Here is a 144,179-nt window from a genome sequence, read left to right on the forward strand (position 1 = left end):
TAGCATGGATGATTTGAACTGGTATTACAATGACAAATAACTTTGTCCTTCATCATAGTCTCAACCCTTATAACCACTATGTATCACAACATTCCTTTATTTGTATCCAGGTGAAATTGCCTTACATGGTGTCTGCCTCTTGTGTTTGGATTTGGTGTCTCTGCTGAGTATTATCTAGGCAATTCCATGAAATCAGTGCCCTTTGCTTCGCATAAACTACCTGCCAATATTAGAGGCAAAATTGACAACGATAAAAAATCCTACTCAAAAGGCTTTAAAAACACAAACTTAAGTGTCTTCTCTAAACAAGCGTTCAAAAAATGAAATTACTTTGAATTTTAAAATGACAAAATATATTGCATATCAATGGACTGCAATTACATGTTCCAATGTATGGCCTTGGATGAATTTCAGCTCGGATAACTTTTATAATCTGTTACTGAACCCCACATGTTCACGAGATTGTAACCATCTCCATGCTTCTAATGTCTGCTTTTTCATTCATAGTCATATTCTTCGATCAATGTATTCTTTCCACGTTAAACAGGTAGAATTCTGTATATCACATATCAGGTGGGAGTGACACAGGTTAGGTCCTATGATGAGATACACAAGATACACTGTTTCCATCCACATTTTATGTTTTTGCATTAGGAAAAATGTTGTCAGGCTTATCATTTCAATCCTATTAAAATCGTAACAAGAAAAACATTTAATTCAGTTTGAATTCAATTCCTGATCAATATGTCTTGTATATTTGTATGTGTTGATCTTATGAAAAGGTCAGTGTATGCCAACCATTTCAACATCCTCAACCCTGTTATGTTAAATTTCTATGGAGATTTCAAAACACAATTTTAAGACTTGTGCATGAACTTGACAAATATGATTTCTTCTGTTGGTCAGAAATGTCCCTCCTAGCGCACTAGAGCACCAAAAAGACCGGACCATTTATGTTTCATTTTTCAACATTTGAAGGTCTAAAGGGCACTCACGTCATACAACCGCTCATGAAGCATCATGTAAGTGTCTGTCTCATAGTTTCATTTTTTCATGCAATATTTTTTGTTGTTTTCTGCATTAAGGTAGTCAGGGACCATTTTTCACAGAAATATGTCCAAATAATGATGACAATCAATATTTCATGAATAGGCAGCAAGCACTATTGTAGAGAACTGAAATTAAGTATGGACAGATTATATTACACAAATGTGCACACACACACACACACACACACACACACAAAGTATTGAAATCCTGACACTAGTGTTGATACTCGTAAGCTTTTAGTAAAGGTAGCGTAAAGGAATATCAACAATGATGTTCTGAACTGATATCTAGACTGTGATACTGTGACATGATATCACCATGATACAAAAAATACTGATTTATTTTTACAAGTCATCCTTGTTTCCATTTTATTTGGGCACTTTACAAACCAGCCTCCTCCATTTCTGAATGAGCCATCTAAAATCCAGAAGTCTAGTAGTATAAAAGAGCTTTAACGTTTACTGCAGTCCTGAGATGGAGAAATCCACATTGAAATTTAAGGATTATAACTATTATGTTTTATGATGAAAACACAATCAAGTGACTTGTTTTATTTCTCATTTATTGATTAAAAAAAATGAATAAAATCCAATGTAGAGCACAGGTTCTCAGACATTTCCATGCCGAGCACTCCCAAATATAAAGGCATTTGAGTGAACGTTCTCAAATACAGAGGAACTCAAAACAGAATCTGGTTGTTGTGCTAACTGCTAAATTAAAGTGTAAAAAGGTTCAACTTTTCTTAATTTTTATTAGAACCCCATGGGACCCTTTCAAGGGCACATGGTAGTTTCCATACCCCACTTTTAGAACCACTGATTTAGCAAGTAGCCCACTTCCAAATACTCTGAATCTAACACTGTATTACAGGGTTGGGGTCGATTCAGAATGTCTTGATGGAGTAAATTAGATTTTACAGATGATAGTAAAAGGAGGCAAGAACAGTATTAGAGCATGAGACAAATTACAACCTAGTACAAATAAAACACTATAAACTATATTTTTTCTACATGTTTGAAAACTCTCAGTGGAATTGACCCCAACCTTGCCTAAGCCATCAGTCTTTGTAAAGTACATCGTTTCCAGGGAATTGAAAAAAAGATATTTGACCTTCCCCAGCTCTTATACAATGTTGTTTGTAGGTCCTGAGGCTGTCTGTTTTGTAAAAAGAAATTTTTACCTGTTGACTTTCTATGCTGTTGTTTCTGTATAAATGTTATGTTGTTCAATGCATGTTGTAACTTTGGAGTTGTGACTGGTTGTGACTCACACAAAGCCAGTACTTGTCATGTAAAAAAAAAAATGTCTCAATGTCCCAAGATATTTCTATTTCTTTTAGAAAGGCAACATTTCCCTTGGATGACTCGAAAATGAAATAAATCAAATAACTTTACATTTTGATTATTGATTGCTGTCTTTCATTTAAGTATTAATTCAAGGCTTTTTATGTAAACCCAAAATGTGTTGAGGCACAAATATATAGTATTAAAGACAGATTTATTACATTCTGAGTAAGAAATCAGATATTTTCTAGCAGCTATCACAAAATTACAAAACAGAGCCATTACAGAATTATGTTGGTAAATATGACTGGAGGCATACAGCTATATTCATCAAGACTTAACAAGAAACCGCATTGATCTGGAGTCACAGATCAGGCGCCTTTGACCGTATTCATTATGATCAAAAAGATGATGATTGATCGGCGCTCTCTACCATGAGAGGCTTTGTGACCACAGACCAGTATTTGTAGATATACTAGTAGATATTTCTTCATACATGAGTCTGTGTGGATATGTACAGGAGGCTGGCTAAGGGAAGAAAGCAACAGGTCAGATGAAGAGGAAGCTGTGGGCAGTAGGGCAGGAGCAGGCCTCCAGTCTCCCCACTCGTCTCCACACCCCCCTGCATCGAGGGTTCCCCACCGCCTGCCACTGGAGAGACTGTCTCCTAGGGGAACGAGGGAAGAAAGAGTTAGGGACACAATTCAATGAAATGTTTCTTCATATCCAACTGACGTTGTACAATGTTGCCATCTAGTGGTAGCCCTCACTATTACCAGTCAGATCCAAAAGGGATGCACTGTAGATGTATTTTGGGTATAATTTTCACTCTGCAGGGCTCCTGGTTGTTAATAATACCCCAGAATTAAGTAATAGTCCCTTCCTATTACGGCCCAGTTTCCATTTACTTATAAATTGGAACAAGTTGTAGTGTTTTACTCTCTAACACTTATGAAAATAAAGTTTATCCTTACTGCATGGAAAAGCCAGAGGGTAAGAACACAGTAATACCATAGGATTACATTTACAGTCCAGTCTCCAGATGTGTACACTGAAATGTTGATTGAAAAACATGTATCGTACATTTGTCATTATCGCATTGAGAGGATGTGTTGAGAACCTGGTCAGACCATAGAATTAGGCATTGCTTCCTTTTACAGTCCAGTTTCAGCTCTCTTGCTGAGATTACTGGAAGGTTTTCCTTGGATCAAAGTAATGTGGACATCACCCTTTTTCACTGGTGCTGGACAAGGATTAAACTGCTAAATTGAAAGAAGGTCTGCACAACATTTTTGCTCCAACAGTTTTTTGTTGTGGCAAACAACGTTTCCACCGAGTTGGTCTTTGTCAGGTGTGTTTAAGACAGCATCCATAATCCCTTTAATAGCTTGTGAGGACATCACATGATTTGATACTGAAAAAACATGTACAGGTTCAGCATGATTTAATACACGTTTCTGCATCAGCATTCAAATGCTAAATTACTGACTCAAGGACAATAGTGACCAAATACAAAGAACATACAAAATGCATCATAGACACTATTACAACATCTAGAAATGTACATTATTCAGTTTTTGGGGGAGAAATCAACAGTACCTATTTTCAAATAGGGTGGACCCACAAAAACAGGCCAGGGGGCAACCCAGTCCAGTCCAGTCAAGGAAAGCTCTAATGTCATAGTCTTCTTTAAAGGAATAGTCCACCATGTTTTGGGGAGATTGGCCTGTTAGTCAACCTACCCATGACACGAAAATCATCCATGTGTCCCCGGTAGATCATTCGCTCCGGTGCTCCATGATAACACCTATTAGTTAGTTCACGCTTTGTGGGCCTGAGTGACCGTGTGCATAGAGTCCACATAGGGTCTGAGCACAGAGTCATGCACCTCCAAAATTCTGTAACAACATGGATGGTTTTGCAGAGACGGTGGTGTGATAATTGGCAGGCTAGCACTATCCATGGTGGCATGGTGGCAGAACACACACTCAACTGCAAGAACCATGAATTGCCTGACGTTTGTGGAGACCATGCACGCTGTCCGTTCTGTGGACACCACAAAACGCCAAAATAAAGTATGAATCAGCTATTAAAGTGCTTTCAAACAAAGCAGAATATTCACTAGTTGCCATTCACTTTCAACAAGACAGAGACAGACATTTGTTGGCCAAATCCGCCAGACTAGGTGGCACAGCCAGTGAAGCTCACACACAAGAAATCCACTCAGCTGTGGTGGGGTGAGCGACAAAGTTGAAATTGACTGTGGAAAGGACTGAACACTGGACCCTATTTGAAAATTGGCAGCTGTGATTTTTCTCCTAAAATTGAATGTAAATATTAATATTTGTCTCTAAATGTTGTAATTGTGTCTGTTTATGGTGCATTTTGAATGTTTGTATTTTCATAGTGTTTATGGTAAGCTTAACAAACCTAATTTATAATTAAGTATTGCCTTAATTCTTAGACAGTGCACAATTACACATGGGGTATTGCTAATATAAAGCTTCAGTACCTAAGATTGTTCCTTGATGTTGTGACTTACGGTGAAATGGAAGGATTACCTTCATTTCATTAGACTCTAGTGAAGTTAATGTAATATTATTGTTCAACATTGATTTTCTCTATATTTGAGCAAAACAAACTCCAAGCTTATTTCATGGCTGAGAACCACTGGTAAAGGCTTTGAAGAGAACTGTTTGATCTGGGTTTTTTTCATTTATTAACATTTCCTTCACAACACAAGCACATACTCATCTTTACTATTTACTATATGGAAAATCTTAACAAACACTTTAAAGCCTCAAGATGCATGTGAAGCTGATGTTTAGCTGTCAAATGTCATTGCTTGTATCAAAGCATGTACTTTTTTACCATGGTGAAAAAAACATACTTCTTCAACCCCATTGAACACTATGTAAAGAAAGTGAACAGTGATGAGACAGTGTTTCAGTAAGTGGTGCCCTGTTTTAACACAGTTTTGTCTCTCATCCTCTCACATCCTCTTACGATGCCCACTTCAAGAAGGTTATAAGGTGTGAAAAACAGTATGAGCTAAATATTGATCATGTGTCCAACCTAGCGTGTCTTTTCTCTTCTCTTCTCCTGCCTCCATTCCTACCTGTCCTCCTCATCCTCCTCTCCGTCTCCAGCACAGTGTTTCTGCCCGACGGCGAGAGCAGGGGGCTGACACTCCACACACACATGGTGTCCCTCCCTCAGATACTGCATCCACTGGGTGTGCGGGCCCACACTCCGCTGGCAGCCTTTAGTCAGAGAGGTCAACTGGAACTGGACACAGTACCTATTACACACACACTGGGGTTAGGGTCAATTCATGAATTAACTCATTTTTGAAATCTGAAAGAAAAAAAAAAAAAATTCATGAAATTCTGTGAAATTCCATGTTTTTTTTGTTTTTTCTTACCACATATCTGAGATTAAATGTAGTGTTATACAGTATATTATTAATACTCAATATCATAAAATGTTTAAGGTACCTTTCAGGTGGTATTTGATGCATAACATGTAATTGTAATACATACATTATGATTTACTGTATTTGATTTATTTAACTGTCTTTTATTTGATTTATAATGTTTGGTTTATAATGTTTAGCAAGTCAAGACAACCTCTCTTAGAGGTGGAATCTCATGGAATGTACTGGAATTCATTTCTGTTTCCTGTCATTCCAATTCAATTCCAATTCTGTTTCCTTAGAGCTGGGTGACATTCCAATTCCAATTCTAGCTTGAGGAATTGAATTGGAATTTACCATGCATACTCAACTCAATATATGAAAGACAAAAGGAATGTAAGTAGGCTATAGATTTCTGTGGACTGTCTGGATGTATTACCCTATAATGTCACCGCTGTCAGGGATGTCTCTCTTCTTCCTGGCGTTGCCATAGCCACCCGTGGTAATGAGAGCTGGGACTGCAGAGGGAGCATCCATGATAACAACAGATTATGTGACCATGGTCTGTACATTGTGCCACACAGGGCCTCATAAATTTGAATTTGAATTTCTAAGGAATATCAGAGAATGATGGGCATGAGGCAGATTTTTCTCACCAAGTGATTTGCGGCAGTGCCGCTGCTGAGAGCGGTACTCTGCACAGCCAGCATGCTCCTCCAGATGGGGACAGGGTTTGCCTCCGTTGAGCGGCTCCTGAAGGATGGTCCTGCTCCGCCTGCGTACTGTGGCCCTGCACGGTTCAGCACAGCCCGACCACTGTGTCCACTCACTCACCACACATGACACCGCTATGGAGAGAGCAGATACAAAGACAACAGCTGAGGCAGAATCAAAAACAGCATCATATAATTCCCTTAATAGTTGCTCTTTGCCTACAGAATTACTTGCCATATAGGAATTTTAAGAATGCAGAACATCAGAACATAAAAGCCATATTAGGCAGACCATTTAGAAATCTGGCTGTTTGGATATTTCCCATGTATAGCCCCACTGCATTTCATGTGAGGGGTCAGAGCTCTGGCAGGTTTTCACTGGATCAGGTAGGATAGGATTTAATTTCAGGCCACTGAGGTAGATAGACTACAGCTATCACCAGAGATTGAACCTGTCACCTTCTGCACAGGCTCACTATGGGCCTATGCCATTTAGTGCAGACTTTTTAAGCCATCCTGCCTCCCATGGCATCTCAAAATGACTCTTAATATTTATTTATTTTTAAGGATATTTTCTGGTCTCCTCTGTTGTGTCTTGTTGTCTGTGAATTCTTATTTTATTTAATACAAATTGGGGAAAATTACTGTTAAATTGGCATGCCAACCTCAAAGTAGGCTATTTCGTTGAATTGTTGAAATGATAAACAAATTCTATTAGTTGAAAACTACGTGAAACCTACCTGGGCAGGCTATCTCATAATCATGACAGCAGTCCAGAGTGGAGACACAAGCCTGGTCGCAGTAGCAGGTGCCGTAGGATCGGTCAGATCTCCATCCTTCACTGATGCATGACGGGTCGCGGCCGGTGCAGCACAGACCCACTTCCCGACACCCTGACTCGCATGGACCGGCGAGGAACAGTGACAAGCCGACACAGAGACAAACCAAAGTGGCAGGACTGTGCCTCCAAGTTGGCATCACGATGGCCCGCGTAACTTCTGCCTCTTGGCAATGCCGCGCCACAATGTATGGCGCACTCTGAACAATTTAGCTGTAACCCCTGTGCCGGCCCTGAGCAGAGGCAATTACTCAGTGAAAGAGTAAATTAGAAATCTCTCAAATTTCTCCATTAGCTCCTATCATTTGTGCTCAGTTAGGTCAGTCACTGTGTGTTATGTGCTATACTGCTGCCTGCGACCCACTCAGGTCGAAGGGCCGCGAGTTATTCATGTGTCAACGCTGTATCTCTTAAAGGGACAGTTGCATTGGACCCTTACCTAGATGAAGGACACTTTTAGATTTTACCAAGAAGCAGCAGTCCTACCGTCAGTCAAAATTGAATGTGACAATGTAAGATCACCCATTAAGCAAGTACCAGACCAGATTAATATTGCCTACATAAAGTCATTATTGACTTCAAGGATTTATTTTATACATTTATCACCCTCCCCCTATTCATTAAGAAACCTTGCTAATCCTGTCCAAAACACCTTGCTCAAAGAAAAGCCTCTGTTCCCACAGTCTCTTAATGTTCCATGTTTAGTGTTGTCTCGTCTGTCTCTTCCACATTACACAAGAAGTCAGCCGCCTGGGCAACAGCATTACCCTCATGGTAGTTTAGCGTCTTTCTGCAATGTATTGATAAATATGGCTCTATGCAATGTAAATATTTACCTGCTCATTGAAATTAAGTTCACAATTGAATTGATGCTTATATGGGCCCACAGTCTGAACTTAAGCTCTGACACTAAAACTAAACTGTTTAGCCATTGACTAATTTTGCATTGTGTTTCAGGATGCCTCCGTGTTCGCTATTTATGTCAGTAATATAGCCACATTAGACAGTACGTGTGATGAGTCCACAGGCCCACCAAAATTAATAGGTAGAATGAATAGCCTGTTTGCTTTACACTGCCCTTCCTCTCCAGCTCTGTTAGTGGAAGCAGCCAGCTTCCCTGGCCATGTGTGCCTGAACATGTGAAAAGAGTGGATTAATGCAACTCGTAGGGCTGGGGTTATTCATGCAGAAAAAACAACAATGTGGACAGTGCAGCGGTACACCGGCCTGCACTCAAACTCAGATTCCCAGTACTAACGTGTGTGTGTTTGTGTGTGTGTGTGTGTGTGTGTGTGAGAGAGAGAGAGAGAGAGAGAGAGAGAGAGAGAGAGAGAGGAGAAATTGTGGGTGGAGAATGAAAGACCCATTGTACCGATACACATAAACTAACTAGCACACATCAAATAATTGTACTAACATGCTTTACTTATGTGAGAGGGGGAAAAGATGGGGGGGGGAGAGCGAGAGAGAGAGAGAGAGAGAGAGGGGGAGAGAGACAGAAGACAGGAAAGCATTGACATGCCTGCAGTGGCTCCTTCTCCTTATGCGTGGCCCTGTATTGTGGCCCCCATGTATACTCTGGGAGTTGTATAGCTTGTAGAGATGGGACCCCCTCCATTTACTGCTCCAGTAAACAGCCAGTCAGCCCTAAATGCATACAGCCACAGCCCATACAGATGAACATGTCAACTCAAGGTTCAGCTATGACAGTTCCAGACAGTCAACAATTAATTGTTCAACTTAACTGGAAAACAAATACATGGAGAATGTGGCACATTTCCCATCCTACTAAGTCTATTTATGAGGGAAACCTGCTGAAGTTGTCAAAATCATCATGTACAAAAACAACATCTATTCCCATAGTATTGTAAAGCTCCATCTTTAGTGTTGTCTAGTCCAGTGGTTCCCAATAATGTGTGCCATCATGAATCAAGGGTATACAGGTTTTCACTCCAACCAGCACTACACTAGCTTATAAAACGAAACGCAAAAAGTCAACAGTTTATCCAACAGCAATAATCTCCTGGTAGTTTAGTGTCATTCTGTAGCAGTAAATATGGTTCTGTATGTAATGGATGGATACAACAGACATGTTGACTTGAAGACGAGAACTGCCCAGGGTTGAATTGCTTCCCACCACTAGTAAACAACATAGTAATCAGAAATGTATAATTTTTAGGGCATATCTGGCTGTGTAGCCGGCTGGCGCCCAATCAATCATAACGGTGCCAAGCCTGCCTTAGATCCACATCTCCTGATCTGCATGCCAATATTTAGGTATTACCACTAGACTTAAGGCACTGACTCTGATGTGCTTTTGCTTCTGTTTCCAAGTGTTGCTCAACTGATCTAAGGCAAAATTCTTTGCAGTATTAAACCTGGCCTCCCTCTACAGCCTTGACCCATTTCTACAGTAAAGATATGCTGTACTTTGAAGAATCTTAGTATAGTATAAAATTGCCATGGGATATGGCACCCCAACAGGTTAAAAAAATATATTTTCAGTATAATAAAAATGACAACATTGACAACATTTGTGTCTTAGATGTCCCTTGCTTAATTAATTACCTGTTAATGTGCCTAAATTTAAGAGAAATCATTATGAAGTTGTGAGTAAACAAGTGTTCACATATGAAATGAAGGACGTGATACACATAGCCTTCTTGGGACGTAAGAAACTATGCAGAGATTTACCATTAACATATAGATAATCTTCTTATGGTCTCATTTAATATGGTACTCAGTGCTCCAGGGGTACAACTGGGACAAAATCAACAATGGAAAAACAGAGAGGTGTGCTGAACAAATATTCAAATGCACTCTGTTGCTTCCTTATCCTTGCATCATGGCCTTAGCTGAACACTAAACCAAATACAAATTTAGCTCACTTTAAACACAAACTATAACTACTTACTGACCAATATACGGTACAACTATAACCTCCCTTCCACGCATGCCTCTATGGCATGATTACAGAAGAGAAGTGAACTATTATGGAGACTTTTACATATGTACAGCCGAGGACAAGAGGCTTTGTATCCTAATTTGTTCCCCTGCAATAACCAATTACAAATATATATGTGCATGTGTTTCATATATTTATGTGTGAGAATAGTATACATGTATATGAGTATTACATTTTATTAGTATGCATGTACACGAGCAGCAAAGTTTGAATTATGTCCTACAAGGCCTTCACATACCACAAGAATCTTTATTCTCATACTCAATGTAATGCTGTTTAGCTGGCACATGTGAATTTCCAAAGTAATGATGAAAATGCATACATTCACAGCTCACAACAAAAGTGGTCTTATTGAGAGCTCAAGGTATTTCCTCTAATCTGGGAGGCTAGTGTTTAAATAGACCAAGGATGGAGGCTGGGATCACAGAAGGAGGGAAACACCAGCTTGGCTGTCTGCACCCTTTGCACTCACACAGTCCACAGGGCAGCAGGTGTGAATCCACAGTAGTAGTAGGCCATTCAGACATTTGTTTCTTGCAATCAGGACCATCACCAGAATATTAGGGCAAAATGATTTTTCTAATGGACCTCCAGATGATGCTGCTGGACGTGATTTACTTCATCCTGCGCAACTCTGTACGAATCGTCCTCCGTCCGCGCACGAAGCCCATAGACGGTGAGCTGGTGCTGATCACCGGAGCAGGGGGAGGCCTAGGTCGTCTCTTTGCTCAGGAATTCACCAAGCACGGGGCGGAGGTGGTGCTATGGGACGTCAACAGCAGTGCCAACGAGCAGACAGCCAAGCTGGTGCGTGAGATGGGGGGTAAGGCACACACCTACACGGTGGATGTGACCAACCGGGAAGATGTGTACCGCAACGCAGACCTGGTGCGAAAGGACCTGGGCCGGGATGTTACGATGCTGGTGAACAATGCAGGCGTGGTGGCTGGGCAGCGCATGTTAGACTGCCCGGATGAACTGATGGAGAGGACCATGAAGGTCAACTGCCATGCACTCTTCTGGGTGAGAACTCTGTGGTCAATATGGGGCAGGCTTATGGATGGAGGGGTGGCAATGGGCTTAGAGGGTTTGGAAATTGATATCAATGTTGGATGTTTATACATGCAATCTTACTTAGACACCTCTTTGAAAAACAACTTGTTGATAACTATCTTGTGGATCTGGATGCTGATCTACAATCAGTTTTGCATTTCTGATCATCATAAAGGGAGATGGTCAAATACATCTTGTCTATGTTCCCAGATCAGCACTCCTATTCAGAGTGACTGCCAAATATGGGTTATAACCAGTACACTATATGGTATGATTTTTTTTTAATTATAAGAGAATAGAAGTATTTGATCCTGTGTGCAATTACTAGTCATTTTTTTTTAAGTTTTCATCAAGTTCGCCCGAGTTTGTAGGTGTCAGATTGTTAAAGCACAACACAATGTGGCATTGACTGAAACTTGGCATGTTGAAATTAAGCCTTTGCATTGCAAAACGTTTGAGAACCATCATGCCTTTCTGCATCAGCCGTTATACAGAGCAGGTTATTGTGCATAGTGTGACGCATGACACGTGTAAAATGTATAGCTGTATTTAATAGCTTTATCCCCTTAACAGAGCAGCCCCCCCCCCCCCCCCCCCGAGCTCACTGAAGGACTATGGGATTCCCACACCAATCCTCTTAATTGGAAACTGCCCGTGCAACATAAGCTTCCTTCACATTGAGCAACATTTAAGAGGCACGAGTCATGTGATCACTATCCAATTTGCTGCCTCATAAGTTATTGTAATATCATGTGTGTCTGTGTGTGTCAGACGGTGAAGGCCTTCCTCCCTCAGATGAAGGCCCAGAATCATGGACACATAGTGACCATCGCCAGCGTCCTTGGTCTCTTCAGCACAGCTTGTGTGGAGGTGAACCAGGGAGGGAGACACCAGGGAGCCCACACTAATATAAACATCACTGGAACATTAAGATATGCAGCTTTATTATTATTATGGTCTTCCATACACTACTCTGCTAAAATTCTGTAAATGATTAAATTATTACAAATAGTGTGAATAGTCCTTGTGATCACATCTGATGTTTTATAAATATCTGCTACTTGTAAAGATATGGTAAACATGCTCTGATGTGTGGTTTTTATCTGAGACAGGATTACTGTGCCAGTAAGTTTGCAGCAGTGGGCTTCCACGAGTCTATGGCCCATGAGCTGCTAGCTGAGGAGATTGATGGAGTCAAGACAACTCTAGTGTGTCCCTACATTGTGGACACAGGCATGTTTCAAGGCTGCAAGATTCGGTAAGTCAACAAAATTCCCATGGGAGTAAGTAATCTCTATCTTTCAGAAGACGAAGACACAAAGAAAAAGTGGACTGATTTAGAGCCAATCATGGATTTATTAAGAAATCTGAATAAAGTATGGCAAAATGTCTGCTTATTCATTTCAAGCCAAAAAGCTCACCCAACGCATACACCTAAGGCCTTTCTCAATATGCATTCTTGTGTCCTCCATGATAGTTTGATGCCATATCTAATGGCTGAAGTACAATTCAAAATGCATTCTTGTGTTCTCCATGATAGTTTGATGCCATATCTAATGGCTGAAGTACGATTCAAAATGCATTCTTGTGTCCTCCATGATAGTTTGATGCAATATCTAATGGCTGAAGTACGATTCAAAAACAAAAGAATGCAGCGGACAGATAAAGATCCCAGAAGTGTACTTGCCAACCACAAAATATGGCTGGTGATTTGGCTGATGAGAACAAATGAGAAGCCCAGAGACACATTGCGAGAACAATGCATCACAACTAGCTAGCATAAACAAACAGCAATAGTAAAGAGTAGTCCTGTCCTGAGTGGCTGGACCCAACAGATAAAAGAAGTCTGCAAATGACAGCCTCTTTGTCCTTTGGTGCCACTGATAGGGAGGAGGTGGAACTGCTCCTTCCACCACTGGAGCCCCAGTACTGTGTAGAGCAGGCCATGAATGCCATCCTGATAGACCAACCATTAGTGTGCATCCCACGGCTCACCTACCTGCCTTTCCTAACCAGAGCGTGAGTACCAAGAGACACCTTCACGTTATCCACAAACCTTTATATTCTTAAGCCTGTGTGTCAAGACCAAATGTTCTCTTTTTAGTTAACAGTTACTCAATGAGTTGACATTCCATTGTACCTGTTCTCTTCCTGCAGATTGTTGCCATGGGAATCCAATGTGGTTACTTATCGTTTCATGGGATCCGATAAGTGCATGTACCCCTTCATTGATACCATGAAGAAAAGAGTTTCTAACTGCCCCTTAACGGTTGCATAGCCATAACTGCAGTTAACTCAACCTGTCAACCCACTTGGGAGTCAAAACCTTCAAACTAAAATTGGATGTCATTCAAAAAGCATGTCTGTTATATCAGATAATGGGAAAAGACTACAGTGACCAGAGATGGCCCTGGACTGCCAAGCTACAGCCAGGATTCAGTCAAGTGAGGAAGGTCAGAACTGAAAGAAACAGAGGTCAGAGGGAAGGGACTTAACATTTGGAGATTGACAATTCAGTAGTGTGTGCTGGATGACTGCTCAGCCAAGTAGTCATCAGCACTCAAAAATATTTCAATAGGCCTACTGGACAGGCAATGTCGATATTCAAGTCCCTTCAAACTGTACACACCTTAAGAAAATAGGGCACACCTGTGCAGTTACTAAATCCTCAACAGTGACTGAATCCTGGCCAAATGGGCTTTAACATCTATATCTAGTTTAAGTGCCAGAATCTGTTTGTTACATCAAGATGCTGTATTATATTTACATAAAATAAAATATGAGATGTTGTCAAAGTGCATTTCTGTCATTTGTGTCCAAGACAAGCCATGGACGGATGAGAATCTGCAGGTTTTCATTCCAACCAAACACTACACCAGCTGATTTCACTGATCAACACACCTTAAACCAGAGGGGGAACCGGTTCAGTGAAATCAACTGGTGTAGTCTTTGGTTGGAATGAAAATCTTCAGACTGTCGGCCATTTATGTTACATGGTTGCCCCTGATGTGCGCAGTTTTTTTTGTTTTTTTTTATTAATATGGCTGCTAAATCACTGGCAATCATTGCTTGATCTGTGCTCTCCACTACACTAAAAACCACAAGATCTCATTTGGACTCACATAGGCTAAACATACCTGTCTAACTAGAGCAAGTGGTATTTTTTTGTGCGTCAGTGTGCTGTTGCAAATTGTTTCAAGAGATGCAAATGAGCAAAAGGGAGTGCTGGTGCCACAATAATGACAAAAAAACTGATCCGGTAATTCAAGTTCGTGCATGAGAAAACACTCTACCATGAGTTTCATCATGCCAACCTTACTGCCGGGTTTTATGAATAACACCCATTACTTTTTCAGTTACAAATTTAAGTAAACAGATAAAGAAAAAGACAAGATAACAGATGTCTTTATGTGTTGTTTTACTTACATTCCATGGGGAGCAGAGAGAGTGGTGGGGGTTGACATTAGGGAGGGGAAGGGGGCATCAGAGAAACCGATGCAACAGGGGAACAGGGGTAAGGGGGAACATCGTGCTTAGACCGTACGCAACAATAGACTCCCCGCCACACATAGTGGGGACAACATCACATTACACACACACGCTACATTTAGTCACAAAACCTTCCCAGCCCTACATGGTAATGTAGATAAACACTTCACTTGTGGTTGTTGATATAAAGCACTCTAGGAAAATCAACAGTGGTTCGCAAGCTGCACCCTAGACTTTGATGGGGTCCACAAGATCGCTTCACAAGATCTACTTTAATGGCCCACCTCAGCGGGGGTTAAAACATAAAACACTTAAAAACAAGAAAAAGTAAGTCTCACGGAGAGGAGTACAAGTTCTAGGCAAAACAAAACTTATTTTCACAGTTCATCGTTTTCATTCTATTTCAGTAAAGCAAACCCCCGTTTCATTGACTAGGATGCAGCTACTTTTTCTACAAAGCAACAAAAGAATAAATAATGTGTACAATTAAACAACATCAAGGAGAAGAAACCGTTCTTTCTATCAATCTTGTTTAACTGTGAACATTTTGGAACAATGAATATGAAGTGATGGTTTAGAGCCTACAGTGCCCCTGGCTTCCTGTAGCCTTCTAAAACAGCCTAAGAACACAGTGTCTTGAGTTTTCTCTAGTGCTTTTTCAGACAACCAAACCTGTGCGTCTAAACAGTGCCATCCAGAGTCTGTGCCAAGGTGCTTGAGTTAGTCTGTTTGAGGAGCGAGTCGCCTTCCATATCCTGCTTGCCACACCTACGGAAAATGAGTCCCATTTAGTGTCACTGTCTGCAATTAATCAGCCTTTCAACGTTCCTGTCATAAGTAGGTAGCGAGAAAGGACGTGTCACAGCTTACCCAGAGATTGGTCCATTTCCTGTCCTTTCATTGGGCTGCTGGTCCAACTCTGAGAGTAACTTCAGTATATTCAGCGCAGCCTATGGGGGTGAAGAAAAGGATAGGTTACAGCAGTGATCTTCAGAAAGCCATCTCATGAGCCATTTGCCACTCACTATAGATTCCTGAGTAGCACTTGGAAATATGAGGCACAATTTCAGCATCTACATCTTCTATATCAAAAAGTGCAGGTGGGAGGGGGTACTCCAGGAAAGAAGGTTTTCATATTCTCACCCACCATTTTGAGCATTGAAAACAAACTACTTCAACAGGGCTTCTAGAAAGTAAAAGGTACAGTCAACTCCAGAATTATTGGCACTCTGTGAAAATGAGCAAAAATTTTATTTCATTCAAAGTTACTGGCACCTCCCCTGGAGAGGATAACAACACCACTGAGCCTCGGCCTGTAAAGGTTGGAGAACGCTATTGGACGGATCTTGGATCACCCCTCCATGCAGAAAATACTTGATATCCTTGACAGGTTTTCAATAGGGTTCAAGTCCGGAGACTGAGATGGCCATTGCAAAACATTTATTTTGTGTTCCCACAACCATTTCTGTGTTGATTTTGACGTATGTTTGGGGTCCTTGTCTTGTTGAAAGGTCCATCTATGGCCAAGTCTCAACCTCCTAAAATATCCTGGTACTTCGTGGAATTTATTATACCACTAAACTGTGCAGTTCTGAAACTGTGACCCTTGGGCTCTTTGCTTTCCTCACTATCTTCCTCACTATGCTGGGGGAAATATGCACATGTCCTCTTCCTGACAAATTTGCAACTGACTTCTGAAACGTTTTGATTATTGCCCTGACGGTGCTTATGTATTTTTTTATATCCATTACCATATTTATGTAGGTCAACAAACATCTGTCTCTTGAAAGAGTTGACAGCTCTTTGGTTTTCCTCATGGTGATGAATGACAAAGGGATTTTACATGTGTGCAACCTCATATTTATACCCCAGTGAAACAAGAAATGGTGAAAGGCAGCAATACAGCTTCTGGAGACTGAGATCAATTCAAAAGAAAAAAAAATAGAATTTCATCACAGACACCACTTTGTTTGGTTTTATTTAAATATTCTTTAGGGGTGCCAATAATTTGACCCCTATGTTTTTTATAAGAATTATTTTTATTAAGTAAAAGAAAGTAAGTAGTTTCCCCAAATGTTTGAGCAGAAAATTTGAATCATTACGTGTATTGATTATTGTATCATTTTTGCTCATTTTCATAAAGTAGAGGAGTTGACTGTAAATCAAGTTGATTAACCCAAAAAGCTTCATAGATTTTAAAGCAAATTGGTTTCCTTTCAACAAGCTGGAAGCAAAGCATGATAGTGTGCAGATTTTTCACTCACTGACTGGTGCAGCGATAGTGCAGTGATGATTCAATGATCATATGATAGTTTAGCTCTTCCTCACCATTATGCCTCTAGCTAAAATAACACTCTTTTACCATTTTGCCAGCCAGTGATGGGGAAAACAGAATATTTTCTCATCCAGCCTGTGTCATTTTCTTCAAAGGTAGTTCCCTTACATTGCTTTCTTGCGCATGGCTCTAGTGACAGGATTAATGTGACAGAGGCACATAGTATCTTAACAATCATACAGAGGACTGATGATAACACAGTTGATGTTGACCAATCATCCAGTTGTATTATGTCTTGAGTTGAGACTCACCATATCATGACAGGACTCTACATCCTTCCCGATCCCATGACTGATGAGGGGTGGCTGGGAGGAGCAGTTAATCAGTGACACAAACTCGTTCTTATTGTTTTTGGGAAAATCTTTGTATTCCACCTGCAAGCAAATACCACACTCCAATGAATTTTCATTAACTATACTTCAATCTAAATAAAATGCATATGCACCAGTGGACTCCTTGAGTTTAGATGATGCAATTAGTTACCTGTAGGCCCTGCACGGAGGCCAGATAGCTGAGCTGTTCAGAAGGCCTGGTAAGGGGTCCGTGGGGTAGTTGGCTCAGGCTGTTTTTGTTTTTTAGGATGGTCTCAGCAGTCAGGGAGGTCCCTGCATAAAGCAGCTCATTGGCAATCATGGCAGTGATTGTGGCCTTGGCTGGGTTGGGCATAGCCCGACTGTAGTCCTTGGCCTGGGGTCCCTGGCAGACCCCAACTGCTTGGGCCACCTCAGGCACCATGGGCAGGATACCTGCAGGCAGCTGCTGGTGGCTGAGGTAAGGCAGACGGAAGTCCTCCTCCTTGGAACCTGCCAAAGACAAGCACACACATTTGGGATGAGTGCATTACTTTGCTACTACTTCACCATTATAAATAAATAGTAAATTAGTAAATTAGTTGGCTCTAAAATATTTACGAGTCTAGTAGAGGACAACTCCTTTGGCACTCACCCAATGCCACCTCCTCTACAGAGCCAGGTTCAAAGAAGGTCACTTTGCGCCCATCTCCAGGTTTTTTCACTGGGGCCTAAATATTACAAAAACAATATTCACACTTGTGAAGATTCAAATAGCGACATCCAGCACTAACTTGTCTGCCATGTACAAGACTCCAGAGGTCCAACAATACCTTCTCATCAGTTTTGAGTGCCGGTTTGGGGGGCTGAGGCTGAGGCACTTTATATCCCAAGAGCTCCAGCATTTTCTCTGCTGCATTCCTCTTGGCCACCTTCTTACTAGGTCCCATGCCCTCTGCACACTGGCCACACACCGTCACCTGTCCCGGTCAACACACAGCATACACAGGTCAAAGAGCTGAGAGCGGGTAAGGTATTAAGGAGCAAAGATAGAGGAAAAGAGGGCCAGATGTTGCTAGAAGCAAAGCTACTGGCATGCATAAGCTGCTGCTGTTGACTCACCTGCATGACAAACTCCCTGCGGCGCGGTAGACCCCTCTCTGTCACCATGCTGTACTCTGGCTCCTTCTCCTTCTTGGCCTGCTGGATCTGAGCCAGGCGGCTGATGGGGTTCATACCTTGACCGTATTCTGGGCTGGTCTGCAGCTGGTGGGGTGGAAGGTTAACCATTACACAGAGCAGAATCTTCAGCTATCATAAAACCTGTATTTTCATATCCTTGTATTCAAGCCAGGTGGTTCCATTACCTTGATGATGGATTTGGTTTTCTTTTTGATGCGCGGCAGCATCTTTTCCACAGTGGGTATGTGGGGTAGCCTCTTCAACTCCTCCAGCACCGCTGCTGCTGCCAGCTTCTTGGCAATCTTTTTACTCTTTCCCTCACCCTCTCCAGTGAACTCCCCTACAGTCACCCGCACTACAAAACTCTTCATGTGGGGGGGACCTGCCTCTTTCAAAACCTGGAAGACACCGGGGGAAAATAATGACAAATCATGCTGTAGAGAAGTATTCAGGTTCCAGAACCACATTGGATAGGGAACTGGTATAATACACATATCTCTTCCACATATTATTGAAATGAAGCGTGCCTATAAATATTTTTAAAAAGAAATGTATGGATCCCTTCAAACCTCAAAGTTGACAGGTAGGTTCCGTTTAAGTGCAATTTCAAACACTTGACTGATTTCTGATTTGTTGAGGTTCTCCTCCTCGGGTTCTCCATTCATCTGTCAAGAGCGGAGAGAACATCACAGAAAAACAATTGGTTCGTATGAGATTGTTCCAACAGTTTTATTTCCACAGCAGCAGAAATATGGTTGTTTGCAATGTAAAATAAATCAATAGCTCTATTCCATCCTGAGTGTGCACTTCTCTTCTCACCACTGGCAGCTGTTGCAATATTGGCTCCTTCTGCAGCACTTTTAGGGCCTTGGCAGCAGCGTCATGTTTGGCTAACTGCCGTGTGCGTCCCTTCCCATGGAACTGCTGGCCTCCGATGGACAGCTCCATGTGATACAACATTGGTCCCACTGGAGGAAATGGGTAGTAATACCTGGACACAGAGCGGACAACGATGTCAAATGCAATCATTTTTCCATCTCAGAAGTAGACATCATCATCAAATTATTCAAAATAAAGAACCTGATACCAACAAAAAGCTTTGTCATCACATATTCAAGTAAAGAAAACTCACTGTTGCATAGAGCGTTGGTAAGGCCCAGGACCTCGGATGTTGTAGTTGAAGTTTGGTGGTCTCATCCCCGGGTATGGGTCGATGGGCTTATACATGGGCTTCTTACCAAGCTTCATACATAGTGCATTCAGCTCCATGGTGTGTGTCATGCAATCTGCTATGAGGTCCACACAAAGAAAACCCAAGATAAAAACGCATACAAGCAAACCCGCTTTTTTGCCAAGTATTGACAACAAGCATACGAAACAAGAGGCTGAGACGGGGCCAGTTGGAACAGCCCACCTGGGTTCTTGCCTGTGTTGCGGGGCGTCCTCACGGTGGGCTTGGGCAGCGTAGTCTCGGCAAGGGCGGATGCAGCAGCAGAATGCTGGGCTTTCTTGATGCTGGTCCCCTCCGCCTCCCAATGTTGATCTCCCAGTGTGAGTCTCACTGAGAAAATCTGACAGAGGCAGAAGACACAAGGAAAACAGTGGATACTCTGAACTCAAGAGAGGGAGAACAATAGCAGCGGTGAGATCACATTGTAGGTTTGCTTGTGAGAGACAGTCTAGAGGTACCTTGGAGTGAGCTGGTCCTTGCTCACAAAGCAGCTTATACTCAGGTTGGATCTTGTTGAAACGGGCTAACTCATTCACCAAACACATGGGTGTCTTCTCTTTAGGGTTTGCCATGTTAGATACTATAAAAAAGCAAACGAAATAGATCTCATACCCATAATTAAACAAATGAGCATGTTCATGAACACAAATATAGCAGGTTGCACTCAGCCCCAACGTCTGATGGCAAACGAACATAGTCTGAGGGCAAATTACTTGGTAAACCTTTAAAAAAGGGACGCATAAAATCCTAGACATTTCAAAAATAAGACCTATAATGATGTATGCTTCCTCTAGCAAGCACACAAAAAAGATCCAGAGGTTGTGTTGAAAGCAGTCCCTAGTCAGTACCACATTAAGTAACACGTAGGACGGGTTTGAAATACAGACAGAAGGTGTAAAGGTGTAATGCAAATACAAACTGTATGTTTTTAGATGAAAAAAGCAAGTGTATATGCTAGCTGTTAAAAGGTAGTCAAACAGTACATCCTTTACTAAATTCTGAAAGCCAATAAGGGAAAACAAGCTCCTAAAACAAACAAACAAAGCAAACCTGTGGTGGGACTGAAGGGAGTGGCTGAGCCCGCAGGGAGTGAGGAGCTCCTGAGGGGCTGGCTGGCGCTCTCAGAGGGTAGGGTCCCCGAGGCGCAGGGGATGCTGTAGCCAGGCTGTGGCTGCCCCAGCTGCAGTGGGGCGGTAGCGGCGGGCATGGGGTTACCCGGACACTGAAACTGGAGCTGGGACATCCTCGCTGGTTTGGCTTAGTCAATAGTAGGCTGAGGTCAAGGTCAGAACTTTGCAGCGCCGTGATGGTGAACGCCAAAGGTAGAGGAACTGTTAATTGAGGAGCTCTGACTGTAAAGCTCTGCCTAGAAAGTGTGGATACAGATGAGAGAGAAACTGAGATGTGTCCATTCCGACAAGAGGGAATCTCTCAATTTTAACTTGCACCCCCTCAGTTATGCTTCCCTTGAATTACAATGGTTGAAATTTGCACATTTAAAAGCATTCTGATTGTTAAATTGAAAAATAAAAACATTCAAATAGCATGTTTGCGGTCAGAAAAGTGATCCGAATATGACATAGGTTTTGGCCTAGGCTAATATTTGATCTATATTAATGAAAAAACATAATTATCTGATGAAGATAGGTTTAAGTTATATTGTTTTCTACTTAAACACACACTGAACACTGGTGAGAACACAAACAAAAAAGTAGAACTACTGTTAACAGTGAAAACCAGTGTGGTACCCTTGTGTGGCCCTCCTTTCTCTGCAAATCCTGTTCCAGCACTGTAGTCACTGGTCACAACGACAGTATCTTCCAACCCTGACCCTTTGTGCAAAACTGCACATGACATGATGACAGTGTCTTACAATTCAGGCAACATTCACTCTAGGTTAGCTTTTGAAATAGGACCCACTGCAATGGGGGACCAAGTAAGGTTTAGGTGAGGTGACTTCAGGTAATTCTATTCCTTGAAAAAACAAATGTCAGATAGGCCCGCTGTATTTTTCAGTATTAATGGTCAGTATTATTATTAAAGACTCTAATTTTCCCTTCAGTAATATTACAGATGTAACCTCACAATGAATTGGATGTACATTCACTCAAGTAAAATATTTCATTTCTAGCAATAATATAAAAATTGGTTATTAGGTAATTAGTTTCATTGTAACGTCAGTACATTTTGATGATTTTAACTACAACGAATCCAATTCATTTGATAACACTTTCAGAGTGAACTATGTTAAGTTAATTTGGGAGGTATGCCATTAAACTAAACCACAATACTCAAACTAAGGTTGGCCTAAAAAAAAAATGGCAAGAAGCTCATCATAGGCAGATAGCGGTAGCTTCCAGATCAGATCACCCAACATGTCAACCTTAACTTGCGACACTAACACAAACAACTACAACAAAGACAACCCGTTTCGATGTAACCAGATGGTGAGCATGACTTATATTGTATGTTTGGTATTAGTTATATAAATTTAGCGTGAAAATTAGCCGGTAACACCAACCCGACCACTGTTAGCTTGTGCTAACATGTTAGCTGATGATGTGTTAATTCTTCACCAAGAACATCAGCTCTGACGCGAGTCATTTTGACATCAACAGTATTAATGTCATGAACTTTAACGTAGTTGGCAAAGGGTGTTCCTGATTCAAAAGCTTTAACATCCATGGTTTTCGTGGAGTTTTTCTCATTGAGGATCTTAGGTGTCGTTGTCATTTGTTTGATAATGTGGGCGCTGTGAAGCCCTTTGAGGCTGTAACTGTGATTTGATTAAGGGCTTTACAAATAAAGTTGACTTGACCCTAACAGCTATCTAATGCTATTTAACGTCACCAGCCAGGGTAAATTAGCAATGCCAATTGACATGAATCTTAGCTAGATCGAGCTAATCTCGCAAACCAGCATAAACACAAGGCGTCAATTGACTGGAGATGTTGATACCGGCATATGCAAATATCTCTCATATCACTGCTTGTGTTCCTTAATGATCTCATCATCCGTGTTAACTGCTTCACTGTTGATGTGGCTAGTATGTTGCCGATAAAGCATTGGTTTTGTAAATCAGGCCGGTGGGTGGCTAAACAAGCTGTCCTGCAGCCAAGCTACTTACTACGTTAGCTAGCTTACTAGCTATACTGGTAGGAATGGACTCTATAGGACATTTTCGGCAAATGGGGATCTTATTCTTCTACTGCAATAATGGTGACCCCCGAACCAGGTAATACATAACATATAAACTGCACCACCTCACGTTACAATACATGCTGAAATCTCATTATTAACACGAAATGTCTCATCCCTTACTTCAGTTAATTGAGAGCAGCCCAATAGCCTGCTAGCTAATCCCGAGCATCGACAAGCGTCTACACAAAACAAATCTCACCTTGTTATTCCTTTAGTTCAATTCTTAGTTACTCCATAGGATACGTTGCTGAAGTATCGTTTGCTTTTGTTATTGCCCAGTTTCAAGGGAGAGTCTATGTGATTTTTATATCAAAATGCTGGCGGTGAGGAGGTGGACAGTAGGTAGACAGGGCAAACACTAAAGAGAATGGCCCAATCTGGATTCTCTCTTCAGGAAGTGACGTCGGACAAAGAGGAAGTACATCCAAAATCATGCATTTAGTAAAACCCCATATACTGTAACCTCGATTTAGTACTCTAACCTATGAGTTGAATTTAACTAGCAAGCTTTTCACAAGCACATTTACAAAGAGTTTGCGGGTATAATAAAAACGAATAATATATAACAATATGTTGTTCAGAAAATTTATTTTGGCAGTATCCATAGGCCCAAAAACCTGATTTTTGTAGCGAAATTAATCCTCATGTTTTTTCTTTAAAAATGAAAAAAGCACACACAAGAAACTACATCAAGCTTATTATGCTAATAAATATAAAATCGATCATTGATTCACTATAAAATATTGCTTCTATGGCCTATTATCCTTCCTAAAGTCAATTTCATGATAAGAACAGTGAGGTGGTTTGCGTGTTTTCTACAGGTTGTATGTCTGACGGATGTTCAGAGAGTCTCGCAGCATCAAGTCGCGCAGGCGCCACAGTGCGTCTGCCATGGTTGTGTGGGCTCCTTTGCTCTTCAGCCAGTGAGCTGGCAGCCGGCTCTCCTGTTCTTTGGTCAAGTAGGCATCTCGTCTTTGCGCTGTTGTGTAGACACAAGGTTGAAAATTAAATTCTTGCATAACAGCCAAATAAGCTTTTACATTTATGAGCAAAAAGACACACACAAAAACTGAAGACTCCAAATTGCCCATAGACGTGAGTGTGTTTGGGTGTAGTATGGTATATGATGTACATGATCTAGTACATGAAGCATACATATGACATCGTTTTTGTATGCATGTATATATGATGTTGTAAATTATGTAGTAAATTATATATATGAAGTATCTGACTTAGTATAGGATGTCTGTCTATATGTATATTTAGGATGTATGCGTATGATGTAGTATGGTATATGACATGTAAAGCCCTTTGAGACTTGACTGTGATAAAGGGCTATGTAAACAAAACAAGACTAGAAGCATAATCACCATGAAACATAACCAATTATGCAAATGAGGTCATTCATTAGGGTAATTGGTGCATTAATTAGCAAACATTTCTGTCAAAAACCATTAAGGAAATATGGTAGTTTAAAGAAAATCATTTTTTCCTCATTAATATGCAAATTTACGTAATGAGGCACTCCAAAATCTAATCAGATCATTTACTCTTTAGTGAGTACCTGTGGTGTAAGTATAACATTTCTATGATGTATTGTTCTTGAGTTCACAAGAATGTGTCTCCACACAGACAGACAGACAGATAGACGTTACTATGACAATGTAATGTCCCGCATACAGTGTACCATGCTGGCAGGACACAAAAAAAAAAAATGAACACACAAGACACACCACCTTTGAGTGTTTGGTCCCACTTGCTGACAGTGCCAGACTCTGAATTCAGGCCCTCAATATACTTCAGGTAGGCTTCTGAGTGGAGCACCCTCTGGGTCTTGGGTGGTGGAGCCACAAACATGGGAGTGGTGGGCTGCAGGTGTGAGGGCTGGCCCTGTCCTGGGTATGGTGGAGGGGCGTGCTGCCCTTGAATGAACATTCCAGGCTAAAATACAAGAAAACAATGACAGTCTTTTTTTTAGCATCTAGACAATCTGTGGAATATTATATTACATTGTGAAATGACAAAGAAAAAATCCTTTTGTTTCTACTTTGTGTAAGATTTAAAGCCCCAAGCCGTAATTGCAATATGGTTCACCCTGTGCAAACACTGTTGACGCATTATTTACATATGTATTTATTTACATTTTTCCCCATTCTCAAACTGAGTGTTGATGATAAAAGGACTGACAGTATGCAAAAGCTAAACATGATTTTTACATGTAGTTGGAGGCAATAAAATGTCCATTTACCATGGTAATATTTGTAAAAACTGAAGTATAACAGGCCAGAATGTTAGTGATGATGGGTAATATAAGATGAAAAATTCCTGTTTTCCATATTCATATCCAACGTTTCATATGCAGTGTTTTCAGGAATCTGTGTGAATATATCTAAAAACCCATATAGCCAAGTATTTTCTGGATTGGGGCTTACCTGTTGCATGTAGTGGTTTCCAGGTGCAGGACTTCCTGCCATGCCATTCATACCAGAGGCCATACCTGTTAAATTATAATAATTAATTTCTGTCTGTTTAGGAATTGTGGTCAACCTGCATTGGTTTGCTTTATTTTGAGAACTAACACTATAACAAATATTAAGTGTGGGCTTTACAGAAATTTATGGTTATGGTTAGTATCAATATTTTCACACGCATTACATGTTTGACTGCGAATTAGATATCAGATGTATTTTTTAGGTGTAAGATATTTAAGATGTGAGACTTTGGTGGCAGGCAGAGCACTTTGACTGCTTGGTGAGTAGATCAGGCTTTTCAGCCCGAGTAGACTGGAGCGCCACAGCCTGTGGACCAGGTAAACCCCTCCAGCAGGAGAGACACGACTGGATGTAACTGAGCAGGTATGGCTAGGACAGAGGCCCTTACCCTGATGAGGCATGCCAGGGTACCCAGGCATACCTTGCTGGAGATGGAGAGGAGGCAGCTGGGACCCCCCTATGGCATGAGGTGGCATTGGGGCCACACTCAACAAGCCCTCATGGGGGCCCTGCAAGGGCATGTAAGGTGGGCCGTAAGCTCCCATCATGCCTTGGGGAAGAAGGTGAGGAGAGGACAACAACAAACCATGCATAAGTGACATGCAACTGACTAAAAGAATACATGCACTACTACTGCACACAATGATACAAATGTGGCTCAGAACGTTAGTAGACAAAACAAGCATGAAAGTTAAATGAAACAAAAAGAAACAAGGTTGAACAACCATGGTTAAAAATCAGTCATGCAGTTGATGTCATGCAATTTCAGATATGAAACAAGTGATGCTCAAAAATATGAATGTAAAATAATATGAAATAGCAGCAAAAGATTGCTGTAAGAATGTACTGAGGTACTGAAGTTTTGAATGGTCAGAAAATTGAAGGATTACGCTTTTTTTTAACAGTCCAGCCTCATTTCCCCGCTACAATGTGTCAAACACTCGTGCTGTCTCTGAGAGGGGTTACCTGACACAGGCGTCATGGTCTGGTTTATCATTCCCATAGTGCTAGGCGAAGGCACCACCCCCATCAGTGCCCCTACTGGGGTACCTGCTCTAGGGGAAGCCTGTTGCTGGACTGCCCTCTCACGCTCCTGCTGCTCCACTATTTTGGCTGCCCGTTCTGCAACACACACAGGAATTCTGTCTTGACTTCAGTTCACATCAAAGCACTTTCACACCTCACAGTAAGTTTCTTCCTCTCACCTTCATACTCTGCTTTCTTGGGAGCCTCCAGGTTCCTCCACTCTGTGCCCACCAGTCGACTCAGCTCCCCAAAGGAGAAGTCTGGGTGTCGAGCCTTGATGACTGCTCGCATTTCACTGCTGAACAGGATATAGCCGCTCATGTTGATCTTCCTCTTGGCCCCTTCCTTCTTGGATAAGCCCTTCATCTTAGGAGTGGACTACACAAAAAAATAGCCAATCATCATCAATTTTCTGGACTTTATGATTGCTATTTAAGCAAATTCTTTAGGCGATGTATCTAGCAGGTGTGCATGTGTGAAAAATGTTAACATGAGAAGATCAGGACCAGGGTTTGAAGCCTTTGATGGATACAAGGTTTTGGGGCAGACTACAGTGGGTTAAGGTATTTTATGGTGTGTGGGTACATAGGTAAGTATAAGACCTGGGAAGGGGTGTATGGCATGACGTCCAAATCGCTTCCCATAGGGGTTTGCATCTGAGGCATTGAGGGGGTCTCTGGAGCCTCATCATCCTCCTCCAAGTCTTCCATATCCTCATCACCATCCTCCATATCTGCCAATTTAACCTCCAGCTCCTCTATCTTCTTATTGAGCAAGGGGGATGCTTCCTTCTGTGGCACTATCAACTTCCTAAATAAGTACCAATAAGAGAAAAAATAGATGCTAACTTGTCTAGAAATTCAGACTAGGCAAGCATTTGTTCAAGTTTGTAGAAGAATAGGCGGTCTGCATAAGCGTGACTAACCTGAAGTAGAAAATTTCATCCTCCACCACTTTGGAAGCAAGTGAGAAACGTTTCAGGCCTTTGAACTTCTTCATCTGCTTCTCACTCTCAATGTAGCGGCTCTCACACAGCAGGACATCCTCCTCTGGCACCTCAGTAGGTCTGCAGGACAGGTAGTCCTTAAAGGAGGACACCATACATTTGCCTGGAGAGCAGAGAGGAAGGACAAAAGTTGTTTATACATAAGCTGGCTAATGAATACCCTTGTCAGAATTTCTTCCTGTCAGAGTGTGGCTGGACATTTACATAGGCTCACTGTGATGTGGGAACACAAGAGCGTGTTGTAGAAGTATGAATGCAGTACCTATGACACAGGTCATGGGCAAGGTCTCTTCCAGATTGCTCAGGAACACCTCTCTCTTGTAGAACATTTTTGTGGGCTCATGTTCCGTTTCCTCTGGATGGATGAAGATGGGTCCAAAGAAGAAAGTTGCTCTATCCTGCACCCACAGCTTCTCTATCCTACGACCCAGCCAAGGGAGCCATATTAATGACAGTAATAATTCCAACAGCTACATCAGACCAATACCACATCATAACCCATTTAAAATAACAGGTCCTCTCAACTGACACCTTTCGAAACATGAAAAGATATTCACCCACCTGGCAACCCGAGGTTTTGACAGACCATGTGACTGGATGTAAACACAGTCTCCCACCTTCAGCCACATGTTGTTGTAGCGTAATTGGTCATAGTAGTGACACCCGGGCTCAGCTCCACTCATCTCAACAGGGACATCCTCTTTCTCCTAAATGCATGCACACACACAAACACAAATAACTGGGTTGTTTGTTTAGTTTGACAAACTACTTTATTTTATTTCATCTACTTCCACCTGAGTCAGACATTCTTGACAGGCTACCGGTCTCCTGTTTAATTAATGCCCTGCAGTCTAGGCCTACTGACAGTGTCCTCGCTTGGAGACAAAACACTCTGGATCCTGCCTTGCATTTTCTCTTCCATTTCTACCTAGACTCCAGCCTCATTCTTTCCACTGAACTTGCAGGCTAGTATCCTGATTCACCAGCCCTAGTGGAATTAAGTAAAGTATTCAGCTAAAGTAGCTGAAGTTTGATACCACCCCATTGGCTCTACCCATACTTACTGTTTTTTCTTTGTTGTGTTCTATTATTATCTGCTACAATGACCCAGTTTCCTTAAAGGGAAATTTAACAGGCTCAGAGGATCATAAGAAGATCAGAGAAACCAAAAGGCCAAATCAGGAACAGATACAGCAAATTAATCTAAGCATGGAGCCTTAGCCACAGCATAAATTATATATTAAATCTTCTATTATTGTCTGTCATGTTGTCTATTTAACTCACAAAAAATCTGCAAATATTCAAAACAGGTGATTTCAAACTAAACAGCCAATCACTGCCCAGTATCTTCACCAATGAATGTGTGTGGCCATGTTCATTACAAGTTAATCCCTAAAAATACAATGTTGCCTCACCTTGTCCACAAAACTGTTACTGTCTGTATCCGACACTGTCACTTGTTTTTCCTGGTCAGGCTTGGCGAACATGGAAGCAACACGGACAACAGGCAATGGCACTTCCCGAGGGACAAATCTCACAGAGCTCACAGGCATGGCCCATATCTTGATCTTTTTGAAGGACTTGTTCCTGGCAGCATAGCGAGATTCACAGATGTAAACATCCTCTGCTCTGTAGCCCTCAGGCTGAAGTTTGAAATAATCCTATAGGAAACAGAATAAAGTCATGATTAGGTGAACAGATCCATGTGTTAACAAATTGTTGATTATACTTTATGTGGTTCTATTTCCATGGAGGGTCTTACCTTCACAAACATGACCATGCATTTGCCCAGGACTTTACTGATGGGCACTTTGTTATTGTAGTCACTCTTGAAGACTTCTTTTTCCAGGAACTTGCGTGTGGCCAAGTGGAAGGTTTCACTGGGCCTGTAGAACCAGCAGCCATAGAGCCACTTCTCACCTTCGCACACATAGGACAAGACACAAGGCAAGGCCATATTTTAAGTAGGGTATGAGGGATGAGCATCAGCAGCCAAATACTCAATTGCCCTAAAAGGAGTTGAAATTGACATCTGACATTGGGATTTTTTAAAGAATGGATAATGCACAATAATTACAAAAATATGGATTGACTTTAGTTTTAAAAAGCTAAGTTCTGTCTAACAGTCCCTTTCTTAAAGTAAATATGGCTAATGATTTTTATCAGTGATGTGGGTGGTGCAGTGAAACTGATTTACACGTCAGGGTCAGTGAACCCGAGCGGTGGCTGATGAAACCCTGCAAGCTGATGGATGGCCCCAGCTCGAAAGTGCTGCAGAACAAAATGAGCTATAATTTTAATTAAACGAACCATGTATCCCACTCTATCAAAATCACCTCAACTGTTGCAGAGGAACAAAAACAGTTTAGTAATGAGAACAGAAGTGTGAAATTCAACATGCAAGGTCTCAGGTGTTTAGCTACAATAATAGCTTATATCTCACTCATGGTATGTAATGTACCTGTAGCCAATCAGTGCCATCTGCAGGGCCATCTGCAGAGCCATCATTTGATGCTTATGAACATAGTCAATTCAGATATACGCAGTTCAAGATTGATTTCAACAAAATTATTGTCATTTACTATTTGATTATTTGATTTGACTCTAAAATGCATGCCACTATTAGATTAGCGAAATAAATTTGAAAATGCCCATCCCTAGTATGATCAGTAGGAGTATTGGTGGATTTGGATGAGTTGGTTACCTGCTTCATCCTCCCACAGACGTTCAATGCAGACAATGTGCGGCTTTAGGTTTGGCTCCGCTGGCTGCACATAGACACAGTCGCCCACGTGGTAGGTGCTGTTTTCAAAGCTGCAGTCCTGACTGTACATGCGCTCCGGCCCCGACTGCCATGCCTCTCCTGGCAGGTACTCCGCTTTCTCGCCTTCTTTGGGTGAGAAATACATTGATTTCACATTAATCTGACATCAACATTTTAACATACCTTCAATGTGTATTATGCAAACAACGCTCACAGACACACCTTTGTTCTCCTCCTCCCGCTTTTGCTTGTCCTCCTCAATCTCTCTGGGAAGTTTCTCCCTCTTTTCCTGCTCCACGTCGCTGTGCAGGTGTTTTGAAGTGTAGTTGAGTGCAGAAGACAACAGAATCTCTCCATTCTTGCATAGCTCATCTCTGATCTTAATGAAAAACTGCTGAAGTTCCACTGCATCCTCAAAGATCTCAGAGTCAGTCCTGCAGATGTATAGAAAACATTATTTAAAACAGCCCTACACAGTTTGGTGTATTGTAAAACAAGCCTAGATTCAGGAGGTATTACACACTAATATTATTTATATTTTTTTCAGCTGTAAAACCAGTGTGTTGCTGTGCAGGAGTAAAGTTCTGGTCAAATCCCCAACCATTAAGTGCACATTGATGAATGTGTAAGTTTTATACTAAACGTTTGCCCTAGCTGTTCAAATCGTCCCCTTTGTATTTGGACATCAGCCTACATTTGGATATTGTAGACAAAAATGATATAAGCCATCGTAGCTCTGGACAGCTTGTGACTAGAATAACATTTTAAAAAGGATAACAGGACAAACTAGGTAGGTTAGTCAACCAGTATTCCCTCCAACTGTACATTATGGGTATGTTACTGATGAGCTTGCGATTGTTTCTATTCATCTCAGGGTCATGTCATTTATCAGTCATGTGGTGACATGGAGTCTTATTTACATTACTGGACACTATATAGATCACAGGGCTGCGAGAGTGCAGAGAGAGACTGACTTTGTCCATGTTGCTCCTCTCCAATGATGCATCATTAAACTTCTATCCACCAATTGATCAGATCAACTTCTGTCTGTTCCTGTGCTCCGGTATCAATATCACATACAACGCTTGCAGGTCTTTAGGTGAAATAAATTGCATGGAAATAAAAATGGGCCAATCTTCAAACATACGGGCAGGGTTCCCAGACAATGGTCAAACATGTCAAAAACCCAAAACAAGTAACTTTGCTATTTCTATGAACAATAAAACACGCAACTCCTCTTTTTAATGTTTCTTTTTGTCCAAAGACTGGACAAAAGACAACTATTTTACATAGACACTTTACTTATGTAGGATAACCTGTGACTGACAATACTGTAAAAACTATAGACACTGAGCAGATGGCTTTTTCAAAATAAGTTTGTATACCTGTGCAGCCTCCTTGCCTTCTCCAGTACTTCAAACATGTGCTCCTGGAAGACGTCCAATCTCCTGTAGCGGCCACGGTCCACGTTCACCCTAATGATGTCAAAGTTGAGTGGGGGCTTCTCAGGGCAGGCTGGGTCCACCGCGGGAATCTCAGCCAGCGAGTCACTGTAGCAGCGCCCCTCCTCATCCTGGTGGCCCAGCACAGACACAAACAGGTTCCTGATCAGCTCTCGGACCAGCGGGCCCACAGCAGGAGCCCCGGAGTCCTCGCCTCCCTCCTGCTGCTTGCGGGTCTCCAGCAGCACCCGGTGCAACACCAGAGCGTCCCGATAGATCAGAGACTCGGGCTCATTGTAGGTGCAAGCATTGTTGAACATGAGGGCAAAGTCCTCCACCAGGGCTTCCACATCCTGGTAACGGCCAGCCGCCATGTGGCTTCGCAGGCGCTCCATATCAATGGGCCGCTTGATGGTGGCATAGTAGTCAGGCAACTCGGCACGAGATGGCAGACGGAGGAAGATTGTGCTAAGACGTCGGCCTCGACGGTCAGTGAAGTTCCTCACAGCATCATAGAGCTCGTTTAACCGCTGCTGGAGGGGGGTGACGTATTTGGACTTCTTTGGAGAGACGCCACTCTTTCCTAAATTAAAAAAAAACAAAAAAAAAAACAGGAATAAACACAGGTATTCAACAAAATGAAAGCCAACAAATAGTGGAACCAGACATGGACATTTTATGTTGTTTTTAAATGTTTAATAAGGAAAACCTACTTAGTTTCAGTTTGGGAGATCCCACGTCCTCCTCTTCAGGAGTAGGTCCTAACTCCTTGCGCTTGTCTTTCACTATCTTTTCCAGAACATCAGCATCATTATACACCTATGTCGAATGGCGGGGGGGGCAACAAAATCAGAAAAAATATAACTCATACAATGACTTTTGAGTATCTAATGAATGCAAAAGTGAAGATTTTATGTTTTATCCATTGTGAATTTGCACTGCCTACCTGAGAACCCTCCTCATTGTAATGCCGGGCGTTACGGAACATCAGCTTCATGTCATCCATCAGAGCTTCCTCCGTGGTGTAGCGCTCAGAGCGGATGTTGTGCTCGATGGTCTTCAGGTCCATTGGCTCGAGGATGACGTTATAGTAGTCAGGGTAGTCCTTCTTGGAGGGCTTGACCATGAACAGGTCACAGAGACGTCGGCTGGTGCCTGCCTCCCTGGCCTCTGTCACGGCAGCGTACAGGACTTTCATCCGGTTCTTTTTGACGTTCTTCTTGTGGCTGTAAGAGAATCAAAGTAGAATATGAATAGGGTTTGGTAGCAATACCAGGAGACTGAACACAAGATGCCATATAAAACACACAGGTTCATGAGTGATGTGTGTCTATTTTGATAAATTGTTGACAGGTGAACTACAGACCCTGCATGCTCATGGGAATTAGCAACGGATAAAGATAGAGAGGAATCTGACAGAGAAAGACACATTCTCACCTTTTCTTCTTGGTGCTCCCTGCATCAGACGACAGAATGCTGTCTCCATCCTCATCATCTCTCCTAAGAAGGTCCCTCTTTTTCAACTGGAACAAAAAAAACGTATATCTCAGCCAACAATTACACCCACTTATAAATCTATCTATTTCTGCAACATTTCCCACCACTCTGTTTCAAATTAGGTTTTTTTTATAAAGCAGTAATTCTAGGCCCATAAACTGTGGAGTGAAAGCATCTCCCAGCATATCTTGACACAACATGATGCAGAAGTCATTACCTGTAGGATTTGCTGAAGCCTGACCGCCCGTTTGTAAATACCCGAGTTGGGCATATTGTAGCGCTTTGCGTTCTCAAACATCAGAGTGAGATCAGCATCCATCTGTTCCACAGTCTCATACTCGCCATTCTTCATCTTCTCCCTAGAGAGAAACAAAAGGTCATTAATCCACCGACATCATGTCTGTATTGGCTGTATCCGTTGAATGATTGCTCCTTGCCTGATCTGTTGCAGAGCGACGGGCTGTTTGATTTGCTGATAGTAGTCGGGATATTCTCTGCGAGAGGGCAGCTGCAGGAAAGGTTCAGAGAGGAGCTGGCCCTGGTTGTTCCTGCCTCCCCTCACGGCTTCATACAGCTGGAAGACAGGGTTGCTCATGTCCATACTAGAGCTCAAGCACTCGGCCTCTGACTCCCCTTCATCATAGCGCACAGAGCCTGCAAACATTCACAAGGAAGACATTAGTATTTCCTGCTATCATCTATTCTACGCACACAAGAGACAGTTTTGTGCTGCCTACAGTGCTTTTACTTACCAGACAGCACGGGATCGTCTTCGCTCTCTGAGCCATACTGAAGTGATAGGGTGATGGCTGAGAGACGGTCCCCCTGGACAGATCTGCGATTTCTTAATAGTAACAGTGCAGAGGCAGGACACACAGCATATAAGAAACAATCTTGTCAGGATCTCTTCTCAATCACGGGATCATTTGTTGACTTGTATTTGAGACGCATGAAAATATATGATAAAAACTCTTTAATGGTGTTTAAATACCTGATGCGAAGACTAGATTTCGTGGGCTCTGCATGTTCCAGTTCAGTCTTCCGCTGGATGAAGACTTTCTTGATGGTGTTAGCATCCTATACAGCAAGAGAACATTTGTTAATGTTTGCGATATAACGCACACTATAAAAAGAACTATAAGAATGAAAGAGTATACCTTAAAAACCTGAGATCCTGGTTCGTTGTAAGTTTTGGCATTTTTGGCTAGTAGGTCAATGTCCTTGGCCATAGTACTGATACTTTTATAGTATCCAATCTACAAAAGTAAAATAAATTGGCATTGGTTAGAAAAAACATAAATCAAGCTCAGATACAGTGATATATTAATAGGAAATATGCACAAAAAAGCAATTAAGTCAGCGAATGAATTGAATACCTGTATTCTTTGAGCGATAGCTCTCAGATCAATCGGCTCCTTTATAATGGCATAGTAGTCTGGGTAATGCTAGGAAAGGACAGACAAATTCAGAGTGATAAGAAATTGAATAGTGACTGACTAAATTAAATTGTGAATGTAAGCTGATAAATAGACTTTACCCTAATCAACTTTCTTAGATTAGAACCAAAATTAGGACCCCATGGTTGTCTTTAGTTTAGTGGAATCCTGGACAGGCACAAAGTAGACTTCACCTCCTTGGTCTGACATGCTGCATTTTCTGGCGTTGGTGGTATGCAAGTCTCAAGAATGTGTATTGGGCTCTATTACAATTACACTTTTTCAAAGCACTTAACCCTCTACTGTTCCAGTAGAAGTGCTCAGAGGCTAACAGTAGGATTAAGATATTTGCATCAAAGTTATGATTTCGAAAAAGAAAAAAATCCTTTAAATCTTACAATCACCATTTGAAACTTAGTACCTGTACAGGACTCCACTAACACCTATAGCTAGCTGAATCCCAATTTCAGGAGTCTCAATGGAGGTCAACAGACTTTTGAAGGACTTACCACTTTGGAAGGCAGTTTCTGAAAAAGTTCGCTGACCAGACGTCCTGACTGACCAGACGTCCTGAGGGGTCAGTATGGGACACTACAGCTTCCAAGAGCTGCTCCAAAATCTCTTTCAAACAGCCAGTTGGCGTCTACAAGTCAAATATGCAGGGATTAGTTCTCTGCCACGACACGTTGGGCCTCAATTTGTCATAACAAACACACATTTTCATGGAAAGCATTTTAATGAACACAAAACACTTTAAATGCAAGAAATGACCTAACATTTAAAAACATTCAAAATTATTTTTCATTCATTAGATGGGTTTTGTCCTAGCATTTTAACATCTTTTAACATGTTACACATATGGAAATTGATATATTAGGCTCATGCATGATGGTGATAGAGGCAAGGTGATTCAAAAATAAATTTAGCAACTAAAAATACTTACCTCATCTTCAGTTGACATTCCTGGGTTATCCAGCATATCATCACCATCGTCATCATCGTCATCTCCATCTCCAGGTTGCACAAACTCATTCCTTGTTTGCAAATATATCTCCCACAACTTGCATGCAGCCTGATACTCTTCACTTTCACCCTGAATTGTTGAAAACCAAATATAGAAAGAATTAGTTTTGTCAGTGGATGTGTGCCACACATGGGCTAAGTAAGAATGCAGCTTATCCAGCAGCAGAGCTCATAATTATTCCCCACCTTGTAGTATGATTTGGCATTATTGAACATGAGATGGAAATCTGCAGTAAGCTGTTCCACATCATGGTAATCCTCTGACTTGAGCTTCTGTTGAATCTTTGTCATATCAATAGGCTGGGACACCACCTCATAATAATCAGGCTGATTCCTGAAGAGAGAACAGACATCACAGCAATTGTCAAAATTACTCAGAAAATTCCTGCTGGTAGATCAACTGTCAAATCTCTACACAATGCATATTTATGATTGTTATCCACTTAACTAAAATGATTTACTTGGGCAAATCAACTTTCTTAAAAATAAATTTTCCAGTATCACAGATTCTTGACTCAGGCCTATAGGTTACATTACCTTCTCTTTGGTACCCTTAGGAAAAATTCACAAAGTTGCCTCCCTTGATCATCCTTGTGGTCCCTGACAGTGTTATAGAGCTCATGGCATACAGCAATCTGGAGGGGAGAAAACATTACAGTCACTAACACTTAGAGATGCCAAGTCCATTCATTGCAAGGAATACAGCTAAAACTGGATAAAAACCAAATAAAAAATGCATTTACCGGGTCTACCCCAGGAACATTGGAGGTCCTTCTTCTTTTTCTCCCACTTCCAGGAGTAGAGGAGGAGGCATCGTCAAAGTCTCCTCCACCACTCACACTGCTGGAGGGGGAAGTGGCTCTTCTCCTCTTGGAGCTCATTGACATAGCTGGCTGGTTTGATAACAAGCTAGCCTGCTAGCTACAAAACACACAAGTATCAAACTGGTAATTAAAGTTGATTCGATTAATATTCGTTTAGCAGAAGTTAACAAAACTAACACACTTGCACGTATGCAGTTATAAAAACGCCAAAACGGTAACAGTAAACTTAAATTGGTTAACGTAGCGTAACGGTAGCGCCGCTTGGATGGATGAAACAAAGCAGGACGAGCGCCGACAGTTAGCATATTATCCTAGCTGGCTTTTCGCTTTCCTATTAACATGGCGAAGCTACAAAAACTAGCAAAAATATACGCGCGGAGGTAAATAAACGAAGGAAATTGCATTCAAAAACCGAACTTACCTGCTTTTTAGCAAAGTTTGCCGTAGTTCCCTGAGCAAAATAGCTAGTCTTATTTGAAAACTCCTGCCCGGAAGTTGTGGTTGTATTTTCTTTGTGAGTGGTGAAGGGAAGCAACAGCTCGAGACATCACTGCCCCCTTCAGTTTAGGGGTGGTACTTCACTCAATAGTATGTACTGTAGTGCTGAAATACAGTATTTGTGCAATAGAGCTCCTGTATCATCCATAGACTGTAAAAAAAAAAAAAAAAAAAAAAAATGTCATCACTGGGTAATTTGTAAACAGTAGTGTAGGTTTGTGGGGAGACAGTGAAGACAGATTTGGGAAGTAGTTAAATTGTACCCTATATATATATATATATATATATAGAGAGAGAGCATGATGATGGAGCATCTTTGTGCAGTAGGTTGGTATCCTTTAACCTATTCCATTGCTTATGCCTATAAACAAGGAAATGTTGGTCTTGATCCACGGGGTATTTGGCCTTTTGTGTCTCCATAAACCTCTCAGTGGCCTTGGGGAGAGGCAGTAGCCAAACACTCAGCGAGTCACTGGAGTGAATCTGGACAGGCCGTGTAAATCTTTACAGCTGGTGGGGAAGAGATCAAGAAATGCTCTGTCCTCCTGTCACCTTCGAAGTGTCCATAAGCAAGGCAGCCTTTTTCATATCAAGGATCTCTAAATATAGCATCTGCATTAGTTAGACCAAGGATCCCCATTTGTTAAGACTTTGTCCAAGGGACTGTTGAGGAAATCAGGACTCAGGTTAGGAGTGTCCAATAGTATAGCTTCTTTATTGCATAGAGGTACAGATACAGGTACAGTTTCAGAGCTTGTCTAACAAAGTAGGCTGCACACCCTCATGGAGAAGTGCAGCTGGATTTATACGCTGAAAGGGCCTAGCTACTTGGCCTTGAAACAGAGATAACTTGTCTTGTAGCAGTAAAATGGTCAGTACAAGCTGGAACAAAGAAGGAATGTGAGGTACAAAGCATGATGTGTGACCCTAACCAATTAACAGAAGACTTAAGGATAAGTGATTGGGTCTTAAAATATTTAAAGCATGACTATGATTCTAAAGGTAAAAGGTAAATGTTACTCTTCCATAGGGGTTTGTGTTACATACCTGGCTGCAATGTAGGTGGAGAGGTAACAGCGGGGAACTATATATGAAGAAAATAGCAATCCTTATACAATATCAATACACTAATTTAAGAGAGTGGAATTTTAGTGAAATTACACCCATTTAGCTGGGGACCCTGGAACCCCTCAGGGACCCCTGGTGGACCCTGGCCTCACTTTGAGAACCACTGTCCGAGAAGACTGTGGCTGAGCAAGATCCCGTGAGTGAGTGAGTATGTGCTGCTGAGAGTGAAGCAGGGCGTTGCCTAAGAGCACTGGACCACAGCCCGTGCTTTGCAAATATTCCCTACAAAATACACGTTACGTCTATAGGTTAGAAACCAGGCATTTATCCTCCCACCAACATTCAGTGGTTTACATATTAGATCCTTAATTGCTGCACATTTAGAGACTTGTAATGTGCACACTGCCCGTGGACTATCAGCGTTGCATGCTAAATTATTCACCATGACATGTTCTGCCTGTTTTGAATAAGCCTAAATAAGGTTAGTCTGCACGACCCACCTCGTCATGCACTGCCAAGGCAAGAGCTTTATTGGCTTTCCATGGCAGGCACCTAGCTCTTTCACAAAATAACAAGCAGATGTGCAAAAGGCTGTCCTCATAACAGGCTGTCTCCTGGCTATCGTGAACCGCAGATCATGTTGTTGAGAGAACAGTGATTTTATGCTGCACTACGTTCATAGACGTCTGGTTTTCTTGACGTCAAAAGAAGTCTGAACGGACCCAGCGCTGCGCACAAGCAGAGCAACCAAATCGCTCCCAGAGGGAAGGAGAACAGATCATACACATCGCCATTTAGGTATGTTTTTCAATTATTGGATATGTTTGCCGAAATGTACAATGAGTAGTTTAGTTTTATTTCGGAAAAGCCTATTGTGCATTTGACGCGCTTCCATGTCGCATGTCTGCAGGCTCCTAATTTAACCTAAAGATGCTGTATTTGACTGTCATACCCTTGAACGCTGCAGTACGTTTCGCACACCCACACCGTCTTCTCAATCCGAGGATCTGCTTGCATGAGCACCACCGCGAAAAACGGAGTTATTCAATATTTCAGACATAACATCGGTCATACGTTTGTATTTCCATTCACCCTTCTGCTTGTCATTCACGCCCAATAGCCCAATTCACAGGGTGTCTGGTTAGCGGGTTTTCCCCTTAACAAATGTTTCAATTAAGCTTCTATTATTGGAATGCAATTGTCATGTTAGTGTTGATCAGAGCTCGTGTGTTTTTTTTTCGGTTTTATCCTCTGCAGAAAGCTAATGAAATGTTCTAAGCATAGGGACAAGGGCTTCAGATTTTGTGTGCACATATATAGGCTATGTCCCCCAGCTGTCATCTGCCTCTTTTACTGGCCATGCATTTGTTTTTGCGACGTGTATTTCCCTTTGAATCTGTCACTGCTGCACTTTACTTTCTAGCTGGTATTTGTTGCACGGTTGTAAACTAGGAAATCTGTATCTTGCTGTGCTTTGTTTGTGCAGTGGCCATGTCTTCTTAATATGTGTGTTTAGTGTTCTTTTAATTTGTTTCTTTTTATTCTTATTTATAGTCTTTTGCTATGCCTCAATAACTGCACGGTTTTGACTGCATCTACAGATTTTCTTTTCTTTTACTTTGACCAGTTTCAAGCTGTTACTGGAGGGAAATAATCAGATCCCATGCTTTAAAGCAGAAAAAACTACCATTCTAAGTTGTGGTGTAGGTATGTCTTTTTGGTAATTTAATCCCATCAAAACTAGAGGTCTATAAATGCAACCAAGCCACAATAACCAGGACACTTAATTAGGGAAATCAATGGTTTAATGGCTGAAGGTTTTATGTAACAATCTCATCAGTCAGCCAAACCCTAATGGATCTATTAAAATGATGCAGATGCCCAATATCTTTTGCAGTCTAAATACTCGTAATTACATTAAATATCTACTGCAGGAGTGGGTTGAAGCATGTCACATCAAGTAGCCTATCTCTCAGTCTTTCGACCCTATATTTTACTCCTGTGAGTTTGAATGATGTATGTAGGCTACCATTTAGAGACAGCATCAGAAAGTGGTAGAAGACACAGTATAACATGATACATAACCTTGTTGCCTTTGAGGGAATTTTACGTTTTTAATTCATCGAAAATCATTGGTCCAATCATTATTTTCATTGTTGGTTCAGTTTACCATGGCCTTCTTGATCTTGAAATTGTATCTATCTGATTACTCATGCATAAGGTAAAAAATGTATTGTATGTACTCTGAATATATTCACTGTTTTTTATTCTGCTCTTTTTTCCCCCTTATAGTTCTGGTGTGGCGAATCCGATCAGCATTGTAGGATGCCTCTTGGAGAGGATGGAAATGGATGGAAAAAGAAGACATCAGACATCAAAGAACATTATGACTTCAAAGAAGTGCTGGGAACGTAAGTTGCAGTGAGAGTTTAGTCTGTTGTCAGGGCTGTAGTACTTGAGTCTGGTCTCAAGAACACTTTACTGATGTTTTGGACTTCTCTGGGTCTCCTGCCTATTTTGACTCGGACTTGTCTTGGTCTCTGCCATTATTGGATGTTGACTCAACTTTTTTCCCACCTAAAATTTTCAAAGATACATTTTCATCCACCTTGTCCACCTTGTTTATTTTCTCCCCAGTGCCACAAACAATTTAAGCGATTATAACTGTGTATAGTATGTGTTGGTCCTCTTCTATACATTGATTAGTCAAAATCCTACACATTGATTAGTTGGATGTTGAAGGGTACAGAGCTCCTGCAGATCAATCTACTTCTGATCCTTAAGAAACTCCTTAACATTTGCAAAGACATGTACACTGTTTATTGCTTATTTGGTCTTGGTCTTGACTCAAACTCGACTGTACCTGGTCTTGAAATTGACTTGGAATCAACTAAAGTGGTCTTGACTACAGCCTTGACTGTTGTTGACCATAAACTTAAAATTAAAGTGTGTGTCTGCCTATGCATGCATGTGCATGTGTTTGTTACAGAACAATATCGAATGGTGCTGCATTGGTCAGTTATAGCTATTCCTCTTGCCTGGGAAATTCCATCAATATTTGTGAACATGAACAACTCCCTTTCAAAATTAGGACTGTAATTTATACAAATGAACAAATGGGAGACCAACATTGTGGACTTCTAGTATATTTATTTTTGCCTTTATACCCGAATGATCTTTATTTTATGACAGTGAGAACCGATCTACACCAGTCTCAACTTTATAGATAGATAATAGATAATACCCATGCTTGCAGTGCATGAGGCTGGTATCACAGAGACGACAGTATTTAGGCAGTATGGCCTCCTTGGGAGCTCTGACTGGGTTATCCTATCATGGGGAGACAGTTAATCAGTGAAGATAACTAAACAGATGCACAGTTCTTGTCAATGAACAAACACTTCCCCTCCTTTTTCTTTCATTGCATCCAGGTTAAGAGTTTGTGTGAAAGCACATGTTTTATGCTGCCTCGTTCCCTGGAACAGTGTTGACTAAATAAACAGTGCAGGATTACAGTATGAAACCTGATCGTTAAGATCGCTGTTTGAAGGTATTTTTGAGTATATATGAGTATATAGTGTCTCTGTCTTTACCCTCTCCAAATGTGTGTGTGTGAATCAGCTACACCTTCATCCCATCATGCGATGATGGATTGGTGTGGAGAGATCGGTGTGAGCGCAAAGCAGTATAAGTTATTTATTTCTCTTACTTTCTTAAGTAATCAAGAGATAACTTTGGCACTAGGCAAAAGGAAAGAGCTGATAAACCTGTTATCATAGCTGTGCCAGTAATTTTACTGGCAAACTTGACCTGTTAGATTATTGATCCTCAAGTTCAACTCATCCACATGAAATCTGCTTGCTGGTGGCAACTTACATTTCCATCCCTGGTTGTTATATTCCTGTTTATGAGAAATAGTCAGGAATTCAAATTAGATTACAAATTAATAGACCTTCATTTTGAATTGATTGCAGTACCAGAAAACTAAATTTTCAAGCAGAGGGATAATGATGGTGAGGGCCGGACTCACACAGGGCCTGTGTGACTGCACTCTCCAGGGGAACAGCATTCAGCCCAGATGGTCAGGGGACACCTCTCCACCCCCCAAAACTAAGCACAAGTGACCTAGCACACGTCCACCTGTGATGACATGAATGTGCCATATGGAGCGTGGTTGTCCTCTTTCTTCTTGGAATCACGCCTTCTTCCCAGGAGAGGCTGTACAGAGTCAGATATTAATGACTGCACAACTCTGGTTCACATCCAAGAAAGTGAAGCAGCATTGGGCGGATGATGAGGCAGTCTGGTTGTAAATGTGAAGTATTGCAGGAGGACGCTGTTATAAACTTCAAACAAGACTTTATCTCATCACGCTGCAGCTCAGCATTGTGTATGCTGCATGCCATACATATTACATCAAATAAAATGAACTAAAATGTATATTGTTGGAGAATTCATAAATGCTGCTAACCATTGATAACTGCTGTTATAGTTCACTAACACTTCACAGGGACTTAAAAACAGTGATTGTAAATTTGAGCTATGATGATATTAAAAAGAGTTATATAATAAGGATTTAAAGAGTGAATTGCCAGGATAGTATGTTCCCATATTTCAAGAAAAAAAACCCTGTAGTAATATTCTTTCCCTCCTGTCACTGTGAGTAGCTGGACCTGGCAGAGGGCAGAATTAATGTGTTGACGGAAAGCTCCTTATGCTTGGAGAGAAGATTACAGAACAGCTTTATCCAGGAATTCAGTGTGTGGAGTTAATTGATTTATGTTGAAATATTATATTCAGATCCAGTTAATCCTTGCAATTCTACCTCTGTTTGGAGAGCTGCTTTAGGACAAGCTGTCCTTAAGGCAGGGTTAGCAGATGAAAAAATCTCCCACTGTTCAGTTATCAAGTCTGTCACTTTTTGTCCACATACCTTTAGATTTTTATTTGTTATTCTGATCATCACTCCTGTTTAAACAGTGTCATTTTTCTCAAGTCGGCTGAAAGTAGAAACGTAGGTAAACTTCTTTTATACACTTCTGGTACTTCTTGGCCTTTTTTAGAGTTGTGTTGGTAATTATCTTCTCTGTACATTGTGTGTTACAGACAGTAATATTTCAGTGGACTCTGGGAAGATGAAAGAGATGATAGATGATGAGAGAGATGGTTTATAGCCATGGCTGAGCATTAGCGATGGCGTTTGTAAGCATTAGCGGGAGACTAGAGTTTTTAATGCGTGAAATTAATAAAAAAAAAAAAAAAAAAGTTATGTTTCTTTTCAAACTGAATGAATAGCATGGAATGAAAGTGTTACAGAGCACTCTGGGGAGCTCGTTTTCCCAGGTTGGTCCCTTGTTTTCACCTTCTGCTACTGTCAGCTTCAGAAAACATTTACAAGTCAAAATGCCTGTACGTACTTACTCTTTAAGAGTGTTACAGCACTTAATTATACTGTTAGCCCAGAAAGAATGGGAGCCAATGTTTACCAGAGACTGTTGAGCGACATGCTTTTAACTTATTATGAGTTCTAGTCGTCGTGCCCTCAGTCAAAAGCCTAATGGAAAGATCTCTGCGGAACTATATTGTGAGATCATAGCTATCTGGTTGCCTGGACAACAAGTGAACAGTTTCCATATGGATACTTCACAGTTACTATGGAGACACAGTTTGTTTTTTTGACTGATGAATGTGTAACACACACACAGTGAGATCCTGACTTACTCAGATTGTCTTAACTGTGATCTGGAGGCCTAAGCCAGCCAGAGTTTCTGTTGCTCTTAACGACTGTAATGTTAGATGGGAGAAGAGGGTGGAGCGGGTTGGACTCGGTCTGACACTCATCGCAGTTGTTATGGTTTATTGTTATAATCATTATCATTACTGGAAAAAGTTAGCCTCTGTAGCAACGCTGTATTTCATAGATATTGACATCAATCCACGCTGACATATTTTATCTTCCACAATTACATTTAAAGCTGAGGAAACAAAGAAATAACACGTGGTCGGTTTTGAGAACCACTTGTACAGCCCAGAGGGACAGTGTTTAGTAGCATAAACATTGTGATTATACAGAACCAAACCTGTTGGAAAGCACTTGTGGTGATGGTGGCGGTTGGTATGTTTATGTGTTAAAGAGGTAGTGACTTGCACATGACCTTGGTACAGTAGATGGAGGAAATACATTTGCACCATTCGACAGCGGCCCAGTCCAAAGCTTGGTTTAGATTAATGCCAAATGTTATTATAATGACATTCTGGGATGTAAAAATGGATATGAAGATGGGTTTTATCTCTACACACATATACACTCTCCCTCTCTGTGTCTCTCTGTCTCTCTCTCTCTGTCTCTCAAACACACACACAAATGGATTAGGCTATAAAGAGAAAGCTTTTGTGGGGCTTGGAAGCATGTTGGGCTGGACAGGAGCACCTGCACCAAGTGAAATCGATAGACTGATGGATGCCTGTAGCTGTCTGCAACAGGTCCAAGGGGCCTCCTCCTCCTGATGGATAGCGCAGCCTCCAAAGCCAAAAAAGCACATTATTAATAATATTTGCCATCTCAGCAAACATCCATCAGTGTGAGGGAGATAGATTAGACCGCTTGCTTTAATTACATCACTCTCTGGACCTTCTAGTGAGGTAATGTCTGAAGTTTTACACACACAGAAAGAGAAAGTTCAACCTGGCCTGGACCTGTCTGTCTCTGTATCTACCAGAGGGAATGTATCGCCATTTATTACAACCCGTTCTGTAAAACTGATAATGATAATAATAAGCCATTATCAAGCGAAGCCATGGTACCTAGTTTTGCAGGTGTACAGGTGCAGATGGAGGTTTTAGTAAACACTGATACAAAAGAAGCCACTGGGAATGTGTTGCTCTAGCTGCTCAAAGATTTGAATTTGGTTTTCTAGGCCTCTGTGCTCCGCCCTGAGTATAACTGTATTATTCTCTCTCTCTCTCTCTCTCTCTCTCTCTCTCTCTCTCTCTCTCTCTCTCTCTCTCTCTCTCTCTCTCTCTCACTCTCTCTCTCTCTCGCTCTCTCTCTCTCTCACACACACACACACACACTTACTCCACCCCACCTCCATATCTAAGTGTTCGGGTGTCATGTAATTTTCATATAGAAGCCTTGAAGAAATGAAAGACTGCTATAAGAGCACAGTCTGCAAACCAGAATACGCATTTGATTACATGTAGAGCACTGAGAAACGCTGATAGCAGTATGAGAATGTGTGAAACAATGTTTGCCCATATGGACAGCTGGGATTATGGTGTCTTCAACTACTTGCGTGTGTGTGTGTGAGAGAGAGAGAGAGGGAGAGAGAGCGAGAGATCCATCCATCCATGCTGCGGTGTTCATGTGGTGCTGATGGCTTTGGGGCAGACCATCGCTCCACTGAAGATGCATGGGATTCCCAGAGATTGGGCTTTTCTGAGTGTTATGTTCACTGCGTAATGTATAATATTTTTCAATCCACTACGGATCGTCGCCTAAACCTAAAAGAATGATTTCTACTTTCGCTTTCTTATCTATGTCACCCCATCCACCCACACATGTATGTATGTATGTTTCTTTTCTCTCTCTCTCTCTCTCTCTCTCTCTCTCTCTCTCTCTCTCTCTCTCTCTCTATCTATCTATCTATCTATCTATCTATCTATCTATCTATCTTTTTCTATCTACCTATCTATCTATATACTGTTCTCATGTACACACATTTGCTATGGAGGAAAAAGGTCTCAAAATATGCAGAACTATGACAGTCTCGTACGCATGACACAACTGCATGTATGTGTACACACACACACACACACACACACACACACACCTCACACAAACAGCAGAGCTCTGATAGATGCGTCAGCTTATGAGTCTTATGAGACTTAATGAGTCATGTGATACTTTTTTAGTAGAATTTGTAAATTGCAAGAGTTTATGTTTGTTCCAGGATTATTTATTGGCACAGAATATATACGTGTGCATGCTCTCTCACAACTTCAGTGGTGCAAAGCTAATTGCTGGTAGAATAAAGAAAGAACTGTGTCTTTTAATCTGTTCAAGAACTGAGCTAGTCAGGGAATAGTTTAAAATCAACTTCTGTGAGGAAACTCTGCTGCTTGGTGACATAACTGCAAAAAAAAAAAAGTCCATAGAGCTTTACATGAATACAAACCTTCCTTCTCTCCCTTTTCGTTTATGTCTAGTGTAAAGACCTGCACATGCTCACTCTTGAGTAAAGCTCATCAGTCCAGCACAGCTAGTTCCCCGTCTTCCTCCATCTACCGTAGCCTCTCCCAAACCCACAGAGAGCCCACCCCCACTCTGATGTTCTGTCTCCAAGGAGAAATGAGCAACTGGATGGTTAATTACAATGTGTCTCACGGCAACAGTAGAGAACTGTGTGTGTATCTGTGTGTGTACATGCATGCACATCCTCCTCCAGCTCTCTCGTTCACTCTCAGTCATTCTGTCACTCTCACAAATATTGAGTGAAATGATGAGGACGTAATAGTTCTAAGTGCCTTTTTAACCATCGATCCAGCTCACATGCAAAGACACGATCACTACTTAAGTTTAAAATCTTTAAAATTTAAAATTTAAAATTTAAAATCTTGTCATAATTTTTCAGGGCTTGTGTAAATAAAGCTTCTAACAATTGGTGCATACAGACCATAAACTCTGCTCTAACTGACCTCTCTCAGTATAAGAATCTGATGGTTTTGCTGTGCACACTCTCTTAGGGTCCTACCTGCCTATCTCACTATATTGGCCCTCCTATTCTAAATGGGCAAAAGGACTAAATGGATTTTTACTGACAGATAATAGAGGTTTAGTGCTCTTGAGCCTCTGCTGAAACTCTGACTGTAAATGCTGCAGACTTAAAACCATTAAAAAAATCCAGGCTTGGGGTGCCCCGGTGGCTCACCGAGTAGAGCGCGTACCATAAGGCTCAGTCCTTCCCGCAGCGACCCGGATTTGAATCGACCCGGATTCGAATCCGGCCCGCGGTCATTTGCTGCATGTCCTCCCCTCTCTCTCTCCCATACCTTCCTGTCTCTCTCTAACACTGTCTCTATCAATAAAGCATAAAATGCCTCAAAAAAAATCCAGGCTTTTTATGGATCGAGAAGTTGAGCTTTATGTGATTTTGTTTTGAGATTATTTTAAAGACTTTTCAAATGAAACTGGAAATGGTGTGAGATTTGGTTCTTTTCTTCTGGATCAGCTTTACTGCAACATTTCTGCAACACTGGTTCATTGAGCAGAGCACAAGACAGCCGCAGTTCAAAGCCAGCCTCATGGATTATCACAGATTCACACAACAAGTCTAGCAAATTCCACATTGAGAGGAACTGTACTAAAAGATGGTCAGAGGTTGCACAATAACTCGCTAGGTCTCTCTCTCTCTCTCTCTCTCTCTCTCACTTTCTCTCTCTCTCTCTCTCTCTCACACTCTCTCTCTCTCTCTCTCTCTCTGTCTGTCTGTCACTCCTCTCACTTTCTGGTAGGAGATTCATAATGAACTGTTAATAACCATTAAAAGCAGAATAAACATTAAGAGTTGTTTGCCTCCTCATCACATGGTTGCTGTTGGCAACAGAGCTGTGAAGTCTGCATCCTTTTATTTAAGAGCTGTAGGCCAAGTGAAGTTATCCACCATTAAGACTGAGAACTACGCACATGCTCTGCAATGTGACAGATGGAAAAGATTCAGATTTTACATAAGAGACAGTTGGTAGACATTGAACATTCATTGTGTATTGCATGCCAGAGCTACAGACATGCGACCCATCCCCATGGTTGCTAACAGTGTAGTTTGTGTCCAGGCCTCCTCCTCGGCCCCCTCCCATGCTCCTGTGGGGCGAGTCTGTGTAAACACACACTGTTCTCTCTCTCATCATCACTAGACCATAATCCATAATGCAGCCCAGTCTCCCTCAAAAACAGCCACACTACATTTACTGTATCCATTATTGAATGGATTAAAAATAGTGTTTTTTTGTTAGCCACTGCTATTTCTGTAAATGTCTGTACGTGACTTTTGGTTCACTTCCCAAGCCTTTTTCAGCCCCAAAAACTCTTGGCGGCACTATGGTAATGTTGCCATTTTGAATTATTCATCTGAACACCACTCTCTCACACACACATACACACACAGATGCATGGATGTATAGTATTAATAGTTATTTTTTTGTTTTTTTCATAATGGAAAAACCGTAACAACAAAAAACAGAGAGTGGGTGGAAAGGAGGGAGAATCTGTGGTATTGTAGTTACTACAGTGACTTTAGACCCAGCTTCATAATGCCACAAAAAATGTTGGCTATGCTGGCTATATTAGTGCAGAAATCAACCAAAAACGTATTTGCAAAGGATAGATATCAAGGAAGATTAAAAAGTTATTAGCATTACAGGCTCTGGAATAGAGTGACTAGTGTTATGTTCACTGTGTATTGTATAATACTTTTCAATCCACTACTGCTCGTCGCCTAAGCCTAAAAAGAATGATTTGTACATTTGCTTTCTGATCCTGTCCATTTCACCCCACCCACTCACATGTATGTATGTTTCATTCTCTCCCTCTCCCTCTCCCTCTCCCTCTCCCTCTCCCTCTCCCTCCCTCTCCCTCTCCCTCTCCCTCTCCCTCTCCCTCTCCCTCCTCTCTATCTCTCTCTCTCTCTCTCTCTGATGCGTGCATATGTGTGTGCGTCCACTGCCTGTGTTTTAGGGGGGCTTTCTCTGAGGTGGTTCTAGCAGAGGAGAAGAGGACCCAGAGGCTGGTGGCTATCAAGTGCATCCCCAAGAAAGCACTGGAGGGCAAAGAGAACAACATTGAAAATGAGATTGCGGTACTACACAGGTGAGGGATTAGTCAGTGCAGCGTGTGCGACTCTTCCAAGAATGTATGTACAGATATGTACAGGGGTCAATGGAAAGGTTGACTAAATGCATGGTGTCAGTAGAAACAGTAGGATTGTGCACCGGAAATGTCAGGAGTAAAGAAGATAGACCTATTTTTAGTGTCCCTGTTGCCAGGGCAACAGCACACAGAGGCGGAGATGGTGTGGAGTTCCCTGCAGCAGTGTATTGAAGAAAGAGAAAGAGACATACAGGGTGGGGGGCGGGGTGGGGTGTGTGTGTGTGGGGGGGGTGGGGGGGGGGAGAAAGAGAGAAGATGGGGGGTGAGAAAATGAGAACGATATGTAAGGATGGGATGAGTGGAGCCATGAGCAGATGAGTGACACTGAAAAGGACCGTTAAATACATAAGGGAGTAATGAAGAGAGAATAAAAAATAAAAATAAGAAACAGAGGGTGAGACACAGTCATACTCTTAAAAGCCATATTAGACCCAGAATTTGAGAGACACTCCATGTTGCCATTGGGTGTCGATATACTCTCAAGAGCCAAGAGGGAACCCTGGTTGTCTGTCGGCTGGATCACAACAATAAACAATCCGAATCTTGTTTTGTGTGTGAGAATGCCTTTTTTTTTGCATTTATTGCAGTCATTCTGTCAAGCCCTCCCTCTAATCTGCAAAGCTCTCCTTTGTTAACGGTTCTTGATCCAGACATTGGCCTCTATATAGCCAGTCATTGCCATTCTCCGCAAAGGTAGTTATCCATCTAAAGCTTTGCCGTGTTTGATCTGAGAGGCTTTGTTATTTTGGATTTTAGAAGAATAGGGCAAACTTTTGAGTATCAGATCATGTTGGTTTGATCCCAGTGTACTGTGGGGATTTCCACAAAGAAAGAACAGACCACTCCAAATCTGAACTGTGCAGCAAGAATGCCATCTGGTGACCAAATGACAGTATTAAACATTAGACAAATGTGGCACATGTACCAGTGCTATACAATATTCCAATGTTTTATGTCGATTCATCTTCTTCAGAATCAAGCACACCAACATTGTCTCGCTGGAAGACATCTTTGAGAGTACATCCCACTTATATCTTGTCATGCAGCTGTGAGTTCGCTTTATTCTCATACTGGTTGTTCATATAATAAGGCATGTGTTTAAAAAATATTCAAATACTGAAGTTACAGTGCCATAGTAACTGTCTTGATTTGTGACTGGCAGGGTATCTGGAGGCGAACTGTTTGACAGGATTGTAGAGAAAGGCTTCTACACAGAGCGAGATGCTAGCCAGCTCATCCACCAGATCTTGGATGCAGTCAAATACCTCCATGATATGGGAATCGTCCACAGAGACTTGAAGGTATAGTGGCTCAGGGAAGGCAGAAACACACCAGCTTAATCTGGCTTCCACAATTAACACTGGAGAAATTGTCCTCTTTTACTTATCCACAAACATCTTTTTTTACCCAATCACCCTTTCATTTGCAAACCCTCCTCTTTCACCATCCTTCTTGTCCTTGTAGCCAGAGAACTTGCTGTATTACAGCATGGACGAAGACTCCAAAATCATGATCAGTGACTTTGGCTTGTCGAAGATTGAGGGAACAGGTAGTGTGATGTCGACAGCCTGCGGTACTCCTGGATATGTGGGTGAGGCATTTCCCTGGTCAGCCTAACTCTCTTCACCTCCTCTCTCATGCGCACTCTGTCATTTAAGCTCAGTACTTCCAGTTTCAGCTAATACCCCTCTATTTTCATTGTGTTGTGAGAGGCTCTCTCATCCACTGTTGAGTCAACTGCTAGTGCTTCAGAAGTACTCTCTACTTGTGTTTAATGTAACCTAGCTGAGCACATGGTATTACTGAAAGGTCAAGATTACTTGAATACGCCATCACTGCTACTCTGTCTCTTACACTTTCCTCTCTTTGTGAATGTGTGCTGTGTGTGTTTTGCAGCCCCTGAGGTTCTGGCTCAGAAGCCGTACAGCAAAGCAGTGGATTGCTGGTCCATAGGAGTAATTTCTTATATTCTGTAAGTCTGAGTTTATTCATCCCAGAGAAGTATGTGAAGTGATGGTTTCGTATTTTTCAATGTGTTCCAATATCACTCCTTCAGGTTATGTGGATATCCTCCATTTTATGATGAAAATGATGCCAAGTTATTTGAGCAGATTCTGAAAGCAGAGTATGAATTTGACTCTCCATATTGGGACGACATCTCAGATTCAGGTATGACCGATTCCTAAAATATCTACAGCAGATCTAAGCTTTGATGCACAAACCTAGCTCCGTGTGTTTGATTAAAGAGGAAATGTGATAAATAATCAGTGAGTTGCTTAATATAAAGTGAACCTAATTTGTTTGTAGCCAAAGACTTTATCTGTCACCTGATGGAGAAAGACCCTTTGAAGAGATACACGTGTGAGCAGGCCCTCCAGCACCCATGGTAGTTAAATCAGATTCCATGTCCTCTTCTTAACATTAACTCATTACGTTCCAAAATTCACTCAAACATTCACAACTTGTCCCTTTTAATGTGCTCTGGTGCATGCAGCTGCCTCTAAATTCTCTGATTCTCTGGGGCTTGCAGGATCTGTGGAGACACGGCTCTGGATAAGAATATCCATGAATCTGTCAGTGCTCAAATCAAGAAGAACTTCGCAAAAAGTAAATGGAAGGTCAGTGCCTCGACTGAATCATAGAGCAATCTGCTGTAAGAGCAGTATTAAGATTGGCAAGAGTTACAGGGAATTTAGTACGCCTTCACTGTTTTTCTCTCCCAGAAACTCACAAACTCAATGTTCTTGATCCTGTCGTCCCTTCCCCTCTCTTTCTGTCCCTCCACACAGCAAGCGTTTAATGCCACAGCAGTGGTGCGCCACATGCGGAGGTTGCAACTGGGCACCAGTCTCGAGGGCCCCAGCCAAATTACTCCCACCAGTCCCTGCCATGGACACCTGCTCCCGGAGGAAGAGGAAGAGGAGGAGGAGGATGACGTGGGGAATGGGGAGGAGGAGAGTTGTAAGTTAGCAGCACACAGTGAATGAAAAACAAAACACTCTCTTCTCCCTCTTCCTCTTTGAGTCTATGTTGAACCTATGGCTATCATGCTCCCTGGTCTGCTCTCCTCTCCAGTGTCCCACTATGAGGACGGCCGTCGCGGAAGCACCGAGGGAAGCACGGATCGGGACAGTCTGAGAAGCTGCACCTATTGCTGCAGGCCAGCCAGCCGCGTCTGAGCACAACCTCCCGTTGCCACGGTGACATGTATCCCTGGAGCGTCCAGAGCCCGCCCGCCCAGTCTGGCCAGGAATGCAGAGTAGTATTAGGCAGTGTCCACCAGAGAACGCTCACAGCAAGCAGGTCACTGTTACAGTGTAGAGAAACATACTGTAAGTCTTGTCCAAAACCACCTCCTGACTGAAGATATACACACACACATTTTAGCTTTGTTGCAGAACAATATCAAGGGTTGCTCCGAGTGGACAGAGTGTTCATGACAGAGTGAAAAAAGAGGCCAGTCAATATGGTTATCTTGAATTCAACCCCCTAAGCTCCCTAACTAGTTGTTTTCTTTAATGCAGCTATGGCAGACTGTCAGGCTTTGCAAAGAATTACTGGTCACAGGATAGTGTGTACGTGACAAGAAGTGGTTCTGGATACAGCCTCAGGAAGGAACTAGGCCCATCTGTATCAAGGATGAGGCAGTGGCCTACAGACAGTGTTCTCCATTATTTCTGTTCTCACCTATATGTCACATCTACCTCTAAATCATTGTGTTACTGTGTATCCATATCCATCTGACCCACATACTCTACATTACTGGCAGCTTTCTTCAAAATCTGGCCAGACAGGGCAGAAAGAGAGGTGAACATATTTTAGAGAGGAGATGATGCCATCTAACAGGCAGAAAGCTACTCCTGCATGTCTTTATACACTTTGCCCATCCATCTGACTCAGTCTTCCTATATAGGAGAACCCGTCACTGACTAGTAGATGTTTAGTTGAGTAGACTTAGTCCTAAACTGTGTCTTCTTCACTACCACTGCCACATGCCCTTGTATTCTGTTTGATCATTGTTGTTTTTGTTCTTTTGTTGTCATTATTAAGTGTTTCTGTCATTTATAAGTTTTTACTCCTTTTGTTTAAACCCTATTGGAAAGGGGATGCTTGAGAGTTGGAAATAATTATGGGGATTATGGACTCTACTGTATATTCTGGCTCAGACTGGGTTTGTGAAGAGCGGTTCTGACCTGAAGTGTCTGCATGCTTCTGTTGGGGAAAACAGTGAAATGTATGAATATCAAAAGGAGACCTTTTTTTTTCTTATGGCTGTTCTGTTATCAGAGGCTCAAACTGAGATCCCCATGGGTCCATTAGATCAGAGGAATCTGACGCTCCTCCCTGGGCTCTCATGACGATGGCACATTTAGACGGTGCGATTATGTTGAGCATCTATTACGCGTGGCGGGGAGACCTGCACATAACATTCATGTCACGCTCATCCTCCCTGCTCTGTTTTCCTGACAACCCTCTAAATATACCCTGCTGTCAGTCACACAGTCTGGCCCAGGCCGTCTCATGCAGAGTAGGAGGGATCTCAGTCTGGGTGCTCCGCCTGCTCTGTGCTGTGCACCTCTAGTGGAAGAAGTTTTGGTCTACTGTTTGCATGACCTGGTTAAATATGTTTACATGAATGATGATCAATTAGTATAAACACACATGATTATTATTACTCTGTTGTATTGAAAATGATGTAATACTGTAATTTTGAGCTATATAATGTGAAGTGAGTAACACCAGAAGTAATGTTGTTGACGAAGTACAACACAGCACAGTCTGGACTGTACCTTAACCTTTGCATTGACTATGATGGTCAAGTCTCTACCCGAGTGACATTTCTCCTGCACTATGTTAATTTAGAACTTTGATATTTTTTTCAATCTGTTTATTTGCTTTTACATCGCTTCCATAGCCTCTCTCAAACCATTCACCTCTATCTGATACCCAGACACTCTTTCTTGTTGTCACAGTTGTGAGTACATGAGCAGAGTGAAAACACACATTTCCCAGTCTTACACAGGTGCCACACACAATACAAAAAAGACAGTACAGACAAGATCTAGTGAAGACCGTTGTGCTTGAAACATCACCTGTCTAGGTCTTAATAGGTTTGGGTAGGCACATTACATGGCACACCAGATATACTGCAGTACTACAGCCACGCAGTAGAGTGGGGGATAGTTGTGGGTGTTGTACAGTAGATTCAGTCATGCAGTCTTCTTATGAATATACCACTCAGATGAAGGATGGCCATTCTTTCCTGTGACCACTGGCTAAAAAACTACTTTCATCCTGATATCAATCATACCACCCATTATGATGTTAAGGGTATGCTGAATGGTTGACGCAATACTGTATCTTGAGACCTGTGGAGACAGCCAACTAACCCATAATGCTTTGTTGAATTTGAATAACTATGAATTATGTTGCCCGCATTAAACCAATTACCTTGATCTGTTGTTGATACACAAGGATCCATAGTACAGTAAAAGAAGGCAATCACTCTGGATTTACATGACTGTAATTGTGGAAAATATGCAAACCGTGTGTGAAGGGCTTCATGTTAAATGTAAGATAGCCAATGTTGATGACTTTTTGGTAATGACCTTATGTTGAAACCTTACCTGGGATTTGTTTCCACTTGGCTGTGTTTTTTTAAGGAGCTTATTTTACCCATTACAAACACATCTAAATGCATAAAGAAACACATGTATATTATATATATAAATATATAAATATAAGTATATATTGTATATCCTTTTTTGTAAAAGCTGTTTTGAGCTACAAATGTATGGATGCAATGCATCAAGGGTTATTGATCAACATGTAAGAAAATACAATGATTTGTACCCACAGAGATACGATTGCAGGAAATGAAATAAAACTTCCTTGTCTATGCATTGTGTGTTCTGTCATTATACTGCACTTCCCTTTTGGAAGTAAACTACATAGAAAACATTGTGTTGTGCCCAGATGTGTATTAAAAAAAATATAATCTGGCCAGATTATAAATGACCTATAAAGGGCAATCACTTACAGATTACTGAAGTTTGAAAGTAATCAGTTACTGATTACTTACAGTTCCTTTTTGATTGATTTTGATGTTGGCTTATCTATATGCAAGACCACTGGTTTAAAAGATAAGTGTGTTAACACTTATGCTTGACAACAATATAGGTGATTCTGTGCTTATGAACCTTTCCATATCAATATCAGTTCCACTTTTCTGCTACTTTACTGATGATTATCATTTTGCGAGAAAGACAAATTTCTGGATTTTGACAAGATATCTAGATATTGATTGAAATTTGCATTCACTTTGTTCAAGCTCTTCCAGTGTAAATCTTATCCTCATCTCCTAAATCCACTTACAAGCTGTTGGGCATGATATATTTTTTATCTTGTACATGCTGGTGTGTTTTTCTTGGTACCTCTGTTACAATAGATTTTTTTGTGGCTGTTGTTGCTGCTTTATTTTTCATTTGTTGCTCTCTTTTGTTTGTTTTGAGGGTGAGATGTTTTCATAAGTGCTTTGTTTTTTTGTTTTTTTTTAACTCACCTGCACAAATTAGTGGTTGCATCTTTTCTTTCAGTGTTTTTCATCATCAAATGTTATCACTCCGTTTTTCACTTTCTCTCTGTGTTTAATCACTGTGCAAATAAATAAAATCTTACCAGTCAGCAAACATTCATTTCCAACTTGTCCATTTCATGTTGTTAAACATCCTTTTATATTATGTAAAAAAGTAAATGGGACACAAATAGTTATCTCAAAATGAATTATCAGTGGTGATATCAGTGACCTTGCCAGACATCAGTGCCCACCACTAGCTTAGTTACTCGATACACACAGCCCACACACTCCCTCAAACAAATGTATATCTGAGCCTTGGATTAGTATGTCAATAAATTCAACCTGACCGCACATTTCAGACTTCCCAGCATCACAACACTGACCTAAATTACTCCAATTACTTTAGGTGTGGTAAGATTGTATAGAAAGTAATGTGTGCAAGACAGAGTCTACCATCTGTAGGGGAAATAAAACAGTGATCTACGTATACAGAGAAGCTAAAATGGAGTATCAGAAAAATACATTGTGATATTGTCAAGAAAACTCTCTGTCTCTGTCACTCTTTTCACTATATTGATAGTAACGTATAAATGAGTCCATTATTATCATCAGTGATAGTGTATCGAGTGTTATGGAGAGAGATATTGCAGACACACAACAGACATGTTAAAAAATAATAATACAAATCGTCAAAACATATTAGCGTGTAAATATTTCCATTATTGTGAACAAGTGCAATAAGTGTTTTAAGAAACCATACTTTAACAACTGTATTGCACCTAGCTTTTCAGCTGATATATCACTCAACTACTGTCTACTGTGCTATCTTGCCTAAGGATAGAGCAAACTAATTCAACCGTGTAGATGTGAACATTTTATATAGATGGAATCACTGATTCATTTTCATCTCTGCACCATTGCATAACTGCTTCTAACCCTCAGCACTCCAGTACCTATTAAAGCATAGCATCCCACTCATTGATGCAGGTTTTTAACACTGGACCCTAAAACTCAACCACCGAGTACAATCTGCATCTCTCAACCTAATCACTTACTCCCAGCAATCCATTGTGCCGACTGCCCAACATACACCTGCAGTCATGTATCGTAACTGCTAGACCTCATTTTCTCCTGCGTCCAGCGTTGTGGTTCTTCTTAGTCTCTCTTTGACTCGGAGGAACTCTGGCTCATCTTGCTGTTGCCCTTTTTCTCTCTCCACCTGGGGATAAATTAATGCACATTCACTTAAGGAGCGGGTAGCCACAGTCAATAAGCACAGTTTTCACAAGATACATTACTGATGTCTGGGTAGATCCAATTCACTACATATGAACGATTTGAAAGAATCACACAGTCCATGGTTCTAAAAACCTTTTTTTCTGTAGACACTGGCATTACTTAAAAAAAATACAAAAGCCACTGGCCAACCCCCAAAAGTTCAACTATTATCTGATATACCAATGACTTTGGTGTAGCCAATGTGCCAAAACTGGCCTTGACTTTTAAAGCCGGTGTAGAAATCCTAGAAGAGACAGTTTCTGTGTTGCCCTCTACTGCCTGACTGCAGAACAACATGAAACTCCACCAACCTCAATACAAGTGGGACCATCTTCTGCGTACAGATACAGTATAAAGTCAATACATTTGTTTTCTACAAGAAAGTTGCAAGTTACAAGTTGTCACCAGAATAGCTAATTTCATTTCTTATAATGTCTCCCATTATTGTGATTTCTTCAATAACTGTGTGCCATTAGAAAGATATTTGTGGAAAATATGCATGTGTCTTCTTCATAGTCCTGTTCTTGGCAATGACTACAGCGACTATAAGGCAATATGGACCAGCTTCCTGCAGCTCTGGGCTTCACCCTGGCTGGACCTACTCCATCTTTTTACTTTTTAAGCTTTGGTGCCTGCAATTTGGTCTGCAAGATACAAGATACTTGTATCAAAGGTAAAGAAGTTAGAGAGGCTAGTTAGCTTGTGTTAGGAAATGGCTTGGAGACCCACGGTGTCATAGCAGTGTAGCTTTTTATGGGAAACAGCTCTTAGAAATGCCTACAGTATGTCTGGCTTGACAGAGGAATTCAAATGTGCAAAGGTAAGATTGGAGATGACACTGATAGTTGAAAGATGTAACAGAAGTAAGTAAGTAAGTAAGTGCCTACTGTATCAGCTTGCTGACAATAAAGCGAGAAGCAGTTCAGCTGGTACAGTCAGTGCAATGAGATAATTGTAGGGCAGGTACAACAAGGACAGGCAGACTAGGATTAGGTTTAGGGCAACATTATGGAGTAAAACTTCATCAGGGAAAAGAGAGATGTCCCTGGAGCAAATACATCAGCAGGAGGAAGCAGAAAGGTGTGTTAAGGCCGTCTCTCAGGAAAAACAAGGTCAGTGGATGAACTGGGAAAGTTTAGAGAACCATGATGTTCTCTAAACTTTGGTGGCACTATGATGTGCTACTATCTCCGCAAAATCTCAGTCAATGGGTAGGTAAACACTGTTCCTGTCCCTCATGTTCAGGCATAGCTACTCCTAGTAGTTAAGTAAGTTAGGGCAGGCAGAGATTGGCAAATGGTAGTAGATTTGAGGAAAAAGTTGATAATTGAACAAAAAGCTGGCCCACTCAACTCAAAAACATTTGAATCCATACTGGGTGCAGACTCTTAGACATGATGAATAAAAAAGAGGAATGTCTGCAATCACAAAATATGTTTAAATACTTATTTAATGCACGGCAGCAGACAAAGAAACGAATGCGTATTAGCTCTTAGCCTTCGTCAGCATTTCCACCCCCATGAGGGAGTGAACTGACAACCAGTAATAATCAAAAACTGTGCTTACAATGCCAAGTATACATACTGGTGATGTCACCACCTGTTGTACTCTATTAAAAGTGTAAAAAGTTTGTCCATTATTTTCTACAGTCCATAGGTGTAGCATTCAAACTAGTAAAAACTACTGTAATAAAAACTGACCCAGAGGCTGCATGAGACACATAAGGTGAGGGTGCTATCTCTTTAAAATGTCAGCCAGGCCTCACATGATTTTATTTTATCCAGAGACTGATTTTATTGTAACCAATGCCTTGTGTGTATATAAATGTTCATGGGTCAGTGGTAGGACACTGAGTATTTGTACCCACAGTGTCTGAGGTATGTGTACCCAAGGTAGGACCCTCGGTACCAAACTATACACTGTGAGGCAGGAGCTAACACAAGAGTAATATTTTGTCTTTGTGATGCCATCATAGACTTAAATGCCGCTCTTTTCTGTTTCCAGGAAAGGCAACTCTTTAGGATTTACTAATCACTGTTTCAGACGCAGTAGATTCTTGAAATTAACTTGTATATCCTGCCTCCAGAAGCCCCTTTCTGGCACTGCAGCTGGTGTACGGATTGCAGTGGTATCATTTGGTATGGATTTTGTTTTGTTGCACGTTTGGTAAGCTGAATAGGTGTTTATGTTGGAGATTAGTGGGTTATTTTGATTTCCTTTTGATAGTCCCCATTACATTGATTAGTTTCTATTGGTGGTTTCCCTCGCTGTGGCGCCGCTGTCTGTCTGCTTTCTTCACTTCCAGGTTTTAATTCAATGATATAAAATGACCAATAAAAGCTCCCTGTAGATGCCAATTTGATCCACACTGACTGTTGTGCTTCTTGACTGAAACAGACCTGTGAATGGGTTGTAATTGTTTCTGAATTCACTACAAATTATTCTATTAGAGTCTATCACCTTTTCTACTTACACAATGTTAAAACAACTAAAATGGGGCGATATTGAAGGTAAATTATTTTAGGGGTTCATAAAATCTAAATAGCTCTACAAAGCTGTCCCAAAATTGGGGTTTTTTTATGCCCGTGGGTACATAAGTAGTGCTGAACCAGCCCAGAAATTGTTTTTGAAAGTTCAGAAACACAGAAGTCTGAAACTGAACATTTTCAATGTAAAAAACCAACCAATATGAACTTATTCCAATGCAATTACACTGGGATAATATTTGTGTTTAAAAACCAGAATGAGGATATCCTTATCCTGTGTTGGTGTACATAAAACAAAGAAACAGTCGCATACCTTGTCCAGCCTCTGATGGCGCTTCAGCAGTTCTTGATGAAGTGGCGATCTGTTCTTCTTTGCCTCTTCCTGATCCCTCCTCACTTTCATCCTCTGTTCCCATTTCCTCTTCTCCAGAACACGCTGGAGTTCAGTCTTGCCTTCTCGACTCACTCCCCTGACAGAAAAACCAAAAGGTTCAACAACATTTAATTCAACAACTGAATTGAGGTGTAAGTGTGTATGTCTGTACTTTAGTACATTTTTACTGAAAGATTGTACTTCACTACATCTATTACAGAGTACACATTTTGTGGCTTTCCACATCAAAAACTGGATCAATGTAAATTGATCCAGAAATTGACTGTGGAGGCATTCGCAGTGAACACTCAGTCAGCAAAGAAGAGAAGGGTAATCTGGCTTTACCTTGTTTGTGCACAAGTAAAGAGAATCTGTGCTTTCGTCCTTTTAGAAATGCATGGAAAAGATCACATCTAAAAATCGTCTCTTTTCTAAGAAGTAACACAGTAACTCTTACTCTGAGTACATTTTAAATTAGCTACTTTTTACTTTTACTTACACAGATTTTTACGCCATGCAGAACTTTTACTCACTTTAGTAAAATACCAGCAAAGTCACAATATTTCTACTTGAATAGGACATTCTTTACTCTTTAAAATCCTTAAAATCTTGTGCGATTAGTAACTGTCCAACCTCTTATGGGTCATCCGCAGTTCTTTGTGCAGCTCCTGGTGGCTCTTGGAGGCTATTAAAGGATTAAGAAGTTTTTGGGGCCTGATGAGATCACTGCTCTCCTCTTCACTCTGTAGTTGCGATGGAAGAGCCTGCAGCTCTGGGCATAGGTCCAGGTCCTCTCTATTTTCCTGTCCATCCTGGTGTGTCTGCATGATGTGCACTAACACTAGAGGGAAAAACAGAACAACAAAAATATATCTTCATAATACTGACACTTAACCATCAGAGAGAGTGTAGAGTTTAATGGTAAATGATATGTTTCTTTACATGATGAATATCACTTAATTAGACCTTTACAACAGTGTAATGTTAGGAACATTTAAGGTCATCACTGGTTTCAAGGCACACACATTAGATACAAAACTATGGCATTTAAACACACAGGCACTGCCTACTTCCCTGTCCCACATAACAACTGTCTCTGTCACCCTCTGTCTGCCGCACAGATCCTCCCATAGCCCTTTATAAACTTTATTTATAAAGTTCACAGGGAACGACAGGAACATACTTCATAATCTCCCAAATGACAAAATGGAGATTTCATCTTACAACATTCATCATATCAGATCTGCTGTCATATATCATATGATTTTGTACTCCTAAATTGTTGAGATTAAATGGAAGATAATAATATAGGTAGAGAAAAGTTTATTCACTTTATTTACTCACAAAATGATACATAATCAATAGCATCAAATTGGATTTTACTACATTTCTCACCTGGCCCATTCAGGTGTGTCCTACTTTCGGGTGGAAAATGCTGGAGATTATGATCTCTCTGTCAGCAAAAGACAATGGCATGAGAAACAGAATACAGTTATATCTTACCTCACAGGCACCAGTAACTGATCCCCAAGAAAGTGCTTGCTCAAACTATTACAATGTGTGTGATATAAATATGTCACAACAACAATATTTATATGGATGTTTGGTGAATTCAATAAAACAAAATTGCATGTGACATGATTGCGCTCCAAAAATGTTTACAGAAACCTCCGGTCAACAATGCAGTTCTGTGCAAACGGCGGTGAGTGTTGGAGCAACACAAAGCCGTATTATGATGCTGAGAGACAAATGAAGGGTCAGCTCTAGTTCCATATCTCCACTGAAGCGAATGCCCACATGGTGAAGTGGAGGGCTGCCACCTCATTAATGACAAAATAAAAAAATAAAAAACACTGTTTGGTTCCTGCTGAATAACTAATTTGGTGGAATCTGTGGAGAGTGAATAGTCCTGACTAGAATTATTCCTTTGCTGAATTCAGACTGAACTGATAAAAAAAAAACCAGCGAGCAACATTTCAAGCCTGAGGCAGAATTCAGTGTCCAATCATGACACAAAAGTATAAGAAAACAGCAGCATATCTGAGCATCTATTCAAAAAATATCATAGTAAGAGTGTTAAATTTGTTCTGCATGTGCATTTGAACAATCCTGTAGTGCTGTAGGGAAGCTTAGAGATTCTACTACTGACTCTTCGTGATAGTAATACAAGTCTAATATATCTCTACAAAAAAATATCCAATATTCAAATAAAATTATGTATAAATAATACTACACTGAACATGTCAGACTGACAGGAGAGTGTAATGTACATGAACTATTTTGATGACAACTCTGCTGGCTGCTCTTTGGATAATGAGGTGAGATTCCTGCTGATTAGCTAATCTCACAGAGTGGATATTGTGTGGAGAAGAATTAATAGGACATGACAGGATAAACACTCTCTGGGGCACGCTCTCCAGTGATGGCTAGGCTTTTTCATGGATAAAGACTTAGGTTTGGTTACAACATTCACTGTCTTTGGGAAAAAACTAAGAAAAGTAAAGAAACAGTAAAGGAAAACCTAATACCACAGAGATACTGAGGTAAAATAAAAGCTTCAGTATGATAAAATCTGCACAAATAAAATATATATCTGTTATTATGACTTATCCAAAAAGACATGATTTAAGACATACTATGATATTGCTTTTTAATTATGATCACTTTTTAAACTTTCTCAAGCACATGATGTATCCCAAAAAAGGAGGCCAGCAATATGACCTAATTAGTTTATACAGACATGCATGTCTCACAGTAAATCGGCAAAGTAAATGGAGAAGAAAACAACAACAATCTTACCTTCTTTCCATGGGTGACTCCCATGTCCTCAGGCTGAGTCCAGATCCGTTTCCACACAGAAACCTCCTGGACTGGGAGTGTATGGAGTTTCAACAGTTTGGAGGTTGCTCTCTCTCTCTCTCTCTCTCTCTCTCTCTCTCTCTCTCTCTCTCTCTCTCTCTCTCTCTCTCTCTCTCTCTCTCTCTCTCTCTCTCTCTCTCTCTCTCTCTCTGTCCCCTAACAGCCAAGAATGCCAGAGAGCTTGAACCAATGATGATGCTCCCTTGCTCTAGCACATGGCATTCGGATCTTGGAAAGCAGCAACCAACTGCAAGACCATCCCTCAACAACAGGCCAAAAGAGCTGAAAGAAACCTTAGTGTACAGCTAGAGTAAGGTGAAGAAGTAGGGTCTGCATATATGAGAAGAAAAGGGGCAGAGAGAGAATAGTGCTCTGGTTAAGTTAAAGTATAAAAGAGAGAAAAGACAGTGAGAGTCGGAAGGAGAAAGAGAGAAAAGAGTGTGAAGATCATAAGAAAACCATTACAACTTGGCCAACTGTTCTTGAGTGACAATAGGATAAAAGGCCCCCCCTCAGGACAAATGAGGCTAATTGAGACCAATGGGACAGTAGGTCGGCATACAGACATCAGGTTAGGCTTCTGCTCACACTGGGTCTCCATCCTCCACCAACTAGGACAAATTCTGCTGGAAACCGCAAGTACCCACACACACCACTGTCAGTGTGTCAAATATTACACTAGTAATAAAACACATCTGTCATGAGCAGTTGAAAACCTTTTAGACCAAGTTGCTGTAGCATCTCGTGTAGCGTCATACTAGCCTATACGATTACCTTCATTTAAGTGCAGTAGCCGCAATATTTTTTGTTTGTTTTGCATAGTTTAATATTAACACACCACACAGATTATATAAAACACAATGACTGTCAACATTTTTAGAGGACCAAAAAGGACGTTCATAAAATGAACAAAAAAAAAAAAGAAAGAAATGTCCCTCATATTCTCCAGGTCATCATGAATGTCCTTTCCAGCACATGTATGTCCATCAGTTAGGATTTCCTGGGAAAACAGCCGCCCACCTCCACCATCTCTGGCCATGCTCCATAAATGTTGTTTTTTTCATCATTAACAGCTCGCTGACAGGTGGACAAGGAATAGGATATTGGTTTGCAGCCTCAGCTTATCATGCTTTTATACTTTTAACATGTTTCAAAATAGCTGTTCTGAGCTGACCCAAATAGAGTGAACATGATAGCGGCGAACATGATGACTAACCTTTTCAAAGGGGCTTTCCTTCCCCGTCCAAGCTCCTCCAGCAAACACCCAGTTGTCTCTGTGCTTTACAGACTTGATCAAGGTGCTTCCCATTCCGACAAATATCTGCCTCATTTCATCTGTCATTCTGAGAAGTAGTGAAGGATTCAGGTTAAGAGCCTCATAATGTGATGTGAAATAATTTTAACTGCTGAATCATTGAGTTAGGGACTTACTTTTTAGTCACATCATCAAATGATGCCACCAAAACAATCATTCCAGGCTTAATTGCCGTCAGATATGCCAGGATGTCCTCTGGGTCTTTTGTACAATAATATAGAACAAAGATTATCATCATTTAAAGATGTATATAAACTTTGAGTTAGAAAAAAAAAGAAAAAAACTGAGAGTGATTCTTACTTCCATCGTTCATATTAAGATAGCCAAACTTGTCAATCACTCCATTTTCACCTGAGACAAAGAGAAACAAAACTATTAAGCGTCTCTTGCAATGATGTTTTAAAGCCAATTCAATGCTTTTATGGGTTTCATATTTCATTGTATAATCACACATGCTTTGCCAGATATGTGTTTCCCAGTGTATTGGGGAGATATCAGAAAAAAATGTACTCACCATTCACCAGCACCATGTTCAGTCCTGATCCCACATTATTCAACACATTACTCATGATGCTGTTGAGATAGCAATCAAGGTTATATTCCCCTGCAGCTTCAATATCTTCACAACAGATAATGCCTTCAGTAACTACACTGTATCACAAATGCTCATCAACACATACATTTTACCATCAAAGCAGATCGCTGGCCCGACAATATCAGCTGCTCCACTTGTGATGTGGAAAGCAAAGTGGTCCTGCGGACAGTGCCTGGAGAGGTTGCATTTTGCCATGGTTTTAGGTGTAGCTGAAAATACAGAATACAGTGAGATGGTAGTTCTGAAATCACAGTAAAGTAACAAAACCACAGTCTCACAGGAGGACTGTAGATGGCAGTATGTACAGTGAATGTGGTATAAAGTCATGTGTGGAAAATGACTTAAAGATGACAGACTATCATAATGTTAATCAAAACATAACTTGTCTAATATCTTGCAAGAAACAAATTAACTTGTGTAATTCTGTTAAGATTTTCCACTCACTTGTTTTGACTGCTATTGGCTTTGGCATTCCTAAAATAAAAGAAGGGTATATTAGGGTGGCAATATTATCAGGAAGAGGCAAATAAATGAATGAAGGAAAAGAGGTAGTTCAAGAAATAATCTTACCAATAATATGTCTTGCTCTCTGATGTATGTCATGTATTTTGGAAGGACTGATGGAGATTCCCCACATTACCAGGATGACAACAATTACAGGAACAAGGCACAAAACATCTATCAACCACAACAAGTAGACAAAACATGTTAATTTTAAAGTCCATACAATCCAAATGACCTGTTTGCTATACAAAGCATAATCTCACCTCGCCGTCTCATGTCTGCAACCAATCAGAGAACTCTGATTTTTCCCAAAAAATATTGAAATACTTGAAATGTACTTGAAGTATTTCCTGTCAATGCATAATACTGTAGACACAGCAGAGGTTTGGTGCCATTTCATCGACTAACAGATTTCCTCATAATTCCTGTGATCATGCTCTATGGGATCCTCAAAAGATAAGCCAACACTCCTCCTTGTGCTAAATGGAAACCAGGATGTAGCATTATTTACACACCCACCATGAACTAGATGATCAGGTTTCTCCCCTTCACAATGTCACACATAGGAAGGTGTCGACCACTGTAACGGATACGGTTTGGACTGAACAATGCAGTTTAAATAGAATTTGCTTAGCCTCTGGTGTGCAAACAAGCATCTAAACCCTGCTGTTGTAGCGGTAAGGGCTCAGAGGGGGAAAAACTACAATATGAGCCTCATATTTCAAACAGGATGAATAAATGAAAAGGGGATTATACGGGCATGGTGTCATTTATCTGTGTTTTCTATTTGTATGTAAATTTTAATAAATCCCATATGATGTGCAGAGAAAATGCTACAGGTTGTGCAAGAAAAACCCCTCAAAGGAGCTTATGCACATATATTAATCATTAAAAAAAAAATCCAAAATCAAAATGACAAACAAAAACACAGCTGAATCTGATGAGAAACTAAATGGCAACAAAACTCAGTTAACACTTTAGATTAGGGAACACATATTAAATATTAACTATGGGTTTTCCCTCAATAATTTAATAATTCCTCTCAATATGTGATACTAGCACCTCATAAGCCCCATACTGAGTGAAGCATAATAAGACAACTTTGTTACTGACTGCTATAGACAGTAATAAGGAGGCTATTAACAGGCTATACTTGTAGAATAAGGTGCTAATAAGTGGTTTGTAATGACTAATAATGAACCAATACACTACTAATAGGCATTGTTAATAAGCAACTTATTAATAGTTAATATGTGTCCCCTAAGCTTAAGTGTTACCCACAACTCAACAAGGAGGAAAATGGTAGGACAAAAAGAAAATGGCAGGGAAATTTACAGGCCAGTTTGTGGGCTAGGATGATTTTGTCTAGATGTAAACAATTAAGTTTAGACATTAAAAATATGCCTGACAGGTCAGGGAATACTGTTGCATATGACTGAGTCATCTGTGATGTTTGTCAGCAGGGTGGGTGGCGCAGTGAGTAGGGAGCCTGTCCTTGAAGCGGAGGATTAAAGTTCAAGCCCCTGTGTCAGCAAACATCCGCCCTGCTGAAGTGTCCTTGAACAAGACACTGAATCTCTATCAGCTCCAAGGTGCTGCTCTGCAGCGGGTCCTGCGCTCCATGCTGCCTGGAGGGCTGCAAGGACAAACAGAGAGCTTCCCTACAGGGGTTAATAAACTATAACTCAAGTTCAAGTTTATTTGTCATATACACAGCATACACAGGGTAAACAGTGTGATGCTGGGTCCTCTCAGTGTAAAAAGAATGGTAACAATGAAAAGAATAGAATAGATAAACAGAGAATTAAAATAAAATAAGAAACAATAAAAAATAGAAAAACACAAGTTAGGAGGAAAGAAATAAAAAAGCATAAGAACATAATACTGTAGTACAAAGTGTCATAAAGTGTCAGTGTTGTCATACTCAGGTCTAGAATTAATAAAGTAACTAAATAGCTTGAGATTTATTCATCAGGAAACAGGTGAGCAGCTGGTGAAGGATGTAAAATGCAATCATCCATGGAACAGGGTTCCTGCAGGCCTTGAAAATCCTTGAATGTCTGGAGATTTGAGAAAAACAAAATAAGGCTTTAAAAGTTTTTGAAAAATTAATGGATGGCCCTGAAAGTACTCTCCGGACCTCTTTGTCCTAGCATGAGCACTTCACATCCTGAGGAGACGCCTATGATGGACACTGAATAAGCTACAGCAGCAGTTTTAATATGAGCAATTAAAAAATGCGAAAGGCCTCTAATATCTAACTTTGACCAATGTCATGTCTTACCCCCAAACAGACTAATGCTGAGCCCTTGAATTTCACAAAAAAAAGACCATGAAATTTGTTGAAAAGCCCTTGAATTTAATGTTCATGTGGGAACGCTGATGAAAATCTCAAGTCACAACAGGCATATTCATATAGCCTTATAGCCTCACTAACGAGGACCACAGAGAACATTCTCAGAATTTCCTTGAGTAATGAACATAACAGAATTAAAAAAAGTATTTGAAAGTTTGTTGAATATTTAAGTTAGTGAAGTTAGATGAGTGTTGCTGTACCATGAGAAATGTTAACATATCTAAACACTGGGATCGGAATGGGAAAAGAGGTCAGATGGGATCAGAAAAGGGGTGTCGGGTGGATATTTGCCGCTAGTTCACTGTATTATGGGTAATTTTTACAGTGGTGAAACCCTACAGTCAATAGTTAGCCCCAGAAAACAACATGACACCCAACCATTTTCAATTTGAGAAAAATGTGATTAATAGAGCGTTACATTTTGAGTGAATTTAGGGCTGAGGAAACGTAGAGTTGAGGGAATACTGGGCTGAAGGAACATGGAGACGGTCCAGCAGAAACTGCAGGAATGCAGTCTTTTGCTTTCACTTACATCAATATATTCATATATCAATATATTAGGATTAGCAGTTTAGTAGTCACTGTGCCCCCTCACTCTGATAGGCCTGTGTATTAAAATATTGTTGTGTGTTCTGTACTATGTTGGGGAATTTACAAGACTGTGACATATCAAGGGCTTTGCATTGAGACAGCAGATATTTATGGCATATTAACTAATGAGGAATAAGTTTATAACATGGTGCAGTACTTGAGAGGACCAGCAGAGGGTAGCTGTAGCTACTGATCCAGAGGGAACACAACAGGGCGTCATAGGACTGGATCACATTATGTAGGAAACCAAATATCCACTGATATTTATTAAAATAAAATCAATCCAGCCATGAGTGTTTCATTTTTGTAACAACAAACAAACCAGGAGAGAGAAAGAGCAAATGACAAAGGTCATGAGTTGGGAATAATGTTCGGACACTCGGGGCAGGTGGCTCACACTCCAGCCAGCCAATCCAGCTGGATGAATACTATTTAATAACCAACATGAATATTACTTAAATGTACACCATCATATAAAACGATACACAGTAGTCAAGATCATTAACAGTGGCAATGCAAACCCAATTCTGTCAAGATAATTAAACCGAGAAGGAACTGATGACAACAGACTGATTCCACTGATCATTTTTCTTGATCATACATACAATAATTAGATATAAACCACAGTGGAATAATGAATTCTCATTAATGATTGCCCAACACTGGCATCATGTAACACTGATGTTCACATAATGATGTTCACTCATTACTCCCAAGCAGGTGGCTTTAGCTGTTTCTGACCGGGGGCTATCTTCTTCTGTGGTGCATGATGCAGCTGTCAAAAATAGAATGAGGCTGCTGTAACATCACTCCGTCTAGGGGCCCATTAGAAAGTTTGTGGACATTGAACTCCACAGCAAATTTATGTTAAGTGGGTTAATGTTAGCATGAAACGCAAAATACATTTCAAAGGGAAGGGGCTAACTGGCAGCCAGTTGCAAACCAAGTGGGTCTATTTTTAACTGAAAGTCAATTAGAATGTTTGAAACATCTAAAAAGTCAAATAACCATGTGATGGTTTGCGGCAACTGATAATGTAATAGCTGTCAGATAATGTTCTAACTTTTTAAAATGTAATAATGTCCCTCTAAATGGGCCGGAAATGTAAAGAAACCTATTAATGTAATAGAGTGCCAGATAATGTAATAACATCTGTAGACTGACATTGTTGTAATTTAAAAATGTTGCATCCTTTATAATGCAATAACTGCCATTTCACATAATTATCAGGGAAAGAATATTACAATATCAGGTTTTGTTACATTTTCGACCGCTTTAGAGGGACATTTAATCACATTTTAAAAAGTTATATTATCTGGCAGTTATTAGTTGCTACAGGCTTATTTGATTTGCCCATACTTTCATCATGTTTTGATTGACTGGTGGGTGATGACCAAAAAAAATACCAATCCATATTTGTAGTTTGGGTCTGCTCTGTTAAATCATTGTCGCTTCACTACTGGCAAACTCTTCAGATTTTGATTTGTTCTCTTTTTATTGGATTCAAGGTATATTCTCAGTCTCATATTGATCGACAGAGCTTTTGATACAAGAGCTGAAAGCATGGGGCAGCTAAACATGAGTTTAACCTGCGTTTTGAGGCTGTATAAAGTTGGTAAAAGCAGATCTGTATTAGAAATCATGATGAGTTATGAAAGTTTACAAAAACTATGTATATCCTATCTATATATCTATAAGGGTAAATGGCCGAGTGAACCTTGGACTGGGGCTTTAATGAATATGGGTCCCACACTACATTATGTAACCTACCAATTTCAGCGATAATACAGATCAAGCTAAACTGCAACATTTCACATCAAACAAAGAGATAACACACTGACTAAAACTCAATCTGGATGACAAATGCAAATCCAGAAACACAAGCCACACAATTCATGAGCAATAACCTCCTTTTCAGGCAATCCAAGAGCAGCAGCCAGTCTGTGAGATTTATTCCAAAAGATCCTGTCAGAAGGAAAGATAAAGTTACAATAACGAAGTGTGATGTGATCAACAAAGATACAGCTATACCAGCTTCTCCCTGCAGAGAAGTACGGAGTAAAATGTTTTCAGTTACTGTTACTGAATGTAAAATAGTTTGTGGGGTGGACTGGAGTGAGAGCTATAGTCAGGAGAGCCTCTGTGCACTGACCTCGTCTGACTCCTCTCCCACTACGCCGGGCCCCCTGTCATTGTCTTCCACTGTCACTGCCGAGCCCTGATCCTCCAGCCGCCTCAGCAACGAGTATCTGTATGTGGCCTCACTGGAATAAAGTCATGTGACAGACCAGGGTAATGTGCATCTACTGTACGAACACTTTGAAATAATTGTGTTAAAAGCTCATTAATAAAATTAGCTTACTTGACTGGGAAGCAGTATTTTCTGATGATCAGTACAGCGGCAACTATCGCTGACAAAGTAACAAAGATCACAGATGCAATGATCCCGGGATGCAGCCTTAGTCCAACCTATAATGATAGATGAATCTAATAAGTTCTAATATTGGGGCAGTTAAACAGCCCATAAACCTAAGAGCTCAGTTCATGATGTGTGGCTCTGATAAAAAGGAAATATGGGCAGGAGATAGGAGAGTTGAACAGCGGCATTATGGATCATACTGCTGATAATACTAAACGATCAACAGCAGGGCTAGGAAAATAAAATATATCTTTGAAAACCAATGATCACAAAAATAAATTTCTGTTCCGCTGTATTTGAAGTAAGGCTTAGGCACTGGATCTTGAGTGAGGTTAGAATTAGAGTGAGAGATACATCGATAATCACCTTTTTGAAGTGAAAGTCATGATTAATTCTGCTTTTGGAGATTGGCCAGAGAGTAACAATCCAACAGGGGGAATTAATCACAAAGTATTTGAGGTCGTAGCAATAAAAGACAAACAAGCAGCGATGAAATATGATTGTAGTCAAACAGATTTTATCACTATACTTGCTGTGACTCATTCACATTATTGCGCCTTTGATTAAATTGCCTGCATACTTATCTGAAAATGAAGAAAAAACAAACAAACAAAAAACTTTGGAAATAAAGTCACAGCAAGTAGCAAGTAGTGCAGATTGAGTAAACTCCCCTTCATAGAGTGTTTACAGGGTGAATGAAGAAAAATTATTTGGGGCCATTTTGAGCATACATTTCTCATAGATGTGATTTTTGTTACTTTTTTGGCCTGCATATAGGCTATTCCTTATAGGGGAAAAAAGACGAAAAAAAAACTCTGACAAATAAATTACTACAAAGTGAGGTGACAAACTTTGATAGAGACAACTAATGGTAACTCAAGTGCATAAAACTATATATAGTCTTTAAACTTAACACCTAATATCTTAATGTTTGTTCCATAGAGGACTGCTCCTGAACCAAGTATACTTTTACTGCAAAGTGCATCAGTCTGGATTTAATCACAACACAAGTAGCATCAGTGTATGTGCTTCCAAGAGTTAAATAACATGTATCCTACTCCATCAGGTAGGATACATAAGTGTCACTGACACAAATGTCAACCAAAAATCCTTACAAACGTACAGTAGCTTAACTGATGCAATTAGATATACAGTTATATTTCTGTGAATCTAAGAAATGGGGAAAAATGAAAAGCAATTTTGATATCATAGCCATCCAGATCATATTGATCACGTGTTTTTTTTTTTTTTTTTTTTGTACATTCAGGATGTTTATTTCTGCAGATGACTGACAATAGCAATCATTTAGCAGGCCTGTACTTAGCCTATAACCACACATGACTTCAATTTACCTGTTGAGTTGACATCCTTGTGAACTTAACAGCCAAGTTAACCTAATCTCATCGTCCGGCAATAGCGTTCACTGCTTCTATAAAATGTCACAACAAAGTCACACCTTGATAGGCGAATAATTCAACTATTTGATAACTGTGTTTTCTGCCTTGGTTTACTACCGCGACAAGCCAAAAGCCATGGTTGTTTACTTCCTGGTTGCTCTCACCTGTGGCTGCGCTGCTCCGCCCACTGCGTTGAACCCCCCCCCCCCCAAAAAAAAAACATGTTGACGTTGCTTTTGGTTGCATGGCCTTTCATCGGAATATCCAGTGAAGGACATTAATATTTAAAACAACAACGATTGATTTATTATAACCACTTCAGATGGGAATGCCAGCCTACAGTATGTAAGAGAAGATAATACTGTATATAGCCTACCAACGACCCAAATCGTGTTAAAGAAAAAATACATTTACATTTTGTAACGTTTATGAATTAAGCATCTTCACTTATATTTTTTAAACGTTTGTTCTATGATATATGTCCCCTCTTATTGGTTTGTAAGTTCCAATGAACATTGGGCTCATATAGGCCTATGCATTTCAGCCAATATATTTATTAGGGAAATTCCAGTTGGTTGGCACATCATTAATGATTGAGAACAGGTGGTTTTAACATTTATAATAATAAAATGTCATGAATCTTGAAAGAGGGGGATGTAGGGTGATAGTTTGGTACATATGAGAACCATCTTGAGGTTTTTTTCCACTGCTGGTTTTATTTACAGAAAAGACCTCTGTTATAACCAGTTAGTTTTGAGGGCTCGTCCATGAAAACATTTAGTGCAACGAGAGCCGATTTATATTATATATATATATTATATATATTTATGTTACCCCTGATGACCTTGAGAATGCTTATGAAAGAGTATTCTTCTGATATATAATCTGATAGGGCTTCTGCTGTTCCTTGCCTGGGCAGCAGAGGTGATGCTATGAGCTGCTGTGTTTTGGTATACTGTACTTTGCTTTAGTATACTAGAAAATATTGTGAAATGAGGCATAGGCTATATCTGAGCTCTAGAAGACATTGTTTATTCATGCATATCAAAAACAAACAAGGGAAATAGCATCCATTAAGTCGTTGTCCATTATTACAATATGCTGCAATCTGAGCATGTTAGTGATAAAGATTTCCCAAGGACTTCAAAAATATGGCAAAACATAGTGCCACACATACAGGCAGGGCCCTTGTGTAGTGATGGCAGCCATAGGTCTGTGCATATGTGTTTGTGTGTGTATGTGTGTGTGCATGATAGCAAATATATGCTCAGTTTCTTCACTTTTTAACTTTAATCAAAAACCAAGTACACTAAAAGACAAGAAATCATAACTACAGTAATTTAAATACAACTGCAATGTTCATATAGTGTATACATCAGTATGTACACAACACATACAGTCCAAAATGTTACATTTAACGGCTGTTACAATGTTACAGATTATGTTAAATAAACAGAACAAAATAACATACACTTTTATAACAAGCCAAAATAAAATGACAAATTGCAGAAAACTTCTTTCTAAAAGGGAATTTCACTTTTTTTTTTTAGAAGGCCTTCATATTAAATCACTAATCAAGACTCACAAAAGGAACATTTTTACCATCAACAATGTAAGTGCAACTGAATGAGCAACAATCTATTTCTCGCAGGAATGCAAGAAAAACTAAATGGAATGGCTTGCATGTGATTTGAGAGAAGAAATGTTTCTATTCTCTACTGCCTTACACCGGCATTACCAATGGCAACAGAAAGCCGCTTCTAGCTGTGAAAGGGGTCTTCATCAGTGATCAATAAGATAGGCTTCCAACAATCTTGAACCCATTCACTCAATGTCAATGGATTCTGATTTATTCATTTTGATTCTCATAAGCTTTGAGTCAGGCTAGTTCATAGTACTTCCCCGTCTGTGGATCAAAGTAGCAGTTCAGGCAAGGATCATAGAGCAGATTCAAATACTCGTCCTCATTCTCCTCTTCATGCACTGACACATCCCCTCCTGTAAAAAGCAGGGAAATCATTCACAGGCAAACTGCAACACCTACAAGCAAGTGCTCCAAACATAGACAGCAGTGTAACAATAATTCAAATCAATGAAATCTGTAAAGCATAGAAGACAGTAGAAAGTAGAAAGTAGCTGAGCCCGGCCACAGATCTGTACTCTGTGAACTATTAGTGGAATAAAATGAGAAGCTTTGAGGGTGTTGTGACCTTCAGACCCAGGTGGTTTTTTAAACTTTTCTGTCACTTCCATTTTTTTTCTCTCATCAATCAAGACCTGAGACACCCAGACACACCACCACATTATGAAGTGGTAAAAAGCTTCCCCTATGGTAATCTCACTACTTTAAAGCACAAGAATTTAGCTGTTAAATTGACAGGCAATTAAATGCTAAAAAGGTTATGGAATGCTCCAGGAGGAACATTTTATCTAATCAGAACTTCAACGACGATAATGAAAACTAATTATGAGACACAATGTGTAAGAGGTTTGAAAATGATGTTGTAAACTGAAAAGGTTTCATCAATTAACCTTGTCGGTGTGTCTAGGGGGTAAAGACCTGTAATGAGCCTGTCTCTTCTGACCTATGGAGTTATGTGGAGGACAGAGAGCTTCACTCTCATGGGGTTTTTACCTTTAATTAGATACAGTTTTACAGGCTTACCCACCATACTGTCTGCAATCTTTGTGGGAAGCTTAAAATTTCCGCCTCGGTACCCTTTGACACCAGTGAATGTTTCTGTTAGTGCAATGTGATACAGCACTGATGTACACATTCTATGCATATGTGCAATTTGGTGGGCTGCGTCTTAAAGCTGCAATAAGATAAACTTTCTGACCACTACAGGGCGACAGAAACCGTAACACGTTTGTAAATAATACACAGCAAAGCCACTGCACTAAGGAAACCTACAAAGGACATATGGAAGGATAAATGCTAATAGCTAAGCTAAGTCTCGACGGTTACCAGTGGCGCTTTGCCAGATTTTCCTCCCACTGAAGGTTACATGTCCCACAATGACAAGTGAAGAGGTGGGTGGCAAGTTTACTATTTCAACAAGTTTTTCACTCACTTCATCAATTCCGTCATTACGAGAGTTTTTTTCAGGAATGGGAGGGAGGTGAGCGCTGCTTTTAAACAGCGAGGGAGGTGCCAAGCTACTGAAAAGCTAATGAACGGACTGGGAGGAGCTTCGTTCCGGAGCAAAATTTGACAAGCTTTAGAAAAGAGGTGAAAACAGCAACACAGCTGGCCCGCGTGTGTTGATATTGTGTTATATCATTGTGTCTCACTGAAATCTCCACATAGTTTCAGGAGTGGTTATAAGGTCTGATATCGCTTATTGCAGGTTTAAGTGTGGTATTGGATAGTTTGCTGTCTCCCTGACTCGCTAACCCTTCATTCCCTAACGGGAATGAAGGGTTAGCTGGAGGCAAAAAGAACAAAATTAGGGGTTACCTCTGATTAGATCTTTGTGATGGTGCCATGTGCTGCCTGACCTCCTTCGCTGGCTGGGAGGGATAATGGGAGGGCTGAGCACATCCATCCACTCCCTGGGGAAAAGACAGCAGGAGAACACAGTCATGACAACACCACCGTCACCATTACACTCACCATCCTAACGGCTGTAGGCAGCATATCAAATTACCGCTACATGGCGACTAAACAAATCAACTCCCCGCCAAAAGCCAAGCCCATCCAAGCTTCCACTGTCCTTGAGCCACTCGTTCTCCTGGACACTCACTGTCCTGGCAACACAGGCTTGGCTGGAGGATCATTTATTAGATTCTGACACAAGCTGTGACTTCCAAGTGTCCACATTCTGGCCCTGGGTAGGGGGGCTCAACCTTGCCCGTGGCTGTGAGAGTGTGTAGGTTCAGGGTTCCGTAACACTGTTTAATGATACAGCATTTCTTCTCTGCAGGACTTCCTCTCTCTCTAAATGAGTTTACCCTCCCTGTCTGAGAACCGCACAGGCTCCCTCTGTGCATCAATCTTTTTCCAGTACACCAGTTTCAGTCCAAATAAACAATTCTATTTCAGTATGGAGGAACAGATCAGAGCAAGAGCAAGAAGTGTGGTAAACACTGGATGAAAAATTATTACTCTGCAGCACTGTACATAGCCATGTGTTAAGTAGAATTCATATACATTTTATGCTATATTTCAAATGTGCAATTATCCACTTATGCAGTTTGCCTCTGGACAAAATGTGTCATGAGAGCAGATGATGGCATCCTTATGAGGAACCATACTCATCCTCTGTAGATTAAATTGCTATAGGGCAATTTAATTGTAAGTCACTTTGGACAAAAGCGTCTGCTAATGACCTAATGTAATATAATGCAATGTAATTGATCATCCCAGACTGGTCTCTCTCTCCATCAAGAACCAACATACAATTTACAATTTCACATTTGGGAGACACTTTTATCCAAAGCGACATACATATGAGATTTTAATACAACACAAGCAAGGATCTAGTCTTGAGAGAACAACAAGAGTAAGTGCCATAAAGCTAAGTTCTGGTCCGACAGGACATAGGTGCTACAAGGCAGTGCATAGAGGCAATGCATAGAGTGCATAGAGGCAGATAAAGAGTTTTATTTTTTTTATTACACAGTCCATCAGGTGAGAAGGTGTTCACTAAAGAGGTGGGTCTTTATCCTTTTCTTAAATATTGAGAGGGACTCTGCGGATCGAATGGAGTTTGGTAACTCGTTCCACCACCGAGGAACCACAGAAGAGAAGAGTCTGGCTAGAGACTTAGGGCCTTGTTGTGGCAGCACCATGCGCCGTTCCTTGGCAGAGTGAAGTGAGTGGGAGGGAGCGTAGACCTGAATGAGGGAGTTCAGGTAGGTAGGAGCCGTTTTGGTTGCTGCTTTGTAGGCGAGCATCAAGGACTTGAACCGCTGCGTTCTGGATCATCTGCAGAGGTTTGAGCGTACATGCCGGGAGCCCTGCCAGTAAGGAGATGCAGTAGTCAAGCCGTGATATTACAAGCGCCTGTACTAGGAGTTGTGCTGCATGTTCAGACAGGTAGGGTCTGATCTTCCTGATGTTGTACAGGGCAAATCGGCATGACCGAGCAACAGAAGCCACATGCTCCTTAAAGGTTAGCTGGTCATCAATCATGACACCCAAGTTTCTGGCAGACTTTGCGGGAATGAGCTGAGCTGATTCGAGCTGGATACTGATCTGTTGTTGTACAGAGGGACTGGCTGGGATGACAAGGAGCTCAGTCTTTGACAGGTTAAGCTGAAGGTGGCGTTCCTTCATCCAAGCCGAGATATCGGCACGGCATCAGCCGAGACTCTGGGGTTGTCTGGCGGGAACGATAGGAGGAGCTGGGTATCGTCAACATCGTAGCATACCTATTATTTTGCTCCTCTTAGGTGCTGCAATGATTGATACTGTCACTCTGTCTGAAACTGTAAAGTACATCCACTAACCTAACAGTATGTACAGTACAAAATACCAATATGCTACAAACACTTTCAACAAACTACAATCAAACCATACCAAAGCCCAAACACCAGTGTGTGTGTGTGTGTGTGTGTGTGTGTGTGTGTGTGTGTGTGTGTGAGTGTGTGTGTGTGTGTGTGTGTGTGAGAGAGAGAGAGAGAGAGAGAGAGAGAGAGAGAGAGAGAGAGCGCGGGCGAGCTCTAACTTTCTGGCTGAATTGCAAAGTCTGAACTTTTTTTAAACTTATATCAACCCAACTTCTGTCTTAACTCTTAATCTTAATCAAGAAGAAGAAGAAGAAGAAGAAGAAGAAGAAGAAGAAGAAGAAGAAGAAGAAGATACCCATGGGGTTTAAGATTTTATTCTCCTTGATTAGGATTGATTGGATCATCTTTGTAAAATCTTTAACAAGAGGCAAATAGTGGGCTGATATCAGGTGATATATCAGTCTAGCCCTATGTGCAATGATGATGACATCAGTAATTTGATTTTACTGTCTGTTATGTCAGTATTTACTTTATTTCTATTGAGTTTCTTTTATATTGTTGTTCCTTCTGTTTTGTGAAGCACTTTGTAAGACCGGTTTTGAAGGTGCTATATAAATAAAGATTTACTTACTAACTTACTTTTAAAGTTTTCAAAGCATTTTCATTAAACACAAAACAACATTGAAACATGTAACATAAAAGTAAGATAAAAGTGAATAATGAGTACAAATACAAAAAAAAAATATATTAATCATGCCTCTAAAAGTGTGTCAACCCATGCTCCTACAAAGACCCAATCACCTTTAATCTTCAATGTAGAATTTGAAATGACCAGCAGGGCATTGCAGTTCATAGGTGGTTCAAAGAGCTATCACAAGCACACAGAAGAAACCACTAAAATATTATTCTCAAAATGATAGGCAAACAGTATAAAGCTAAATGGTAAAATCTGGGTGCTTACTGCTATAGTCTTATCTCTTGGTGGGGGTCAAAAGCATTGCTCCACATTTTAAACAAGCTGGAGACATGAAAGGGTGGCCAATAGTAGCTCAAAGACTAGCAGAACTGTCTGTACTCAAAGGTCAACACAGCTATCTCAGTAATAGTATGAAATAATGACAAGAAAAGGAAAAATGCTACTTTTTTGCAACACAAATATACTCTCACCTATACATAAATTAATTCCCATCAAAATCTCAAAATGTGGCAAAAACAATGGTTACAAATACACCAAATTCATATTTTATCAGATCTTTTCAGATGTTTTCAATTTTGAACCTCATTTAAAAATAGATTTGAAAAATTCTCTGTTTTCTAGCTTCTTGTCTTTTAGAGATAGATTATCGCTATACTAGGCAAAACTCTGGTATCTTCCACATCATTTTTTTTTGATCAGTTTGTTTTGAGCAGAACCATGTACCCCACTCTCAACTCCTCTTTGACTCCATGGTGGGCAGGAACATAGTACAATTTTAATGGAAGCTATTTTCGAGGACAACGGTCTCTGCTGCAGCACCTCGAGGGGCCCCAGAGTGTTGAGTGGGACTTGGAGAGACAGATTGAATTGTTAGATTTTAAAGTCGTTATATTCCTGATATAGGAGAACCCATGATGAAAGGAATGAATTAGTTTGATTTAACTTGACACCGAGTGAGGTGCACTATATTTCTGCACAGTAGTGAATTATATTGGAGTCAAATATCTCCCAACGAAATTGTATCTAGGCAACTCTTTTGTTACTACCCTGTTTTCATTTTTGTTCTGAAACAGTAAAATTGCCACTCAAGGTCTCTATGACAGCCTGTTCTGGGGATTCACATCTGGTATGCCAGCCAGAGGCAGACACAAATATCACACACAAAGAAACATGTTAAAAGTGTTAGAAAAGCACTGCCAACCTGAAGCACATCAACAGCAGCATTTTAGCTGTCAAGAAAACTGTAGCACTCCAAACAACAGGGGAGCCTTGCAGTGGTGCCAGGACGCTCAAGAACACCATGATAGAATTCACTTTAAGGGTGTCTCAGAATGCACTGCATAAAAGAAAAGGCTTGAAAAAACACTACAAATCCAGTGCAGCTGCTCTTCAATATGTAAATCAAGGGTTGGTTCTAAGTCTAATTTCTGTAGTGCAGCTGCGACTGCTGTAGTGCTGTGAGGCAGGCCAGGGGGTGAAAAGTCTGTGAGCTTGCTGTCAATAATAATATTCATTTCAGTGGACAGTCAATCAAAAAGCACAACCCCGCTGAATATTTAAAGAACAGGCCAGAGGTTTAAGACATTTAAGAGCTGAAATATGACTTAAAAACAGGGAAACTGTAGGCTTTCCCCTACTGTTATTACTGTGCGAAGAATTTAATTTTCAGTCAGTTTAAAACAAAAACAACACTTAACAAAACATTTAAAGACATGGGAATCTACACATGTTCACACCAGGCTGCCTTGCTTTTCATCAATAAATCAAAAATGTTGGAGGAGATGACTGCATAATTGAAGTGGCGGAACTATGATGCAAGCCCTTTGTTTTCCTTTGTAACCTGCCGCATCTCTGTGTATAGACAGAAAGAGATGGAGACGTGCAGAGAAAAGTCTCTGTGTTGGAGGCTGACTAGGATGCTGGGTCTTGCATTAGCAAGGGGGGGAACAAGAGGGGAGGAGGGGAGGATGACAGCCTCTCTAATGAGGGTCAGTCTCCAGAACCCTCCATGGAGAACCAGATCCAGCCAGACACTGGCATGCCTGGGCCATGACATGGAAACACAGAGCTTATAAACCCAGCCTTAGCTCTTACCCAGAATCGAGTCACAAATTATTACTGTGCTTCAAATGGAAATGTGTGATCGGAAGTGTATAATATGTGTGTAGCTTATGTGCTTTATCTAATTACAAATACACTACAAGCACCATCTCTTTAAAGTTGTGTACAAACCAAACTGTAATATGCGCACTGTAATATGTATAAATATATTAATATATGATCTTGCATTATTAATGGAAGCGTATTTCAGCAGCAGTTTAATTCGACCTGGTCCTCTAAATCAACATTTCTGCCTTCCTCCATGAACGTAGGAGTCCTATTTGACCTTGAACTTTTAGCAACACACTAAAAAGCTTTTGCTGTCATGTTTTTGTTTTCATCTCAGGATCATTGCATAAAATACAAATTAAATTCACAAAGGATTATACATACTTTTAATTCATCTCACCTTGACTACAGAAATGCCCTGTTTACCTACCTAATAGGAAAATTCCACCCTTGGATGGTCTTACACTGCTGTATATCATCAATCTGTGATGTTCAATACGTTCCAGGAGTTGAATGAAACAAAAGTCCAAGGCACTCCTCTTTGAAATATTTAAAAAGCCTTTATTTCATGGGCTCATCTAGGGATTAAAAACACTTACAAAACTCCAACGCGTTTCTGCATTGGCCTTCATCAGGGAGCTCCAAAGAAGTTACAAGTTATTTTGTGATGAAGTCTTGTAATTTACCCTTTTGTTGTACCCACTTTGTCTCAGTCTGCCTCATCTACTTCTACATCAGCCAGTGGTTATGTTTCCCAGAATGTCTTTTAACAACCCAGAGAACGGGAATGAAAATCGTTCCATTCAGCTGTCTGTTGTACATGACTTCTTGCTCTTCCAGTACTGCCAGTTATATTCATCAATGTGCTTTTACTTGTCTACTTAAGAAGTTATTGAAGGTGGAAGAATGAAGATCCAACAAATATACAATATAAACATCATCTACATTTGGTTCATTATCCATGAGAATAAGAAAAATACACCACCAAAAAATGGACCCAAGATTGCAAGGTACATCGCCAGAGACTGTTTTTTTTTAGCAATGTTAAAGTGTTTTAGGTTGGATGTTTCCGTTTCCAAAAACCTATGTTCAAGGCCTATGTTCAAAATTCTGCAGCAAGGCTTTTAACCAAAACTAAGAGAAGAGACCATATCTTCCCCATTTTAGCATCTCTTCACTGGTTGCCTGTCTGTTTTAGAATTGTATTAATTAATTTCAAGGCTTTGCATGACTTGGCCCCTAGTTATCTCTTTGAACTTTTGCTCCCTTATGAGCCTGCGGCCCTGCACACAGCCTGAGATCCTCAAGCAAGGCCATTTGGGCTGTTCCTGCATCCAGGCTAAATACTAAAGGTGACTGGGCTTTTGCCAATGGGGCTCTTTGACTTTGGAATAACCTGTCTGAGGAGTTCAGCCTGGCAGAGTCTGAATCATCTTTTAAATTACTTCTCAAAACTTTATTTTTTTGTAAGGCCTTTCTATAATCTTTGGCCTGTTTAGAGATTGAAATGGTCTTTATATAAAGCAGAGGTTGTGCTAAAACTTTTGCTGGATCAAGTAGCTAGTACAAAACTGTTTGAAAACAAAAGTAGGCCTATCCTAAAGATGAAACAGAAAGGCCTTGTACAACAGGCTGCCAGTTCAAAAGGGCTGTCAGCCTGTCCTCTCTCAATTCTCCCTCACTCCCAACTTTCCCAGTCTCTCAAGCACAGGAATAAATGAAAAATTATTTGTTTTTTCAAAATGACAACAACAGTTAAGGGACAAGGAAACTAACTGGCACACACTCATTCATAAATGTGTGCTTGCCTGTAGGTAATAGGAGGGAGATAAGCACCAGTCCACACAGCTATCTGACAGCTGACATTTAGTCTTAATACTGCAGTCAGTGATTACCATCTGATTATGAATTTCAGGGTGGCTTTCACAGATATGTAGCCAAATACAACTACAGGCTAAAAAAGGACATTTTGACAAGTCATATATCTGGTACATCTGTATGGCTTGCCATTTTCTGAACTTTCATCATTGCTACTGGCCAAGAACTAGTTAATAACAACCTGGTACCCATAGCAATGAGGTTTTTGGAGAGTGTGTGCTGGATATTTTTAGATCCTCGCAATATTTATAGTCTGACTGAATAGACACAAATGTGTGGGATCACTATCTATAGCATATGTTTCTGCCCTATGTATAACTTGTGGTGTGTGGTGTGCTATCTTGCTTGTGGTGTATATTTTTTTATTTCCTAGGTCTGGGCTCAGCAAAGTGTTCCTACTACAGGTGTATAACACATGCTTACCTGGGGTTTGAGTGCTGGAGGGGGTTCATTTCCTTCTGATAGTGGTGACCCTGATTAGTTGGCTGGATCAATAAAATAGAGTACAATTAGTGATGAATACTATGGGAACAGGTGTTAAAATGTCTTTGTATACTCATGACTTAAGTACTTAAAAGGAATATACCCAAAAAGTAATTGCATATGTTAGCAGTTATCGCAAGGAGTTTGTAATATAATAATTACTAAAGTAATATAAATACTGCTATTGCTAATAATAATTAACTTTATTATATAGCACTTTTCTAAAAACAGTTTACAACGTGCTTTAATGAGAGCACAAGAGAAACAAAGCACAATACACAGAGAGAGCAGAGAACACAGGGCAACAAAACAATGATTAAAAAGAACAGCAACAATTATTTAAAAGCACATTTAAAAGAAGACAGTTCGCTGCCCGAGGATCTTAGGCAGCGTTCTGGCTCATATAGGGTTAAAAGGGCTGAAATTTACCTAGGTGCCAGACCAAGTCATACTTAAAAAGTGATCAGTAAAATTTTGAAAGTGAGTGAGAGGTAACCAGCGTAGGGAAGCAAGGATTGTTGTAAGGTGGTCTACATTTTCTACCTGTTAAAACTTGCATTCTGTATGAGCTGGAAGTGTGAGAGGGACTTTTAACTGAGGCAGGAATAGAAGGAGTTGCACTAGTCTAGACGAGAGAAGATGAAAGTTGGATGGCCTTCTCCAGGTCAGTAGAAGATAATTATGGTTTAATTTTGGATACATATTCTCAGCTGAAATAAACAGCACTGCATTACCCTCTTCATCTGCTTGTCAAAGCTCAGGTTGCTGTCAAAATACACCCCTAGATTTCTGGCCACTGCCTTCACATTTGAAGAAAGACAGTTTATTTTGGATTATTATAGTGGAGCTGGGGGGACCAAAAATAAATATTTCTGATTTATTGTCATTGAGTTGTAAAAAAAAAACCCCCGAGACAACCAAGTCTTAATATCTGCGAGTTCGGGTTGCTAGCTTTAAGGGGCAGGTATATCTGAGAATAATCTGTATAACAGTGAAAAAATACATTATGTTTACGGATAATGTGACCAAGTGGGAGCATGTACAAGGACAATAAGATGGGACCTAAACTTGAACCCTGCAGGTAAAATGAACTGAGGATGATGATGAGTTACCTGTGGTGACAGAGAAAGTTCTATTGGCGAGGTAGGAGTAATACTAAACCTCAGTCTCAGATGGTCAATTAATGTTGCATGATCAAAGGCAGTGCTTAACTCTAAAAGAATTAGAATTGCATGATCACCTGTATCTGCTGCTAATAGAAGGTCATTAGTTACTTCGAGCAGAGCAGTCTATGTGCTAAGTGCTCCAAATCCTGATTGAAATTTCTCAAAAATGTTGCTGTGGTTCATCAGCTGTTCATCAGAGTTGTAACAACTCTAAAACATTTGAAAGAAATGGCAGTTTTGAAATATGCCTGTACTTATTAAGGATCATGGGATCTAGGCTGGGGTATAGGTGGCATGGGATTGTCTAAGGTGATCCTACAAGGTAACGCTGATGTGGTGAGATGATAGTGGGAAACATAAGTGACCTTTAACCGGATGACCAGAGTAAGGGGAGGTTACCTTGTGGGGGCAAGGACTGTCTCAGTTAATCATGTGAAGCTGGCGACTAAGGAGGGCAAAATCCATGTTTGCAGAGAGCAAACCTTGCAACCTAAACTCGACTAAACCTTGCGATGTAACCCTGATGTCCCCTACAATAGAGCTCCCAAGGACAAGGGTCCTCCCAGTAAGCGGAGTGCATGCTGCAGGTCTGGCACACCCTCCTCTGGGAATGATGATCCAAATGGCTGGCGCTAGCAGTAGGGCCAGCAGCGGTCGAGGCAGCAGCAGGGGCCACAACATCAGAGGCGCTAGTAGCAGCAGGGGCAGCAAAGGAAGAGGCATCTGGACTGGGAGCATCAACAGCAGCAGGGACAGAAGCAGCAGCAGTGGCAGCAGCATGGACAGCAACAGGGCATGGATTAACCCTAGCGTGGGCGCAGTTAGTCCTCCTGCAGGAGAGTCCCCATCATAGGCATCCAGGGGCCAGAAACGGTTTGTCAGTTCCAGTGAAGGAGGACCAGTATCAGACAAAGTGAACCGTCAGCTCACTATTCTCTTTCGAGCCACCTTGGTCCAGTTAGTGTGAGGGAGGGGGTGAAGCATGAGATCCGAGCTTCAACATGTTTCGGGGGAGGCTGTTTTTGCCAGCTGACAGGAGATGTACCGTCTCAGAGGATGGTCTGGGTGTCTGCACTGGCAAAGCTCTGCACCTCCGCCACCCAGGAGCCTCTTCAGAGTATTCAGCTGCCGCTGGAGAGTCGCCACTTGACCAGGGAGCTCATATTTTTTCTTGCAGTCAACTCATGGCAGTGGAGGAGCGACTCAGTCTTTAGCTCCTTCTTACTGTAATAGCTGGAGATGGGAAAATCTCCTTCCACTGTGAGCTAGGCAGCGCAGAAGAATCCATACAGGGGAAGCAGCTAAATAGCCACTGTAATAGCCACTGTGAATCTCTGTCATGACAGAGTAAACACAGCGGAAGATGACAATATTATTATAGTTAGGTAGCTTAGTCTGTGTGGTTAGCAGCAGAACTGGCAACTCGGGGGCAGCGGAGCAGGGTTCACAACACAGACACGGGTGATAAGAATATAATGTCCCCTAGTAGAACACCATGAGTCTGTAGAGATTTACAGACAGTACCTGTGGCCAAGTATGGATATTTGTGAACTTAAGCACCTCCTTTCCAAAGCCGAAGTGAACAGAGTGAACAAATGTTCCAGTGAACAAAGACATCATGTCATGTCATCAAATGATAATTTGGGGAACTGCTACTTTGAGTTTCCTTGGCTCTCTCGTTTCTGGCTTTGGGAGATACTTGTTAGATCATTTTTTAAGGATCGAAGATCGCCAAAACCACATTACATTTGTGACAAGATCCTTGAAACTAGCTTTGTTTTATGGTTGATTTTCTTTGTTTTTTACTTTATGGTAAAGCATGATAAACATTTCCTTAATATGCTGATGGTGGTGCTGTTGCCACATATATTTAGAAATCTGAAGCACAGAAACTATCAGGTTCTAACTACAGCACTACAAGGTGAACAGGGAGACGGCCTGTTTGATCAAGTCCCATTGACACCTTGTACTATCCTTGTGGAAAACTGCACATAAGGCCTCAAGGTGCATGTTATCGGTGGCCACATCATTGCTTCTTCATAAAAGGGAGCATGAAATGATAATCCCTGTGATGCGCTCTGCTTGAGTCTCAGTGTATTAACAGATTACCTGTGTGAACAGAGAAGGTAAGAGCCCTATAGCTAGAGCATCTATAATGATTGTATTCACTGGAGATCCTACTGAGGGCATAGTAGGGCCAGGCAGAGCAATGTTCTTTCTTCATAAGTGCAATGCACTTATGCTAATGGACCACAGATCTAAATGACCTTCAATAGCCAGAAGCAAACTACACCATCTTTGTATTTTAAAAAGACCTCTGGGGATAATTTCAAGTGACCTAAATAATTTTGAGTCACGGGGGGGACCAAGGATATAGTGCCAGTGTACTTCTAAAAGCTGTAATAGGCCAATTAATGTGTTCCTATCTTCATTATCTTTCTAATGCAGAGAATACACTAGAGAAAGAGGTGCATTACCACTTCATGGTGACATAAGTTGGGTGCTTGAAATGGAAATTAGCAAGAGTGTGGATGAACCAGGGTCACACAAATTATCTGAGAGGGGAGAGAGAAAGCGGGACAATCCTCTAAAATTGGCAGCAGATGGTAGAGGATATCTGCATCAGTGTTAGTGAAGACTAAACATTAAAACATCAGTTAAGAGTAGCAATTAAGAGCATAATGGTACAGACCATGGGGATGTGGGTCCAGGTAGAGGTGTCATCACTGTTCATACTGATGCTGACATTACACTGGTGGATCTGAGATACACTAAGGCCCGAGGCTCCACATTCATCTTCCTCCTGCTCCCGCTTTAGACTGGCCAGCATTCGTAGCTCCTCATCATCATCCCCTTGCATTTGCAGACTGCTAAGCAGGTGCAAGTCACAACTGCTGGAATCAACAAGCTTCTGTCTCTCGTCTTCATTGTCCTTTAAAACCAGCAATAATAAAACAGATTATTTACTTGGAAGCATTCCAAATTATCCTGGAAGTGTAAACTTTAATTTAGTCACAGTCACTCAGAAAATTAATCCATGAAGTTGATACAAAGTTTTGTGCATTCAAGGAAGTAGTGTAAGTCTTAAAAACAGCAGGCTGTGGTCCCATACAGAGCTCAAGGCAGGGCTGGACATAGGCCATTGGCTTAACTCTCTGAGGAAATGTTTTAACAGTGCAGCTATTGATTTAGGAGAGCACGATGGTAACTTGTTTTGTCTGACAAGAGGTGCAGGGCAGCCTGGTGTTGAGAATCAATGGCAGTCGATAAGACAGGGCTGCGGGGAGGGAAACAAACACCTTGTCATATTTCTCTGACAACCTTTCAATCACAGCTTTCACTGCATGCTCCCTGGTAGAGATAGCACAGGTCAGCAGACAGGAGCTGCACTGACGAAGGAATGCTGGGATATGTTTCAGTAGGGAGAGGTGAATCGTGTGAGTGTGGGAAGCAACAGCCTAGTGACAGATCTCCCATGTGGCCTTGTGATTCCTCCACTTCACTGTTTTCTGATCCTGGATTCCCTCAACAGGAGCAAGGGTCCACCTCAAGCTGAGACACACCATGCTGTGAAATCCTCCTTAGCACAGCATGACAAACGACTTCCAAGTCCTCTTTAGCTGTCTAAATCAGTGATGCATCACACATTAATATGAGCAAGGAGAGACAGCCAGACAGGACATGTCATACCATCAGAGGATGAGCACAAGGTTGAGCGTTAACAAGCCCCTCCATCCCCCACCTGGCATCCTAAACCCACTCTGCACCTATCAACATTTGAATTAAAAGATTCAAGCCAAGCCCAACCACAGAAGACATCGGCATGCACTGACACTGTCATATCTATCCTCTGTCAAACAGGGACCTCAACAGGGACCTTTCTTCCAGCTTCAGCTTCCAGCTTCTTTTATTTTTGTATCAAACTTAATCAAAGCGCCATTCCTTTGGCCAAGGTGAGTGGAGAGATTTGCTGCAGAGGTTCTTACTTTACCTTCCTTGACCTGCCTGAACATTTGGTCACACATTCAATTCACAGCTTTGTTCTTTATACAGTATCATGTGGTGAGGAAGCAAGGGAATTAATAGCCGACAAGATATTTCATCCATTTTATCTTTTGTAAAAGGGAGCATGTTTGACCAAGGTTTCTAAAGACTGGAAGATTACATCTTTCCATTAGGAGATAAAAGTCACCGACAACAGTCATACGAAGTAGACATTAACACCCTTCTTTGACACTTTTTGGATATGTGCTTGCTCCTTTTTTCCTCAATGCTGACACTAGATTTTAAAATAAAAAGCATAAGCCACAAAATCAACTTGGCATTGTACATGCGGACAATTTTTGTGAGGAAGACAAGCATGTTTGCTGAACACAATAAGATTTTATCCACAACAGCAATTGCCTCTTGTGGCATTCTTGCATCAAACATGGTGGCTTAATTAATCTCGCCGGGCATCCTATAGTGAAGGTAATTAGGAGTGATAGCCACTTGATGGCCGTTATCCAGCAACTGATGTGGTGGAACCTGAAAATGACAAGGTCAGGAAACCTCTCAAAATGTTGTACCTCTGTCTCATAAACCTGTAAAGACATAGCACTGTGGGTGAAGCCTGATGGTGATCTGAATTGTAATGCAAGCAATACCTTGTGTTGTCTGGAGTCTTCCAGGGTAACTTCTTGCAGGAATCTCCTACAAAATGGTGCACTGCTGTCCTCGTCCAGAGCCTGGCTCGCTACCCCTGGTCCACATGAGCCAAACTTGTGGCCCTGCCTGCTACCACTAGGTGAGAGGCAGCGTTTTGGGACCATCCCAGCTGGTTCAGCTCTCCTACTGGATGGGGAGTGAGGGTGCATGTTGGTGATGTTTGGGCTAAGCTCTTTGGCGGATGTTTGGTCTGTGCTATGAGACCCAGGTTGGACTTTCAGATGCACATCCAGAGCTGGATCAGGAGATCTGGGAGAAGCAGGGCTGGAGTCAACACTAGCTCTCTGATGGGGGAACTGGGTGTAGATCTTATCCTGGAAGAAATACGGGGACTGTAAGTGAACACAGATCATTGTAAAAGGAAGCTTGCAATAGGGATGTCACTGTAAAAATGAGGATTAGTCATGACCTAAGTTATTACACAATACAGTAGACTATTTCCCATGACATATATTGTGAATGTTGTGTCTTTGATAAGTCGGCGACTTTAATGTTGGATTGCAATTTGTCTGTTTTACAGTGTTCTGCCCTTCAGACTGATGTGTGTTTTAAGGAACATGCACACCAAAGACCAAGCCAAACTTCAGCACATAATGAAGACAGCAAGAAGAGTCATTGGGATTGTTCAGGCGTTGGTAGCTCAGCCTTAACCTTATCCTAACCTTATCCCCGAATAAGGCTAATCAGATCCTCTATAACTCTGCTCTTTTCCACCTTGAATTCAATGTAAGCAGACAGCCGAGGGGCAGAATCATGCAGTGCAAAATCAAAACAACAAGGTACAGGAAATCATTTGTTCCCTCACCAATCAGGTTACATAACACACAGCACATATTTGGTTTCTTCTCAACACTCATGGTGTTTCTCTGCACCATATTGAGACTTGTTAATAACGTCAATAATTGATAATGTTATTACGATCCATAATTCATCAATTGACTTATTAAATCATCTAGCTGGACAAATAAATGTGCCTTTATTTATAAATACTACGTTCAATTGAATTCAGAAGTTCAAACTTAAAACACTAGATACCCACTAGACATGCACTTTCCAGTTCTCCATGAGATTTAAGGATCATGACTGTGGAATAGTTACAACCATATTGCCACTGAATCTACATATCTGAACTATTTCAAATGTACATATCTTATCTTGTACATATCTTAACTATTTCAAATGGATCTTTCTCATGAATTAAACTGCTTGAAGCTTCCCTTAATAGTGGATGACATACATTCTCTCTCTCTCTCTCTCTCTCCCTCCTCTCTCTCTCTCTCTCTCTCTCCCTCCTCTCTCTCTCTTTTCTTGATTTTTTTTGTTTAATCTTTGATCTTTGTTTTGGGGTGAAATATTATGATAAGCCCCTTGGCTTTTTATTTTTATTTTTTTTAGCTCACCAGCTTAATCTGTTATGTTTTCTCTTTTCTTTCTGTGCTTTATCACTTTCATAAGTGCAAGAGAGTAAAGTATGAACTACATTTATTATTGGAAGCCCTGATGTGGGTGTGGTTGTGAGCATGTGGGTTTGCAGATTGTGTGTGTGTGCCAGGTTGTGTGCTGAGGGCATGCATCAATAAGTGTGTGGGTGGCATTTGAGTATGAGTGAGGATGAATGCGTTTCACTGTACAATTGTATGATTTGTAAGTCCTATTATTATTACACTCAACTAACAGCATTTCCCTGAAGATTTAATAAATCTTCCCATGGACTGCTGTACCTTGTATACCTCAAAATAGTGGATACAGGGAAAGCTCATGGCTTTGTTTTGCTTTTAATATTTCTCTATGTTTAATAACAAAAGTTAGCTCAAAAAGAATTGTAAGAGCCTGATGCAACACCTTGAAAGAAGATATTGCCCGAAGTTGAGAAAGGAACAACCTGCCACAGATGAATGAAAATCAAAATAAGGCCAACTAGTGTCAGATGGCAACTAACCAGGGGCTGGTATATCAGGAATTATTTAGAATTACCTACGGCAGCAGGATATCTAAAAAAACACGGTCATCTTTATCTTCAACCTTCCCTATGGTCAGAAGATCTGGCTTGAAAGCAGACACTTTTAGTTGCTTATAAATGAGGATAACCTAGTGAAAGGACATTTCAGATTTCTTGCTAGACCCCATTTAAAAATTTCTCCCCTATCAATCAATGTCCCTTTCTGACCTATTCTCATCATGACTTCAAATTCCAATGTTGACCCTACTGACTGGAATAATAAGATGCCAATATCCTCTGTGTCTATCAAAAAACCTAATGCTTAAAAAATGTTCCAATGTGAAAATACTGTATATTCTTTTGACTATATCTATTTGTTCAAAATGTTCTTTCTTATACCACGCACGTTCAAAGCATCCTTCGTTGCATGTCATGCCCACTGTATACTATCTATTAAAGCAACAACAGGCTTTGATCAATACATTTAAGTACAGTTCAGTGATGAACCTTTCATTCTCTAAAACAACACCATTCCATAGGTGTTCAATTAAACAAGGTCCTACTGTAAAATTTAAGTGACATTGACAGAGAGCGGGAGAGGGAGAGAGGCTACCTCAAAGTTGTTGACAGAAAGGAAATAATGACTGTCACTAGATAGACAACTGATCACTCCAGACGGTGCATCCCTCATCCAACTATAGGCAAATCAGATTCAGAATGGCATTAAAGGAAAATTCCACTGATCTGTGATGTTTAATGCATTGCATGACTTATTTTGTGATGAAGTGCTGTGATTTACATTTTGGTGTACTTTCTCTCAACCTGCCTCCTCTACTTCTGCTTCAGTTAGTGATTTCCTACATTTCCCAGAATGCCTTTCGACATCCCCCTGAGAATGTGCCTGGATTTGTTGCATCCAGCTGGGATTTATGTGTAGGTGTTGAGAGCAATAATGATAGCGTGCACAATAGTAATGGCAAGACAGTGAGAGTTTCGACTCATGCCCTTTATTCAAAATGTCTTGTGCTTGTGTTGCATAATGGACAGTTGAGGCTGCTGTCCATGGAGAAATTGGTATCTCTTCCATGATGGATTTCTCCCTTTATGATTGTTGAATATCAGTGCAAAATGGTTCAGTCTAGAAAGAAGCCCTTGTTCTTTGATTATGAGGGACTGACACCTAAACCTGGTATTTACCACTGATGTTTTAGATAGCTGAAAAATGTTCTCCTATTTAACTCCATTGTAGCTATGCCGAAAAAATATCAAGACGTGATGTTACATCGTCTACACTTGGCCACTTCTCCACGGTAATAAGAAAAATACACTACCAAAACAACAAAATGGACCTGGGAATGCAAGGTCAATACCTGTTTTTTCAGGGTGGATTTTTTCCTTTACGGTGGTACATAGAATGCATTACTTTAATGCCAAGAAAAATCAATTCGACTATAAAATCAAGTTCTTTTGTCTGACTAATTAAACTCATTATTAAATTTTGAATAAGTAAAAGCAATTAGCATTTCTTTGAACATATTCATCTTTCTACTCACAGTCCAGTGTAGTAATCTCCCTGCTCAGTATACAGAAAACTACTACCACGAATAAATGATGAATAGTCTTACTGACCTTTGAAGTTTAAGTTCATTGTATACAGAGAGAGGTAGTATATTCAGAATTTTGTTATTCTAGGGGCATATCATATGATTTGTTGTTTGCCCAGAATAATACATGTAATGTCATGGGGTTTGGTTATCTATCGTAGATGGTTATCAGGGCTGGAGCAGTATATCTTATACACATGATGCACTTTGTCACATTACAATGTATCAGTGCATGTGTGTGCTTGCATCTGGATGTGGGTGTGCATGTGTGTGTCTCGCTCACAGCAGACGTACCTCTTCACTTTCACTACCTATAAAGTCGTCTTCGGGTTGGGCCCCATTGTGCCTCCCTCTTTTCCTCTGAACCTGATTATCTCTCGTCTCCACCTTCTCCTGGTCACCGTGTCCCTGCCCTCGTCTGGCTGAGTGAGGCAGTGATGAGAAAGTGAACACCTCCTCTCCCAGAATGAGCTGGGGCTCGGACCCCCCATTACTCTCCCCGAGGCTGCTCCGGACCTGCAGGTCAGAGGAGCAGCCTGGCCATGACCAGCAGGAGAGTGACTCTGCTGCTGTGAGAGTGGCACTGGCACTTTCCTCAGCAGGGCTGTAGCACAACGATTCATCTAAAGTAAAAGAGAGAATGAGAAAATAATACGAGAAGGAAACAAGACCTTTTGCAGTTGCCATTTCAGTATTCTTGACAGATTCATTTTTTGACCCTAATCAGGAGTAAACTCTCTCTTTTGAACTCGTTGCACCTTAATTATTTTATACAATGACATAGAGTGTGGGGCTTCAACTGTACAAATTACACAATACATGAGTAAGCCCTCCAAATCAGAATGCGTGGTGAATGAATGGAAGACGTCTCTCGTGCTCCTCTTGTGCCAAGACTGAATAGATAATAATGATAGGAATCTAATTATAGTGAGTAATAAATCCTTTTCCATTTCTTCATCATGCAGCGCATGTTATTCTTAGTTCGTTTTCACACATGCAAATAAAAATTTGCAATCACAATATGTAAGACTGAAATGAATTTCATGACGGTTGCCAAGAGCAGAGCATTAATTTCATATGCATAGATGTATTTTTTGTAGGTTTTGTTAATAGCAGTGCCATGCTAATGCCATAATGAGAATTTCAAATATACATAAGTGGAGCTAGAGTACTGAAAACAAGGCTAATGGTGAAGAACACTTATGTTGGCAGAGCTGCACTCACCAACCAAAATTACAAACATACAAACTATTCTGTTGCTAAATCACCACTCAGAAAATTATACCTTTATCCATGGGGCCTGAAAAACATCAGGGAACAGACTGCCTTAGAGACCTCATGTCCAGGCTAATAATGTTTGCTTATTGCTCTGCTTTTCCCATTTGAGCAGCAAGACTGGGGTCTCTAAACAGCAGCAATGCTGAGACATCGAATATGATGTCCCTCAATATATATAAGGAGAACAAACCTTGAAAAGAAGTGGCACACATGCACGCGTGCCTGCAAGACACATTCAATCCTTAAACTTCATGACAGGCCTGAGATCAAAGATGAAAGTACCTCTCTAGATCTGAATCAGTGAACACATTTCAACATCTCGACAGTGTAATCACTTTCTCTAATTGCCCACTGTGTGGCAAACCCCGGGCCCAGGAGATGTCCCTCTGACTTTTATTTAATGTGCCACATTACCATTAATGAACTAACTGCTTTCAGTCTGTGGGCAGGGCCGCTGCAAAGGAGCTTACTGCCGTGGGGAAATGTCCATAAACGAGCTTCAGAGTACGTGCGCTCATTTTGTCAGGACAATGGCAGGGGGTTCTTCAACTCAAATCCTACTCACAGCCTTGACATGGGTTATGCAAGATTTAAAAAAAATTTAATAAAGAGATGTGTGTGTAGCATAAAATGATGCTCATTCGAACCTATGCAGTATTTCCAATTGACAGAATAAAAAAATTAAGAATGGGTATCTTTTTACCAAGTACACTGTAATTTGATATCACTCAACATGCATGTTCTTTCTCTTTTTTCCCATCCCTCTCTCTTTTTAACTTTTCTAACCATCACTCTCAGAGTCTGAACATGTACTTGTCGTCCTGCTACTGTCCTGCTCCCTCTCCATTTGCGGCAGATGAGAGCCTGACCTGCCGTTTGATGTCCTCTCTTCTTTTCTGTCAGGGTCAGAGGTTGTCCGCTGCTCTCTCGCCTACTGGACGGAGGAGTGGACATCTCTCCGTTCCCACTCCTGTTTCTGTGGCCACCAGGCACAGCATCTGGATGGGCTGTTGAGCAAAATTGGCCACCAGAACATGTTAAACCATTATACATTCAGCACATCATACACTATATTCCAGCACACACAGAGAATTGAATATGTAATGCACACAGCTCACCTGAGGATGCTAGCCTCTCTCGCCCAGCAGTGTAGACCCGTAGCTTCTTCTTACAGTCTTTTGGGGGATGGGGCTGTAAGCTGCCAGGTGTTCCTATATACAGTACTTTCCATATTAGCAAAGCCTTCTAACCCAAAACAGTCAAATAACAATGTTTTTAAAGCCTGCCAGAAGCGCATCTATGATCTGATTATGCACCATGAAAATCCCCATTAATGAAGGAATTTCGGAAACTGAGCTCCTTACAATCATTCAGTGCAGAGAGAATAGAGCCAGCTACATTATGTTCAGCTGAGCTAGGGGATTTTAATCATCCTTTTTGAATTCAGTCATGCTAAAAAGACATTGCGTTAACAAGTGTAATAGCTGTTATTAGGTGCTTGGGAGGAGCTCCTCTTTAAGAGCTGGGCTCTGTGTGTTCGTAGGTTTGTTCATTCGTACGTAAGGCTTTCAGTGATGCACAGCGCTTAGGGGAATTGCGGTGTGTGCTCTTTAGGCCATGCAGAGCACTAAGAGCCCTGCGTAAAATAAATACAGCGTGCGTTCGTACACCAGGATGTGCAGTAGAAGTCACACAAGCATGAGCCAGCTCTATGTTGGTGCACGCTACATTCACATACCAGGAAGTAGCTTGGTGACTTTATAACTGCAAGTCAATGCATGAATGAACTTGTCTGTCTGAAGCTGGGTTATAAAAGATACAAATCATAAAAAAATACTATGAGCCAGGTTGATTCAGTAAGGTGAAGTTGGATTAAAGGAAAATTCCACCCTTCGATACTCTTATGGTTATCGATGTGCATTCCAAGAGTTATTCTGTGATTAAGTGTTGTAATATATGTTTTTCTTGTACCCATTTTCTCTCAGTCTGCCATGTCTACTTCTACTTAGATTAGCAGTTCCCTCCATTTCCCAGAATGCCTTTTGACAACCCCCAGAGAAGGGATGTGAATTTGTTCATTTAGCTGTGGGTGGTACATGACCAAAGTAGAGTTAGCTTGATATTGGATAATGGATATTGGCAGTGGATATGTTTTCTCAAATACTGAAACCAGTGGTTGTAAATTGTTCCTCCTCCACCAGTAATTGCAAAAATATCATAATCATCAATAATACATCAATGTGATTTTACTTGTTTGCGTGCCAATTGAGAAAAAGTGAATTGCACCAAAATGCAACGTGTCTTGTCTCTGCACTGCATTACGGACTACTGAGGCTACTGATTTCTCCCTGTATGATTGTTGAATATCGGTGCAAAATGGTAAGTCTAGAAAGAAGCCCTTGCTCTTTGGGAATTGGGACTGACACCAAAACCAGTTGTGGACAGCTAAAACATTTTCTGCTATCAGACTCCTGGAAATATCTCAACGTGACGTCACGACGTCTGTGGCCAGCTATCCATGGGAATAAGAAAAATACACCACCAAACAACAACAGTGTTAAAGTTCTAGGGTGGATATTTCTTTTAACTTTTCTATACAACATTTCAACATAGAATTTATAATATTCCAATATCTGTAAAATAAATAAAATAAATATGTAAGTAAGAAAGCATGTTGATGATGTTTCAAATAATGTTGTCCTTACCTATGAGCTCAAATCCAAATTTACCCTCATGAAGAGTGTGGCAAGGCTCTCCATGAGATGATTTCTCAATCGGGTCGACAGTGCTCTGACTCTCTATAGTACCTTTCTGGATTGTTCTAGCACTGGAGTTGGGCCCCTATGGGGCACACCAAATGGAGAGATACAAGTTGGAGTACAACAGATTCTTTTTGTACATACAGTAATTTATGAGAGGATGGCACCTCTATAGAATGACTTCATAAACTTGATCTAACAGAGCAACCTGAATTGGAAATGTTTAAGTAGAAAGCACAAAAAAATTAAACTATCACCAATTTTTATCATTGTCTCTACAGAAGATAGAAAGAACCAATAATACTGAGCAAACATAATTACAAAATGTGGACATTTTGAGTCTACTGTGTGCAAAAATAACAGCTGCACCTCCTGCTTCCATAGTCATAAAAATCATTCACAGGTATTCATGTTCTTATACTGTGATTCTTGTAGCAAGAGATTACCGTATTCAGGGTACGGACTGCACTTCCATCCATTCCCTCTGAGGGTCCACTGTTTTTCCTTCCAGTTTGAGGAGGAGGTCCTGAAACCCTGGAGCCAAAGGCTGTGTGTGAGAAACCCTGGGGCCTGGTTTTTCGGAAACTGGCTGATGTGACAGTGGCAGACTGATCTGGTGCTGCAAAGAAATGATTGATCGACTATTATTCATTTATATGTTTATCGTACAGGAGGACACTCCTGAATTTCTCAAGATCTCATGCTGAAAAATAAAATGAATGGGTAAAGGGGTAGGCTTGATTCTGAACAGGCAGCCAACAAAAATTATGTTGCAAGCATACTGACTGAACTCTAACTTGACCAAATCAAAAAAATGAGCAGATGTAATGGACTCCTATTTCATTTAACATACTATATGTATTTATTTTCAAATGTATGGAACATTTAGAATATATCTTTTTGCACACTTTTGACAACAGAATCCCAAGTAGACTTAGAGCATCCTAGTCGTCTCCAGGGATTTTACATTCTCTCTGTGGTCACTAAGAAGTATTTTTCTATCATTGTTTGGGCTAACATTACTAAATCTGTGGACTTCACCTACCTGGTCAGTTATTTGACATGAACATGACACATGATCTGTAGCTAGCTACCTAATATCTGACCTCAGCTAACCAGCTAACCAGCTAACGCTGACCAGCAAACACTGCTATTTTTGTACCCCGGTACATCTTTTCTGTCATACTGGCCCTGACAGAACTGACAAGCTGCATCTTCCGACATGCTACACTTCACTACATGGTCTGATTTTCACGCCTGCACACACTCTTCTCCTCATCCCTAAAAAAGGGCATTGTATCTAACAACAAAACCATGGTGGATCCATAGTGTCGATCATCAATACAGGTTGTTCGGGTCTGGATTGGTCTTCAAATAGAGAAGAGCGTCCCATCCCCACTTCGCCCCCTAGATTCACCCTATTTGCCCAAATAAATGTCAAGTGTATGGTCATTGGTGGGAAATTGTGAAAAAGTGAGTGCTCCGTCCAGAGAAACCTAGACTTGCCAACGATGGTTGAATCTGCTGCGAAAAGATTTTTTTTTCTTCACCATTACCATCCACTTAGAAGAACAAATTTAGGTCAGAGGAATGCACAGTTTACTGACATCGCATTACATGATTTTTGGGTAATGAAGTCCTTTCCAAAATTCAAACATTTATCTCCCATTGCCATTTGTGGCCACCAAAGTGCAAAGTTGCCTAGTGAAGCTTTAAATCCTACTGGACTGTCCTTTAGAACTACAACATTTCAGGAACTGAAAGTGCACTCATGATTGCAAAGGTTACAGCTTCAGTCCGATATTTATGAAATTTCAAATTGAAAGGAATCCTATGAGCTGCAACAGGTAGAGCAACTTTGTATTATATAGCTCACAGCATGCAGTATACACTCAAAACAAGAAAATAAAGGTTGAATTAATTAGTTGATTTTTTTTTCCCTTAATCAGTCAATGCAGATTGTCCATGTTTTCCATGTTATTGTGTGGAAAAGGTGGACAACAAGTGCAGTGTGACTGGTGGTATGGCAATGCCCTGACCCTGCTGTATCTGTGCCAGGGCTCATTAGGGCCAACTCCGCTGCTGCTAAAAAAGACACTTTCTGTCTGATCCTCATCAGAGCAGACTTCCATTCTTCACACAAAACACGCAGAATAGACAAGATGTTATTGAGCAGATTCAACATGCAGGAGAGGAAATGAACCCAGGTTTAGAAGTACGTGAAATTCAGTTATTTTCCACTTCGTATTCAGATGGCTAAGAGTCCATGTTGGTGTATGGTAATAACAGAGCAAAAAATAGAATATATGATGGTTGATAGATTGGTAAAATGATAGCAGTGCTCAGTGACCTTGAGAAAGAGAGAATGTCTTTGGTGGATAAAAGGTTCATCTGATTGCTGCATGAAAAAATAAACTGCTGTTTTCTTTTAACAGTTCCTGACAGACTGTGTACTGAAGCAACAGTTTTCACCAAGCGTCTTTTTCACACAGTTAGATTGGATGTCTACTTTAATAGCAATCATTTTAATTATTATTAGGAATGTTATGCTAATAATGTAGATGCTAATTATAAAAGCTTTTTCTTGTGTGTGGTTTCTATGGGCACTACCAGGTGACTCAACATGACTTAGACAGCTGTCAGAACAAATAAATAAGAGCTGATAAAAAAGGCCAAAGAGGCGGCGGAATTACTGCTGCTTTTTTATATGAGGAGATAATTGCAGCGCAGGAGAGGTGCAAATGAACAAAAAAAAAATGAAGCCCACATGAATTTCATCCTGAGAAAACAAATCGATTGTCATCAGAGCCTCTTTGAAGAGAATAAGTTCTCTATATTCACATTTATGCACCTGGATTCTTCCCTGTGTGGATTTCAGCATTAACTGATTCATGGGTATGGTTCCCTGTAAATATATAATTTCACACCTTGAGTAACTGATATAATAGCAACTCAGAAATCAACAAAGTAGATTAGCCTGCTGTGATGCAATAGAAAATATATAAGCTGTTTGATTTTACGCCTTGTTGCCTAAAGTGTCTTTGAGTTTCCTGAAAAGCATCATACTGTTGTTATTTATTGATCAATTCAGAACCCTGTGATTTGCTCTTACCTACCACAGTCAGAGTTCACAAGGCCAGCCCTCATATCTGCCTGCTGCATCTTCTTCATGTTCAATACCTGGGTTACATGATACACGTCGGGTAGGAACTGGCAACTACGAGGGATCAAGTCCATGACACCGGCTCCACTGAGAAACATGCCTGCTTTAAGATAAGAGAAATTTCACATTAAATCTAAAACTTAAAGTAGACGAAAAAAAACAGCTTTTCTCGGATAACAAATTGTCGCCACATGGCGTGGCAAAGGCAACATTTGGATCTATTGAAAAATACAAAATGACAGCGTATTCTCTACTGGCAGGTAGTGTTGAGGTGTGCTCTGGGTAACCAATAATCTGCAGCTGTAGGCACTGCTGAGCCATATCAGAGCTAAACAATGCCACCACTGTGCTTTCAGAAAAATTAAGGTAAATCAGCTGCCACAGAAAATAGCCAATTCTCTCTCTCGCTCTCTCTCTCTCTCTCTCTCTCTCTCACACACACACACACACACACACACACACACACAGACACACACAGACGCACACACGTAGTTGTTTCATACAAACTCAAGTTTAATGTTGAAAGACTGGTAACACATCAAAGGCCAACAGAGGACAAACTAGAACTATCGGGAGTGAAGAGCAAAGGCTACCTGTATCCATGAGTGCATGGCTATTGCATGGCTATATATCTTCAATATCCACTAAAAGCCAGAGAAATATTTTTCAGGGAACAGAGGCAAGAGCTATCAATAAATGGTAACACCTATCACAATGACAATCTTGGTGTGTGTGTGTGTGTGGCTGATATGTGTGCAGTGTGGTTACGATGTAGCTTTTTTGTCACTCAAGGTAAGCTGACAAAACTGTTTAGACATTAATTGTTTTTGTGTGACCAACTGTGTTACCATCAGCCGACATTCCTGTAGGCTCTGCTTTCATGGTGAAGATTCTTCGCAGTTTGCAGCTGGCAGACAAAGTGATGCCATCCAGTGTCAAAAAGCCAGTACCCTTGAACAGCTCACCGGTGAATGATGCAAGGTCGATGCACAAGTTAGACCACTAAGACAATGGAGGAAATATTACTTTGCTGGTCAGATGATCTAACAGAGACACAGCTCAATAATATACTGTGAAACATGAACCACAGTAACCAAAAAAGCACAAAGCTTAGGGCAGATCTAGAGACATTGTGACAGAACATGTCAAGGATGAGACAAACACTCACAATATTGCGTTTCAGTCCAACGAAAGGTATCCTTGCATGCAAAGGTGTAGCAAAGAGCTCCTTATGCACTGTCGATAGGTAGAGTCTCCTTTTCAGGTGCCCTGAATCAGTTATCCTGTTAATATCAGACAAGAAAACGGAACACGAATTGCAGGATAAAGTGGTGACACCACATACAAAAATCTATTTCGGTGAGGAATGAGGATGTGTTGATAGCAAAATGTTACAGCTAATTCAAAATACTTTCAGTTAGGGCTGGGCGATAATTCAATATTATCGTTTATCGTCTTTCAGTGGAATCATATCGTGATGATATGAAGATATTTTAATATCGTGACACACATTTCTGCTCTGAATTGATGATGACAAGCAAAGTATACTTAAAAACTCTGATAAAATGAGGTATGGTAGGAATATTATTTGAATATTTCTGTTTTGTTTGACATCACACCTAACATTACCATTCGGTTCAATGAGATGAACATTAATTTGATTATTTAACGTGATTTTGCATACATGAACCATATCGTGATATATATTGATATCGAGAAAAATCCTTATGATTATTGTGATATTGATTTCAACCATATCGCCCAGCCCTACTTTCAGTATTATTAGTGAGCTGGCTGATTTTTTTTTCTTCATTATTCTCACCACAATTTTTAGACTCCAACAACTTCCACATACTTTCAACTAGAGACTCTTTAAACTTTAAAATGTTTTTTGTTTTTTTTACGGTTCTTGAAGGAATTTTAGATGTGCTGATGTATTCAACTTTTTGATTCTCTTCATACTTTTTTAAAATATTAAACTTTTATTTTTATTTTTTTTCCCCATAGATATGATACAACTTAGTAACCCGAAAATGTAGGCAGTTATTGCTGCCCTTCTGTGCTAATATAGCTTCATAGTGAAGTGTTTAACATTGCTGTCTTTTGCTGTCATTGCTTCATTCTGCCATTTTCAAAATTGCGCTGATTGGCCTGAGTGGGGGCTACAACATTTGTTTACTTGTCTGTACGTCACACACACAATATCTTGGACGCTGCTGATTAGATTTTCACAAAACATAAGAGAATGGTGCATCTCATTGCTGCGTTTCAGCATTTAAAAAATTGCATTGATTGACCTAAGGGGGGCGCCATAGCATTTGTTTAATTGTTTTAATAATTTAATGATTGATGTACAGACAGTACATCAATCAAGAAACATGAGGTGACATATTTTCTACTTATAGCCCCACTACAACTCTGCATCATTCATGGTGCACAACATGTTGTTTACTTACTTTAAATGTTAGATATTCTTCCATTGATAAAAAAAAAAAGTGATTATTTCACTAAGAAATGCATTGCTTAAGCAGTACATATGTCTTGTATGTGGCTGACCCGAACAAAATGAATTTCCATGTGTGGACAATAAAGGCAGTTTATTCTATTCTATTCTACTTCCAGCTGCTTTCAGCTACTAAACACATTTTCTCCAGGAAAGCAAAAATCTCAGAATCCCAAAAGAAAATCCATCATTTTACCAAAACTTCAAAGCAGACATCTGTCAGAACAGATTATAAAGAAGACACCTGTCACCAACTAAAAAGGTTTGAAAATACCATCATAAAATGTATTTTTCTTTGTGATATTTGAATTGTTAATAATCCCATTTTGAATGCATGTACACAAAGACTGCACAGACACACATACACACAGAGCTGATTATGAAGAAACATAATGTACCGTATCTTCCAATGAGAGCACCCATATGAACACCTTTCTTTTTCTTTGCATCTGAAATAATGTGTTTCTCTGTCATGACAACCAGAAAAAATTAAAGTGAGCCTTGTTACTATGGCCCTTGGTATTGATCAGCCTCTGTCTCTTAGCCATTCTTAGTTTGATAAGTTTGCTAACAGTGTTCACCTTTCCCTCCCCCTGGTCAGGGAGTAGCCCTGCCAATCAGCAATTACTGTGGAAAAGAGATGTCATCAGTCCTGAACAAAGTCACAATTATTTACAATCAATAATCAAGAGAAAGCGAGACACACAGGCACAGAGAGAGAGATTTGTAATATAAAAAGAGAGGCACAAAAATACACAAAAAGAGAGAGAGCAAGAGATAGAGACACACGGAGAGACAGAGAGAGAGAGATTTGCCAGTACTAACACTGTTTTGTCCACATTATAAGAAAATCAGCATCAGCGGCATCATTAGGAAGGACTAGACAAAGAAATTCACAAGCTCTGATGGTCTCAAAAGGTATGCTCTAAAAGGTGTGATATGCCAGATTTTAACAAAAGCAACCCCTTTTCTATACCAGTTCAAGCACTGGGGTTTACCACTAAAATACAGCAGGAAAATAATTGCCAAATTTGAAATTCTCTCAACCTCTCACCCTGAAAAGTAAAATTCTGCAGTATGTCTTCCTAGTTCTGTTTTACATGGCTTCCATCACTTCACAACGGCTTAATTAACAGCAGCACAGTAGCACAGCAAATGTCAATAATAAACTGAATTTTCCTCGGCCCATGAGGTGACCAGGGCACAATAAAGATCCCTTGTAGACTCCTTCAGAGTCTTGATTCCAGATAAACTCTGCTTTATTGATTATACAGCACGGCTAACTGACATATACACAGTGACATTCTCTTTTCAATTACTAAACGTAGGAGCAGCAATACAAGTACATCGCAGCGCATTACACAAAAGGAGCCACAACCGGCAACTTGTGCGGAAAAGGTGAACTCATGATTTAAACTACCACCTTACATCCACACATGCAAGTTTATTTTACTACCGTGGCTTGTTCAAATATTTTTAACCTTGCAGATTTTATATCACAGCTGGCAAGATAAAAGCTTTCTTTAGAAAGAGAGTGCGTGAGGAGGATAAGCAAGCAGAGCAGCATGACAAGTGAAAAGAAAAATGTTTTGTCATTGTAATAGCTTGCCAATATCACATCATCACTAACGAGATGCAGTGAATTTATCAACCAGTAGGCTCAAATGTTTTCTTACTTGATGTGCACTTTGCAAATAGGTTTTCTCTCTTTCTTATTCACTTACTTTGTCAGAGGGGCATTCATTATGGTTCAAGAATTATTTTCTGTTTTATATTAAAATATTTTCTTCTGTTGTGTATGCAAGTATCAATTTATTGGAGTAAAGTAGTTTTACTACCATATTTGTATCCCTATTTCATAGAATTAAAGATCAGGGGTGAGCGTGGGCCAGAAGAGGGCATATGCACTGGTACGTTCACAGAAATTTTGATTAAGCTGAGTTACATCCTTTGCCTGATTCTGAGGCAGGAAAACCCCTGACTTCTGTACTTACACAAGCTCAATGGAAAAGTCTTTACATTGAGGAACATTCACTTGAAGGACCAAGAATCTTTGAAGGAGCCCAACTGGGAAAAAATAGACAAAGAAGCAAATTACTGTAAGCCGGTACAAACAGCCACAGCAGAAATGTTTTTTTCAAAATGGGTACAAGTATGATCGTGTGGACTTACGAGCCATTTTACCATCCTCTGGCATTTGCATTTTAACAGTTTGGCTGCTACCCTCCAGACAATACACAAATCCTTTGACTTCTTTATGATACTCCTATAGGGGAAGAAACAATAGGGGATGAGGCCTTGCTAAGCATGACCTTTATGACCAATATTGCCTATGTAGCCCTACTTTCAACATCAGTAGCCTAATTGTTCATTTCTTATTTTTTTTTAGCTGAGTTTGGAGTCTTAAGATAGAGACAAATACAATCCTATTGTGTCATCAAATTACATTGTCTGACAGAGTTGATAAAGTTATGAATAGTGGTCTTCCTGCATCAGCACGGAACATCAATAGAAATATGAAATATAGTTACAGGAGCACAACTGTCCATTTTCTTTCAGCCATCTCTGACAACGCAATTCAATGGTGCCTTGGCCTTGACAACTCCTAACTCAACACTCATACAACAATGAAATAAGATTAAAAAAAAAAAAAAAATGTAAAAAATCTTTGAGAATGTCTATAATAACAGCTTTGGTAACCCTTGGAAACTTTAACAAACCGTTTAGGCGGAATTCAACAAAACATATACCAGGTACCCACTCGACAGCGCTAATAACACTCCCGTCTCTCTTGCATTGGTAGGTAGGAAAGGAAATCATCATTTGTATTAGCTAAGGTAGGAGCTTTGCACACTCACTTTACGTATAGCCGATGGCCCTCCGTGAAGTTTCCATTTTGCCACAGGGTCTTTTCCCTGTGCACTGAAGATCTCAACCACAGCTCCACCCTGAGAAGAATAAAGTTACAATTCGGTTTTATCAGATTGCCTAAGCAGGTAAACAAATGTTATTTTCACAGCCAGTGTTACTGAAACAGGTGGAGTCCCCAGCTAGATGCAAACTGAACAATAAGATGTGAACTGTTCAAGGAGCTAGCTTTTGTAAGAATAGAAGGCTTACCTGATAAATATTCTTGAACATTTTATGATGTATGAACGTTAGCATAACCAGTTGGCGTTATACGTGTTAACGTTAGCTAATCTAGCCTACTTAGCCTACTCAAACTTCATTATCTGTCGCTAACGTTAACGACAGGAAATTGTGACGTCATCATCAATTATCCAGCAAAGTCTCACGAACGTTAACTGGCACAGTGAACAGTGGAACCAATCACTTTCAACGGTTCCTTTCAAAATTAGTTATCTTATCTTTTGAAGCAAAGGGACAAGGACGGTGTAGTTTAACTACGAGAGCAGTTTAGCTTACACTATCTCCATGGTTACCTGACGCTACTGTAGCGGCGGTAGCAGCAGATGACTGGGTTGGATGACTGTCACAAAGTCTGATGCTGCCTTCTCGTTCTATCGGAAATATGGAAATTACGGGTAGAGCGCACATGAACGACCAGACAAGGTGGCACACACGACCGGGAAAGTCAGAATAGTTTCATGGCCGAGATGTGACCTTAGGGGCATGTCGGGGCATTCTGGAAGTGAATTTGATGAGGGGACACGCATTCCGGTTCATTTTTTTTCTTGAGTCTCTGAAAAAAATAAATACGGAGCAGTCCCAGTGGTCGTGCAACGTTTAGGGCGCTTAATCAAGTCACAAGCTGTAACTCTTGCTGCTTTGCTTTAAACAGACACCAACCCACCCAGCCAATGAAATACAGATTAACATCTCAACCTCCCCATCCTCCCCATGTTGAGGAAGAAAAACATACGTATTCTCTGCCCAAAGTGAATGATGAAACAATGTGTTCAAGTGAATTTAACTTGGAGACAGACAGATTTGTCATTTTTCCATGGCAATTTTCTGAACTGGCTTGCTAACACATCATCCATCTTTGTAACTGAAATGACTAATGTTCACTTGGTACCTAGCCATGACAAGGAGAGTGAAGGAATATGCAGCTAGGCACTTCAACTTAAAAACATAAGTTTTCTTGTAAGATGAAAGAAAGAGTACTGAATAGTTAGGTCAAAGAACAATAAGGCAGTAATTGTTTATTAGTTGAATCCATATTGATGAACTGCATTACAGTGTTATTTACATAGGTGTCATTTACACTGGGGACGCTGGGGACATGTCCCCACCACTTTTTGAAATGGCCAATTTTGTCCCCATCACTTTTTAAAAGCATAATTTGTTAAAAATGTTCTGAAAAATAGCTTGCACCAAGAAATGTTAACTAACAAATGAGAACGCTTTGTGGAGGAGATTGACAGAGGTGGTATTTGAGTTTAATTGTGTGAAATGTATGAATTAATTGTGTGGAATTTTAAAAGAATTAATAAAAAATCAAATCAATGATTTTGTCATGGTTGTGACTTTTGCCTTGTCTAGGTTTTGTATTTCTTTGTATGTTTCCCTGTCTAGTTCTTTTAGTTCTTCGTGTACCATGTTTCCTGTCTGCCCCAGCTGTGTCTAATTTGTAATCACCCCCATGTAGTCTTGTTCCCATGGGTGGATTACTGAACGGGCCTACCGGGCACAGGCCCAGGGGCCCAAGAGCTCAGGGGGCCCTTGAGCCAGAGCCTGATACATGATGATGCTGTCACTAACTTTACATTTACTGCCCTGCAGTCGAAGGGCTTAGTCATTTATTTATTTACCAAAGCCCCAAAATTCCCCCTATAACAACCTAAACATTAGTTTTGAAGGTGTCAACATGGTTCTGTCACAGTGAGAGGGGTGGGTTTTTTTTTACAGCGAGGCAGGTTGTGACCAAAACCCCAAGACTGGGTGTTTTATGAACAGATAGCAGGTGACACAGGAAACCAAAAAACAAGAGCTCTACACAAAGTGACACAAGTTACTGTCTGTAACTTACAGCTAGACAGACAGTCTAGCTATAAGTTACAGACACAACAGTGAACTCTGTTTCTCTATGCAGCATCGAAACAAGGCAGTTTAACTTAATATCTAAAGATAACCCACTGAGCAAAATACATGATTTCAACGTCGCCTAGACGGCTATGGGCCGTTTAGACGTGTTTTAAACATCTAATCAACGTAAGATTGTTCAGTGGGAAGGTTGATTAATATCTTTGACTAACGTTGTTAACGTTATTCCTTCAGTTGTTTCTACTTTGTCATATTTTAGGACAGTGATATTGGATAATGTTATCGCTGGGCTGACTGACATGCACTGGTGCTTTCTACAGTAGAAGTGATATTAGCATTGTTCGATTGACATGGAGTTGCAGCTGTGGATGTGATGCATATGGATGACTGTACTTGTGCGGTCGTCGTCGTGCGTTTTATGCTGAGTATTTTCATATTGTCGACTCTGTAGTAGCCTGGGTTATGCCCTTTTGCTGCGCCGTTATGCAATTTTTTTCTCGCCGTAATTATCTACTCTGACCTCATACCGATCCCCCCATTACATTGCCTAAAATCGCATATGTGAAGACCGTTTAAAAAATGTTTTTTTCATCTGAGCCCTTATGTCCCCACCACTTTTCAACACAAAGTGACGCCCTTGGTTATTTATACTTTCACTTGTGAGCAGGTTTTAGTGTCAGTTGTTAATGTGTCATATAACCATTGTTAATGTGTCATATAACCATTGCACCATTTGGCATGAAGAATCCAAAATCTGTTTGTTTGTTTTTTTGTTTGTTTGTTTGTTTGTTTTTTATCATAAATTGACCTATGATTCACCTAGGTTACATGCATAACAAGTATACACCCTGTATCTTCATTCAACCTAAAAGGAAGGATTTCTGGAGAGTTAACCCAAATACAATACATGCTGGGAAGTATGCTAATGTGTGAAACAGTGTTTCTTAATACATTTTAATATGATCAGTTTAGTGAATGCTTGGTAAGGTGTTCTCTCAACTCATAATTTTAAGTCACAAGACATGACACAATAAATGAAAATGATAAATGAAAACCACACCCCTCAACCCTAAACCCTAAATGAGAACAAGGAAAAATTCCTACGAAAACCTCATAAAGAAAATAAATGACAATGACAATATGACAGTAGTCCTGTGTGGAATGGCTTTCAGTTTCTTAAATTTAGACAGCATCAACATGGTTGTGTTTCAAAATCATTTGAGATAGAATTCTCTCTTAAAACTCTGGGATAAGAGTTTATCTTCTTGCAAACACAGTATTTTTCTAGCTTTGAATTGCTCAATATTGCCCCTTCATAGAGTATGACATGGGGAGTTTTTCATTTAACTATGAAAAATTTAAATAAATCACATTACACCTATGCTACTGAAGATGTTACTGAACACAAAAGTTAAAAATAGACATACATTAAAGTTTTATCTTCTCTTGAAATGCAAAAATTAATGATTGTGTCATTGTCACTTTGTTTACCCTGGCAGCAGGGCTATTATGAGATCAAAAAGATGTCTTCTTAATTAGCTACTGAGGGAGAGCACATCCGGAAGTACACTGTATGGCTTACTGCTTATTAACATGTTTGCATGCATTTGATCTGAAACACAAGGTGGCCTCAGTTATTTGTGGATATAGAACAAAAGAGGAAAACAGAATTCTGTCCATTCATGCCTCTGACTATACAGTGAGCGTTGTTTTACTTGAAGACATCGTTTAATGCTACAAAGTATGATATTTCTGTCCCCATTTTCATTTTTCATGCATTTTAATACGCAGTCTTTTCACTTAGAAGTACATTACAGCTGGCAACATTTATCAATACACAGGATATGACACAATAATTCATATTCATGGGATTAATCAATAATCATAAAATACATTTTCATATTTTGCCCCCCGTAGATATGTGTCGTCAGCTTCCATCCCAAACTTGGGATGAGATTGAGAGAATTATTTGGTTATTAAAATTAATTCTTCACTGCCCACTCAGGCCTCCGACTCTGTAAGGAATTCTTTGCCCATTCTTGCCCACCACAATGCATCACTTTTGATCCTTTTGTTGGCTATAAACCACTGATTTTATACAAGATTTTATACAAGCCCAAGCAATCTGATTTATCAAAGATGCATTTCAACTGTGCTGATTACTACCACAAAGCACAGGATTGGTAACCAGGGAGCTACTTAGCAATCTTTCTTTTTTTTTTTTTTTAATTGTGTATCCTACTGTTAAGATTTTTTTTCATTCAGCACATAGGCCATTGTATAAAAGCCATAATACCCTTTAGGTCATTCCTTAGTGTGATTACAGGCACTTCAGTGAATGCCAAGTACCAACAGCAGCAACTCATTCCTAGCTGCACCACCCTCATACTTATAATCACTGTAAAGAATGCCCTCTCAGTATTATTGCCATATTATAGCATTGAGATGCAGAATTGTCCAAGATAGAAACAGAGTTAACAGAGCATGGCAAAGTGAAAGGTTCATAATTGACTTTTCTCTCTACAGCAGGGGCTTGACACTGATTGGGACAGACAGCATCATTAGAATAAAGCATGGCATGCAGTCGACACTGAACAAGCCGGTACGGAGAAATCAGTTAATAAACCAGGGTTTGATAACATACTTAAAAATAAATAATTATTCACTCATTATTTTTGAAAGAATTTCTTCATCAGCATGAGTTAAAATAGATTAATTAGTGCAGCCTACATACTTGACCTATCACTGACTTAGTTCTGATATATTGCAATGTGACAGCAAAGTTATCACCACATTCAGGTTGCTAACATTCCAGATTTGTTTCATGATGAAATAAAGCAACATTGAATTCATAAGAACATCATCATTATCAGCATGATTTGTCATCATCATCATCATCATTCCATTTACATAGCACTTGATTTCACTATTGATTTGTTTGGCAAAATGTAGAAACTCTCATATTTACCAACAAAAGAAATGCATTTACATGCATCTCACTGAAGGCATGTACTATATATCATACAGCTTCAACTGGCTTCACAATTTAATGGCTACTATAAGCCTATTTGTATTTATTCACTCTGTGATATCTCCCCTAATCCTTACACATCATGCTTTGAAGCTTAAGATTCTTTCAAAGTGACAAACATTACATTTTGATAAATTACCATTAAAAGACATTTGTTGTCAGTATGTGAGGTGATCTCAGAGAGTATCAGCACCAGACACTTTGGTGACTTCATCTAAAAGAGCAGACATTTTTCATGTATGCTAGTCCTGTTATATTACTACCTGCAAGCAAGGAGGTCAAATTCATTGAGATTAATTAAAATCTCTGACGACAACAGAAATATCGTAATGCAAAAACAGATTCCATTTTGCAATTATTCTGTCCTCCTTACTGATCTTTTTACATCTGCATTAGCATATGTTTGTTTGTGTATAGATATAATATACGCCCAACACCCATTTACAACCAGTATTAAAATAAGTCTCCCAATGTCCACGCTGAAATCGAATTGCTTTTTCCCACGCAAGGTGCACATTGCCACTCATGTCACTTTCATAATATTTACATCCTTTACAAAGATGTAAATATAGATGTGAAGATGTGGGGATTATGGATGCAAATATTAATTAATGTCCTTAATCGATCATCAGTCATGTTAATAACCAATTAATCAATTAATCATTATGTAAAAAACAGCTTTTGACAATGGAAAATACAAAATGCGTGTTTTAGACCTGTCTTTAGGCCTACTCAACAAGTTAATCAACCAAGCATTATTCAGAAGATTAAATAGTTGGGATTAAAAAATCTCGTCAAATCTAATAGGCTAAAACATTCTCACCTGTAGACACAAACACAACCTCTTCAAGCAATGTAATCAAGTAACCTATTAAAAGGAATTTATTACATTTTAAAAATCATTAAAAAAAAAAAAACATTTTAAAAGGTATGCACATAACTTCTCCACAGGCTGGGCTGAAAAGGAAAAAAAGTACAATTTGAGATGCTTGCCACCTGTCTTCTTTGTATGTGTTTCTTAGTAAGAAGGTTTTTCCACATCAGAATCTCTTTATTCAGTAAGTACAATAAAAGCAGCACAAATTTTGTTCAAATTTCTGTGATGGAGGGAGGGCCTTGAATGACATCACTAATTGACATGAAACTCTTCTGAGTCTGTTGTGCTATCACTCATGTCAGTACAACTTTATTATTAATATAGTCGATCAAAAAGCAGCCAATCAGGAAAGGGGGAGGAGCCGAAGTGACATCACCAATCGATAGGACACTCTCTCTCGAGTCCAATGAGCCATCACACGTCAGTGTTTGGGGTCAATAGATATAGATGATGAAAACCAGCACAATTTATTTTAAATGTATATTTAGGATGGATGGACCGACTGACAGGCCAACCTGCTGGTTTCAGCTAAATAGCAATCACTGAATGCCTGTGACTAGATATACTTTTATGTTATAGATCTGTTATTTTCCCTTCCTATGTAAAATATAACAATGGAATCTATATAGTTAACCTGGCTGGGGCAACCACACAGCACAAAAATGATGGTCAGGTGGGGAAAAAAATAAAAAATAAAAACAATGGTGTTTTTCCCCATCTAAGCAACCAGAAGTAAAATGTCATAATGAATCATGAGTTATTAAAACGAAACAGTGATAAATTATATTTTTTGAAAAACCTGCTTGCACTTTAATGTTAAACTGTTTCAACAAATCTAGAGTAATGCAGAGCAAACTGGAAATAATAAAATTAATGAGAGGAGAATATACTGTTCAAGTCATCTGAAGATTATCTGGACACACTAAAAGTGCAACCTTGAATATACAACATCTATTTATAGAGACTTGCCATAATATTTGTCATAAGTTCACAAAGTCAAACTAACCAAAGTGAAGAGTCAGTTGGCAGGGTCATTACCACACATTACAACAAGAGAAATGTAAGATGGAGCCCAGCATATTCTCAATTCCTGTTCTAGTGGGACAGAGGTTGTAAACCATTATGACCTCGTTTTGGCATTCCACCAGGCCATAATTCTAACCTGAAATAGAAACTAACTGGGAAAATCACAAAGGTTTGCTTCTCATTTTATTACAAAGTGTCTATTCATGCTCCCCAACAAGTCCTGACTTACCTATTATTTGAATAGGCCACAAGTCTCTGACCCACATTCTTGCACTAGTCTTATGTCTTAGATAACTGCCAAATATTTGCTCTCACTTTAATATCTAATTTCTGTCTGAAAAGCTTAGACTTTTTGACATTTACTGAATCTCATTCAGTTAAAATTATTCTACAAATTGTGTCAGATTTTATAGTGAGTAATTTAACAGTGCATCGAGAGCACCAGTGAAGAGGCTCAGCCTCTGGTCTGATAAGCTGAATCACCTTGAAAGCCAATTCCTCTTTTATATTTGAAGGCATATTTGGGGCACTTATATAAATGACCAATCACACTAACCCTCCAAGGAGCATTCATGGGCAATGTGCAGTGTATTGTTTAATTCTCAAAAAAGCAAAAGCAAAATGTTTTGACGAGTCAATTGACCATTTTATTCTTTATATGATTTGTATTCAGTTCACTTGAGGATACCTATTTACTTTGCAATTACTTAAGAAGTGAACCAAGGTCAGAGAAACACTTTAGCCCAAGGCACTTGTGGAATTCTAACAGTTTTGGAAATGTTTTATTAAGTAGTTTTCACAACTTTCCAGTGATTGTACAAAAATTCTCAAAATGTGAAAACCACACCCAGTGCAGACATAACTGCGTTTTTATTGCACAGGCATCAAAAGCATGACCTGAGAGTTGCTTAATGGTGTCAGGGTGGCCTAGTGGTTAGAGAGTCTGTCCTGCAACCAGAAGGTATTAGTGTCCTTGAGTAAGCTTAGGCGCGTTGCTTTCTGGGCGACCCTGCGCTCTGACCTCCTTGTGGACAAATGCCCCCCTTAGGGGGGAATTAATTCACAGGGTTTTGTGAGGCTTTAGGGAAATCAAAGCCTGGAAAGGTTTTTAATTAAGCAGTATATTCCATATTGAGCTACTCTTTGACACAGTCTATAGACCCTTAACACTTAAAGGCATAAAGGCATGAGAGGCAGAAACTTAGTTCTTACTTTTGTTTTCTCTTATTCCCTTTGGGGGCATAAGAAACTGTGATGAAAAAAACAGATTCAGTAATATGAAGAAAAATTCTGCATAGGCTTGCTTTTTCTCTTAATCCCATTTCTTGATTGGTACTGTGTGAAGTGACAACAGGACAAACTTACAAGAGATGTGTTGAACACAGATAAAAATTAAAACACATTACAAATTAAAAGAATGCAGAAAGTAAACTGCCCTTCATAATGAATACTGTATTTTCTTTGTTAAAATAGGACATTTTTACACGAACATATGCAACCTCACAGCTAGACTTTGCAAAGGAGACACAGTTGGGACAGAAATGTCCAATCACAGTGAGGCTTATCTAGAGTCTATTTTCCATGCAGGATTAGTTATAGGTATAGTTCAGACAACAAATATGTTGTCTGTCAAAATAAGGTATACTTGTGTCCAATCATTAATTTAATGCATTTCATGACACCAGTATGTTATTCTTCATTTTGCACTTGAATGGATGCACTTGATGACCTCTGACCTGGTTTGACCAGAACTGATGTGCCTCCTGCCCACTTTCGATGCAGATTTTGCTGTCTTAACTTTTGTTCCTGAACTTCTAATCAACTTGAATTATGAAAAGTAAAAAATAATTTCAATTTCAAGTGTAACAGGAACTAGAGACACACAGTTAACTAATGCAATTAAGTATCATGGTTTTACCAAAATGCTTGCTTCTTCTCTGCTGCCATTTTACAGCTATTTTGATTTTCAGCCTATCCAATTCATACAAGAGGACAAAAACTGATGCTATCTCTAAATTAAATAAACTTTGCTACTGTTAAAGTAAGGGCCACCACTATGACACATAATTTACAGGATAATTTGAACCGACAGACTGTTTTGAGTATTTAAAGAAAAAAAACCATCAGAGAATTGAAATGGCACTGAATTTGGATAATCATGTCTGCCATGATTTAGAGGTTCCTCTCTCAGGTTAATGGTCACAACATACACAGTAGTACCTCAGACAAGCTACCATTCCAGAAAAAATGCTAGTAGCATTCACATCTTAATCATGACCTTGGTAATAATGATAATGCCAGAATACTATAGGTGTAAAACTCACATTCCAGACGGCAGACCTCACGCCATGTCAGTTGTTACTGATTGATACTGTGTCATGTTTCCTGTCTTTAATAAAAGTAATTCTATGTGTTTTATCCTGCGGGCAAGTATACTCTGAGACAAGGATCAGGAGCAGGGAGAAGAGATTGATGGGTGTGTCTGTGGAAAGTAATCAAGGTGATTAGGTGCTGAGGTGGTGAACTTTGAATCGGCAAGGACCACGAAGCACATGATGAAAATGCTTCGCCTTTCTGATCTCTGTGAAGACAACTGGTGAGCTCTGTAGCAGCTCACAGTAAGCTGCTAAAAGGAAACAATGAAAAATGGACTATGCCACACTAAATCACTAGTGCTCAACCACCCAACCCCCCTAGTCTAATATTATTTTCCACCAAGGAAGACGCAAACATGCAGCATTAGAATTTCTAAGACACAGTTATTGTGGGTTCCGAGGACCCTCAATTTATACAAGGGCAAGGGCCAGGCCTACAATCCACCTCTGTGCTGGTCAATTTGCAATTCCAAAGACTTGCAACAACAAATTTATACTCACATGACAAACAAAATGTCTTGAATATATGCCCAATCGTATGACCTAATCATCTTTCGGTCACTCCTTTAAGATTGTTTCCCTGCAACTAATTCCACACAATGACCTCCCTGACTTCTCTCAACCTTTCCAAGCTGTGGACACTCTGAAACAAACAGCATTGCTTCGTCCTTTCTGCTGTTTGTGTTTTGTGTTTGACTTATTTATAATTAAAAGGCCACAACTGCACACCAACAGTGTTTCTGAATTACCTATGATTTTAGAACAAACTTCAGTGGGGATCAAAGTGGGGATCAAAACAATTTCATGTGTGTGTGACTGCATTCCTTCTAGAGATGCAGAAAAGAAGCAACTCTAAATAAGAGTTCAACTTTCAGGGTTTTTTTCACTTTTAACTCCTACCTACTGGCCTGACTTGGCCAGAGTTGTACTTGCCCCTAGAATATTTTCGCTTAACAAGCGAGGAAAAAACCCCTGACCAGAATGCTAGCGGTTGGTGGGGTGACTGCTAGCCAGTTGGAAAACCGATCTAGGCTGGTATTCTGATGCTATAGCTTGCTAGCAGCTGATTCGTTGATCTTGCCACTGGCCAGCAGTTAAGAGAATAAGGTTGTAAATCTGTGCCAGAACTATGGCTGGTTACTTAGGGTGGCTAGCGTTGTTGCACTTTGAGCTGCATGTTGTGTATGAAAGGTTCTATATACAAATAAAGGTTATTATTATTATTATAGCGTAGCTGGTCAACGAGCCAGCACAAAACAAGACGCTCAAAAAACCTCAGAGACAGGAAAAGTGAGGGAGGATAGCTCGTCCACCACAGCCTTAGAGGCCGAAGAACACGCTCTGATCATAGTCACAGGCAGGTTGATCGACACAAAACAGCACAGAATGTGCTTGCCCCACCTTGGACCTGCAAAGTTGAAGAATCCAGAGAACGGACCTACAGAGCAATTAACCTGCGGATTAGGCTAAAGAGTTGAGAAGATGAAAGAGGCATAACGTAGGCTATGGTTGTTTTTTATACCAAAGGGGGAACATAGTCTACGTGGTCACACAAGCGTGACTTTGTTGATGCACACTCTCGACCTGCAAGGGCTTATATCCACTCTGTTTACTGCCACTGGCAGTCAGGAAGGAATTAAACAAGTGATTTGTGAAATGATAAAATTATTTCTTCCTGATCTCTGTCTTACTCTTACTGAGTATTAACAATTCATCAACCAAAAGAAGACATGTACATTGTCCTAATTAGTGCCAGAAATAGAAATCACTTAATTTAGCTAATGCTACTATTCCTTACTAATCCCTAAAGGTCTTATAAGTTTAATTTGCTACCGCCTATAAAGGCGCTTGCTGAAGCAAGCTATATCTTGAACACATGCCTACACATAATAATGTCTTGTCCACTGGGAGAATTTATTCACCAATGATATTTGCATTGCCACATGCATTGTCTTTTGTAATATATCAAGTAATGTAAATAAATAAATGTTTTCGTGTGTCATAGAGTTTCCTGTTTACACTCCTTTTGTTGCCCAGTTAAACAACTTTTACTAAATTCTCAATAACAGAGAAAAAAATTGTTCTTGCTATGATTGGAGGCCCTTCACTTTATCTCCTTCCTTAATCCTACTAATTGCTACTTAGAGCGAATGCCATCATCCCTAGATACCAAGATAAGACATACTAATTTTAAAGGCTATATTACAAAAGCAGGATAGGATCGATAGACCAGTGGTCCCCAAATCCAGTCCCTGCAGTCGAGAGTATGGCTGGTTTTCTATTGAAGCTGCTAATCATGGACTCATTTAGACCTGGTGAATGTAATCAACTACCTGGCAGAACAGAATACCAATAGGACTCTGAGCCCCAAGGAGTGAATTTGAGGACCACTGAAAAAAATGTAAAGAAAAATACAACACATTTGATTAATTCTTCACTGAAACTGTTTCATGAATGGCAAGTCGTCTCTGTAGTCATTTGTGAATAATCCCCTGTCTTCCAGTATGAGACCTTTGGCCACAGACAGCAGACTTAATTTCATCATTAACCTTTACCTCACTTTCAAATTACTGTATAATGCAGCAAGGCAATCTTTTGCTCTGCTTAGAGAAGACCTTATGCACTGTATTTAGCTAATAAAGGTTTCTACAGCCCTCATAAGATAAAATAGTAATTTCAAATACACAAAAAAAGAAAAAAGATAAGACTGTCTACCAAATGTCTTTAAATTTCTGCTATATGACATTTTGAACTCAAGACAGAATCTCTACTACAGTATCTGTGAGTCAATAGACTGTTCGTTCTGCTTGCCTGTTAAGTGAGATGAAAAGGTAAAGTCAATGCGATCTGTGTGACTTCTAAATTCACTCGAAGGTTGCTTATGATGCCATGCTACTCCAAGCTGTGGAGAAAATGACTGTCTTTCATGAGCATGCACAACAATAATGTTCATGTGCTGTATGTGCCTTAGACATTGTTATGCAAATTGTTTCTGGGGATACAATTTTACACGAACATATGCAACCTCACAGCTAGACTTTGCAAAGGAGACACAATTGGGACAGAAATGTCCAATCACAGTGAGGCTTATCTAGAGTCTATTTTCCATGCAGGATTAGTTATAGGTATAGTTCAGACAACAAATATGTTGTCTGTCAAAATAAGGTATACTTGTGTCCAATCATTCTATCTTGGTAGCAAAATGCTAAAGAAAACTGTAATCTGGGATCCTACATAACCAATGTCAATACTAAACAAAATTTAACATTTTGTAAAAATGTTCCATTTGATTATGTCTCCAGAGTAATAGTTTTCAAAACCAGACCTGTGGCTAAGGCTTTGAAATTAACCAAGTGTGCCTCTTTGGGGTATCTGTAAAATGACAAAACCTAGAGAGCATAATAGTACTTATTTAGAGAGAAAAAATGCTAATTCCATAGTGAAATCAATCAAGTGTTAATTCAGTCACTAATGTCCTGAATAGATGTGAAATATGACACAATTCTTCGTTTAATGTCACTTAATATTAGTGGAGAAGTGGGGGGAACTCCTCCCTGCAGACTCCTCGGGTTCGAAGCAGACCTCGAGGTTGACAATTCCCCAGCCCCTGCAGCCATAGGAACATTCTCAGATCTGCCTCAAATTGACTCATCAGCCTGCGGGCCGTCTGACATTCCTCTTCCCAAAGCACGTCTGGCTGTGCCAACATCTCCTTTGAGGATGAAGATTGCTCATAAGCCCCATAGCATCACAATTATTTTACTTCAGGGATCTTTTTTATAAGGGTATTTAAGGCCATTTCTTTGCCTGTATCCTGTAGCCACCATGCACTTCACACCATGCACTCACTCACCATTTTAAATGATTCTGTGGGTACAATACTGACCAATGTTTTTCAGTGTGTGGTATGTGCTGAAGGAGAACTTAAAATATTTGGTGCATCACACCATTTTTGGTAAATTACTGTACATTCATAAGTCAAAAGTTTTTTGTACTCTTCCCATATCAGTCTGAAGAAAGATGTACAACTGACCTCACACTCAACTGTTTGGAGTCTCATGTTTTGGTCAATCTTTCTTGTGCGGTTTGCCAATAATCTCAGTATTATTATTTGAGACCAGTGAGGAGTTCAATTTTTAACTGAAATTAGATTTTCTAAATTACTCTTGTCGACATTTCACCAACACATGCATTCAAAAAAGATTATTTATTCATTTGCTTTTCCTGCACTAGTTACAGGATATATGTGTGTCCCCCTCAAACATGCATACTCGTGAAGAAGTCATGAGGATGATTTGATTTGTTATTCACCATTGATCATTGACTATTGGAATTTAAATAATGCAAATAATGGCTGCAGTTTTTAACCCAACCTGATGGCTCAATCACCAGTGTAATGGTGGCTATGTTTGCATGCACAGAGAATTGTGTCATTAACCCGGTTACTATTAATATTATTAACCTGGGTGTGGGCTGACGCATGTAAACTTTATAACTTGGTTAAAATAACCTGGATAACTCCGAAACCCAGTTAAGAAGCCTGACTTACTTACATGGCATCAAGCTGTATTTACTATTAATATAGGGATCATCATTTCTTTCACTGTATTAACCTGTGGTAACCTACTATTGCTCAGTCAAAGAGGGAAGACAGTAGCTCAATAGCTGTAGGAGGACAAGAGTATTCTGTTAATTGTTTTATTCATGGTACCAGGAATATTCAATTGCAGGGTATAAAAGGTGCATGTAAACAGCTAAACCAAGTAAGACCTGGAGCAGAGTTTGATGAGTTACCAGGTTACAGGTGCTATACTGTATGTCACTGAGAGCAAAAAACAAGCTTCCTAGACAGTAGTCAGATGGTGAGCAATAAAATCACTGCTCACTATGGTTCTGAAAATGTGGACAGCAAAGAGAATCATGTTGCTGCTAATTGCATTCCCAAAAAACTCCAAACAAAAGCAAATGATCAAAAACGGAACTAAGAAAAGATCACTCAACAAACAAGTAAACAAAAATAAAGGGGTCAGAAAGGGGTTAGGGTTAGCAATTTGCACAGCAACCAGGCGTGGTTTTCTAAAACACCTGCCTTTTAGTTCTTTTCACAAGGCCACAATGGACAGATGAGCAGGGAACAAAAGTATAGAAATGAATGAGTGAAAATCCTGTCCGACAAATCAGTGATGAGGCAGAAATAAACAGGATCAATAGGATGGATTAAGCTTTGTGTATATATGATGACTGCCAAACTATATTCAAAAGAATTGCAAGCTGCTGATGAAAAATAATAGTTGAGCATGAAAACTCTTCTCTTCTCACCAGGATATTATGATTTCAGCCCTGGAGGCAGGATGTCAAAGAGCATTATGTTTATCCAAGTTCACATTCTGCATACATCCCTCCCTCCTTTGAATGTATCATTTGTTATACTATATATATTTGTTTTAATTTAGCATCAAAATAATTTAATAACGTATCCAATACATTTCTGTTTACTAAATAGTAGCACAACCCAGTGACAGGAATGGACTGGCTTTTTCCCAATCCTTAGCTTGAACTCATTTTAGATGAAAGCAAGCTCAAGTTTTCTCAGCTGTAGTCGCCTGCATTCCTTCCCACTGCAATGTAAAATTTCAAATACCAATCAGCATGAGTGTTGGCAGGAGCCTGCCTGCAAGAAGTGTTTATAGGAAGGTACAAGTTTTACTGCAGATTCCCATGTCTTGATTCTCCTCTAGTGCTGATGCTACTTGTGTTGGATTGGTGGAGGATGTGTCTCTGTCGAAACCACAGAAGAGACCTTGATAGCCCTCTCCATATGCTCGGCTAAATGAATTCAAACATTCTGTAGTCACTTGAATGATGAAAGACCCCATCACTGCTGAATGTTGTCAATGCCTCATTACAACAAAAACACAGGCAGTGCTTTCAGAGCAGAACCGATGGTCCTGCATTTTAGTAGAGAGCGAAAAAGAGTAAGGCATGAACTTCTCCATGAAATAATCAACTGTTTTTAATTTAGAGGTCGAGACATAGTTATAAAAATAAATTTTCACGCACATTATATGCCTATTGCCTACAGGGCAATTGACTGAGTGGAGTTATTATATGAGAACAAATTCACTGTTAAAAAAAAAGAGACAAATCAATAATTTTGAAATGAATCCATGAAATCCTCACACTGAGATGCAATTAATATGTGTGGCATGTGTTGCCAATATTCAGCTGTGCAGTATATTATAAACTTCACTTTGACCAACCTTACTGCTATGTGACCTATTTTTTCTTGATGTAGCTTTTATAACTGAATTCATGGAAACTATAGAACTTGTAGGAAAACTGTGCCATTGTCTATTTGTTTGAATAATGGATGTGACCTGATAAGGCTGAAGCAGACTCTACTCTCCGTTTGATTCATGAAGCTTTGCCCTCAGGGTAATAGAACATAATATTTCTCAAATTATTTATTGAAAAATAATAGTCACATCGTAAAACAACAGGGAATAATGCAGGGATAATACATAAGCTGTGTGTGTGTTAGCCAAACATGTGGCTAACACAATATTGAAAAAGAATAGGCATACAGTTAGGTGTTGGAATGTAGTTTACCTAAACTTGGATTAAGAAACTGACAGAATATTTGTTTACATTTGTGATGTTTGTAAGCACTGAGGTGAAATTAATATATCCTTATTATATTGAGTAAAGATGGGTGGGGAACTTGCCAGAAGATTATTATTCACACACTACAAATGTAGCGGAACTAAATTCAAATTAGATATTACTTTTCATAGTTTATTTATTTTTTATTTTTTTTTGTCAGTTTGATGTGTAGTTAACTTGTGTAACTATCAACTATCAAATATTTTTGCCTTTAAAAGAAACGGCAATTGAATTTTTTCATCTGCTAACTCTTTCAAAATTCTTTTTTACTTACTCCTTTAACTGTCAAGGTTGTGCAAGTCAGATGTTACAAAGACCCTTTTATTTACAGTAAGTTAACATCCAACAGAAGTTGACATTCCTTTCACTTTTTTCTTCCTAATTGGTTTGGTTTGGGTTTAGTTCTAGACTGTAGTCTCTGGCAGGCAACTGTCAGAGTGCAGATATAAACACAGTGAACATTCCTTGCACTTGACTTCAAATAAAACACTATTTTTGTTAACGGTCAGACAAATCAGTGTTATTTTGCAGTTGTGATTTCTTATTATGACGTTCCAGATATAGATATGACAATTTCTTAACTATATTTAATTAGTTTGAACTAACTTTCCTAAGTAAATGTAGTTAACAAAATAATATTTCTCTTGAGGATAGCTTTGCTGTAGTTCATGTTTTTTCCAGTGTGCAGTCACTGGTAGCTTGTAAAACTGTACTTTCAAACTGGCTTCCCTAGTTCAGATAAGCACACATAGTAGGTATTTATCTGGAAAACTGTGCAGGAAGGTATTCAGAGTTCAGCCTTGTCCATGTACAGAAGCTCTTGCTCTCAAGCAGCTACACCTGCGGGACGGAGTTTCCCCAAAAAGAGCTGTTCCCTTCCCTGACATCTTCGGGATTCTGACTTGCAACATATGTTGTTTTCTATTACGCCACGTCAGCGCTGAAGAAAAGTGTCCACTGTGTGCTTTTGATTAGGCTTGCATTCAATACCCACTACAAAGACAACAACCTAATATTTGTATTCATTAGGCAACCTCTTAGGCCTCAAGCCATTTCCAAATTATAGTACTTGATATTGAAATCAAATTAAAATATAGCCGCAAGCAGCAATTGAGGGGTCCAAGCACACTTTGAAAAGACAGACAGACAAAACATTACAGAAGGAAGACAAGGTAGACAGTAACAAACAGACAAGTTTTGTGAAGATTGGACACACAGGCGATTAGTTATGACCAATTTTGTGTTAGTCCATGTCTTCTGTCAAGTTTATAATTTAACTGCAACCATATATTGTTCATCGCACATTGCACAAACTCCTGTTATAGAATCCTCCTGCATAGAAAATAACTAAAGGGAGAAGTATTGTGATACTGCAACCTAAGTGCATAATATCAAGTGCTAACCACTTTATAGAACTGTATAGTACTCTCCATTAAAGAATACATCAATACTAAATCACATGGGGTAGAAAATTACTGCTGCACTGATCTCTATGGGCTGAAACTGTAAAGCATGTTGTACTTCTGGCCTCACCCCAATCAGTGATGCCAAATCAGGTTATTGCATTTGACAGATGATGCCAAACACCTGCTTTGACGTCACTGATTGGGGTGTGGCCAGAAGTGCAACATGTTTGAAATTTCCAACCTATATTTAGAGAGTTTTCTGCACTAGGTGATTAAGTGTTGATTTTACTCTTTAATGAAACTTCAAAATGCATTATCATGCACATCATCCTGATAGTATCATCTGTTTTTGTTAGTTTGGTATTCATGACTTAGTAAGAGTGGGGTCAGGGAGTTGAACTCACAATCTTGTGCTCTGAAGACCTGAGCTTAACCACTTCACCAACTTCTACTTTATTGTGCCACTGTGAGGACACAAAACAAAGAGACAAGTTTCAGAAACAACATTATAACTGTATTAGAGCCCTCCATTAATCAATTTAAACATGGCTTTACAGACGTCATCTTGAGAGGACAGACATCATTTGTCTTTTGTTTGATTTGAAGACTGACCAATGTATCTTGAACATATCACATTCTCAATTTATCAAACTATTTGCAGGTGGGCATTTTGATCTGCCATACGCTCAGTTTTCAATATATCATACATTTTTTGTCCATTTATTATAGTTCTCATGTTGTTGTTTTTTCTGTAACTTATGGTTAAGGAGAACAATGCTGTGGGATCACAGTCAGTTTTTAGACAGAGGGGGGCAACTTCAGAATCAGGGGTAGGTACCAGTGTACAAAAGATTTATCTCACTTCAGCCGACACATCCTGAAAATTGCAGCGCTCTAGGTCAAAGTGTTAAGATTTTAAACCCATTTTAACCATTTTTGCAGTTTTGATTTTTGGAAGGCAATTATAGCGCCACCTTTTGACCAATCATGGTCATATCATTTGGTGTTGACTCATGCCTGTCGGATGCGTGATGAGTTTCAGAGCACTAGCTTTAAGGAGCTCATGGGAATTTGCGAAAAACGATTGTGGTGCCCCCTTTTGACTGTTTTTATAATTACTGACTAACTGAGCTGCACTTTTGGCAGAGAAAGAGAAAGAAGAGGAATTCCAGCAAAGACAATAAACAAGTTAAACTGGAATTTAATGTTAAAGATGGACCAAGAAATCAAGACAAAATGAGTAGTAATTTCTTACATTTTTAGGTTACATTATTTATTCATGATAAAATAACAGTAAGTAAATCCCACTTTCACAAATTTACAGATCTAAAATGTATGAAATGTTTGTTTGATAGATTCACAAACCATGCGGTCCCTAACATTTACAAGTTAAAGACAGGTGCAGATTTGATCAGACTGGGAATCAGTCTGGTTTAGATTATTAGAGTGTTCTAGGAACACAGTCGAGGAGAAAGAATCAACCCAAATACAGATAAGATGGTCTTTTTCTCCCTTTCTCATCTTTTTGCTGGGAGGACCTACTGCTCATGGGAATAGCTCCCTGTGGACCATGCCTGTCTAAACGTAGACCCACTCACTTGATTAAATGTGTCAGGTAGTAGTTGGCCTTCACATTGATGCCAGCTGCCTGGGGGCTTCTGGTGGGTGTAGTTTCCTGCCAGTCTGTGGATTTGATCTCTGATTCCTGTTCCCTTAGACATGAGCAGAACATCAGCAGTTATGCCTTAACATTAAAGCCCCCTAACAGTCTTTCATTCGGCAGGCAGGTTTGTGAATTATACTGTAGATGGGTGTTCCAGCTGGAGACCCAGAGTCATCACAGCAAATTGCTAATCCTGCTAAGGACCAAAGCTGTGGTTCTTGTAGGTCACTGTGCCCACAAACATTAATAGGCTAGAAGGTTTATGATAAAATATGACATAATTGCCCTCAAATGTTCTACTTTCATCCAGAAAACCTGTCCAGAATCAACACCACAGTGAAACTGAACAATTTTTTTGAAAGTCTTGATCAACATGAAGGTACTCATGGACTCACATTTCTTGTCATAGCCAGCAAAGTTGAAACCCATTCAATTTCAAAGAGTTAGCCAACTCTTCACAACAACACTCTACCAAGGATTGGTTGTTTGTATTGAAATCACAAGAGTATTGTTTGTGATCATTAAATGTTTTCTTTTTTCAAAACAAAGACTGATTACATATCTGTGGTCACTGTGATAGGCTTCCCCAGGTGGAATCAGTCGACGGGAACTGTCACAGGCTGATTTGATTTCCATAAGCTCTCTCAAAGGGACTCTGGGAGAAGCCTGCACCCAGCTCTCTCTCTCTCTCTTCATTACACTCCCAATGCACATTCCCTTCATTTCTACAGACAATCCATCTGCCATTCTAAACCCTGTTTTGTCAAGAGTTGTTAGCTGCTTGGCCCCAGGGATGAGCACCACGGGCTATTATTAATCTTGTTTGTTTCGCGTTTCTCCCTCTCCATGCAATCACAGGATAGGATACCCTGTGGACTTTCCCTTCCACTGACATAATCAATTATGTAAGTAAGAGCAGATTAGCATTGAGACTTGTGAAAGAGGTGTGGCTCTGAGGTCTAGAAGTGTCACCTTGTGAGTGAGAAGATATTCTGTCTTTCAGTAGCTGTTCAGTGTCATTGATTCCCTCCTGGCTAGCTGTATATGTCTATTGAATGAAGAGAGATATATGGGCCAAGATCTGAAAGAAACAAAACATTTGAAGATAAATGTTGCCAATTAGTCTATACATTTTGTTGAAGATCTCTGCTGCCAAGTGTCAAGAGTTAAGAATTTAAGCCATCTCACTGTGTTGTGTAAATAACAGAAAATTTAAGCTACATTTTTTGCTTATGTGTTGTGTTTCTACTCATTTGTGTGTTCGATATCAGGGGGAATAGGCCTGCAGATGAAATTTGGAGTAATTAAACACTTTGAGCTCGTCTGATTTCCAGTAAAGTTGTGCTGAGGAATTGCCAATACTTTGATGCCAGCGATGGGGAGAGCTGATGGTATCAGATCCCTGGTAATCGTGATCTTGTCAGAGAAGGACAGGGCTAGAGGAGAAGGACACTGCTGCATTCTGGCTCTGACTTTAACCTAGCCAAAGGGGTTGAGGATTTCTCTCTGAGTATTCACGATCAATACGTTTACACCCATGTTTCTCATGTAAGTGAGATCTGATCTGGAATCAATCCCACCGTGGTGAGTCCTATACTTTGCTGACCTCATCTTTTTTCCATCACATTAGCATCGAACAAATTAGCCTCATCCTCTTGCTGCCTTGCAGGAAGACAGACATTTCAGGGGTCGAATTACAAAGAACAATAATGAAAATTGCATTGTGGATGTTATTTCAATTTAACAACTGTGGCCATCTCTGAAGTCATAAATGCATTGCTCCACACTGTAAAATTGAGTTTCTCAAAAAACAAGAAAAATGAATTAAAAATCAAGCTAGTGCACAAATATATCACAGTGCAGTTCCTTCATTGAAGCCAACTTGATAAACATGAAATTTACCTGAAAATTGAAAGTTACACCACAACGTAAATGCACTGTAGAGCAAGATTAGATAGATACCTTAATTTATTATATGCATGAGTACAGGTTGGACATAAGTGTAAAAAGGCTTCAACCAAGCCAAACTTCCAATATGACAAACTGTCTTAAGTGGTAATTTTGAAGGTAACTAAACACTCATTAATTGGTCTGGTTTGCACATTTTATTGAATAAATGTTTTGGTCATAAGAGCATCACGGATCCATCTTTCTCCCTCACCAATTTTACTTTCACTTGCTTTCTCTCATATGCTGAGTTAATTGTGACTAACAGATAAACATGGAAAACAGAAGACAGAGCTTTGTTAGAGATGTCACAGAGTTATTTGATGATTTGACAATCACTTTCCTGGCAATTGTGACTATTGTTTTTACTCTTAATATTAAGGTTTCCATACCATGCCATAACTGTGAAAAGACAGAATGCTTTCCACAATGATTTTTGTATGCTATTTCAGGAATGTGATGGTTAACACCAAAGCTCCTAATTAAAAACAAATGCAATTGGCCCTCTTCAAAAATACTCTCAGAATTCTCATTAAAAGTTAGGTTCCCAGGTACTTAAACTGTTGTACAATATCCACTGAGTGATTATTATATTATTGATTATTTGTCCAATAAATCAAATAAACAAAGCACTTTACAGTTGAATGACAAATATTTGTCTTATGGTAAATCAGGATGATTTTGCCAGAAATTTCAAACAGTCACTTTTGCCCTCTTGCTGTGAGAACCTTTCATTTAGCAGCAGATACATGTTCCCAATGTTTATATAGCTAATTCCAGAAAACCAAAGCTTGTATTGCAGTTTTACCTGGTTCATAGACTACTCGCATTTCAAAGAGCCAACTGGCCATCACAGGAAAAATCAGGAATCATCCTCGTGCAGATTTTATATAGAAATAAGAATGACAGCCGGATAGACAAATTTACGACATTTGGGAAGATCAGTTTGGGCAGGGAGATGTTTATTAAAAGGAAGTGTGATATCTGGATAGGTACAGTAGGTGCAGGCGTACTTACAATATACATGGACAATACCAATGTAAGTTCCCAGTCACGTAGCCCTTCTTAGCCTTGAAAACCTGGTTCATAGCCCACACTCCCATGGGGCTAATATATTTTCACTGGGGCTAGAAATTAACTTTCTAGACATTTTTTTAGATCAGATTGCCAGAGAGATGGACTCTGTGACTGAGTTCTTACTTTTATGACAGTTTCATATGTTTGCGGATGTATTTACAGTAATAGAAAATCACTTGTGGACCCCTGTGGATTTGCAGGCAGAATGCCTCATTAAAACAGGTCTGTTCATGACCCTGATTTGAGTTGCTCATAGAACCATTGCCAGCTAGAAGCAGGAGAAAACGATTAAAGAGGGGATTTCAACAAAGCATTGACATCTCCCAAAGCACCAAAATATAATTGTGTCCTTTAGATTAATAGAGGAGTTGAGCATCTGTATCATCTGGTGTATTGTGGTGCTGGTGCCAGGATGGACACCATTGAAATCCCTTCAGAATTTGGGTTCTATAGCATCTACATGTCATTTTTGCTATATGGTAAAACCATTTCATTTGGGGAATTTTACTAATTACTTTTAAGAGATGGCTCGGTCTAACTCCTGAATACATCATCAATGATGCAGCCTCATATGAGCCAGTACACTGCCTTAAATCCTCAAGCAAGGGTCTCTTAGCCATTTCAAAGTCAAGGTTAAAAGACTTGTCCTGCCCAATACAATACACTGTTATTAATTTCTCATTATTTTACTATTATGTTTTTATTATTTTTATTCATACATTCTATTGAACATCAGTTTGCACATCATCTATTCATAATGCAGTACTCTAGTTGTAATACAACACTAGCTAGATGTTGCTTTGATCCCCTCTCCCCTTGATATTTTATATCAAAAATACTTACTTGCAGATTCTTACATTAATGACCTTGCTTGGGGTTCAGTGAATGGAATGAATGTTATGCTGATTCTCTATTCATAGGCAGAGTGCAAAGTGTCTCAATGCACACAGCGTGTGATGAGCCACATCTCTAGGCCGTGTACCTGTGTATATTACCTGAGGCAAGGTTTTAATGAGCATTTAGAAAACAAAGAAAGCATTGCATATCAAATGCGTGGATGATGTCCCTTAAGAAATGCATTAATTGTTTAAAAGTACTTGACAATTAAAGATCAAAGTTAGTGCTGAAGAAGAACACACAAGTTCTCATTTAGAACTGTATTACACCACTTCATAATTTATCCATTAATCAGCATTCAGTATGGACTTAAATGAATCATAGGCATTTTATATTACAATCTCAACTCCTTAGGGTTTTTCCCCATGAGGCCTTAGGACTTCTTCTTTCACAACCCAAAGACAAAAATAAAGAAACACCCAGAAACATCCCTTCCCTCATTAAACAGAACAGCTCACCGTAATGAGCTCCATGTTCTGTGACAGGAAAATGTTTCAACATATGTCTGTCTCAAACAATAAAATTACTATGACATTAGAATAAAAAAGCTAAAACCCTCAAACAAACACAGACCAGTGAAATCATCACAAATCCTTTTTGTCACACAATATACTGCACAGGCTTTTTCATCAGTGTATTTCATTATTAAATTTTTACTTACAAGTTTACTTGTGTATTGCTTAAATACAGTTACTGCCTCAAATGGTTTCACAATGGCCACACGATGAAACACTAAATGAATATGATACCCCCCACTCTATGTCAAGCTTTTGATATTTTGGTATCTGCTATTGGACTATTTTGTGCTAATTGTATTTTTGTATAGTTCACTTTGTGTATTTCTGTTTTTTCTCCATTGCTTTATTCCAATCTATTCTTTTCTTGAGATTTTGTATTGCCTGATTTGTTGTGGAGAATTTATTCAGTGTGAGACCATGGCCACTGTGTTGATAATGTCAGGATATGCCCAATTATCCGATCAGTGAAATTCTCACATTAGTATGTAAGGTGTGTGTGCTCATTTGTATCCTGACCATGATGAAGACCAGATCTGGTCGACACATGTTGGTCCTATGTAGCCATGGTAATAATGTTTTTTTTTTCCTTTTTACTACACGGCAAAGTCAGGTTGATCCGTCGGTCGGTCAGTCAGTCAGTCAGTCAGTCAGTCAGTCAGTCAGTCAGTCATCCAACACTTCACTCCCTTAAACGAGACAAAGAACCTGTGTCACAGTGCAGTATGTTTATAGTGAACATTATGTATATATTTTGTACTGTGCTAATATTTTACTTGTACAATTAATAACAACAAAGTAAAATTGTATTATTAAACCTTAGCTATGAATTTTCAATGACACTCCCACAGTCCTTCTTCATCTAATTTGTCATTCAGCTGTTAGTTTAGAGTTGGTCGTGCTGACGATGCTCCAGCACACAAGTGCTTTCAGTGAGTCATTAATCCAGAGCCTTTCAACAGGCCAAGGTAAATGGGAGAGGGGATAGGGGAGGGGGGGGGGGGGGGGGGGTGCATTTCATTGTTGTTACAGTTGATAATGTTGCTGTCAGTTATTTATGTCAGTACATTGCAGTTGCTACTGAGACATAGTCATGCTTTTATGGCTAGCTCTGAGGTAAATAAATGGGGGGGGGTTGTTGTTGTTGTCGAGTTGATAACTTTACTGTTGGTTTCAAATGGACAGCATCTGCCATTGAGGTAAATGTCAACCTCACACTGTCAATCTGTTGTTTGTCATAACCCAGAGGAATGCAAAGTAGTTACTTTTGCATGTGTGTGGTGTCGTAACCTAGATGATGTTACCATGGCAAATGCGAAATCCAACCAATAGACACAATTTTATAACAGATGCTTTTTTTTACTGCTTTTGTGTGCTTTTTTAATTGTGTCATGTTATCTCACCTTACTATTGTACAGCACTTTATAACTCTTGTTTGGAAAAGTGTTATATAAATAAATAAATAAAGTTGTTATTATTATTATGTTCTATTGTTTGAGATGCTTGTGTGCAGAATGCAAAGAGTGTTATATATTAGGTGCTGGAGGTTGTGGTTGGTTAATGTGTTGGAGGCATAATAGTGCCTCCCAGCCTTGGCAAACAAATAAAAGCAATAATCTACACTCAAGTACACTTTACTCATGGAGACTCTCTCTCTTGATTTTGCCTTTATACTAAGAGGAAATGATTTACAACATAATTTCACATTGCTGCCTGGTTTAGATAGTCTTTCTTGTCATTTACAATGGATTGAATTAGTGGTACAAATGTTACTTCTTTTCAATTTTTTATTCAATGTCAATTGATAAATGAACCGTAGTGGTTGTGCAGGCCAGCCATTTAATGAATAAATAAAATCTGAATCCTAACATGCATATGTGTAAACAAACAATCCTGTCATTTCCACTCAAGCTGTAAGACTAACAAAAATGTTGTTAACCTAAACTGCTGTGTAGGTTGTCAAATTCACTCTCTGTGATTGATTACACATGCAATGTGGTATGGTATTTGTTTACTATTCATCTCTTGATGAACAGTAAACATTTTAATATTTAAAAACAGAGTAGAATAGAGCTTTGCAGTATCCTGTTTGCTTCACAATGGAGATTTGTCATATATCTGATTCATATCTGACCCAACATCACAAGGGGCTAAGTGCGTTGCTCAAGGGCGCAATTGCAAAAGTGGTATCCCATCTCAGTCATGCTGAAACAATGCTAAGGGCTCTGCTTTAAGTGATGGTGCTGCATCTCAACAGTAGCATCTAAACTCTAAAATCATCATATAAAATCCTCATGTATTATTTTCTTACTGAGCCCAGTGTACTTGAAAATGTCATCCATCAACTTACCTGTCACCATATGCCCACTGTGCCTGTGCAACAATAATTATTATGGCATTATTTCCAACAAACTAAAGTGAAAAAAAACAAAGTTGTTTCTTGACAACATTTGAGAGAGAGATCAAGAAAAATCAGCCAGTCAGCTTCTTTAAATGTGTGATTCCCTGGCTATTTTCCTGTCTTTACTCCAATTGCATTCTTACATCAAAGGAATCGCTACATTTCACTCAGAAGCACTGGACTGAACTGGAGGTGACCAAACTACGTGTCTCATGTTGCAATCATTTGTTGTTTCTCAGAGAGTCATGGCAGTAATGCAAAATTACTTTTTAGGGCTGCATTATACTCCCTAACCTCGCCCCCCCCCCCCCCTCTCTCTGTCTCTCTCTCTCTCTCTCTCTCTCTCTCTGTCTCTCCCTTCTCCCCTCCCTCTTCCACCACACACATATTCTATTTCTATATCTGCGTAGGAAATAAGTCAGATGGAAAAAAACAGACCTGCCAGTTGACTTGCTCATCATTTATCACAGGCTGTTTGCGGGCATACTAGGCAGTGGGTGAGTCAGCAGTAACCTGGGTATCAGAGGGTGAGAGACTGTGCCACCACTTTGAGGATGAGTGAGGGGGCATGTGTGGTCATCAGGAAACTGGACAGCTGTGCTGCTTTTGGCATGCTGTCAGCCATCCTGCTCACTTTCCTGCCTGCCTGCCACCTCTGACCTGGCCCAGTGTGGCTGGAATGCTAATGAGAGTGGTGTGAGCTTTGTCATTGGAGTACGCTCTGAGCTGTCATTAGAGAGGAGGCCAACCAATGCTAATCGCTAACATCTTGAAAAGGCTGCTTCTGACATTGGTGCAGGGCAGGAGTGAGTTTCAGTTGTGATGGCTAATGATTGTTATCTGCTCATGGTGGAGACACACTATTCCAGTCATTGTGCCCCCGCACCTTTGAATACGACTCTATGCACCGTGACAGAAAGCGCAATCTCACATGGCTGGCTAAGAGGATTGCTAATGCAACCAAGGGTAAAAAAATTGGTGGCAAGCTGGTATTTCCCATTGAATGTACATGCACTGTATCAGGTAAAGCCGTTTATGTGATGATTTGGTGAATAAGCTATTTGTCATAGAAAATCCTACTGATCCAGGCTGGGTTATTCACTAAAGAGTTTTCTGGAACTTCCATAAAGCCCTTACTGTATTTCACAATGAATTATACTTGCATATGAGCATTACATTTTTATTCAAAACCAAAAACCACACCTGTGCGACAAAACAAATAACTTCTCAATGTCATGCGTACCCTGTCAATTTTTCTCTCTCTCTCTCTCACACACACACATCCATTTTGAAGTCAATGTTTACAAATTTAGCATTTCAAAACAAAATAGAATATAATAGATTAGTTCCTTATCCTGTGTGTTTTTACAATGGATTTGTCATTTTGCTGACTCCAGTACCCAACACACATACCCATGCCCAAGGCTGGGAGCAGCTTGGTTTCACCACATGGTAGCACTATTAGCACAGTCTAGAGGTTAATGAATGCCTTGCTCAAGGGCACACGGGTAAAGTGTTATCCCATCTCAGTGATGGTGAAACAATGACAGGGGGTCCATTGACATCTCATCAACAGTACAGCAAAGGCAGCTCATCTCTGTTGTGATGTATTATTTTGTTCTGTTTCTGAGCCCCAGTGTACTTCAAAACGCCATCCGTCTGACTCTGTTCACCACTGTGACTATACAACACTTTGAAAACAGTGAAAACACTCAATAATTCAGGCACCCAATGTAAGAAACTTTGGTACTGATGTTCTTCAGCATGTGATTGGTCAATGATAAGCAGTCCCCGCTGCAGTACAGGTTAGGGAAAGTACACAAAAAACACTTAAACAACTGAAGGTCAAAGTCATAACAATTAATGTTAAGGTGAAGAAGAGGATACTGGCTGGCCGATATCTTATTTCATGCATACCAATCAGATAGTGATGGGGGCCTGCAGCGCCCTTTCACTCAAGCAGAACATTACTTGCAATGTTAAATTATTTCTCATATTGGTTGTGTTGACGCTCATATAAATGCCCTGTTTGCTCTTTAATTGAGACACGCCATGCCTGCTAGTTTTCTCCTTGATTAGGCTGCAGTAAAAAGTGTGACCTGTCCTAATGAATCCCACAGCACACAATAAAACGTCCTTTGAAATGACTGAAGGCAGCAGCCAGTATTTTCCGAGCTTATTCAGTTCATATAACCTTAACTCCTCATCTTGTTGGCACAATCAGTGGGACAAATCAGAACAATTATTGTAATTAATAGCCTCTGAAGATACAGCAAGTCAACCATCGGGAAAACCAAAACGAAAGATACATTTTTATTACCAGTAATAGAAAATGAACTCACTTTCTTGTTGTGTATTTTACATCCACATTTACATTGATAGCCCATTATACTTCCATTAGCTCTACTGCATCATGCCATAACTTAAAGAATAGCTGCACTTTCAGCATCTCCTCTATGACTCATTCTATTCGTGACTGGATTATAATGCCCAAACCACCAGAGAAACCCTTACATGTTTATTGGGTTAAAAACACAGAGGAAACAGGTCCTATGAGTTCTGTGTTCCTCTACCGTCTCCTGTGTAGCATAATCGTGCTTGTATATGACCCAGCACACTCGGAGAGAGCCACTCTCCATCTGCTGCAGTAGGAAACGAACACAAGCTGTTCTCAGCTTAACACGTCTCACTCACACACCTGTTACTGTTAGACAGACTTAGCCTCTTCTTGGCAGCCAGTGCAATATTATAAATTCACTTCCTACTGCCTCCACTAAATGTAATGGGCTGTATCAAGTTTACTGATGAAAACTCTGCTCTACTCATGCTGCTCTGATTCTATAAGGGATGGTGACCTACACAGAGAATATTTTGTCATTTAGATGGTACTGTTTGATGAAGGTTAAGATCTAAGGTTTGGAAAGATCCAAATATCCATCATTATGGATGACACGAGTTTAATCTATTCAGTGATACTGTGGTTTTCCAACATTAACCTTAATTTTATTGGATTCTGTGTTTATGGAACAGGATAGTGATACCTTAATGCCCTGCCTAAAAGCTCTACAATTTAGCTCATAAAGTAATCTTTGATGTCTGTTGTTATGAGTGGTTTCCATATTCAGAGGAGTCATTTGTTGTTTGTTCTCTGCAGACGCTGCCTCGAAGCAAACATGCAGTATATGGATCTCTCCATGCCTGCGTAACAGCTTTTCTCTCAAACATTTGTGTGTATTTTTGTAAGTTATGAGTCATAACGCTGAGAATACATACATAGGTTCTTCCTAATCCAGTGGCATAGGAATATAAACTCAATTTTAAAATGATTGATTTTCTCTACCTTGTTTTATCATTTTATAATGAAGACCAGCTTCAGGACCATGCAATATCTATATTGACATTCTCACAGTGCATGGCTCTGACAGTGAGAACCAGCCACTGATGTCACGTCTTTTCTTCATCTATTGTTCACATTAAAAATAGATAATAAAAAAAAACAGATCATCTACATACTGATTCTCAGTTTTTCCCACAAAAGGTTAGGGTTATTGATAGATAGATGATAGATAGATATAGCATAGATTGACATTGGTTCCTGTATCCTCTATTTTGTTTACTGACATGGTGAGATATGACTATATTAAGCAAAATCTTGGCATTTATATACATTTATATAGCTCAAATACGCAACAGACCGCTGCGTAGTCTGACAAAAAATATAAGCCATGTGTATCTCCAAAGTTGCGGCTCCGATCCGACTCCATTTCAGATCCGTCAACATGCTGTGGAAGGAAGGTTGCACTGAAGTAAATGGCTGCATATCTGATCCAACCCTATACTGACACAAACGGACGGAACAGAAACACACTTGATGCTGAGTCATAATGGGCCAAACTCCCATTGTTTCTTTCTTTAAAGCCAGAGTAGGTAAGTTTTGAGGGAAAACAGCAAGGCTAACACACTTAGCCCCCCTCTCCCCTCCCTCCACTACCCACCCAGCCAAACAATTGCCGCACAGCTGATTGACAGCTCAGAGCAAAGTGCTCCTGCTCTAAAGTTTACCTCAACTGGTCAGATGCCTGAGCCTCAAAGTGTACTTTGAAAGCAGATAGCAGAGCAACAGTGCTATCATTATTGCCGCCATTCTGACATATTATCTTACTTATTTACATTCACCCAACATGGGGATTACTTTTGCTGAATTCAACCAAAATGTCAATTTATAAATCCGACCAACATCTTTTACTGAGATGAATTACACAATACTGAATGTAATTACTTGCTAAGGAAAAATCATTGCTAAATAAACTATCTTACCCATGCGACAGAGGCTTGACCATTTCCAGACTGGGTCACTCCCATGACTCACATCCTGCAAGTATAATTTTCCTGCAGAAGCTCTTTGTACTAGAAAACAAAACTGCTTTTTTGAAACATGTAGAGCTTTAATACAAAAATGAAAAAAGTAACACCATCTGACATTTATATGGTACCGTAGCTTTGTGAAAATGTCTCACCTATTTTGCTTGGTGCCCTTTGTTGATCCCGAATGGAATATTGGAGTTTAGACATGGACATAGGAGATAGGGTTACCAACAGGGACATGTTAGCAGATACACAGTTCTTCCCCATGATAGCAGGATTCTCAATTAAGATTGAGGTTTGCTTATATTTTATCTCAAAAGTTCAAAGTGATTATATAGAGGCTACTTTCCAGGGGAGTATTCCCTTCAACTCTGAGGTAAATGTGGCTATCCTGTTTCCCTCTGTCTGTCTGTCTGTCTGTCTGTCTGTCTATCTGTCTGTCTGTCTGTCTGTCTGTCTGTCTGTTTCTCACTCATCTTCCCACCCCTCTTTTCTGTAGCTCCCTCTTGCCATAAAACCCAAGAAACATGCCATCTACAATAGAGGAATTAGCTTTCAGTTAAATAAGCTTTCAATTAAGTACAGTACCTCTGTCATATAACAATTAGTAATTAAGAGAAATTATGTTTTCTAAATGCCAGTTTACAAGTGGAATACCTCAGTGAGCTATCTACCACCAAAGAGAACACTGATGATTAATGATTATACCTAAAGTAATGTGTTTTTGTTGTTGTTTTGTTTTTCAGTCTAAGAATCTCATTAGGTATTTTTTTTCCTGCCCATTCTCCACAATGATTGTCCTGATAGATGTACAAGAGTAGTCTTGCCAGGGATTTCAATTTCATAAATATCAGGGTGCCTTGTTCTGGGAAATGCTACCATGCATTCAAATCTGGCTAACCTCTTGATGTTGAAATTGCTGATGTTGATTTTGACAATTACAGCACAGTATCCGTTTTGATGCAGTGCTGAATGCATATGCCTAGGTCTGCATGTAGTGCAGTGTAAATGCAGTTATGTGCAGTGCTATCAGGAAAACAAGTCATTAATATGTGTACCATATTGTCTGCAAAAAAGACAATTTGGAGTCTTGCTGCGCTTGTAATCTGTGGACTCGATTTGTTGCATGTGGTTAGTGAAAGGCAAGCAAGTTTTATGCTTATTTTGGGGCTGCTCCACATGCCAAGTATCACAGCCAAACTTCAAACTTGCACAAGATGCAAGTTTGAATATGATTCTATATGTTCTCACTTATATTTGACATCTGCTTTCTTACAAATCAACTTTGTGGGCATATTCAAATGTTTGCTATATTCAGTTCATCGGCACAAACTGCCAAAACTCAACCCGGTCTCTTTTGTTGGCTTGCACAATGGAGAGTAATTAATGTTTTATAATCATGTTTAATTTTCCAGAGAAACACATGTTTTTAAAAGTCAATGGAATAAGTTTCTTTGGAGAAACCTTTATCATCATGCCAATCCCTCAGCTCGGATGTGAGATAAAGCAACTGAGCGTCGCATTAATACCAAAACATGGTCTGGAAGATTTATCTTGACCAACTAATGAGCCTGGGAATGTTTCCAGTATGTATAATCAAATGCAGAGACAATATAATACATTATTAGCATATAACAAATAAATACTAAAACAAATCTTCCATTGCAGGTACAAAGGAACAGGCAGACTGTGACAGAATTGGGAAGATTATAGAGGATTTACCTGGGCACATAAATGCTAAAGATACACGTTTCTCATCAATATTTATCACAGTCTTCTTAATAAAACAAAAAGAAAAAGCTTATACAGCAAGACAAGCTTGCCATTATCTTTAGTGGATATGTTTTGTAATTTCGAGGCAAAGAGAGCACTTAAACCCCGTATTACACAAAATGTAATTTGGAATTTGTTTCTTTACAGATCCCTTTGAGACACATAATGCATGCGCTTCACCAGAGATGTTAAGAGTGCAGAGCAGTCATTTGTGGCAGGTTTGCAGCACATGCGGGTTCACTTTCTTGGTCAAGGACACTTCCACTTTGAGGCTGAGCCTATGACATTACGCAAGTAACTGCGAGTCATCATTTTACAGCATGTTTCGTAAAGTTGGCCAATTGGATTTAGACCACATACTACAACAATAAAATGACCCTGTCTAAACCAGCCAAGCTGCGAAAGCACTTCAATGCTAAATTCATCAAATAATTATTATTCATGGCAAGAAGTCAAATTTAATCTGAGTGAATTCACCTGGGCCTGGAAAAAGGTTTCTGCTATGAGTGATATATTTTTTTTTAGAATTAGGACTTCCATTCTTTTATGCTTCATGGGTTAGAATATGAACATGGCCCTCTAAAACTCAACCCAAAGAGTGGAAAAGGTGCTTAATATTGTGCTCAGTTTCTTAGTACAGAGCCATTTTGTTTCTTAAGCATCATGCTTCTCACCATTAACACAACACAGTTGTCAAGATTCATGGAAAAAGCAAATGAGAATAATCAGTAAACATTAAATAGAACAAGATGCTCAATAAGTAAGGCTGTCAGTATGCCTGCTGCCTGTGGGTGGATGTGCAGTCTTGTCTATCAACAACGAAGATATGAAAAAAAGATTCATATTTAGAATAAGTTCACAAGGAATTAATATTTTTCTTCATAAGCATGCAGCACTTTGAATTAGTAAGAATTAGTACCATCGCTGGGAAAAACGTACATTAGATAATACTAAATGAGAGAAAATTAGTTAGTTAATTAATTAGTCTTTGCCCATAAATCATCACCACAATTATTGTCACACACAAGTGTTGTACAGTTAGTGTTGTGCAGTCACAGCATAGGCATTAATGTCAGAAATCCAATGAGAGCTAACTGGCCTGTGAGAAAAGTGAGAAAAACACTCCCAAGATCTAACAATGATTAGACATGTAGCCAACTAAATTATGGAGAAAATGTGTCTGTTACCCAAGCATCAAAACGATGCTGTGAAAACATCCAGAATTGCAGATGATGCCAACTAATTAAGCTGTGGGTGTTGTATAGTGTTAAATGAGCTGCCTAAAGGGTCCAAATATAAGGCTGCTCTTATGTTGCTGTCTTCCATGCAGAATATGTGATTATTCAAAGCAGAGATGAACAAACTGACAAATACAAGTGTTCATGTTGTGTGAACCAACCTGGCACAGAATTGTACTGCACAGTATTTCTGAAAGGGAAGCATAGGTAGAGACATGGATGACTCAACTGGCAATTTTTGTGTTTCATTTGCTGATTAAAGAAATGAGATGTGTAATTAATCCAAAATATTACCCTTGTGATTTATATCACCTTGTTCATGTCCTTCCATGCTGTTCATACACCATGTTTCATATGAAACAGGAACATGATTAACGACCCTTGACAGTGAAATATTAAATGATCCAGATGCAAGTACACTGTATGGCTGTAACCGTGGTTTGTAATTCAATTCAAGGGCAGAAATTAGACTTGCAAAAGTCCACCCATACACAGGGAAATTACACTGAGATGCAGGCTTGCTGTCAATGGAAAACAACAGGGAAATGAAACATGCACAGAAAAAAGGGACCATCAATCTAATGGGATTGTGTTGCAATCTCTCTCCATTTCCGAGTTGCCAGCTCTCACTAGGGGATAGTCAACACTGGAATAGCTTACAAACACTTCAGCACACGCAGTAGTAGACTGTGGCTCTCTTGATCCCACGTAAACAGCCATTTTTCACGTAAAACTGTACAATGAATGTAGAAATAATAACAGCTTTGGGCTGTTGGAATAGAATATTGTAGAACATCAGAATCCAGTAAAATCTAATCAACTTCATCAGATAATGGCCTCACTTACTGATCTCAGTCAAAATGACTGCAGCATACATTAATCATGCTCAATAAAGAGATTCGCTGCCTTACTGCGATCAACACCTGCCAAGATTAGATTAATGGCACATTAGTAGGCCTTCCCCTTTTTCCATAGGACAGTTCTGTACATTGTTTAATAATATACATTAACTGTACATACACATCAATATAAACCATTATTTTTTGGAATAGTACTAGTGCATAGTGTACTAGTACAACTACTACTAATAACAATCATCATCAAAACACAGTAAAAAAAAAATGCTTTACAAGGGAGTAAAAACAAAAAAAGATCAAGTCAACAGCATAAACAAACAATGTGAAAAACAAAACAATGTGAGCAAAGCAAGAAACATAAAAGCACAGCAAGAAACATTAAAGTAAAACAAGGGGAGGTCAAGGACAATTAATAAAAGATCATGAAAGCAAGTCTATAATAGTTGAAGGTGATTTGAGAGATGATAGTGATTTAGCCAGTCTGAGCTCCTCATGCAGGTTGTTCCAAGGAGGTCTGATCTCGTCTTGTTTTCAGTCTAGACTTTGGAGCAGCCTTCAGGGACCTGCCTGAGGACCTCTGGCTGAGATCCAGCTTGTGTAGTGTCATACAAATATCATATTCCATTTACAACTAGAAGGGCACTCCTCCGCCAAGGTTCGTGCTATTATTGCTTGTTCGTGAGTCGGATCCGGATCCGCTCCAAAATTTAATGGGTTCTTCCTTGGCCCATGCTACACCCTTCCACGAAGTTTCATGAAAATTGGGCCAGTAGTTTTTCCGTAATCCTGCTAACAGACAAACAAAAAAACAAAAAAACAGCACCGAAAACATAACCTCCTTGGCAGAGGTAATAACCTGGATAAGCTCCTGATTATGAAAAACCACACAATGATGCCTGGGATATCTCAAAATTAGCTTGGATACCAAGGAATATCTACACCTTATGCTACAAACTGCGTTCCCCAAATGCGACACTAAACCAGGATGTGGGCTGTAAAGTAAATGGTTGTTAAATGGAAGAGAACAGCACATTAATGCCAAGCACAAACTACACGACTGTCAAACACCTCAGATCTGTGTTCCGCTCACATCAAACAACCATCTTTCCTGTAGTTTTTTGTCTTGCTGATGTAGAGGTTTGCACACTAACCAATGTGGCAAATTAAAAGATTCTTCTCATTAAACGATTCTTCACTAGGATTTGGTCATGAGGGACCTCAATACTTCGCAGCAAGGGCGTAGCAAGGTGTTCCAGTAGGTGTAAACAATCCCACAATCAAATAAACCTGCCTTCCTTTTCTTAACTAATATCCCATTGGTTTCCACTTCTGAATGATCCCTGTCCGCATTATTCAATAGGAAACACATCAAATCCAAGAAGCAAGATGCTCTCAAATTGCCGTTTCATTGTGACTTGAGCTTCAGTGATGGCTGCATGGACCGATTTGGCTCTGACATGGGGACTTTGTCTCAGAGAACAAACTTGTCTGGGACAGCTAAATCGGGCCTAAAGTCTTGTAGTGTGCTCCCTGCTTAAGCCAAACCTCTCAAAAGGGTCTAGTAAAAGACTGCAGAATACATTGTTTGCTTTAAAGATCTACAGCATTCCAACTGTTGGAGCAATTTGTATGACAGCAACATGGGATTTAGCTTACTTACCAAGAATGAAGGACATCTTTATCAACTTTGCAGAAGGCCAAGGCTTATGTTCAAATGGAAATTTAGGATTCTAAAGTGTTTTGACGATAAACACACACAAAGGGTCACACTGAAATAACAGGCTAGTCTATGGACTGGCATCAATATCTGAATATATGCTATATATGGCAGTCATGGATGAGGTGTCATGAAGCCCAGTACCAGTAAAGTGACATAATCATTAAATCCAGTGGTAAGGAACAGAATGTGCCACAGTTGTACTCCTTTCGAGGATTTGTCAATTTCTACAACCTGCCAAATATAGCCATCATTTTCCAGCCCTGCAGCCGCTAACAACTATTGCAAGCAGGAAGAGAATGGCCAAGCAAAGAATTTGTAAGAAGTTATAGAAAGTAAGTAAGTAAGTAAGTAAGTAAGTAAGTTTATTTATATAGCAGCTTTCGAGAGCAGAGACGTTACAAAGTGCTTCACAGAGGAAATAAAGCATAAACATACATACAGACATAAAGCGCAATAAAAACAGACAAAAAAAAAAAAAACACAATAAAAACAAAAGTAAATAGAAAATTACACAAAGACAAGTCTAAACAAATGGGTCTTGAGCTGCTTTTTAAAGGTGTCAACAGTGTCCTCAGATCTTAAGTCCAGAGGGAGAGAATTCCAAAGTTTAGGAGCCACAACCTCACACTCTCCTTTAGTTTTTAGCCTAGATCGAGGAACAGCCACCAAACCCTGATCAGAAGACCTTAGAGCCCTGCTGGTGACATAGGGCTGCAGTAGATATATATATATATATATATATATACACAACCTTTATTTAACTAGGAAGTCACATAGAGATTAAAACCTCTTTTACAAGTGAGACCTAAGACAGGGTCATATAGCAGCAACAAACACATAACAGGACAACAACATCAAATCACAACAGCAACAATAGGTACGACAAGAATACATTATATAATAAAGTGCATAAACAAAAACAAGGCAGCAATATTTAATCAAGTGTTTGTTAGTTGAAGCAACTACAGCTAACAGTGACCACTTCCATTATTCTAAGTTTAAAATAATTTAAAGAGGTAAGGGTATCAAGTTTAAGATTGGTCTGCAAATCGTTCCAGGACCAAGGACCGTAGTAGAACAGGCTTGATTTGCCAACCTCTGTTCTGCTAGAAGGCACTTTAAACTGAAGCCATTTGTGCGACCTAAGATTATGACTGCTTTGCAAAGGTAAAAACTTCTGGCTTAAGTAATTTGCCTGAAATAATCTTATAGACTAAAATGTACCGGTGTTGAAGCCTACGCAAAGTGAGGGATGACCATCCTACCATGCTGTATAAGGTACAATGATGCGTCCTAAAGCTAGCATTAGTGACATACCTCAAGGCTGAGTGATACAGGGGATCGAGTTTGGACAAGGTGAGGCAAACCTATAGATAGTATCACCAAAATCAATCTGGGTCAGAAAAAGGCCAGCAACCAAGCGTTTTCTTGATGCCATGGAAAAACAGGACTTTAGCTTGTACAGAAAGTCCAGTGTAAATTTAAATTCTTTGCGAGATAGTCAATGTGGAATTTGAAATTTAAACTTTTGTCCAACCAAATTCCCAAGTATTTGTAATTATCAACGGACTGAATAGAGACACCATCAAGGGTATTGATGGAGAGGGTTGGAGCCGTTTTATGCCCAGGGGAAAAAAACATAGTTTTAGTTTTGGTTGAGTTTAAAAGCAATTTCAGATCCAATAGGGCATGCTGAAGGGTGTTGAAATCAGTCTGCAGATTTGAAAAGGCCATCTCTGCGGTGGGGGCACAGGACTACATGACTGTATCGTCTGCATACAGATGGTACTTGCAGAATTTGAACTTATCACACATGTTGTTAATATAAACTAGAAAGAGCAAGGGTCCCAAAACCGATCCTTGTGGAACACCTTTCGTAACAATGACTGGGTCGGACATGGCATTGCCATGTTTAACAATCTGTGAACGATTAGTCAGATAGCTGTGGAACCATTTTGCCGCTTTGCATCCAATGCCAGCACTCAGCAAGGTGTTAATGAGTAATGGGTGGTCAACAGTGTCGAAAGCCTTTGTAAGGTCTATAAACAGAGACACATATATGAGTTTGTTGTCCAAAGCTTCTTTGATATCCTCCAAGACTTTCAAAGTAGTGGTAAATAGCGGTAGATCTCTAATGTAGGCAGGTGCTTGACCATGCAGAGCTCTATAGGACAGTGTTTCCCAACCCAGTCCTCAAGGACCCCTTTTCCTGCAAGTATTGGTTCCAGCTCTACTCTTGCGCACCTGATCCAGTTAAGGTCTTAATGCTGATTGGTAGAGACAGATCTACCTGAACAGAGCAGCATGAAAGTGTGTAGGCCCCATTGGGATCAGGTGTGCAAGAGTAAAGATGGAATAAAAACTTGCAGGACAGGGGGTCCTTGAGGACTGGGTTGGGAACCACTGCTATAGGAGATCACAAGAACTTTGAATTGGATTCTGAATTTGATGGGGAGCCAGTGAAGAGCAATCAGAATCGGTGTCACATGAGACCTTTTGAAAGAGTAAAGCCCGGGAGGACATGTTGCTTACACAAAGTAATCCATGAAGCTTCCATATGACCTCCTCACTACCTCAATACACAGGTGCAGGTGCATGGTGCAGTCATATCACATGTTGTGAAAGATGAAAGTGAATGTCCAATAGGCTTTGCATCATTCTGTAACTCTCAGCTACAGAAACATCATGGGAATGAGACATGTAGCAAACCAAGAGCATGGTCCAATGAGTGAAACAACTCTGCCAGTACAGAAGCAGCTGGTAGCTTAGACAGTCAGAGAGTGCAGGATATTCAGAGGGAGGTGGCTGGGCTGGGGACCAGGGCATTTCCAGCTACAGAGGCCTTGGTCTTCGAAAATAAAGTCTCATATTAATTGTAATCTATAATGGGGACTTTTATTTTGATAGTGCCCTTCGAATGTCAACAACAGCACAAGGGAGCGAACACATACTGAGGAAGAGACATGTAGGCTTTGTGTCTTTTTCTTTTTTAATCAACACATACACTTAACTCAAAGTGTGTGACATCAGTGCAGTAATCAGTCAGACAACCATTGAGCTGCATTGGTAGAATGGACAAAATCTCATCACTCTCTCATCACACAATCATCATCAAATCTCAACACAAACCTACTTCCAGCTAATGCACCACATGTTTTCAACTCCGTTTAGTGATGCCAGCCCCCATGACAGGCAAATCACTGAAAGTGATGTCATTGTCACATCACAATACATAACAAAATGCCGGGATGTGAGTCTGATTGCTACAACAATTTTCAGCAGAATGCTAATCTGAGATGTGAAATGAAAAAGTAGGAAATTGTTGGAATGGTAAAGTTGTGGTTTCAGTCCCATCTCGAAACTTACTTACAGTAATTGCCACTTTCCAAAATGAAGGGAAATTGAGCAATATTCTCATTACTGTTGGAGTTCCTTTCTATAATGACTCCATTACTATGACAGTTTGTCAGCATCTGAGTCCAGCTTTGAACTCACTACAAACTATTGAAATGATGTTACCTCTCACAATTGCGATTTGCGAGTTAATTTGACAGTGCTGTAGGGGTAGATGAGCTCAACAGTGGTGAAAACAAACATTCATCCTCACAATTAAAAGGAGAAGTTTAGAAATAGGCTACAGAAATGATATTCAGTAAACAATTTTTGTCAAATCAAGTTAAGATGATTTAATTTTCATTGCATATCTACCATCTCTCTCTCTGTTTTCTATGGAATTTGATGGAGTGCATGAAAAAATTAAAAGTGACATTTTACTTAAGATGCATGCAAGTTTTACTTAATTTTCC

At 40.0% G+C, this 144,179-nt stretch overlaps 8 protein-coding genes across 13 annotated transcripts; 2 read left to right on the forward strand and 6 right to left on the reverse strand.

Annotated features, from left to right (window-relative positions):
- Positions 1 to 2,882: 2,882 nt before the first annotated feature.
- LOC139650344 (somatomedin-B and thrombospondin type-1 domain-containing protein) lies at positions 2,883 to 7,439 on the reverse strand. Its single transcript, XM_071526987.1, has 5 exons — positions 7,202 to 7,439; positions 6,405 to 6,596; positions 6,188 to 6,266; positions 5,452 to 5,634; positions 2,883 to 3,000 (listed from the first exon to the last, which is right to left on the reverse strand). The coding sequence occupies exons 1-5, from the start codon at positions 7,437 to 7,439 to the stop codon at positions 2,883 to 2,885; spliced, it is 810 nt and encodes a 269-aa protein (XP_071383088.1).
- A 3,395-nt stretch (positions 7,440 to 10,834) lies between these two features.
- rdh20 (retinol dehydrogenase 20) lies at positions 10,835 to 13,595 on the forward strand. Its single transcript, XM_071526988.1, has 5 exons — positions 10,835 to 11,287; positions 12,089 to 12,187; positions 12,430 to 12,575; positions 13,205 to 13,336; positions 13,475 to 13,595. Exons 1-5 carry the CDS (start codon positions 10,835 to 10,837, stop codon positions 13,593 to 13,595), a joined length of 951 nt encoding a protein of 316 aa, XP_071383089.1.
- Positions 13,596 to 14,724: 1,129 nt separating this feature from the next.
- stau1 (staufen double-stranded RNA binding protein 1) lies at positions 14,725 to 23,392 on the reverse strand. Of its 4 annotated transcripts, none has more exons than XM_071526978.1 (15): positions 23,245 to 23,392; positions 20,895 to 21,210; positions 20,303 to 20,424; positions 20,040 to 20,184; positions 19,746 to 19,899; positions 19,433 to 19,604; positions 19,183 to 19,278; positions 18,799 to 19,011; positions 18,554 to 18,697; positions 18,265 to 18,411; positions 18,087 to 18,162; positions 17,625 to 17,944; positions 17,393 to 17,515; positions 15,677 to 15,756; positions 14,725 to 15,574 (listed from the first exon to the last, which is right to left on the reverse strand). In XM_071526978.1, exons 2-15 carry the CDS (start codon positions 21,085 to 21,087, stop codon positions 15,487 to 15,489), a joined length of 2,073 nt encoding a protein of 690 aa, XP_071383079.1. In that variant the 5' UTR covers positions 21,088 to 21,210; positions 23,245 to 23,392; the 3' UTR covers positions 14,725 to 15,486. The 4 variants fall into 4 exon arrangements, with proteins under 4 accessions (XP_071383079.1, XP_071383078.1, XP_071383077.1 ...); XM_071526977.1 differs by having other exon boundaries at positions 19,746 to 19,902; XM_071526976.1 differs by having other exon boundaries at positions 19,746 to 19,902; positions 20,028 to 20,184.
- Positions 23,393 to 23,641: 249 nt separating this feature from the next.
- Positions 23,642 to 37,060, reverse strand: pbrm1l (polybromo 1, like). The gene is given in 31 exon segments (XM_071527027.1): positions 23,642 to 24,024; positions 24,782 to 24,986; positions 25,478 to 25,542; positions 25,926 to 26,087; positions 26,504 to 26,659; positions 26,743 to 26,941; positions 27,166 to 27,373; positions 27,489 to 27,672; positions 27,832 to 27,989; positions 28,131 to 28,276; positions 28,985 to 29,230; positions 29,332 to 29,489; positions 30,274 to 30,459; positions 30,556 to 30,767; positions 31,719 to 32,358; positions 32,489 to 32,594; positions 32,722 to 33,001; positions 33,213 to 33,298; positions 33,490 to 33,631; positions 33,710 to 33,926; positions 34,025 to 34,116; positions 34,264 to 34,349; positions 34,430 to 34,528; positions 34,649 to 34,717; positions 35,218 to 35,265; positions 35,268 to 35,351; positions 35,652 to 35,801; positions 35,918 to 36,065; positions 36,269 to 36,366; positions 36,475 to 36,652; positions 36,977 to 37,060. Coding segments are annotated over 30 exon segments (4,938 nt in total). The 5' UTR covers positions 36,619 to 36,652; positions 36,977 to 37,060; the 3' UTR covers positions 23,642 to 23,860.
- Positions 37,061 to 40,437: 3,377 nt separating this feature from the next.
- Positions 40,438 to 52,224, forward strand: camk1a (calcium/calmodulin-dependent protein kinase Ia). 2 transcript variants are annotated; one of them, XM_071526983.1, is made up of 11 exons: positions 40,438 to 40,532; positions 48,854 to 48,985; positions 50,019 to 50,093; positions 50,208 to 50,346; positions 50,510 to 50,636; positions 50,942 to 51,017; positions 51,102 to 51,214; positions 51,353 to 51,431; positions 51,576 to 51,663; positions 51,835 to 52,006; positions 52,121 to 52,224. In XM_071526983.1, exons 1-11 carry the CDS (start codon positions 40,447 to 40,449, stop codon positions 52,222 to 52,224), a joined length of 1,191 nt encoding a protein of 396 aa, XP_071383084.1. In that variant the 5' UTR covers positions 40,438 to 40,446. The 2 variants fall into 2 exon arrangements, with proteins under 2 accessions (XP_071383084.1, XP_071383083.1); XM_071526982.1 differs by having other exon boundaries at positions 40,447 to 40,532; positions 51,835 to 52,003.
- Positions 52,225 to 56,736: 4,512 nt separating this feature from the next.
- On the reverse strand, positions 56,737 to 60,890 carry LOC139650346 (actin-associated protein FAM107A). Its single transcript, XM_071526989.1, has 4 exons — positions 60,830 to 60,890; positions 60,393 to 60,600; positions 59,700 to 59,856; positions 56,737 to 56,841 (listed from the first exon to the last, which is right to left on the reverse strand). The coding sequence occupies exons 1-4, from the start codon at positions 60,888 to 60,890 to the stop codon at positions 56,737 to 56,739; spliced, it is 531 nt and encodes a 176-aa protein (XP_071383090.1).
- Positions 60,891 to 63,462: 2,572 nt separating this feature from the next.
- Positions 63,463 to 65,468, reverse strand: LOC139650383 (protein FAM3D). Of its 2 annotated transcripts, none has more exons than XM_071527033.1 (9): positions 65,296 to 65,468; positions 65,099 to 65,145; positions 64,973 to 65,002; positions 64,614 to 64,737; positions 64,448 to 64,506; positions 64,234 to 64,284; positions 64,050 to 64,134; positions 63,835 to 63,961; positions 63,463 to 63,695 (listed from the first exon to the last, which is right to left on the reverse strand). In XM_071527033.1, exons 1-9 carry the CDS (start codon positions 65,430 to 65,432, stop codon positions 63,609 to 63,611), a joined length of 747 nt encoding a protein of 248 aa, XP_071383134.1. In that variant the 5' UTR covers positions 65,433 to 65,468; the 3' UTR covers positions 63,463 to 63,608. The 2 variants fall into 2 exon arrangements, with proteins under 2 accessions (XP_071383134.1, XP_071383135.1); XM_071527034.1 differs by having other exon boundaries at positions 65,099 to 65,206; positions 65,296 to 65,434.
- An 8,206-nt stretch (positions 65,469 to 73,674) lies between these two features.
- cfap20dc (CFAP20 domain containing) lies at positions 73,675 to 104,676 on the reverse strand. The gene is made up of 17 exons (XM_071526990.1): positions 104,656 to 104,676; positions 104,394 to 104,483; positions 103,708 to 103,801; positions 103,530 to 103,602; positions 100,201 to 100,315; positions 99,881 to 100,034; positions 98,986 to 99,132; positions 96,316 to 96,488; positions 95,816 to 95,951; positions 93,980 to 94,117; positions 93,118 to 93,132; positions 92,127 to 92,455; positions 88,229 to 88,603; positions 86,275 to 86,514; positions 82,357 to 82,418; positions 75,256 to 75,350; positions 73,675 to 73,793 (listed from the first exon to the last, which is right to left on the reverse strand). Exons 1-17 carry the CDS (start codon positions 104,674 to 104,676, stop codon positions 73,675 to 73,677), a joined length of 2,376 nt encoding a protein of 791 aa, XP_071383091.1.
- Between the last annotated feature and the right edge of the window lie 39,503 nt (positions 104,677 to 144,179).

The sequence above is a fragment of the Centroberyx affinis genome, unplaced genomic scaffold (assembly GCF_046629955.1).
Source record: "Centroberyx affinis isolate AG114_WGS23_722 - 3 ecotype Tasmania unplaced genomic scaffold, CSIRO-AGI_Caff_v1 ptg001484l_1, whole genome shotgun sequence".
Lineage (NCBI taxonomy): Eukaryota > Metazoa > Chordata > Actinopteri > Beryciformes > Berycidae > Centroberyx > Centroberyx affinis.

Excerpts from the sequence above, each read along its gene's own strand:
- LOC139650344 (XM_071526987.1), bottom strand. The coding sequence starts at position 7,439 with ATGCCAACTTGGAGGCACAGTCCTGCCACTTTGGTTTGTCTCTGTGTC. Across the intron at positions 6,597-7,201 it reads TTATGAGATAGCCTGCCCAG|CGGTGTCATGTGTGGTGAGT; the intron begins GTAGGTTTCACG and ends CTCTCTCCATAG. Across the intron at positions 5,635-6,187 it reads GACAGCGGTGACATTATAGG|GTACTGTGTCCAGTTCCAGT; the intron begins GTAATACATCCA and ends TGTGTGTAATAG.
- rdh20 (XM_071526988.1), top strand. The coding sequence starts at position 10,835 with ATGATTTTTCTAATGGACCTCCAGATGATGCTGCTGGACGTGATTTAC. Across the intron at positions 11,288-12,088 it reads ACTGCCATGCACTCTTCTGG|ACGGTGAAGGCCTTCCTCCC; the intron begins GTGAGAACTCTG and ends TGTGTGTGTCAG. Across the intron at positions 12,576-13,204 it reads TTTCAAGGCTGCAAGATTCG|GGAGGAGGTGGAACTGCTCC; the intron begins GTAAGTCAACAA and ends TGCCACTGATAG.
- stau1 (XM_071526976.1), bottom strand. The coding sequence starts at position 21,087 with ATGTCCCAGCTCCAGTTTCAGTGTCCGGGTAACCCCATGCCCGCCGCT. Across the intron at positions 19,903-20,027 it reads CAACACAGGCAAGAACCCAG|CAGATTGCATGACACACACC; the intron begins GTGGGCTGTTCC and ends TGGACCTCATAG. Across the intron at positions 19,605-19,745 it reads TACCAACGCTCTATGCAACA|GTATTACTACCCATTTCCTC; the intron begins GTGAGTTTTCTT and ends CTCTGTGTCCAG.
- camk1a (XM_071526983.1), top strand. The coding sequence starts at position 40,447 with ATGCCTCTTGGAGAGGATGGAAATGGATGGAAAAAGAAGACATCAGAC. Across the intron at positions 50,347-50,509 it reads TCGTCCACAGAGACTTGAAG|CCAGAGAACTTGCTGTATTA; the intron begins GTATAGTGGCTC and ends TTGTCCTTGTAG. Across the intron at positions 52,007-52,120 it reads GAATGGGGAGGAGGAGAGTT|TGTCCCACTATGAGGACGGC; the intron begins GTAAGTTAGCAG and ends TCTCCTCTCCAG.
- LOC139650346 (XM_071526989.1), bottom strand. The coding sequence starts at position 60,890 with ATGGGAGGATCTGTGCGGCAGACAGAGGGTGACAGAGACAGTTGTTAT. Across the intron at positions 60,601-60,829 it reads TTGTTATGTGGGACAGGGAA|TGTTAGTGCACATCATGCAG; the intron begins GTAGGCAGTGCC and ends TTTTCCCTCTAG. Across the intron at positions 59,857-60,392 it reads CTGCGGATGACCCATAAGAG|GGGAGTGAGTCGAGAAGGCA; the intron begins GTTGGACAGTTA and ends TTTTTCTGTCAG.
- LOC139650383 (XM_071527033.1), bottom strand. The coding sequence starts at position 65,432 with ATGAAATGGCACCAAACCTCTGCTGTGTCTACAGTATTATGCATTGAC. Across the intron at positions 64,135-64,233 it reads TCTTAATATGAACGATGGAA|ACCCAGAGGACATCCTGGCA; the intron begins GTAAGAATCACT and ends ATTGTACAAAAG. Across the intron at positions 63,962-64,049 it reads TTTGATGATGTGACTAAAAA|AATGACAGATGAAATGAGGC; the intron begins GTAAGTCCCTAA and ends ACTACTTCTCAG.
- cfap20dc (XM_071526990.1), bottom strand. The coding sequence starts at position 104,676 with ATGTTCAAGAATATTTATCAG. Across the intron at positions 104,484-104,655 it reads TGTTCAAGAATATTTATCAG|GGTGGAGCTGTGGTTGAGAT; the intron begins GTAAGCCTTCTA and ends TATTCTTCTCAG. Across the intron at positions 96,489-98,985 it reads CCTTGTGAACTCTGACTGTG|CACCAGATCAGTCTGCCACT; the intron begins GTAGGTAAGAGC and ends ATTTCTTTGCAG.